General features: G+C 47.3%; 1 protein-coding gene, 2 long non-coding RNA genes and 1 other non-coding gene across 5 annotated transcripts; 1 reads left to right on the top strand and 3 right to left on the bottom strand.

Moving 5' to 3' along the window:
- Positions 1–46,640: 46,640 nt before the first annotated feature.
- On the bottom strand, positions 46,641–46,713 carry TRNAV-UAC. The gene has a single exon. It is a non-coding gene; the product is annotated as a tRNA-Val (tRNA).
- A 9,873-nt stretch (positions 46,714–56,586) lies between these two features.
- On the top strand, positions 56,587–100,313 carry LOC113922820. Its single transcript, XR_003520080.1, has 3 exons — positions 56,587–56,786; positions 99,902–100,095; positions 100,196–100,313. It is a non-coding gene; the product is annotated as an uncharacterized LOC113922820 (long non-coding RNA).
- Positions 66,019–68,994, bottom strand: IRF2BP2 (interferon regulatory factor 2 binding protein 2). 2 transcript variants are annotated; one of them, XM_027595128.2, is made up of 2 exons: positions 67,810–68,994; positions 66,019–67,212 (listed from the first exon to the last, which is right to left on the bottom strand). In XM_027595128.2, the coding sequence occupies exons 1-2, from the start codon at positions 68,852–68,854 to the stop codon at positions 66,497–66,499; spliced, it is 1,761 nt and encodes a 586-aa protein (XP_027450929.1). In that variant the 5' UTR covers positions 68,855–68,994; the 3' UTR covers positions 66,019–66,496. The 2 variants fall into 2 exon arrangements, with proteins under 2 accessions (XP_027450929.1, XP_027450938.1); XM_027595137.2 differs by having other exon boundaries at positions 67,858–68,994.
- On the bottom strand, positions 92,973–107,253 carry LOC113922827. Its single transcript, XR_003520081.2, has 4 exons — positions 107,101–107,253; positions 100,541–100,628; positions 94,308–94,432; positions 92,973–93,627 (listed from the first exon to the last, which is right to left on the bottom strand). It is a non-coding gene; the product is annotated as an uncharacterized LOC113922827 (long non-coding RNA).
- Positions 107,254–142,681: the final 35,428 nt, after the last annotated feature.

Below are 142,681 nucleotides of genomic sequence, written 5' to 3'. Positions count from 1 at the left end.
GGCTCTTTCTCCCTAGTGTGGGCTCAGAAAATGCATTCCCCAGTTTATGGGAGAGAACTGGCTGCCTCTCAAGAAGGCCCCACTGGTTATCATTGGAAAAAAAAAAAAAAAAAAAAAGCCCAGCTCCTGGCGATGTGATCACCCGCCCACCTTTTGAGCTAGCAGCATATTACTAACCACCCGCTCCTCAGCAGTCTCGGTCAGGACAATCAGACCTTTGTCCCCGCAGCTTGTTGCTCGCTTTTTGCCTGTTCAGCAGTCCTGCAAGGGAAGGCAGGTACGATGTCCCTCGCTCCCCAGATAGGGGAAGCTCACACAGCTTTCAGAGGAACAACTGGAACAGACCTTAGATTTCCCAGCTCATGTACTTTCTGAATTGTCACCTGCCCACACTTCCCTCCACCCCAACACATTGAGACCTACTGGGGGAAAAAAATGACCTTTTTCAGGGTGTGCTCTGGAGGAAACCGCGTGTCTTCAAAAACATTAATTCATTTCCAATCACTAAATTCTCAGTATCCATTCATTATTTTCCCATCGCATGCCTGTTGCTCTGCTAAATATAAATAGATCGAAAAGTATGCAGATAACCTTCCTATCCCCAGATTCTAAGATGACCCCCAACGTCCCCCGCCCTTGTATAACCTCCTCCCCTTGGGTGTGAGAAGGGCCTTAATTTGCTTCTAACCCCATAGAACACAGCAAAGGTAATAGGGTATCATTCCTGTGTTTCATTACCTTAGTGGCAAAGGTGAAGGGATTTTGCAGATGTAATAAAGATCTCTAATCAGTTTTCTTTAAGTTAATCGAAAGAGAGATTATCCTGGGTGGGTCTGACCTAATCAGATGAGCCCCTTACAAGAAAATCTGGAGGTCAGAGACAAAGCAGCAGATTCTCTCTCTCTCTCTCTCTCTCTCTCTCTCTCTCATTCTCTCTCTCTCTCTCTCTCTCCCTTCCTGGCCCCGAAGAAGCAAACAGCCAGGAGATGAACGGCTCCGAGGAGATGAATTCTGCCCTTTGAGTGAGTCTGGGGGAGGAAGGACCCTGAGCCCAGAGGAGACCCCAGCTCAGTTGACACACTGACTGTAGTCTTGTGACTCCCTGTGCAGAGGACCTAGTTAACTTGTGGAAGCTATGAGATAAAAAATGTGTGTCGTTTGAAGCTGCTGAGTTTGTGGTAATTTGTTACACGGCAGTAAAAAACTGAGACACTTATGATCTAAGCAGCTAGGACTCAACCCAATTTAGCCGGTGTCTGTGAAATCTAAGATTTGCCAAAAAAAAATTTTTTTTAGCTTCTTGGACTATTATATAAACAAGATGTCAAGGTGATCTGCAGCACTGATAATTATACCCATGGTGACAAAACCAGTCTTGTCATTTAGAAACAATAGTGACAGCTGCATCTGGCCCTCATTCTCTCGTCTCACACACATTGGTGCTCACCCCACCAGCGGCTAGTAGGAAGGTCCTGTTGGTAGCATTAGCAATCCCAATCAGAAGCATCAGGTAACTGTTCCACGAAGTCATTTTTAATTTGTCTCACATCTAGAGGGGTCACCTGGGAGAGGAAGAGTGAGCTCTGTGCAAAAATCCCAGGAAAACCTCTCTCTGGAACGCGAAGATTTCGAGAGTACGTCCATTGTAAGCACGCAGATTTTTCGAGACGGTGCCTCAAACGGTACGTGTACTAGCAGGACGATAGTAAGCACATAGCAGGTACTCGGCAAACACTGAATAGACAAAAGTGGAAAATCATCCTCACTTAAAAAAATGTCAGATAAAATGATTTGTCTATTAAGCACTCGTCAGTTGATTTGATCTGGAAGCTTAGTGATCCTTTCGAATATTAACTTTATTAGGAAAAGCGTGGGAATTTCTGGCTGTCCCGAAGGCTAGCGAGCAGAATGCAGTGGGGGCTGTGACAGGAAGCCTGCCCAGGGAGGCACAACCACCTGGAAGCCAAAGCCAGGGGAACCAGAAAGCATCCACGGAGCTCACGGGTGGGAGGCACGGAGGGTATGTGTTTTGGGGCACAATCCCCTCCCATGGAAAGCCCATTTGGACAAAAATGCAAAAATAATATTAACGACACAGGGTGGGGGTGAGAGGCCAGTGGCCCAAAGCCTCGGGCAGTGGCCGTGTGGTGAGTCATAGGGCACCAAAGAGAGGCCCAGCATTTCCTCCGAGCTGTGTGAACTTGGTCAGGTCACTCGACCCACCCAAGCTTTGGTTCTCCCCATCGAACAACAGGGATAACTTTAGTGCCTACGTCACAGCGAAACTGTGCTGAGCTGCCATGAGAATAAAATAATTCACAGTGACGAGCCGGGAGAGGGAGGGTGCTCCATAAATATTTATGGGTGATTATTCACAGCGGTAAAACCTAAAAGGTAAATGGCAGGAGCGGCGGGTTGGATATTACGATGTCCCGGGAATGCTTCACAATCTATTATTCCAGAAAATTCCACGTTCATCCCGTGACCCCACTCACAGCGGTGCCACCCGGTTTCAGCAGGGAGAGTACACAGACTCCAGAGCGCCGGGCAGGCAAAGCCAGCCCTTGTGCTGTGTGTGAGCTGTTGGCCTGTTGTCCCTGTCCTTGCCCGGGAAGGCAGCGGTGGCAGCCGGGCCTTCTTTGCTGTCATGCCCTCCTGCGCCCTTGTCACTCCGCCCCCAGGCCCCATTCTCTCCCTCTGCAGGGCCCAACAGTGGCCTTCTGTGCTCCTTTTTGTTCACACTTCCGCTGGGCTGGACTCACCCTAGTTCACAAGCTCTAGATCTGTCCTCAGAAGCCCCGGAGCCCCGAGGTCAGAGCGGGATCAGGCTGGCTCACTGATGGGTGTTGTGCTTATGGGGAGTCAGAGGGCGGCTCCTCAAAACCAAGAAAGGAAAAGGCCCTTTGACCAATGTGAATGCAAAGCCCCCAGGTTGGGCCATCGTGAGGAAAATAATAACGCGGTGAGGAGGCCCCCCACACTGGAGTCTGAGACAGGACCCGAGACCTTCCCGGGAAAGGGAGAAATCCTTTTTGGCTGACTCCCCTGACTCTGTGTTTCCTACAATTCTACAACAAAGATCCAGGAACATGAGAAAAGGAAACTGAGAAAATGTGTCCTGGGATCCAAACTTAAGCCAAGAACAGGACAATGTGAGCCAAATGGAAATGAGGCCAAGAGTGCTTTCTTGGGGCCCCAGCATTTTTTTTTTTCCTCCAAATGCCCAAACCTGTTTAACTGCTTAGTGTGAACTATAGTTCTGGGATACAGTCACTATGGGAAAGGAAATTTAATTAGCTCCGGCAACCTCCCCTCCAATCTTAGGTCGACATAGTCAAATGGCACATTCACAGTGATTGCTGCCAATAGATTTGTGAAAGAAGGAAAAGAAAGGGGAAGGGAGGGGGGCAGGGGAGAGGGGAAGAGGGGAAGCAGGTGACACACTTTAATTAAGAGTTATACTGAGAGAGGTCATCCTTTATCAGCTGCAGAAAGCAACAGTCTCTTCTCATTACCAGTCCCAATAAATTCCCAGATTACGTTATGCATGTGTGTGGACTGCTTTGACTCACACTCTCTACGTCCCATTCACAGGAATTTAAGTGAGCAAAGTTCTATAATTGGGACTTGAAAGGTACTGATAACAACCCACATCTGTATCCAGCTTTATGGTTTGCAAAGCAGTTGCACATTTATTAGTACACTTGGTTCTTCACAACCGTGCTATGAGGAAGATGTCACTGTCCCTGTTTCACAAGTGAGGACACTATGCTGACATGTGCCCCCAGAAAGAGGTCACAGAGTTACTAGTGTCCCCGCCAGAACCTGATGCTCATCTCCTGGGAGAATGGTGACAAGCAAACACAGAGAGGGAAACTAATAAGGCACAGACCAGCATAGCAGCTTGACTAATGACAGAGCTGGGACCATAGAGCTTCGATTCACCAGTATTGACATGATTGTCTAAGTTCTCATGAGAAAGGCTGCATATCAAGAAAGCATCACCCCTGGTAGGAACTGGAAGGATTGAGCTGTACGGCGTTCTGTCTCACAACGTGCCAGTGTGATTATCTCACGTGAGCCATTATATGTGTCCTGTGAAGAATGTCATTCCAGAATAGAAGTAGAGCTCCAGGCCCTCTTATGATCCTGGGCAGAGTCTGAGTAATCTAGCACATCTGAATCACAAGAAAGAGGCAAGTCTCAATTTGGAATCAAGAAAATGATGCAAACGTTTCGAAGCCCTGGAAAGGGAGGGAAGCCTGGGCAGAACCAGGATCTGCCTAGAAGATCCTGCCTCTCTCCTGCTTGCTTTCCTTTGACCGGCTGTGGTGTGTCCTCCCAGGCCCATCCTCTACTTCAAAAATCGTTTGTGTGCTTGTCAGGTCTGTAGGACGGACCTCCGCGCAGGGCGCAGTCTTGGGCGCAGGAGAAGCACCCTCTGCCCACAGGTCGGCTTCCCATTCTGACTAACCCCAATGCCTGGCCATGCAGTGTGGAGGGTGTATGTTTTTCTCCTTTTCCAAGTTCTTTTGTTGCACTTTATTGTTTTTCCTACTTAGATATTAGGCTGTCTCCATGATGTGAGACATCCTTCCTTTCTAGAATTTCCAGGAAGCACAGTTCCCTCCCACGTGTTAGAATTGAATGTAATTGAAACCAAAGTTTGAGGCTATTTCTCCTAATTCAGGAAAAGTTGTGCACTTGGCAACCCAAATGGAAAGAGACACACACACAAAAAAAAAAAAAAAAGAAAAGAAAAGAAAGAAAGAAAAAGAAAAGAAAAAAAAACACAGTAGTGGATTTTTGTGGTGTTTTTCTCATTTTGGTTGTGTGTGTGTATGTTTCATAAAGCACGCAGGAGAATTTCACTCAAAACGCAACTGCTGGGAGAGATAGAAACTCTTGTAATTCATGTTGTGCATAATGGATTTGGCAGGCCCAAGCACAGAAATTTCCAGAAGTGTTTGCGTGGCAGCAATTCTTAGCCAATTCACATTTTTTAGCTGTCCTGGCCACCTGCCCAGCCTACAGAAAAAGTCTTGTATCTCCACAAGTTTGGCTGGCCTCTCTGACGAGTTTCCAAACTGCATGGCAACATTGGATGAGCTTATTCTCAAGCGCCAGAAAAACTCCTGCTACTTACATTGTCACTAAATACCAGATGTGCTTAATAAAGAGCAAGCGGAGCCAAACCTAGGGTAATCAAATAACCTATCATTAACATTTTCTAAAAACAAAAAATGCAATTGGAACACCAGATTACTGTTTTTCTTTGTTTGCTTTACGCCCTATTACTGGAACCCCCAGGGTGTTGGGAACAGAACCCGGGCGGGGAGGCCAGCCTGGCAGTGATGAAGACGCTGTTTACAATCACACCCCGCACATCTGAAACGTGTGTGAGAAAGTCAAGGCCCCAGCAGATTTCCTCCAGCCCCTCCGCCGCTCGCATCCCCCCCCCCCAGGGCCCCCCCGGGAGGGCTCCGCAGGCCGGGGCTCTCACTGCCCCGGAAAGCACTGAAATGTTGAGGTGTGCTGGGATTTGACCTTGAAGGAGAGAAACGTAGAGGGAGATGGGAGGGTAAGGGCTGGGACCTCGCAATGGGGTACAATGGCTAGAAGCTGCTGCTGCTGGACAAATGCAGGGAGGTTCTGGAAGCCTTGGAGGCACACGGGAATGCTGTGCGGCATTGTCAGAGACCCTGGCTGGGCTTCAGCTGGTAGACCTTAAAATATTTCTTAACACCAAAAGCTCCAATTGCATTTTTGCTCCCTCCCATTGCTATAAATTCCTTTTCTCCCTCCCTCCCTCCCTCCCTCCCTCCTACCCTTCCTTCTTTCCCTCTTCTTCCTTCCTTCTTCCCTCCCTCTCTTCCTTTCTCTCCTAGTTTTCTGGGAATCCAGTGGGAAGAGAAGTGTGGCCGGCACAGTCCCTTCTTGCTGTATTCAAGGTCACACCTGCTATCTCCCTCCTCCAGACCCTGATGCCCTAGGGACTCGATTCTCCGAACCTCTGGGCCTTCCGTTTTCTGGTCCTGTCTTCCCAAGCCCACAGGACTGAAGAGATGATAAGAACAAACATCCTTCTCGCCTCAAGGTTGGTGACCCCAGTAGGTGGCAAGCAATGAGTGTCGGGTGATTAGAGAGAGAGAGATGGAATCTTGCTATAAGAAATTTGAGAGTCAATAACTATCCCAAAAATATTTGTGATCTGCATTAAGACAACTGTATAAATAAAGAAATAAGTGACTCAGCCCTTAGAGAGTTGTTTCAAGAAACCTGTTACTAAAAATGCATTCTAATCCAACTGTGCCTTGAACACCCTCGTGCTAAGCCAAACTCAGGGAGAAGATGCACGGCGTTTTCCTGTAGTGTGGCGCATCGGGGGGATAAACCATGAACTTGGTCTAATTAGCAATGGAACGCTTTGAAAATATTTGATTTCCGGGGATGTGACTGGTGAAATAACATGGAGCTGACTTCTATCACACATTTTGACCTTTCTTCTTAGTTGTACACACATGTGTTTTTATACATCAGTCGTGTTCCTGAAAAGTCGGGTGTGAATCTATGGATTAGCCTATGGGCAAAGTGGAATTATGTTTGAAATGTTCTAGGTGTACTCCTGGCGTGGAGGAACCCTGCGTCAGTGAAGAAGCCACAGAGAAAGTCTGATTCGTCTCTGCTGGGCTTGGACGCCCCCCTGTGCCCTTGGCCCGTGCCGAGCCTTTGAGGACACGCAGGAGCAGCATCTCCTTCTCCTTGCTGGGTCATGGGAGGAAAGGGCTGGTCTTGGAGAAGGGTCAAGGGCAGGCTGTTTTGTTCTCCAGCAGCAGGCGAGAGGAAACCACCCAAGTGACGAGCTCTGCAGAGGGCAAGTGAAGGCTGAGTCTAAACACAAAAGTGGAGGAGCCCATCTCCTTGGAGCTGTTTATATTACATAACTCAAATAAACACAGCAGTGCAAGAACGGTTCCCTTGGCGAGGGCCAGGACCACAGGACCCAGAGGCAGACAAAGGGCGTCTCCTCCAGCCCTGGTCAGAAGCTTCTTTAAAACAATGACACGGACCACAGCAACACCACTAACACACAGGGACGCGACAGCAGCACGATGCAGGAGGATACCCTGAATAAATTAGAAAAAGACTCATTCTAATTAGGACTTGTAAGGTGTCTTTCTTTGCTCTAGCTGAGAAATAGACCCGGATCAGAGCAAGAAGCAGCAGCAAAACTGACCCTGAATGGTTCTTTTCATTTGCGAAGGAGGGGTGGGTGCGAGGCACCTGCTAGCCGAGCCGCTGGGAAACCAGAATCCCAGACATTGGAGAGGCAGCCGACCTTCTCAGACTTCAGCCCTTCTCAGCCCGGGGCGAAGTAGGGGGACCCCAGGCGTCTGGGAAGCATCGGGCAGTTTCCATGGCGTCAGTGTGAAGAAGAAGAAGAAAAAAAAAAGTTTCCAACTCAGTAAATGAGCACAGGCCCACAGGCCCCACGTCTGAACGAAATCAGAGAGTCTTGAAATTGAGAGCAGGCAAGAACCTACTGAAACCTTCTTTTTCATCAGTACCCTGCAGTCTCCTGGGACAGCAACCCCTATCGTATGCCAGGGGACAAGAATAGAACTAAAAATTGAGAGCACAGCCCTTAGCACGGGCTGATGGTACTGGTTGCCAACAGCTGCCCCATTAGTAGGCTATGGGGACAAGCTAGGGAACATTTTCTCTACGAGGCTTGTGTTTAAAAATATATCTTGCTTCAGAGCTGGCCTGGGGCGTGGCTGGGGAGTAAGCCTTCTTTTCTGCACTGAGCAGGTGCTTGTCACTCTGTGATTTACTGCAGATCACTTACCCCTCTGAGCCTGCCCCTTCCGAGCCACGTGACAGCGACCCAGACCTTGACTCGGCCCCTAGCAAGTTAATGTTTTAGAAGATTCCTGGATGAAAGCCACGCTCCAGAATCGCCCTCCCCAGTGAGCTTGCTGGATGCACGCGGGACCAGGGCTGAGAGAGGATGGTGACTAAGGTCACGCATCACTACCAAGGGCTCTGACCACTTCTCACTCTGTGGATGTGTCCCTGGAGATATTTCTCTCCCCATTTCCTTATTCTCAAAAAGAGGACAACAGCTCCCGCCCACCTCCTGAGGATGCTTAGGGGTAACAGCTAGCGGAAATGGCTGAAAAGCTCTTGGCAGATGCCAAGTTCAGAATCACGTGCTGAGTGATGGCCTCCCTCAGCGACCCTACGTACTGCATTACCTATGTGCCCGGCCCTAACAGCTCTGCTGACAGACTGCCCTGTGGGGCGTGAAGCCGGTCTGCCCAGAAGTCCCGGGTTCCGCTAGAGGAGGTTGCCTTTGCAGGAACCACTGCAATCCCTGCGTGTCCAAACTCATGTTCCGGGTAGGAGACAACAGGTGATGGATGAGCTGCCAAGGCTGGGAGGCTGCCAGCATCCAGCCGCAGGCACCCGGGGCTTGGCACCCCTTTCCCAAGGGGAGGTAGAAATGAATATATCAACGTGGTGGGGTCAAGTTCAAGTCGGCCTCAATGAAACCCCGGGGACCTCCTCCTTGAAAAACAACTGGGACAGTGTGATAGCTTTTAAGGATGCCAAAGAAAAGGGTCCCCGGGGAAATGTCCCCGGGGAAAGCTCTGCCTGCAGGAGGCTGTGAGTGACAGCCGGCAGGAGCAGGGACAGCTGGCCCGGGTGAACTGTCTGATTCGCCGGTGACCGGAAGCACCGAACACTTGTCAAGGCTGGGGGTCGCAATGACCACGGCATCGGTACCACCGATTAGTACTGGGGGTGGGGCCTATGGAGCAGCAGCCGGCTCTGAAGGACTTGACTGTGAGATGGTCGCCACGTTGGAGTCCTCTCGGCCCCTCCAGCGGTTTCGTTTGGGGCCTTGATAAACAAAACCCATGTCAGGCTTTACGGTTGTCAGATAATCTGCGGCTCCTTTAACATCTGGTTCATGATGCTATTGTTCCTCATGACAAACGGGTGGTGGGACAGAAAAATGAGAAGGATGGGGACAGAAATCTCCACCTGGAGAAGCTCCGCACCGAAGGTAAGGGACCACACGACACTCCCCACGTGCCCGGGTGCCGCCACCTCTGAAGCTATGGAGAATTCCTATGATGGAAGCCGCTGGACTGAGATCCCAAACCCTTGGATCTGACTCCCGGATCTACCACTTCCTAGCCATGGGAACTGGGGCACATTAGCTCACCTTTCTGAGACTCTGTGGTCTCTTCTATACACTGGAGCGAATGAAGCCTACCCCAGGGAAGTTAGGGGAGATGAAAGGAATGAAGACAGGCATGACATCTTACCTTCGAGGGCGACAACCCTCACATGTCACCTGGCAGGTGGGGTGTCTGGAGGCCTCCGCCTCAGCCTGGGGAGCAGGCCTGGAGCCCTGGAAGTCAGCAGCTCACCTCCCCCCAAGAACTGGCAACAGAGCAGGAACAGGATCTGCCTGTCCCCTGTCATCCAGAGCGCTTGCTACCAGACTGTGGTGGCTTCTCCCATAGCTTACCAGATGACAGATTTGCCTTCATTTTCTCCTGGGCCCCTCTCGCTCCAGGCTGCTGAGGGGGCCCTCCGTCATCTGGGCCCCGAGGGCACCACCCTGGGGGGAACTGAAGGCCCAGAAAGGGTGCAAAGGGAAGTAACCAGAGCACCAGGGAGAAGGAGGCTCGTTATATTCTTTCTAGATGAATCTCCCAGCCTGCAGCAGCCCAGGGCGAGTTCCAGGCCTGCAGCAAACCTGTCTGCTGTGGGGCTGTCTCAACATGCTGTTTGGAAAGTCAAGGTTTTCAATGTAAACTTTGTTCTCCCTTCCTTTTCTTCAGGGATTCACAGATGCAGGGTCTCGCGGCGCTTCCTCTCCAGCGTCTCTGGGGCTGAAATCTGAGGTCACGCGGCATCTCTGTCAGAACAAGTCCATGCCATGGCCGGCCTATCGGAGAGGGCAGGGCCGCGACGGCCTTGGCTCCCGGGTCTGCCCCAGTGTAGGGTTCTCAGTGGCACTATTTTTGGCAGATTTTTTTTTTTTTTTTATCCTTGCTCTTTATCACAAGCCTGTCGGGCAAATGACAGAGGAATTGCAAGCTTGAATGGGCTTGTCTGACAGGCCAACTTTCATCCTGGGCGCTGCTGCCTGACTTTTAAAAAGGCACTCTGAGCTGAGGAGAGTAATTTCACACTGATTCCTGGCTGTAATTTGCTTTTGAGTTTAAAATGTCGCGTTTCAATCATCCTAGCTCCGTGCTGTAGGGGAGGAGATGGACCGCGCGTGCAGCTCATGTATTTGTAAGAGACACACACAAAGGCGACTGCTTTCTCTGAAGCAACAGGGCTAAGACACGCTGGCGAGCACACCAAGGAACTCTCCACCAGGTACAAACAATTGCATTCAAAGGAATCCGTAATCAATGACCAGTTCTAGCAGACGGAGAGAGTGAGCTGCAGATGACATGAAGCCTAATATTGGCCGTCCCCATCACCAAGCATGGATTAGAATATCTTTCTCCACCCCCCCCCCACCAGGGCTGCAGGAAGTAGAGGAGATGGGGGGCTTTAGGCAAACCTCAGAAGTAGAAGGGTCTGAAATCCTGGGGGCGGGGACCTGAATGCACCGAGGATGAGGTGAGATCCAGAGCAGGCTGAGAAATTCAGCTTGGACAAGCGGGAGCTGAGAGGTCCAGGAGGGAAGGGGAAAGTGGCCTCCGGGCTCCTGAGAGCGGGTGAGCTTGTGTGCGGAGCATCGTCTAAGGACAAGGACGGAGGCTCGTGGAAAGGTCAGGGGACATGGTTGTGTCCAGGTCAGCAGCAGGAAGCAGCGACTTCTGCTGACTTACAAATCATCCCATCCTTCACCGGCTCTCCCCACCCTTACATAGAGGCCACACTGCCTGACGTGTCATTCTCTTTCCTGGGATGGCTTCTAATGTTTCCCGTCCTTAATCGTGCTCCTCACCTGGGTTATAAATTCTTTGAGGTCGGGAACAAGTATCTAGCCCTCTCTGTCCGCTCCAGGTGACCCTCCCCTGCAGCCCTTGGGAAGAGCTGGTGATGCCTTGCTCTGTGGATCCAGTGTGCTTTCTGGAAGCCAGACTGGCCGCATTGCCTGTGGGGTGGTGCTGTCTGGTTGACAGGTCTGTCTCTTCTGGCAGGCTCTGCCCCAGAGGCAGGACCCACCTTCTTTGTCTCCCAGCTCTTGGCTCTCGGCACAGTGCCTGGAACTCAGTAAAGGGTTATTGAGTGCGTGTGTTTCCCACATTGGGCACATCATGGGGGACGGCAATATCAGGGCCCAATATGTTATGTGGGGAGACAAGATGAATGCTTCGGAGGAAACCAAGGCCCTGGGGCCGCTCCTGATAAGCTGGGCCACCTGGGGCCAACCCTAGATATGATGTTTTGGGAAGTGATGCTTGCTTTCTGGAGCCCCAGCCTCATCTTGAGACCTTGTTCCACTTTGCAGAGTTTTTCCAAAACTTTCTGTCACGTTTATCTTATGGTCTCCAGTAACACTGCTGGACAAGGCAATTCTTCATGGTCTCCAGAGAGGAACCGTCTGGTGTGGATGTGCAGCAGCAGGGTGTCGGGGTGGGGAACCGGGCAGAGAGGGTGCTGAGGATCATGGACTCCAACCCCGCCATGTGAGGTAGCAGGAGGGTCTCAGTTTCCCTGCCCATAGACAGATGGAACTTAGAAGGGGTGGAGCACCTCCCCATGGAGTCGTTCAGGAAGTGAGGCAAACTAATGCGGGCGAGCGTTGCAGGAGATACCCTGCACATGGTAATTGCTCATTAAAAACCAGCTCCTATGGACGCCTGGGTGGCTCAGTTGTTAAGCGTCTGCCTTCGGCTCAGGTCATGATCCCAGGGTCCTGGGCTCGAGCCCTGCATCGGGCTCCCTGCTCAGTGGGGAGTCTGCTTCTCCCTCTCCCTCTGCTGCTCCCCCTGCTTGTTCTCTCTCTTTCTGTCAAATAAATACATTAAAAAAATAAAAAATAAATAAAAGCCAGCTCCTGCCATTTGAGACCAGAAGATGAAATTGACTCTGACTTTCTCCCCTTGCAGGCTGTCTGACCTGAGTGGGTCAAGGCGCCTTACCTCCCTGCTCACAGTCTCTGGTTTCTGAGATGCTGACGGAACCACTCTCCTCGCTGGTGTTGTGAAAAGCAAGGAGAAAAAGGAAGGGACTGTGTTCTGTAAGCTAGGAGGTGTTTTCCTGAGGTAGTTGTGAAGTTACCTGAGCGAAGGCATTGAGAGGTGAGGATCCGTGGAGATCCTGCCACATGAGAGCTACCCCTTAATGGGGACAATGACTGCGTATTAACCAAACTCATAATTTCTGTGAAGTACGTGCTTTAACAACCACCTAGGGGGCTACTAACAACCCCTAAGCAAATTGTGACTCTCCCAACATGAAGGTCAAGCCTGTGTGTCAATTTGGCTGAGCCACGGTACCCAGATATATGGTCAAACATTATTCTGGATGTTTCTGTGAGGGTGTAGCAGGATGAAAGGAACATTTAAGTCATTGGACTTTGCGTAAAGCCATTGTCCTCCAGAATGTGGGTGGGCCTTATCTAATCAGTTGAAGGCCAGGATTGAACAAAAGATTGACCTCCCCTGAGCAAGAGGACATTCTGCCAGAAGACTGTCTCTGGACTTGAACTGCAGTGCTGGCTCTTCCCAGGTCTCCAGCCGGCTGGCCTACTTGGCAGATTTTTGGACCTGACAGCCTCCACAGTCACCATAATCACATGAGCTAATTCTTTAAAATAAATCTCTCTCTCTCTCTCCCTCCCTCTCTCTCTCTCTCTCTCTCTCTCTCTCTCTCTCTCTCTCTCACACACACACACACACACACACACACACACACACACACATGTTCTGTTGGTTCTGTTTCTTTGGAGAACCCTAATATGCCCATAGACATTTGGAGTCCTCAGATAGCTTTCAACTATACACTCTAACAGTCCCCGTGAACGTGAATTTCACAGGGGAGCCAGTTTCAAACCTAGCCAGCCAATCCTAAACCTGATTGTCCTGTCTTGCCTGATCCTTCCCATAGAAACCATGGTAAAGGTTCTTGCTCACAGAACCTCCCCTGCCTCTGCCTCCTGACCGACCCTGGTGCTTCCCTGTATGGCCCTGCCATACCTCTGGTCTCCCCATCCCTCACCCAAGGCAATATGATAAAATGGACAGTGACTGCAGCCCAGCCCTGAGGATGCCCTGGGCCAGCCTCCAGAGACAGGGGAGGAGGTTATTTGCCCCTGTCAGGTGGCACTCTGCTAGATCCCACAGGACTGTTCTATGTGAGATCTAGGGCTGATGAAAAGGCAGACAGCTTCTCAAGTGGCTTGGGCCAAAAGAATCATTCCTTGCCTAAAACAGAAATCATCATCGTTGTTATCAATGAGATGTGGCCCTACAGAGAGCCCACGTGAGCTATGGTCTCAGCGAGAGCAAATGTGCATCCAGAGACTCTTTCTGGGCCCTTTCAGGCCCCATGGCATGCCCAGTGCCCAGGTGGGGAGCGTTCCTGAATCATCCGTGTTTGAGAGCTCATCCACCTCACCCAGGGGGAGGGGGTGAGGAGGGCCATGACCTCCAAGGAAAGAGTTCAATCACCCTGAGTGACTCGTAAAATCACAGACCCATACAATTATAGAACCTGAGAATTCCAGAGCCTGGGAGGGAGCTACCAGGTCAGCTGGGTCCAACACCCCTCATTTTGAGAAGGAAGAAAGAACTCCAACCGAAACAAAGACGTGCACTCACCAGCAGTCCCTGTCACAGAGCCCCAAATGAATGCTAATCTGAAGATGGATGCGCTCACTCGCTCCTCTTCCCCATTTGCTCTCCTGTCCTGCCCAGGGTGAAGATGGGTGCTACAGGGGGCTCAGCACCGGGGTGGCCGTGGGGGAGAGGCCGGCCCCAGCCCATGTCACTGTGGCAGTTTTGAACCTCTCCAAGTCCCGCATCCTCCTGTGATTGGTGTCACCTGGGCAGGACTGCTTGGCAGATTTAGAAGGGAACTTAACGAACATACCCCAAATAATAAGGGGCTGAAAACAAACGCATCACTTGTCTTCACCATATCTTATGATGCCAGGACAGGGGGCCAGTGGATGGCACTGAGGACAAAAAAACGTAAATGAACCACCTTGGGAGCCGCGGCTTCCCTGTCCCCCGTGGCCAGGAAGACTGCCCATCAGGCTCCTGCCCAGGGGGTCACTGAGTTAAATGCTACAGCTGATTCTGAAAGGGGCCGAGCGAATGCATGAGATCAGTAATGATGCTGCTCTTTACAGGAGCTAAGAGAAGGGCAATTAAATCTTGTGCTTCAGGCCATATAAACTGATCTCCACAGGAGGGAAGAATTAATGTCATTCCCAACACACGACCCCGCCCAAGCCCTCCAGCAGCCTTTTATAATGGACCCAGCACAGGACGGGGAAGACAGAGGGAAAGCAGCAAGATTTGTTCCAAGCATCAGGTATTAACCAGCACACAAATCAGGAGCTTGAACTTGATGGGCCTCAAGGCTGATCCAGTGTGGCAAATCCGGGGCTTCTTACAGCTTCTCTCTGTACTTGGTTTATTACACACAATCTGTACGGGGGCTGTTTCCACACTTAATGGCAATCCTGAATCACTATCTATTTCCCATCTCCGCCTGCAAAACAGCAACCCGGAGCTAGTGCTGCGCCATAAATACTGGGCCCCATAAAGCCACTGCTGTATAGATTTGCCTTTTTGTGCGTGTGTGTCTGATTCGCTAGTGCCTTGGCAGCCTTCCAGGCTCTAGGAGAGGAAAAAACCATCCTGAGCATCCCAACAGCCTCATTTTGATCTGTGATATTGAGCAACTCATTTCCACTTCACAGGCTCTGCTGAGCTGTGCCACAGAAAGACAAATCCCAGACGTGGAAGGGGCGGGAGGAGGAGGGGGGGGAGGGACCGGCTGGGAGGAAGGATGGTGGAGGAGAGGGAGGGAGGGAGGGGAGAGAAGATGAAAGCAGAAAAGGACCGCATTTATTAAGCTGTTTTTCTTTTGGTGAAAAGAAGCATTTATCAGTGATTTCATATATCATGTGAGAGGTGGCTTCCTGCCAATTTCCAAGAATCCAAACAACCCACTGACATCATATGCTAAATATAGCTCAGCCTTTGCTGTAGGTGAATAAATAATGCTGCTGGAAAGGAATAGGTTCTCTTCAGTTACATGTTTATTATGATCAGGCTGTCAGGCTTGTGTAATCAAAAGAATAATGCCCAGTTCCAAGGAGGCATTGCAGGCAAAGGACTCCTCAAACAATTTCAGGAGGTGACCGATAAAGCCCTGTTCTGATTGCCTTTCCAGGGGGCCAGCTGAGCCTGGCCCTGAGAGGGGTGGTGGGTGATTCAGGTGTTGTGGGTCTTCCAAGCCCTGATAAGCGTGTGTGTGCGCGTGCATGCACGCATGTGTGAGCGTGCATGCATGTTTCTATGTCTGCCCTGCCCTCCACACCAGTAAGGAAAGCTGACTGACCTCTCTGAGCGAAATGCCCAGAATGATATGGTCATGAGCCTTCCGTGAGGCTGGGGCGGAGGAGAGTAGACGCTCGCGAGAAAGGACAGGGTGCGGTCTGTGGTCAAGGGGGCCAAGGCACGCCCTCCATGTGCTCCTCAGGCCTTCAGGACAGGCCCACCTCTAATGGCGACTAAAGATCCTACCCCGCTGCTCTCGGGCCTTGGGCCTTTGATTCTACCCCCTTGAGCTTCTGTGTGTCAGAGCCACCTGAAGAATTCAGGTTTAGAGGGAGACCTAGAGATGCTGGCCTTCTCCCAGCTCACCCGGGCACAGGCCAAAGACAGAGGAAGCAATGCTGAAGGGCTCGCGGGCACTTGGTGGGGGGAGGGGGGAAGGGGGCAGCGGGAGGGAGAAGAAGGACAAGAAAATTAGTGCGGGGAGATAAGGAGACCGAATCAAAATAGCTACTGGAAGGTGTTGGATCCCTACTAACATCTGCAAGATTTCTCTTCACAGTCAGGGATACAATAGAGGTGGTTACTATGGAAACGTGAAAGGCAGCACAGGAAGGGAGAGGGCTGGATATAAAGAGGAAAGAGGAAAAGGCACATAGCACTTTTAAATCATCAAAGACGAATACTACAGCCCTTTCCATCTCTGTGAGGAGAATGGAAGTGATTGAGCCCAGAAAGCAGTGAATACTACGATCATGGGTGGGGTCAGGGACTCTCAGACACTATAATCCCTCCCCCCCGCAACCCCCTGCAAGCCAGGCATTGAACCTGCTTTCCTGCAGTTAAGATCATCCACTGGAAAAGCATTTCCAGGCTGTTCGGGGCGGTCAACTCTGCAGTAGACAGCGCACTCCGCTGGGTTCGGCCATGACCTTCCAGGACGACCTTGGGGAGATCAGGTCATTTTCCCGTGTCATGGTCTTACCACCTCGCTGCCTCCCAGAGAGGAATGACGAAGCACCTTGCTCAAGAAAGAAGTGATAGTGCACTTTAAGGCAGAAGCATCACACCGTGTCAGGAGCTCTGGGTGCGCCAGGGGAAGAGTTAGCTCCCGCAGCCAGAGCCCCGAGCGCGGCCTCGACGGGCCGGGACGGATGCACAGGCTCAAACCCCGTTTATGGTGAACCAATTTCGCTTCCTTAAATTCTCCTAGTAACCATATTAAAAAAAAGCAAAAAGAAACAACATAAGTTTTAATACAACTCCAATATATCTAAAATACAATCACTTCAATATAATCGATACAGAAATGATCAATGAGGTATTTCATATTCTTTTTTCATACTAAATCTTTGAAATCTGGTGTATTTTACACTTGCAATACATCTCAATGAGCCACGTTTCAAGGGCTCAATAGCCACACGTGGCTAATGGCTACTGTACTGGATACTGCCGTTCTAGAATTTTCTATTCTAGCTATGAGGAATACAAAATAGGCCTATTTTGCTCAAGCACTAATTCTAACCACTTGCCTTGTACCACTATTGGAGCAATAATTACACACACACACACACAAACACTTTGAGCAGCTGGTCAATCTCTCAATACTTCTCTTTGCCCTTGAACAGTGACCATCCTGTGATTAAGATGAATTTCCATTTTACACCCTCAGTTGATGGGCCTGGGAAATCACACAAACTCAGTTCGAGTCACGTCTCTGTCACTTCCTGAGTGGTACTTTCAGAGTTTTCCTCCGTTGTAAAATGGGAATTAGGCCACACAATTACTTTTAGGAGCATATAAGATAATGCCCCACACTAGGCCTAGGTAATTGGTGTTGTTAGGGTAGCTCACTTCCTGTCCCTTGCTTCAGCTCTGGTTGACCAGTCTGCCTGGATTGGCTAATCTCTCCAGGCCTCTGTGAATGAAGAAAGTAGTATTGTATGTGTCTTCACATGTAGGAAACCACTAGAGCAGAAAAAACACTTTAAGGACTAGGATTGGCTTACTTCACTAATTCAGTGCAAGGAAGAGCTGGGTGATTTTGCAGCACAGAAAGATACTAAGACTAGCCATCCTGAGTCCTTCTTTTGATGGCCGTGAACTATGTGGTGAGAAACCTAGAAAAGATCATTTTTTAAAAGATTTTATTTATTTATTTGATATATAGAGAGAGAGCACACAAGCAGGGTGAGCAACAGAGGGAGAGGGAGAAGCAGACTCCCCACTGAGCATGAAGCCCCATATGGGGCTCGATCCCAGGACCCTGAGATCATGACCTGAGCCGAAGGCAGACACTTAACTGACTGAGCCACCCAGGCTCCCCAGGAAAGATCATTAAAACAGAAGATACTTTATCTTCTGGAGCCCTGCTTTCCAATAGAGCAGCTAATTAGCCACATGTGGCTATTTACATTTACATTAGTTAAAATTTAAAAATTTATTTTCTCAGGCACTCTAGCCACATTTCAGGTGCTCACGAGCCAGCCGAGAAGAGCGGCTGCCGATTGGACAGTGTGGCCACAGAACATTCCATCATCACAGCAATGCCACTCTGGAGCGTTTAGCCATTCATTCTATATGCAACCAATATAAGAGAGAGAGCAGGGCATGATGAGTAAGCCAGTCTAAAGTCACGCTGGATGGGCTTGATCCTGACTTCACCACTTTTGAGATAAGTCAACCTAAGTAAGGTTCTTAACCTCTTGATGCCTCAGTTTTATCATCTGGAAAGTGGGGATGATGTCAACAGAATTTAATTCAGTGGGTTCTGTGAGATTCAAAGGAAGGGAATGCATGTGAAGTGCTTACCACAGAGCCTGGCATGTTGTAAGTGTTTAATCGACATTCGATATCAGATTGGGCGCCTGGGTGGCTCAGTTGGTTAAGCGACTGCCTTCGGTTCAGGTCATGATCCTGGAGTCCCGGGATCGAGTCCCACATCGGGCTTCCTGCTCAGCAGGGAGTCTGCTTCTCCCTCTGACCCTCTTCCCTCTCGTGCTTTCTATCTCTCATTCTCTCTCTCTCTCAAATAAATAAATAAAATCTTTAAAAAAAGATATCAGATTAATGATGCCATAGTCACTATTTCCAAAAATAAGAGAGAGTTGGGATCTTACTGAAAGGTAGAGGTGCCCTTGGTTAACCCAAAAAAGCCTCGTGGAAGAGGTAATCCCTTGAGCTGTGATTCAGAAGACAAGAGGGAGTCCTCCAACCATTCAAAGCACTCAATTGGCATTTATTGAGTGCTTACTGTGTACCAGGCACTACTTTTGATACAAAGATGATAAGACAGGTCCCTTCCATCTAGAAGTCCTAGAGGAAGAGAAAAATAGACCGTGCTGATGGGAGTAGGGGCCACGAAAGATTGATGCAAGGAGTGATAGGTGAGCCTGGAGAAGGAGCCCCTGACTCAGGTGTGGAGTCTAAGGAGGACACGGCAGAAGGGTGGTCCCTGAGCACCCTCAGAACGATGGGAACTGGCAGGCAGGTGGAGGAAGACAAAGCAGATGAGCGGTCAGACCTCTGAATCTCCAGGGACAGTGAATCAGCCTCTTGCCGGTTGACAATTCAGGCTCCAGCCTGTGCATGAGCACCCCCTCCTATGCAGGCAGAGCCCCCCAGGAGGGAGGAGCACCACCCAGCACCTACCACCAGACCAAGCTGCCCTGGGGCCCGCCTGACTCTCCAGCCCATCACAGAGGTGGGAAAACGGGGAGATCATCAAACATGGCTTGATTCTAAGACAAGTTTGAGCAGGATGAGTCCGGGAGACTCGCCCCATTATTATTCTGGTCACTGTTCATTCTTTCAAAGCTGGAAGTTTAGCATCTACCCCAATGTCTCCTCTAAAAAGGGCCAGAATGTCCTTGTGAAGGCTGCCTCGGGGGGTCAGGATGGGCCTGTTTGTCTAGGAGTGACAGTGATGTGCCGGCTGGACTGCCCCTAAGGGCCCGATCGGTATGCCAGTCAGGCACCGACAGCCAAGTTGGAAAGGAACACCCAGAAGAGCATGTTTGTGGGGACTGTGGAACTTTGAGAGGACTGACAGCCCCGGAATATCGATGAGCCTGCGCAGGTCTAATAGCCAGGAGGCAGGAGGCCCCACCAGCCTCCCTACAGGCCTCTACCCGTGCCTGGGGCTCACGCCTTCCTAAAGCCCTGGAGATTAGGCCATTGGGGTCCCCAGTGGGTGAGAGACTGAGCTCCAGACCTCTCATTTATGTGCAAGGATGGAAACACTGCATTTCTCCTTGGGACTTCTGGTTTTTTCCTGCTTTGTTCTGTTCTTTCTAGCTGTTTCCAGAGGACAAAGAGGCCTTTCCAAAGATCCGCCCCTCCCGATCTCATCCAGTGTCCGGACTCCCAGAGAGAAATGATCGGAGACACCCTGAGGGGACCTAGGTGATCTAGGGTTGTCTGGGACCACCCTTGGGTTTTAGTACCAGAGGCCCTCAGTCCTGGGCCAACTGCGACAGCTGGTGCCTTGCCTCCTGTCCAGCTTCCTGCTTGGCCCTCAGAGCCCAGGTGGAGACACTGAGCAGCAACTCTGTCTCCCAACAAAGAGCTCTTTATGTTCTAGTCAGCAAAGGAAAAGCCTGCCATGGCCATTTACCCCAGGCCTCAGCTGCCTGACCGGGAATAGAAGGTGGTCAGGAGACACAGACTCGAGGGGAGTAAGCTTCACCTGCCACACTGCACAGAGCTGCCTGAGGCCAAGGTGAGCCCTCAGCGCCCTGGCTGGCTGGTGACCACAGGGCGTTTGTCTCCCTCCCATGGAGCTTTGGGTAGTCAGTGTCCCCAGTAGCGCGGGGGCATAGGAGGAGATGGCTGAGCGTCCTGTCCTGATCCCTGCTCATGAGCTCAGTGATGTGCCACTGAATGTTTACCAACTGGGGTGGGGGGCAAGGTGGAGCCCTGACTTGTAACATTTGCCCCTTTCTTTGGTGTAAATGTTCCACGGCTGATTCCCAGCTGCTAGTGTGATGCCACAGAACACAGAACGGGAAGAGATGCACACCGTTGGCTCTCGCGAGCAGTGCAAGCTGTGTCCTTATGCTGTGCGGACATCTGGCTGTGCCCATTGAGCCACACAGCCAAGCCCCCGCACCGGAAACCTGAGAGGAGGTGGCCACTGCACGCTAAGGGGAGCTCGGGAGTGCCAGCCAGCAGCCCCAGGAACCTATCTTACTCCCTGTAATTGTAAGCATGCACCCAGGAACAGGCGTTATCCGATGGGACCGATTCTGAGGCAATGAGTGGATCTAATTGTGGCTGGGGGAGGACCTATTCTATAGCAAGCTAAGGCAGAAGCAGATCTGTGTTCTCCTCTGCAAACAGTAGGAAATGTGGGAGGTTGTGTGATACTCAAAAAAAAAAAAAAAAAAGGAAAAGGAAAGCAATTATTTTTCTTCCTCACTAGAAAACATTGTTTTTGTGGGTATAACCTAGAATCAATTATTAAAGTCCGCCCTTTTGTATAAAGCATAACTTGCAGTAAACTGCAAGGAGCATTGTTTATTTCACTTAATGATAAATAAAATGATGTTTGACCAATCTGATGAAGACAGTAAGTCAAACTTAAATGCTCTGGCATTTGATGTCGCCGAAACCACAAATCTTATTAAAAAGCTTTTTACATTTAAAATATGCAAAATGCAAACAAAATTTAGGAGTGAAAGTAAAATTAAATATTTAATGACATAATTAAGTCTATTAATGGTATGTTCTTTATTTTGTGGATTAAATATTCACAACGATTATCATCTCTTTCATCTTTATTACTTAAGCAATGTGTTTTTCATAATTATTTGTTAGGTATTTTCATTAACATTTGATGAATATTAATAGTCAAGATAAAAAACAGTTTTTATTTCTCTTGTAATGACTTTACAGGGATCATAATATATAACTAAGTGTTTATAATGCGTTCCACTTAATATTTAGATCACTGGTTTCGTTGCCACTGCGTGGAAACATGGAGCTCTGGGGGTGACAAATGACAATAGTCAGTCTGCCATTACTCTTTATTTATTTAATCTCCTATTCTTAATGTAGCTTTGCTGTGGGAGAAATATGAGTTGCAAACTTACAAATAAAACTAATAAGTCATGTTTTAGGTTTAATCCTACTCTTGCGTGAATGATGGCGTGCCTATCTTCTTCAATGTCCCGATTCCTTTCCCATTTTTTACCGCATTTTCCTCACTGTTTGGGTCCATCAGCGTGGACACTGCTCTGGCACACTCTCTCCATGACATTTAAGGCGTAGACCGATGGCCTCCCAGACACTTTCCTTCTGGCACAAAGGATCGGGGTTTTCCACCCTGGATGATATGAAGCAACTGCATATGGCTCTCCTAATGTTCCATTCAGGGGGTGATTGCAGAGAGCAAACGGGAGCGGGTCTAATCAACATGACGGTGCAAAAGGCATATGGTGACCATCCCTCCCTGCACCAAGCATGGTGGCTACGTGGCACGAGCAGCTTCTGGGCAGCCCAGGAAACGCATGCTTCCCCATCCCCCCCATCTGGGGCTCCCACACCCCGGATGATGACGGGCCGGGAAAGGACGGTGATGGAGCCCAGCCTCACGGCTGGGCCTGCCCCCGCCCCGCAGAGCAGCCCTGCTCCGGCTCCCTGGTCAGCATTCTGGGCCCAGCAGCACAGGCATCAGAGTGCAGACAGAGTCGCGCCAGTCAGAACGCGGAGCCCTTTGGCTTTCCTCGAGAAGTCTTCTCTCTTCTGCATAAGGCATCTGCATTTTTAAAGCCACAGCCCATTCTCGAGAGCTCGAGAGCTCGGAACCGCAAAGCTGCCAGCAGGAGGGAGGAGGGGCTCTAGCCAGTATCAGCCTACAAGTGGTTCATCATTTCAGTTTAGGAAACCAAATCCGCTCTATTCCTTGGGAGCCTACCACGCTGGGCCCTTTTGGAGGGCTATTTCTGACTCTCCCGAAAACCCCGCAGAGAGGGAGAGATTGCCCTGTTTTGTGCGGAGTGAGTTGAACACCCTAAGGTCTCACAGTGGGTGATGGGCACAGCTGGGATTCTAAGACACAAAGCCAGGTCTTTCTGGCTCAAAATCCTGTGCTCTTTTCACCACGACGTGACGCTACCTCCCTTGTCAGCTCTTCTCTGTAGTTACCTATATAGGACACGTGCTGCAGAGAAATCTCATTGTTAAGAAGGCCCGAATACAGACAGGCACGGGGAAAGGGACAGGTCCCACCTCATTCAGAGGCCAGTGCCTGAACCTGATGCGCAGGAGGACGATGCAGGAGGCGTCCTGGCCCCGCCAGCCCTCCCGCACGCCAAGAGTTCAGCTCTGCTCTCAGATCTGTATGTGTGAGGGCCCGTCTCCAGCCAGCCTGTCGCCCAGCACTGTAAGGAGAGGCCAGCCTTCGGGCTCTGTGCGTTCCCCAGTCCCCTACAAACAGCTGTCCTGGGATATCGAAAACTCACATTTTAATAATGTGCTTCAACCACCTCTACTAGAAAATGTCCCACTTCCGGCTCTTTCCAGCCATGACATCTACTCTGCTGTTGCCACTAAGAGCCCGGCTGTCTGTGGCCAATGCTGCCAAAAGCAAGTCAAGACATGACCCGGGCTCAGCTCGGACCACGCCCTGGGGGATCCGTCTGAAGTAACGCGTGGGCCTCAGTTTCCCCTTCCTGCTTTGAGCGCATCAAGAAGAAAGCACGTGTGGGCTCAACAAGGACAAATATGGAATTCCTGCCCATGGGGGTGAGCAGCCGCACACGGTGACGTCAGACTGGCCCTGGCTCTCATCTGTAATGCCTCTCCTTGTCAAGCCGGCAATGTGACCATTGTTTATTACCTATTGAGCCCCAGCACCATATTTGGCTCTGCATACAAGATTGATAGATTCTTCCTGTCACCAGCCTCACTCAGGTGGCAGGGCTCCAGGCCTCCTCCTCACCCCTCCCCTCCTCCTCCTTCCACCTTCCAACAACCCCAGAGGCTCTGAACCAGACTCCCCACTGCAGCCGCTGCTGCAGACCCTTTTGAAGAAGCTGTTTCCGGGACAGGAGGGAGCTGATGACAGACACCCAGCCAGCCTCCAAGCTCAGGACCCAGCTGGCCTGGTGAATCCTCTCTGCCATGGAAGCTGCTGACAGTAGTCAGGCTTTGCTGGAATCTCCCCTCTCCCCACCTGCCCTCAGAGCCTGTATCTTCAGAGGACAGAGGCCTTGAGGCTGATAGGTTTATGATTCACAACATCTGGCGGGTGGGGAAAGTGAACACCCAAGGGCCAATTACACCGCCTGATGGAAAACTGTCCAATTTGGAGTATGGAGTGGAGGTGAGAGAGAGAGCTGGAAACCACGGTCATGGTGTGTCACACAGTGAGTCATGACAGCTTCAGGGTGACTCCATTTTGCATTGGTCCCATCAGAACTGTGGCATCAAATAAGGAAGGGTACTTTGGAAAGATGAAAGATGGTGAGGTAGAGGGACGTAGTCCTGGTCACGAGACTGGGAAGCCCAGTCCTTGCTCTGCTACCTAGGACCAGTGTGACACTAGGTGTCGTGTGCTGAAACTTACCACCACTTGTCACTCCCTGTAACCAACCCAGTGAGTATCTGTCCCAACAGCCAAAGGCGAAGAGAGGTTCCAGAAGGCACACCACCTCAAGGTTAAGAGTCTGCAGTTTGCAGATCCGAGGGTGAACCATGCTGAGCCCGTGAGGTGGTCCAGGCACTGTGCTGCCCCCTCACCCCCCGCCCCCGTGTCCTTTAACCAGCAACTCCAGTCCCTCCCCAGACCTACGAAGCTAGCTGGTCGGTGGGGTGGTGCGGTGGTTTTTCCAACCACAACCAGCTGACACCAGCTGGGTGGTGACCTACAATTCAAGCCAATTCTGACACCAACTGCCCGGAGTTAGCATAGACCCCACGGGGCTGCCCCCACACGGGACACCAGCTATGAACCGCATCCCCAGCCCTCCCACCCACCTGCCTATAAGTTCAGGGCTTCCCATCTCCTGCCCTCAGGCTCAATAATCCATTGGAAGGACTCACAGTAGCCGAGAAGCCCTATACTTAGATTACACTTTATTACAGAGGTTAGAAATGAATAGCCAGATGCAGAGGTATACAAGGTGAGGTCTGGAAAGGTCCCCCACACAGGATCCTCCTTCTCCATGGAGCGAGGGGTGTACCACCCTTCCCGCACATGAACATGTTCACCAACTCAGACGCTCCTCAACCCCCTTCCTTTAGGGTTTTTAATGGAGGTTTCATTAAGTAGGCATGATTGATTAAATCCTTGGCCATTGGTGATTGAACTCAATCCCTAGTCCCTCCCCCCCTTCTGGAGGTGAAGGATGAGGTGGGGTGGGGCTGAAATGTCCCCCTCTAATCATGTGTCTGGTTCCTCTGGGAGCCCTCATGAGTCACCTCATTAGCATATAAACTCAGCTAAACATCAGCATATAAACTCCCCGCTGAGCAGGGAGCCTGACACAGGGCTTGATCCCAGGGCCCCAGGATCATGACCTGAGCCGAAGGCAGATGCTTAACTGACTGAGCCACCCAGGCGTCCTAATCAAAGGGTCCTGTATAAATAACATTCCCATCACTCAGGAAATCCTAAGGGTTTTAGGACCTCTGTGTCAGGAACCACGGGGACAAAGACCAAAGATATATGTTTTTTACTCTACCACAGGTAGACAGAAATATAAATGCACGTGGGGGTGCTGCAGAGAGCTAACTGCGAGCCCCCAACTGCTGACGGGGGGCTGGGAAGCGGAAGTGGTCCATGAACCAGGTTGCACCTGGAGGGAATCCTATATGCAGACGTTCACCACGGTGACAGCATGGTGTGCGCTTTGAATCCTAACATCTGTCTGACCTGGGACAGGTGACTTGCACCTCTAAGGCTCAACACCCCATCCATAAAAGGGGTTGATCACTGCAACACTTCAGGGTTATTATGGGATATAATGAGACTCTTTAAGGAGAACACTTAAGACCATGTCCTGCACATATTAAGCACTCAACACACTGAAGCTATTCACAGTGAGTGATGATGATGATGAAGGAAAATTTCATGGAGAGAGTGAGAAATTGTGTGTGGCTGAAGCACTAGATTCACTAGTGGCCCCAATCACCTCATGATCCTCGAGACATCTGCTTACTCGGGCAACCATTCCTAGACTACCAGATGACTGGCTCCCAGACAATTGCTTAATGGTCCGTGGGGTAACCTGTCCTCCTTCACGCTGCGGAAGCCGCAAGACTCCCCTCCCTGTAACAGCTTCCTCGAGGCTTAGAAATTTTTGCCTAGTTTGGCTGGCACGGGATCCAAATGTGATGATGCCCCTAATTAGAAAGAACTAATTTTTGAAACAACAGCCATATAATATTTGTTAAAAAAGCAAAAGCACGAATCAAAACAGGAGGGAGAGGGCCAAGTTTTTGTGAGGCAGTCTTCCAGCTTCTGGTAGATAGGCCTCAAAATAGGCCCAGGAGAAGCTGGTGTCAGGGTGCCCCAGATGCCTTGAGAGAGGGCGATGGGGAGACCCAAGGGCTGGAGGTGGCCTGCTTGTTGTGGGGCTCATGGATCTAGGAGGGCCTGGGGTGGTCTTGAGAGTGTGGCTGGCTGAGACCTCTGGGCCGAGCTGAGGTGAGCCCAGCATGGGGGACACGCAGGCAGCTCCTGAGCTGCACCCGCCACTCCCTACGTCCACCAGGGAAGCCAGGAGTGAATGATAGTAGAAAATCTCAGGCTGTTGTTGTTTCTTTGTACACCCTCCCCCCTCCACCAGGCACCTCTTCCCCTCCCTTCAAGGAAACACCCAGCATCTTGCCTTGGGCCTCAGGGCTAGAGTGGTCTGTCATCCACATCTTTCCAGTATCTGGGTGCTGCTCTGCAAGCTCAGGCTTGAGGGACAGGGATGAGAGCTCTCTCAGGCCTTGGGCACAGCTCCCTGGACTTCTGGAATCAACACTCTCCACACCTGGGCCGGGACTGGGGCAAACACATTCACAGGCAAGCTCACTGCTGCCTCACATAATGTTAGCGGTGTGGGGCCTTGTGGTGCCATTTGCAATCTCCTTGGCCCATAGCCTGCCTCGGGGGTCTCACATGAGGGCCCTCAACCACAGAGAAAATGAGATTCTCTCTCACGTGCACATCTGCGGAGAGAGCATCATCTCTCTCTCTCCTTCTGGAGCTCCTCGGGAAGGGATGGCACACGCTTGGGGCCTCCCTGTGAGGATCAGAATAATGAAAGCCAAGGACTGACCATAACACACCAGCTGGCAGCTCCATGGGGAAAGGGCCAACCCCATCGGCCATTCCTAGGGCCCAGGGCCAGCAAAGAGGCCATGTGGAGATGCGTTCACTCTGAAAGAAATGGGGAGGAGGCTGCGAGGACCCAGGAGTTGGTGAGAGGCACAAGTGGCAAGAAGGCAGAGCTAAAGTTGGAGAGTTAGCTCAATCCAGCAAATGAGCATCAACACGTATGGAGTGCCAGGCGTGGTGCTAGGTGTTCAGGAAACAGAGGAGCTGAACACAGGGTTTATTGACAAGGACACAAGGCAGGGGGCATTAGTTCTCAAACTTCAGTGTGTGTGCACGTCTGTTCTGGAGCTTTCAAAGGGCAGAGGCCTAGGCTCCACGCCCTGAGACTCAAGATTCATTTTCACAAACCACTCCAGGTGTTTATACAGTAGGGAGTTGGCGGCTCAGCCTTTGGGACTCACTGGTCTAAAAGGCACTCAGAGGAGGAATACCCCCCAGTTGGTAACATGTTGGGTGTAGAAGGGATGTTTGGGGAGACTTCTTGGCAAAGACACCCGAGCTAAGTGAATCTTAAAGAACAAGGAAGAGAGAGAATGATAGGAGCAGAAAATAGGACATTCCAGACCAAGCACCATTGGAGCAAGGAAACTGAGGTGAAAACATGTTGCATGTCAGGGTAGCTTCCTATGTGCATGTGACCCAAATTGTCACACAGGCCCCAGGCTTGGAGCTTCATGCGCTGTGGTCGCCATTTTGAAATTCTTCATTTTATCCCTGAATTTTTGTTTTGAACGAGGGGTCTGCTATTTCACTGCACTCTGGGTCCTGCTATTTATGGACCCAGCCCTGCTGGGGTCCAGGGCATGACAGAAAGTTCGGGTTTGAAGAGGGAGCGGTAGAGGTGGCTAGAGATAAGCAGCAGTTAATCCCCAAAGGCCACACTGAGGAGCTCAGGCTTTGTCCCAGAGAGGAGTGGGTTTTAAGAGGGAACGGTGGTTAGGTTTGTATTCCACAAGGACAGCTCTGGAAGCTGGGTGAGGTGGGTCTGCACATGGACATGGGTGGGGGGGTGTAGGGGCGGCCAAGAGAAGAGATGGTGAAGAGAAACCCATGGTGAGAGTTTGGAAGTGGAGGTGGGGTGAGGCAGGGGCAGAAGTCAAGGAGGACTTCCAGATCTCTGGCCTGAGCCACCGAGTTGCATGTGGTGCCACATTGAAGGAAACACGTTGCAAGTTTTTTTGTTTTTCATTTCCTTATCTGGGACGGTGTTTACCCTAAGCACACGTCAGCGTTGTTCATATTTGTCAATAAGAGCTGTGTTGCAATATAAAAATAACTTTTACCCTTTAAGCAGAGGAAAAAAGACGGGGAAAAAATGTACTCCAGTCCCAAATGCATTCACCTGTCTATGTCCAGGGTGAGATCCAGTTTGTGGTGGGCCTTGCGGAGTGGCCCATGACAGTCATCCCTAAAATCGCGTGCTGAAGAGAGAGCTTTCACAATAGGCCTGCAACTGTATTTGCTTTTTCCTACCCTGAATACCAATTATTTTTTTTTCTTTTGCTAGAAACCCAGCATTGACCTTGAAAGTATCATTCGTGTTGGTAACACATGGTGGTTGTTTTACCAGACATGGAAATCTGTGCTTTAGCTGTGACCTCAAGACACCCTTGCTCCAAAAACAGCTGCCTATAGGTCTCAGCCCAGATGGGCAAGCGTCCAGTGGATCTGAGGCTTGGAGAGAAGTAGTCTAAAGTTAATGCATTTATCTGAACCCCTTTGATCTAGAATCAGGCTGACAATCCTGGGAGGCCAGACTCGCCTGGAGATTTTCAGGCTTTTCCTCGGATTCAGCCGGCTGTGCTTGAGAACGGTCTACCCTCCGGCATCTTAGGCCTTGGGCGTTGAATAACTTGATATTACAAATTAAAATCACCCTGAAATATGAATGAAAGGTTTTAAAAAGAAAAGAAATTAGATTTTGTTCCAATTAGACCTCTTGAAACTGACAAACGGGCTGTCTCTGAGCTGGCTTATTTACTTGCAAGATAAATTAAATTCAGCGAAGAAAAAAAGCCCAAATCAAGCAGAAATCACAGAAGGCGTTGAGAAAATATTACTCTTAGTAAATAATAATTATTCAGTTTTTCAGATACTGTAATAGCATTTTTCCTGTTCATAAAAGTGTACATGTAGACTATAGAAATTTTGAAAATATAAATAAAACTACCCATAAACCACCACACAGAGAGAATATTGGGCACATTTTGAGGTGTCTCCTCTCAGCCTTGTTTCTATGCACATATTTATAAATTCTTTCAAAGTCACTCTGAAGCTTTTTTTTTTTTTTTTAGAGAGAGAGAGCGAGAGAGTGGGGAGGTTGGGAGGAACAGAGGGAGAGAGAGAATCTTTAGCAGGCTCCACGCCCAACACAGAGCCCGATGCGGGGCTTGATCTCACAACCCTGAATCATGACCTGAGCTGAAATCAAGAGTTGGATGTTTAACTTACTGAGCTACCGAGGCGCCCCCGCTCTGAAGCATTTTAAAGGTAGAGATCGTGGATTAAACTGTAACTAACTCATTTGAAAACCAGATGAGTTAAGTGGCCATATTTTAAAATCATTTTTTTCCTAATTAAAGAAATAAAGTATACACAGTAAAAGAAATGTGTCAAATACAGAAAAGCACAAAGGAAGACAACAAAAATCACTTGAATTCCAACCAAAGAAAACTATGATTAATGTTTTGATATGTACCTTTCGGTATTTTTTTCCTTGTGTATATGTGCCTTTCTTATTTATTAAAAATGCCAAACAGTGTATCCCAGTTTACTGTTTGCATTTTTCATTTAGTGATACAGAAATGAATATTTCCCTTAAGAATAAATGTTCTTCTACCTGATTTTTAATGGCTATCTAGACCCTATTCCTCCATATAGATGTACAGTAATTTACCTAACCAATCTCCTATGTGGAATTTATAGGTTGCTTGTAATTTTTCATATTATAAACAATGTCATTGTTAAGGTACTTATGAATAACATCTGACTACTTTCTCATAACAAATTCTTAGGGACTAAAATTGTATTAAAGGATATATATATTTATTCGATAGATAATTCTAAATTGCTTCCAGAAAGGTTCTACTAATTTATACTTCACTAGTCCAAGCTTTTGAAAACATGACTTAGTGGCAATGTAATTATCTCTGTTTTGCCATTTGAAACAATTAAGGCAGAAACCAGTATCATGTTGAGGGTGACCCAGCAAGTCCTTGAGAAGAGTCACCATCATGTCAATCTGGGATATAGTTTCACGTGTGCTTACTGTGTGAGTGGTGTGGACTGTCATTTAATTCTTATGACAACACCCCCAAGAATTATTTTTTAATCCCCACTTTTAGATATGGAAAGCAAGGCTCAGAAATCTTAAATCCTTGCATTTTGCATCCTTGACACCATGCTGTCTCCATGACCACAGACTTCCGCATGGTGATGGAGTCTGAGAATCCTAGCCCAGAACCCCAGTCCTACAAATACCAGGCACTTCAAACCTCACAGAAACACATGCTTCACTTTAAATAAGTCAACGAGATAAGCCTTCTCCTTTTTGATACATGTATCATCAACGGTCTTGCTCCTAGATTTTTTTTTTTTCGGGTAAAAAGAGCTCCAAGGTTTTGTCCTCCTCTTTTGGGGGCTAGGAATGAGGGAAGGGAGGGAGGCTGGGGAAGGGAAAGCCAGCTCGCTCAGAGGACCGAGCAGGGTGAAGGAGCCTGTCTTCCAGGTCTGCATTGGCAGACCTCCCGCTTTGAATCAGAAGTAGGGAATTTGCTTTGGTTTCCTGACTGGGTTGCCTTGTTTATCAGCCACAGGGCAAGAAACATGCCACAGCCATGAAGTAAAGTTGACATGTCATCCTGGGGAAAAGGGAGTGATTCCAGAGGCTGAGTCACTGCTCTGCTGCAGGTACGGAATGAGGCACCCTACAGAAATGCCGAGCCAGCTGCCAGACTGTGGGCTTGAGTAACAAAGAGAGACAGGTCTATGGATGACCTAACACACCCTGATTATTTTGAAATTCCTGGGTTGTAAAAATGGAGAATGACAAATTTCAAGTAGATCTACGTTCATTCTTCCTTTGCAACAGAATCAATCCCACAGTTGCATAAAAGTCAGACATTTCAGTAACAATAGTGGCAGCCGTTCTGGTGATTTATCTGGGCAAGGGTATCCATATAACTGCAAATTCCCCCACATGTGCTGGCGCCTGAGTTCTTTCTACTTTTTTTCTGCTTTCTTCTCCATCAGCTGTCATTGTCGACATGCACCCGGGTGTTTTCTGAAAAGATGGAGGGCAAGCAGCGAGCCCCACAGCACACTAGGCAAGTGCCATGAAGAGAGAAGACATCAGAGCCCGTCCTGTCTAGCCAGAGACCTAAGAAAACCTGCTTGTGATTCTGTCAGTACACCAGCAATGCCCCTAAAGGAGCCTCCACCACCTGGCTGCAAGGTCATCATTCTATGCCTCAGTTTCCTCTTCTATAAAATAGGGGCAAGAATAGGTAAAAAAAAAAGGGGGGGGGCTCCTGGGTGGCATAGTCAGTTAAGCATCCAACTCTTGGTCGTCTCAGTGCCGTGAGATTGAGCCCCGAGTTGGGCTCCATGCTGGGCATGAAGTCTGCTTAGGATTCTCTTTCTCCCTTTTCCCCTGCCTCTGTCTCTCTCAAATAAATAATTTTTTTTTAAAGAACAGGTTAATAAAGGAGGGGACATTGGCCACTGGCGTGTGACAAGGATTCAGAAATGCCAGTGTCATAATGCTGCTCACTCAACCCCAGCTGCTTCATCTCCCACCTCCCAGTGTTCCCAATGTTTAGTTGCCCTTCATCCATGGAATGCCGGGAAGAGCTCTAGGTCAGGCATTAGAAGGCATCATTTTAGTTCAGAATCTGTTATTTATCACATATCTGTTGTATGCTCTTAATACTTGTAGTCATAGCCGTGGTAGTAATAGACAACCTTACTTTGTGCTTGGCATTTTATACCAACTTAATCCTCACAATAACTTGTTGACACAGGTAATATTATTCTCCTAATTTTACAGTGAAGCGTAAAGAGAATATATAATTTGGTCAAGGTCCCATAGCTTGTAAATGTGAATTTCCTGGAATTCATCCAGGAAAACTGTTTCCAGAGCCCATGATCCTAACCATTATTCTACCTTAACTTTCCCAAGTTGTTTTTTTTGCCCACCAGGACCTTATTATTTGATCAGCGGGTGTAAAGAATATTTGGGGGGCACGGCGCCTGGGTGGCTCAGTCGTTAAGCGTCTGCCTTCGGCTCAGGTCATGATCCCAGAGTCCTGGGATCAAGCCCCGCATCAGGCTCCCTGCTCAGCGGGAAGCCTGCTTCTTCCTCTCCCACTCCCCCTGCTTGTGTTCCCTCTCTCGCTGTATCTCTCTCTGCCAAATAAATAAATAAAATCTTAAAAAAAAAGAATATTTTGGGGGCCTGTTCAGCATCTTTTGGGGAGGAAGAGCTGCTCTTCTATTCCACAAGGTTCCATTAGAGCTATAGATCAAAGGGTCTTTGGCTACAATCATCCTGTACCCCAACCACAGAGCCTGAGGGAGGACAGTCAGAACTCTTCCCCTTCAATTATTGTATATACAACACGAGAAAGAATTTTTCTACTGAAGTTGCTTATCTGGGGTGGCCAGGGGCCATATTTCCCATGGTGGGGACAGGGCCTTCCTTTGCTGGAAAAGAAAAAGATCTATGGATAATCAGAAATAAAATATGGATGGCTACTTAGAATTCCTAGTTCCAGCTCAGAGACCCTGGTTCTCTTTGTTACTGCTTCAACTCCATGATCAACCTGGTACTTCAACTGTATAAACCAAGAGCCTCATATTTGTGTGACTGTGAGCTCTGCATTTTTTGCTTGCAATCAAAGAAGGGGGAGCTGTAGACAAAAGGCGCACAGAGGTGAAGTAAATTACTTTTAGTGAATAAAACAGTATTAGAGACAAAATTTTGAAAAGTCAAGTTAGAAGGAAATCATGTTAGAACCAGAACATACTTGAAAAAGCATTTCGTGCAAACTCCTCATTTTGCAGATGTGGAAACTGACTTGCAAATGGACAAGGTAAATTGCATGGTGTTAGGCAACTGGCTGGGGGTGGGCTCGGGATTTGGCTGAATTCAAGTGGCCTCCCACTTTTCCTGGACTCTTCCTGGCACCTGCCCTACCTTCCCATTTAGGTAGGTGGATAGGAGATGAGTGCATTGCAGATGAATGTATAAACAATGGGTAGATAAATGGGACAGATAAATTGGTAGATGGACAAATAGAGGCTAATAGATGGAGAGATAGAAAAAGATTTAGCAGATTTAATTGTATAATAAAAGCCATTGGAAAATTGAGATTAAGCTAAGAGATGGCATAGTCAAAAAAAACACCAGACTAAGAAAACATTCCAGATTTTACATATGGTCCTGTGCTCACTAGCTGTGTTAACTTGGGCAAATCCTTGAGCTTCTGTGAATCTCAGTTACACGCATAAGGTGGTCATAAAAACATTGTGAAAAGCACACATGTGAATCTTTTGCTAACTGTGAATTTTTTTAGGATTTATTTATTTTAGAGAGAAAGAGAGAGCGTATGTGAGCAGGGGGAGGAGGAGAGGGAAAGGAAGAGAGAGAATCTCAAGCAGACTCCCTACTGAGCAAGGAGCCCAGTGTGGGACTCAATACCATGACCTTGAGATCATGACCTGAGCCAAAACCAAGAGTTGGATGCCTAGCGCCTCTAACCCAGTTCTGCTTGTTTTTTTTTCTTTCTTGTAACCCATTCACATTTCCTACCATCTTGGAAGTGTCCTCTACTTAAAAAAAACACACACACACAAAGAAGAAAGACATTAGATCCCTACTTCACACAATCAAAGAAGTTGATTCAAGTTACATTTCAGATCCAAATGTCAAAAAAATAAAATCAAATCAAAAACCAAAAAAGAAAAACCTCTCAAATTTTCTGACCATGGAGCAGGGAGATTTTTTAAAACTAGACCAACCAGAAAAAAAAGTACATGACCCATAAAAGAACAATTGATAAATTAAAATTCATTAAGCTTTGAAATGTCTGTTCATCAGAAGGTCCCACTCTCCAACTCCAATTTAATTAAGTTAAACATGTGTTGGTGTGCGTCCCATTTGGGCATCACCACCCCTGATGTGAGGTGCTCAGCCAAAGGTTGTCACCACACTCAGGACGGCAATAATTTAGGATGTCATCGCCCTGGAAGGATCTTACTGTTCCTATCAGGGCTTTAGCTAGATGATTTAGGGACTGGGAGATGGAGTTTGGGGGAATGTGTGCAAATCCTTTGCTACCAATGGAAAAAGAATTTAATACACATGACCAAACAGGTGTCATGAACACCCTGAGGGAATGGAGTGCATCTTCTTTCTTTCTAGATCATAAGAGCCTTGGACAGGATCTGACACAAAAAAGACCCTTCATATGTGAAGGGACAAAAGATAACATTGTCCTCACTCAGAGGAGAGAGCTATTGCTTAGCTCAATTTCACCAGGGACTTCTTACCCTTTCATGTTCATTACTCTGTGGCTGTCTTCTCCAGGCTCTATTGGTTATGAACATTATATCCTCCCTCCCCCAAAAAAGCAATCAGCAGAACACTCCAACCACAGTGACAGTTTGCAAATTACTTCCAACCTTACGTGAACATACCTCTCGCTTCTGTTTTTGGTCTGACCTCCCTAACGCTTAGACCTCATGGATGAGGACTCTGGCTCCCAATATTTGTCTCATTCCTCTCTCCAAGTTCGAGAAATGATTCGCAGCCGTGAGGCCTCTACCCGCCACCGTCCGCAGAGCCCTGCTTATGATGGGCCAGCACGACACACTTCACAGGCATTGTCTCATTTAGTCTCAGCAACCGATGAGGTAAGCACTATTTTTGTCCCTATTTGACAACTGAAGAAACTGAGGGACAAAGAGGTGAAGTCACGTGCCCAAGGTCACGCTGCTGCCATGTGGCCGACTGAAGACCAAGTCACCTGACCCCAGAGCTCTAACGCTTACCACTACCCTTCAACTACCTCTCCTTAGGCTGTAGCCCTTTGTTTGGGCCTCTTGGATGCCCTATGTCCCTCAACTGCAGGCTTTCACCCCCTCTTAGCTTTGATGAGCTCAGAGCTCTAGGTGATAGCGTTCCCTCTATCAGCCTGCACCCCAAAAGTCTCAAAAGAGATGAGACGAATCCTCAGAAAGCAGATGATGCTAGGGTGTGCCTCTGAGATCTCTCCTTCGGGACAGAGGCTCTCATTCCCCCCAGATGCTGGAAGAGTTGGCTGCTGACGGCTCACAACTGAGACTCTTTCCAGGAACCTCTCCTGCCTGATGGGAGTCACTAAGATCCCCCACCCCACACACCCACCTTTCCAGAAGCAGGCAGCCAGTGATTGGTGGATGCAGCATGCAAGCCCAGCCTTCTAGCCTCAGCTGGGGCCAACTCCAAAGGGCCATCCTGACTCCAGAATGATTGCAACTACTTTAGAGTTTCAGTCCTCCCTGTCCCTAGGTCAGCTTCCTCGGCTCTTCAGCAGGCCTTAGTCCCAAGAACACTCTCCAATAAACGTCCTGCATGCTCCTTGCAGCCTCAGACCCAGATTCCCAGGAATCCCTCCAAACATAGAAGTTAATCAAACATCTCTGAGCAATGCTTTATCTCCTGATGGCAGAGGGAGGCCTCATGCAGGCTGCGGTCTCAAACCTCTCCCAGTGTTCCAGTTTTCCTGCCCACCTGGTCTCTGGCACTGCTGTATGCATACTGGCTCTTTCTTTTATTATTTCAGTTCACTACAATTTTCTGGTGTTCACTACTGTGTCTATGGGATTCACCTACACCTACAGCCAACAACAGGGCTGTGCTCTTCCCACAACATCTCCCCTATCCCTGACAATGCCTGGAGTGCCCCAGCCTGGGACCCAACTCATGATGATCATGCTCTCGACATAGCCTGCACCTGTGGGTAATGGACATGCTTGCAATTTTCATGCATAAAACATAAACAGACACAGACAGGTGTAGGAGTCTCGCTGGGTCTTGAAGATGGAGTGTGTCCCTACAGGTAAACCCAGAACTCTTTGGCTAGTGTCCCATCTTCTCTCTTAGCTTGGACTCTCGTTTCTTCCATTATCAAGATGCCATCATACATTCTGAGAAGCCTCTTTGTCTCCTACTTCTTTCACTTGAATCTGTTGTGCACTCCACTGCCAGATTTATGTTCCTAAAGGAAGCTCTCACCATACTCCTCCCTGCTTAACCACCTTTGTGCTGCCCACTCCCTACCGAAGGAAGCCACGCATGTCATCCTAGCATCCCAAACCCTATCCGACACAGCTGAGATCCCGAGGCAGCCAGCGTTTCGCTTTGTGATGTTGCTCATTCTCTTTTGTTCAAACGCTCATCAGGAAACCTCAGGATCCATGCAAAGAGCTGCCAACAGTTTGGACTATACTTCTCTAATAACTTCGGCTCAGTCTCCCTTAATTTATGGTCGTTTGTATACTTGGCTTCTCTTCCCTCCAAGATTATGAGCAGCTCGGGAGAAGATATACTACCAGTCTTAGTGCTAGGACAGTGTCAGACACATAGTGGGCTCTCAAGAGAGATTCACTGAAGTGACTTATCATCTCCCAGGGGAAACAGATTTATTCTCTTCCCTTTCTCCCTGCCTTTCTGCCAGTCTTTATACTCCTGAAGCCCATCGATGTCGACGTTATAGGATATAATTATTTAGTCATATTAAACAGAAAACAACACATGGCATATTGAGACGCTGCCCTGAAACACGCCTTGGGAGAAGGATGATTTGAACGCTAAGGTAGAGCGGAGGGAAAGGAGGTCACTGCTTTAACCTAAAGCGAGAGAATTTGCAATTTTGAAACAAAGATATTCAAACAGTGAATTAAGCCGAGGGTTGGGAGGAGTCCTATAAAGTAGGCTAGAAATCAAAGATACAGGTGGTAAATGTATTAATTTAAAAAAAAAGCTGAATATTTTTCTGAAGGAATTCAAAGCCTAGTGCACTGCCTTTTGTCCTTTACTAGACAACTGGACACTGGGCCACTCCTCCTGGCTTGTGGGGTTGGGCTCAGGGTCTGGCTCTGGGGGCCCTGACCATCTCTCCCGGCCAGTTCAGGTTGCTATCCCATCCTGCCCCAGGCTCCTGAGTCCCAGCTCCGCGGACAGTGACATCATTCTATCACAGCACAGCCTACAAACATCCCTGCCTCCCGTTCAAACACATCCCCTTTTTCCATGGAGTCTTGTTCCCCTGACAAATGTCTGGAAGCTTCTGGTGGGAAGTCAAGCTCAACTGACCTTCAGAGATAATGAAAAAAGGGTAAGACACAAAGAGTTTCTTAATGAACACAGTAGTGGCTCTGAGTTGCATTTGGACCTGCTGACTTATTCTTCCCCTTCCGAGCTTTGGCCCTCAGCTCTAGGTCATGGGTATTTCCCTCTAAGGGCAGCTCTGTTCCTGCTGGCTGTCAAGTTCTGGAATTGGCCCCGGTGGTGAGAAAGGAGGGAGCTTCTCTCCCCTACTTTTCTAACAAACTGTCAAAACGGAAACAGGCCTGGTGTTTAAACCTCAAGCCATCCAGGGTGGGTAAGGTATTGAGAAATGCTCTGGAATAGATTCAAAGTCAATGAGGGGACAAATGTGGATAATGGTAGTTGCAAGAAGGATTTGCACACTGCAGAAAATTTATCCCAATACATATCTGTCTATAACATCCCTTGTTTCTTTATTGCAGAGTTACCTTTACAAGAGAGTCTCTGATCCCAGACTCAGACACGTATCAGTGGAGACCCAGTGGTCACTGTAAGCACAACAACCTGCAATCCCCAACATCCACTCTTGTGCCCAACACTTCTCAGGCTCCAGGGCCACCTCCTTCATCTCTGTCCTTGAAGGAGAAGGCACTGCATCTGAGTACCGAGTACCGAGAAGGTGTGTTTGCACCACTGCTGATTTTGGAGATGACCATGACTTTGGAGTGTACAGAGGATTAGGGCAGCAGAAATGCCAGGATAAGAAAAAAGACAAATTCTTTACCTTGTTAATTCTTTCCCTCCTATATCAAGGGTGTAATAAATTCTTGCATGATGAAGAATTACTTCCCAATAGTGCCAAAAGTCCACCCTCTTCTTTTCACATTCCAATTCAGGGTTCTGGGGGTACACGGAAAAATTACACAGTATGCCTAAAAGTTGTGCATACATTTCGGCTAACATTTTGCAATATCACATAACTTAGATTTCTTTAATTTTGTACACAAATAGATAGAATATATCTGCTGTGCAAAAGCAGTTCTTAACATTAGCAGCTAAATGAACTTTGTTAGAATTGCAAATAGTTTTATTTTTCTAAAAATACACATGGAGGTGAAATTAAATCTTTAATAAATATCTTTTAAAAATGTTCAGATCTATTTAAATAATTTTATTTTAACTTTTGATATTCACTAAGTAATTTGTATTTTGCATTTCGGTTGCAATGGATAATTTTGACTATTCTGGAAAAAATCAGTTTTTTGAAAACATAGCTAAAATAATTAAATTTCGAGCTTCTCACATTAACGTTAATCTACATATTGATTAAAATATATTCAAATTTTGTACATTTTAATATAATTACATTTATTTTTAATCTGTTAGATTTTGCTATCAAAGGAACACAGATTGTGACAATCTTGATTATAAGAATATAATTAACGATTTTGCCGAAACGAAGGCAAGAAAATGAATCTTTAAAAATAAATATATAATCATTTGTAAATTCATTTCTTTATTCTTATTACTCATCCAAACATTGCTTGCCAAACAACATCCCAGACAGTCTTGCAAAGGATCAGATTCCTCCCCCTTTGATATTTTGCTAATATTTAGTCATAGAAAAAAATATAGCTCTACAAATACTTTTATATTTTGTGTTGTGAAGGCATATCAAGGGGGAGGACAGAATATTTTTTAAATGGTTTATTGGCTTGACTTACAACTTTCAAATAACTAGACATACAGCACAAGAGCACCAGGCCCGGGAAGGTTGGGAGTAGGCAGCTCTCCAACCTCTCTGGCTGCTGACCAAACCGTGTTTTCTAACTTTATTGAGTAGCTACACCTGGACGGGCACCCTACTAAGTGCTCTCATGTACGTCCTTCATCCTGGCCACAGGCCTTTGGAGGTAGGCACCGTTCTGATTTAGATGGGGAGGCTGGGATGCAGGGAGGGAAGTTACTGGCTCATGGTCACAGCGTGATGACCAGATGAGTGGTCCCTCACCCTGGCCTCTGGGACTCCAAATCTCTCTGCAACCATCCCCGCCACTTCCCGCTTCCCCACCTTCCCTCCCCCTCTCCGTGGCAAAGGCTCACAGGCCACATCTGTTTCTTGTTTACTTCCTAGAGATCCTCTGATAAATGCTTTAATTGTGTCACCTGTTATATACCTCTTTAAAACTACCTGCATCAATACATCTGTTATGGATTTCAAGCTCATTAAGTAATCTAAACACGCCGTATGCCATGTGCAGACACTTGATAAATTACATTTTTGCCACCATTGTATTTGTAAAACTCGTGAAACAGCTGAAATGCTTAATACATTTCACTGCATTAAGAACTGAATTAATAAACACTGGTATAACCATTCGATGGAATATCATACAGGAAGTGAGAATATTGGTGATGAAGGCTACCAAAACATGGAAAACACTTAAAACAGATACAACGGTAAGTGAAAAAAAAAGAAGCATATAAAATTACACATACCATATGTCAGAATTAGGTAAAAATTAGTATATGCACGAAAACAGACACACAGGAAAAGAAAAAGACAGAAACTTACCACTAAATGCTAATAGTGGTTGTATTTAACAGTGGTTATTAATGTACTAGAGTGATTTTTTTTTCTTTTATTCTCTTTTATCTTATTTTTAAAATGGTTTGGGATTAGGTTAGTTTCATACTGAAAACATATTATTTGTTTAGAATGCATTTTTTTCCTGCAAATAATGAGGGATTTTGGCTCAATTTCGTATGATCTGTGCTACCACCTAATCATTTGCATGACATGCCTATCTCCCTGGCTCTGTGCATTCTTCAAGATGAAAGCTACCCTGGCCGAGAAGGCTCTCCGTAAGTCTGCCTCTTGTTGGCAAGATGCATTTTACAGATCAAGTACTTTAGCCTTTGTCTTATAAATTAGGAGGAGCAGAGATGAAAAGGACCGAGGGTCTTGAGGTTTTAATACAAACTCTGCCAAAAGAAAAGTTCTATCACTTTCTAAAGGCAATGCTGTCCATCAAATGCTCCCCAGGGACATGGAACCGCACCACTTGGTCAGAGAGCTCCAGATAAAAGCAGCTTGTGCTCAGAACGCCTCCTCTCTGTAGTGACCAGTGCCTCTGGGCACGTCATATCTCCCAGGCCTTTGAGGGAATTCTGGCATCCTCATAGGGATGGGCCGGATTGGGAGCGAGCCTTGAGGGCCATAAAAACATCTGTGAGTAGCTAGGAAGAACCCCTCAGAAGCTGGGATGAAGGTTTCTTTAAAAAGCCCTGCCACGAGCCTGCGTTACACATCCGCTTCACCTGAGCCTGTCTTGGGTTTTAAGATCAAGATCCCTCACCCAGTGGTAAGTGTCAAGAACAGGAAAGACTTAGTCAATGGAAAAATCAAAATCTCTGCTGTCTCTTCCCATTCTTCCCCCCTTCTTTCCTTCCTTCCATCCAAAAACCCACTGTGTGCCAGCTACTGTCCCAACACCGAGGACCCAGAGTCACATTAGACATGGCGGTGGCCTGGAGGAGCTTGAGGTCCACCCCTTCCCACTGAGAGCTTGGTCCTGGGATCGCCCAGAAGCTTGTGGGAAATGCAGATTCCCCCCACCCCTGCCCCACCACAGACCTACTGACTCAGAATCTGGATTTTTAACAGATTCCCCAGGTGACAGACAGGCACACAAAAGGCTGAGAAGCTCTGGCCAACAGAGCTCTGGGAAGGCAAGCCCAGTGTTTTTCTGAGTAAGGTTAAGAGTGGACCGTGTTACTTAGCTGGTTTTGCACACATCATCCAGAATTACAGGTGAGTGTTGCAGGGTGCATTGCTGTCCTCAATCACGAGGACAGTGATCACCTGTGGGAGCGGAGAGTCCCTGTGGGAGGCTTTGTGGAGGGGACAGGCAGACAGGGAAGCGGAGGAGAGAGGAGGAGGTAGGCATGAGCTTCCGTGGAGGAGCAGCCAGGGGACCGGGAGTGCTGGCCGAGCACATGTACACAACAGTGGAGGTCCTGGGCCTGAGCAAACAAGTTTGAAGGGATGCCTTCCTGGTAGCCTCATCTGAGCAGGATGTGCCTTCCCTTTCGGGCTGAGAAAACCAAATCGCTTCCCGTGCTTTGCCTCCTGAGCCTGCAGATGGCCTCTCAACAGAGGAAGGCCTTCAAGGGCCCTGGACTCTGCCAGGGGCATGAGGAGCAGGAAATCCAGTCCCTAGTCCTGCTGAGAGAAGGATCCTTGGGGGCGGCAGAGACTTGCATTTTTTGTGTGGGGTTGTTTTGTTGTTGTTGCTTGTTTTGTTTTGTTTTGAGAGAAGGAAGTTTTCTTTGTGCTCAGGTCAGCCTCCCCTCTACCTACATAATTAAACTTGAGACAATACACACGTTTCAGAAAGGATGCTTCAGGAATAAAAACGATGTCGGAGTTTTGACCAAGCCTACACAGTTCTTGCGTGCCTCCAGCCCTTCTCGGTGACAAGAAGTGGCAGAAGTATCCAAGTTTGGAGTCTCACCTGGGTCTCCAGAATGCCCAGACACTGTCCTGGGCATGCCTCATCACACAGGTGTTATAAAGAATGCCTGTGATCTTTCCTTCCTTTTGGCCCTCTGACTTTCTATTGCCTTGGGTGGAAACCAACGCTTGGCATTGTAAGTTATTAGGCAAGAGAGGCAGAGGTGAAGATTTATGTCTTCCTTCCGTCGGAAATTATATATATGGACAACATATTTCATATAACCTTTCATAGAACATACTCTGTATTTTTTTGGCACATGCAGGAAGAATTCAAGTACATTTGTTCTAGATGGAAATAAAAACAGTGAGTTTCTTCTTCTCATAGTTTTTGAAGAAATAATTTATAAGGTGCCAATCTCTTGTATATGAGAGCTGTACTTCCCAAACTAAACACAGAGCATCAGGAATCAGTTGAAAGAGGGGCACCTGGGTGGCTCAGTCCGTTATGGTCCCAGGGTCCTGGGATCGAGCCCCGCATCGGGCTCCCTGCTCAGCAGGAAGCCTGCTTCTCCCTCTCCCACTCCCCCTGCTTGTGTTCCGTCTCTTGCTGTGTCTCTCTCTCTCCAATAAATAAATAAAATCTTACAAAAAAAAAAAAAAACTCAAGGTGCCAGCAGATTTGGTTCGGGGTGAGAGCCTAACTCCTGGCTTGCAGATGGCTGCCGTCGTAGTGTGTCTTCATGTGGCACGGAGAGCGAGAGAGAGAGAGAGAGAATTTGAGCAAGCTCTGGTCTCGCTCACTCTTCTTACGAGGACACTAATCCCGCCTCACCTTGGGGCCTCACCCTCAAGATGTCATCGGAACCTAATCCCTTCCAAGGACCCCACCTCCAAATACCATCATGTTGGGGGCTAGGGAATCAACATATGAATTTGGGGGGGGGGGGGACACACATTCAGACCATAGCAACTTCCAAATGTTAAAGACAGAGCATGAACTAACACTGCCACAGAGGTTTTCAGAGCCCTGCACAAGTTACCCGATAAATATTCGTTTATGCACCCACAAACACTTCCCGGCTGTTAGTTAACATCACTTGGACACAAGCAACATCGACTCACCCTTATACATAAAATCACAGCTTCCCGTTGTCTCTCCATTCAAGAAAAACCTCTTCATGTGGCTGACAAGAACATCTGAAATTCAGGTTTGTTGCTTTTCCAACCCAGCTCTCACCACCCCCTCTTGTTTTCTTTCTCTGCAACCTCACGCACTCTCTGGAGTGTGGGACGCTGCCCCTGGCTTGTGTTAGGGCCTGTCTTTACGACGGGGCAGGTGGAAAGTTGTGCGGAGAAGGCGGGATTTGAGTTGGGTCAAAGGACAAGTAGAATTTCCATAGGAAGGGCCGGTGGGCGCGCACACACACACAGGGCGTGTGTGGCCAGGGAGCAGTCTTGGAGGAGCGAAAACCTAACGCTTGGGCCGAGAATGGACAATCTTCTATTTTACAGGGTTCCTGGGCAGCTAAACATCGACTTCCTTACCAAGAGGAATCGAGTCTAGCTTTTCCTCGAAGGTAACTCTGAGGGCACGTGACTAATGCAAAGCCTAGAGGTTAGGCTTCCTGCCTCTTCCTCCAGTGTGTGCTCTGGAAAGTTTACTTGATATTTTTCTCTGTTGTTTTCGCAGAAGAGGAGCCCATACATCTCCCCCAGGCTCCGCCGGAGTAATTTTCAAAATGTGTACAAAACGTCCGCGACACAGCAGGTAACCATCTGGTCTCTGAGCCAGATGTGTGCGTGCTCGCGTGGCTGCGGGCGCGTGCGCGCATGCGTGTGCGTGTGCGCATGCGTGTGTGTGCGCGCGCGCGCACGCGCTGGTCATGCTGAGTTGGAAGGGGGATGCCGCGGGACAGGCTGAGTGAGCTGCGTTCCCAAACATGGGCAGTGCCTCAGTTCTGAGGCTGACACACCACAGTGGGGTGCATTCCCGGGGAGTGGCTAAAGCCAGGGTTCCCTTTCACCCACTGCAGACAGAGCGTAAAAATATCTCCAGTGGGCACTTTTCCCAAACGGGCTTGGGGGGAGAGGAAATTCACTTTCAGGAGAAATACTGCCTATTTAAATAAAACGAAGTCCCCTGGAGAAGGGTGGGGGTGTCAGACTTAACTGGGGTTCATTTCCTAGCGTGTTTAGGAGGAAAAGAGTGCCTGGTTGCCTTTGGGAGACCTGGGGGGAAGGTTGAGGTCCGACACCGCTCTGCAGGGGAGGGAGGTCGACCCAGGGAAGGTGAAGTTCTCCTCTGGCCAAGTTGCCAATTCCTCTTGTGAGGCCTGGGGCCAGGCACCCGGCAGCTGGCTGTCCCCACCCCGCACGGGGACAGCTCTGGACAGAGCCCCAGGCCCACCCTAGCTCCTGCTTCCTGCGACAGCCACTCGGGTGCCCACGCCTCAACCAGCCTTATTTTCAAGCCACCCAAAAATAACAACATTTGATATGAGGCCTCTGAAGGCTTTGGCTAGGGTCATGTTTCCAAATTCTTGACTCAAGTATTGTAAATGAGAACTGCTTTTCTTTTTTTTCCAGTCAGGCTATCCCCCCCCCTTTTTTTTTCTGGAGATGTTGGGAGAACCCCAACCAAGGAATCAGTGCTTAATGGGTCACAGGGTATAAATAGTAGTGTTGAGACCATAACACAAGGCTCTTTGTACTATCATGCAACTAAACCCCCCCAAAAAAAAAAAAAAAAAAAAAGAAGAAGAAGAAGAAAGAAAGAAAGCTTCTAAACAGACCAGTTAGCATACCAGCATGGGGCTCTGTGGGGGTGTGCGGCATTGCTGAGCACAAGCTACATTCTATATTTGTCCACTCCAGCCTTCCACTACTGACATCTATTTACAGCCTCGCAGTGTACACAGGATACCCTATTCACGAAATAGGTACTCACACACACACACAAAAATCATTCCGTATATATTTTTGTGCTGCTGATAGTCCATAAACACAAATTAAAACAAATAAAGTCAACCCCAAAGGGAGAAACCTGAGCTCTGGGCTCACCTCCCCAGCCCCTAGCTCTGTAAAGGTCAGTGGGTAGGAAGCTCTTCTCATCTGTAAAATGGGGACAAACATACCTGTTCACTGAAAGCTGGCTCTAAGTGATATGTGCTGTAGCTTCGAAAATTAAAAGATGGAATCTGGGGGCTTCTTTGCTTTGAGGCACTCTTTAAATACGAGATATTATTCTAATTAAGCTAAATTTTCATCATGGGGTCAGTGCTTTGATGAAGTTAAATGGGATGATCCAAAGTATTTATTAATTTGCTACCAGTCATTGTATTTGGAGACCCTGAGGGATCCTGAAAATTGATTAATTATGACAGCCCTGACGGTGTATTTCTGGGTGATTATGGCAAGCCTTGGGTGGTATTATAAGGGATGCCAATTTTCATGTGACAGTGAAATTCATGGCTCTAACATAAGTACTATTATACCAGTAGAAGGGACCAGGCTGAGGGACATGTGACTTAGCAGCTGACAAGTGCAATAATTCTCAGAACTCCGTGGCTCAGAATGTGTGCTGGCTACTAAGAACTGGGATTTTAGAAATAGAAAGTTCAGATTACAAGCCTACTGGGCAGAAACTTGAACTGGTGCTGGCCACATGCCCTGGGTACTCGGGGGTGGGCCAAGGTTCTGGCCATTCAGCATCCTCTGTTTGAATTCTGAGCCTGTAAGCAAAAAGGTAAATAAAAAATAAAAAATCTTCTTTGGCAAAGAGCCTCTTTCTTTTGTGGGCTCTCCTATAGGGCTCCTTGGGCAGGATTTACCTCTGGGCTGCCATGATCTCAACTCCCCATCTTTTGGTGGGTGGTGCGTGGGGTGGGGGGGACGGGGTGGGAGGGAACACTTTTGTTCAAGTTGTTGGATTAACCAGGAAATGAGCCAGAGAAAAAAGCAGTGGGGGGCTGAGTGGGGTTCACGCTGCACTGGGGAGGTAGCTCAGAGGTGACTCCACCTGTTAATGAGGTTTAGTGTTTCAGTGGCTGGTATTTGAGTCAGTGGCCAGGGGAGAGAAGCAGAGAAGGGTACAGGCAGCATTGCTTAGTCCTAGCGCTCCCACAGAACCTGGATACAGCTGCGCTCTGATACCAGGGACCAAGGAGCACACGTTGAGTGCCTACTAGGTAGTGGACACGGTGCCAACAAGCACTTTCCACAGATCATCTCATTCAAAGTGCACAGACTTCCTATGGGACTGTGCTATTCTTATGCCCAGTCCACACACAGGAACAGAAGCTTAGAAGAAAGTGTGTCCAAGATCACACAGCTAGTGACATTGTGGAGGCGGAATTGGAACCCAGACTTCTTGATATCAAAACCTAGGCTATTCCTGACTTGGCTAAACTTCTTCCTTTCCCATACCTCTCAAGCACAGCACAATGCAGCCAGGATTCATGCTATCTTAGGGGTGAAGTCAGGGGAGCCTCCAAGAAAAAAGGTCACAGTACCGTACAGACCCCAGGACCGGCCCTGGAGGAGAGGGCTCCTGGACTCCTGCTCCGCTCCATGCTCTCAGTGCCCTGCAGCCCTGCTGGACAGAAATCAGGAATATCTGGCCCTGGACCTGGGGACCTTCGGTGCGAGATTTCAGCTTATTCTCTGTGCCATAAATTGATAAAAAGAATACCTGCATTTCGGGACGTTTGTACACACCCAGGAAATAGTATTTAAAAGGATTCTGGGGGCATCTGGGTGGTTTAGTCGGCTGAGCATCTGACTTTGGCTCGGGTCACGGTCTCGGGGTCCTGGTCTTGGGCTGGAGTGGGGCTCCCCTGCTGGTGGGGAAGCTGCCTGTCCCTCTCCCTCTACCCCTCTCCCTGCTCGTGCTCTCTCTCTTTCTCAAATGAATAAATAAAATCTTTAAAAATAAATAAATAAAAGTAAATAAAAGGATCCTGATTGGCAAAGATGAAAATAAGCCTGTTTTCTTTTGCTCAGTTTCATCCTCCCACTTAAATGGGGACTAAGGCAACTTTGGGGTTCCCCTGGGGATCAAACCCAGGAGCTTCTGCATGTAAGGCAGATGTGCTAACCACTACACCATGGAACCTGAACATTCAGCCTTTGCTTTAAAAAAGCATGTACAACCAACAATCACCCTTATCCATGGTTTCACTTTCCCTAGTTTATTACCTGCATGGGGCCAATTGGTGGGGAAGTAAATGATCTTCCTGACACGTCAGTGGCCTGATGCCAGGTCACGAACCCACGTCACTCACGTCACTTCATCTCATCTCATAGGCATCTTATCATCTCCCGTCATCACAAGAAGTACAATAAAATGTTTCGAGAAAGGGATCACATTCACATAACTTTTATTACAGTATATGCTTATAGTTGTCCTACTTTATTATTGTTGTTCATCTCTTACTGTGCCTGATTTATAAATGAAGTATGTATTTATCATAAGCATGTATGGATAGGAAAAAAACAGCATACATGGGGTTGGGTACTATCCTCGGTTTCAGGCATCCCCTGTGGGTGTTGGAAGCATCCCCCTGGATAAGGGGGACTGCTGTACTCTGCATCCTAGCCTCCCAGGGGCTACCCTGGTTAACTTCCTCAAGCTGCTGTGACCACAGCCCTAGACTCTTATATGGCGAACTTTGAGACACAAACTTCTCACCCTAAATCATGCCAACTTCTGCTCCTGCCAAGAATTTCTGAAGAAAGATCAGTGCCCTGAAATCTTTACTGCCCCTTCATCGATGCCAATTCAACACAGCATCCCTCAGTAAACACCCGAAGAGGTTATCTCGGATGCTTTCCTTGGATTGATTGCTCCTGTTTTCAGATCCCCCGGTCTGCTCATCTCTGCCTTCCCGGGGAGACTGAGAGCCTCCCCAGTGCCTGGAGCCAGCACAGCGCCTGGTGCCCGCGAGTGAGCGGGTCGCGCTCCTTGAATGGGGGCCACAGCGGCGGAGTCAGCCAAGCAGCAGGGCCCGTGCCGCACAGGTGCAAACACGGATCCTCAGCCCTAACTGGTACCTCGGCAGCCTGGCCCGCTGCCGGTCAGAGGTGCTTTTGCATCATCTCCTCAAATCCCTGCCTGACGCCTGGGGGCTGGGGAGGACGGGACAGCTCTGATTTTTGCCCCAAGGTGTGTCCCAGTCTCACATCAAGTCATTCTTATTCTCTTATCTAGGCATTTGTCATCTGCCAAGACAAACCCTGCTCCAGTTTGCAGAATTGAGACATATTCGCAGCCTTGGAGTCATCTTCCACGCCCTCCTTACCCCTGCCCGAAATCAGATCCGTCTCCAAACCTTATCAACAAATCTCTTTGAAATTCTCTCCTGGCTCCTTCTCCTTCCTAGCAGCCACCCTGGTCCAGTTCCACAGAAGGGGAGTAATGTGACAGCCTGTCCATGGCCTTAACTCCCGGGCCCCTGGTTCTTCCGTTCTCCCTCAGTACCCGGGCCAGGGCTGGCTTCCTTACGGCCTCCCTATGCTTGAGTCTCTGGGCCCTTGGAAGTCCCACCTTCCCCCATTTAGTCAAGTATGATTCCCCATTACCCCCCAGTAATTAACCTGCAGTGAAAGAAGTCACAGATTCTTCTCCTTGATCTCAAAACACTTGATGCTAATTTCTGCTCTCCCTGAGGTCCTCTTGCCTCCCCTCTGCTGTGCCTCCTCTTGGGCCTTGCTGGTGTTCGTCCATCTTCGGCATGAAAACCTCCTAGTCCCTTCCACCCTTGTGTGGCCCATTCTCTTCTTGGAACTGCACACCCAGAGTGTGGACCAGGCCCCTCTGCACCTGCCTGAACGCTGTCTTAGAGCAGATCCATAATTCAGGGTGCATTGCTTGAAATTTCCAAATAGATTCTAATAGGGTCTGAATCTTATTTATCTTGTGTTCCTCACAGTACCTTGGGAGGGAAGAACTTATGGAAGCTGGTGCTCAGGATTGATCTGTGCTGAGAAAAAGTAGGAACGTGTTAATTAAGAAGTGGGCGACATGTCTTCTTTGGGGAAGAAAGGGCTTGCCCTGGGGATTTTGTTGGCGCTAGCTGCTGCTGCTACGTATTTTCATTTCTGCTTGTTCTCTCTCCTTCTCCTTCCCCTTTTCCTTCATGGTCACCTGCTCTCTCTCTCTCTCTCGTGGGCCAGTCCTTTTACGGTAGGCTACAAGACTGCTAGATCTTAAAAAAATTACAACAATCTAAAATCCTCAGTGCCTTCATGTATCGTTTGTCAAACGAATTCATTCATGAAGCTTCTGGTACCTAGAATCCACAAAAATCCCATGCCACCGAAGCCGCATACCTCCTTCTTTGTTCTTCATGCCTAAACAATGGCCTTGCAAGGTTTTAGTCCTAAAGCACTTGATCTGTTGCTATTTCTTCTCTGTTTTCTCCTCCTCCTTCCACCTCTATCCTATCCTATTCTATTTTCTTGTGTCTTCTTAAAAGTGATTATGAAATAAAGTTCCATAATTATTCATTATATTCATTGGACATGATCATATTTGCTATAGCAAGAGGCAGTCCACGGAGATGGATCAGTGGGAAATGGGTGACTTAGGAAATGACCTCTGTATCGCCTATGAAAAAAATTCAACATATTAATAGGAGCTGAGATTGTTGGTGCATTTGTTATTAGAATTGCCGAAGGTGATTATATATATACATATATATATTTCTAAAAATCACCTTACCTTCTGGATTGAAGTTGCAGAGTCAAGATGTGCGTGGGTACTGATCTCTCCCCTAGAGCACTCTGCGTTGACTTTGAACACCACCGACCACCTACAAGGGGGCGGTCAGTGGAAGCTAAATAATAATGCTGCACCTTGTTGGCTCGTGCTGCTACAAGCCACAGTAGAGCCAAGGAACCTATGGGAGAGCCCCCTGAGAAACCCAGGTAGAATACTGGGAGAGGAAATGAGAAATAGACCACAGGATACATAGTTCCATGCAGAGACACTGTGTGTTTTAAAGCTAATAATTTATGTTTTCTTTGCGATAGCAATTCCATATTTTATTCAGCATAGCAATCACCACAATTGATTCATAAAAGCAAAATTGCCTAATCAATGGACTAGAAATACAGTCGCTGTGAATATAAATTCTTTCCTCTTCTAATGATCCCCAGCTAATCATTTCAGCTCTTCTGGCTCGTTTTCCTGATTAAACCGGGAGAATAAAGACAACAGGAACATGTGACTCCCACATTAGCAAACTAAGCATGAAGAATGAGAATGAACCCGTGGGTAAGCAAAGGGTTTGGTGGGATTTGTTTAATCCATTCCATGGCACATCTTAACTAATATTCCCTGCACTGGCAGGGCCCCCGAAAGTGTTACCCTGAAACGCTGAACACCAGTGGTAAAAGAAGATGGGATTTAGGGTTAGAGGGTCTGGATTTCAATGGAGGCTTCACCGAGTAACTTTCAGCAAGGTGCGACTTTTCCTTACCTCAGTTTTCTGTTCTGCAAAAGGGTTTCTGATGCTCTTGTTTCAAAGACCTGAGAGAAGCAAAAGGCCTTGTAAATCACACAGCATTACTGCGCGAGTGTTCAGCAGCTTAATTGTTTTTGCAGCACAACTTAGAAAGCTATGCCTGTTTCTGTAGGCAGCACCCTCGTCTGATCCCAGCGACGTTTTGCCCCCAGTGTGTCTCTCCCTAGCCCGGAATGATATCCAGGCACAACTCTGCTGATTTTTTTCTCCTGAAGTCTCAGGTCCAACTGGTGGTATGCCGCTTCCTTCAGCACAACATTGGCACATATCTGCTCAAGCAGGGGAAGATTCTCCTCGCCCGGTGGCTGATGGGAGGGCCAAGTGCACATGGCCAAGCTGGACGGGCCAACAGGCACGCCCCATCCACCCGTATGAGGAGAACACTGCACAGGAAGGATGGGTGGACTTCTCAGCAAGGGTGCAGCACGATCCTTCCCCTGGCATTCTGTGTGACGCGCCTGTGCCAGTAATTACAGTGGCATCTTGGTAGAGAGGGAAGTGGTACAGACAGAGGGAGGAACGGGAGAGGCATTTTATAGTTTGTGAAGATATAAGTCTTGCCACTTATAAGAACAAATTACAGGGGCGCTTGGGTGGTTCAGTGGGTTATGCATCTGACCCTTGATCTCAGCCCAGGTCTTGATCTCAGGGTCGTGAGTTCAAGCCCCGTGTTGGGCTCTAAGCTGGGTGTGAGCCTACTTAAAAAAAAAAAAAAATTACAGATCAAAATCTCAGAGGCAGCCCCCTCACCTGGGCTGTCCCAACATGTCTTCAAGCCACCTTCTTCCTGCATTCTCTGTCTGGGCCACGCCATCCCTGTCAGCAGGGCGTGAGTCACTCTCCTCAGCTGCTGGTGGCTCCCAGTGGCATCCCACAGCTCTGCCCATGTCCTCACAGTTGTAGAGCTGACTGCTATGAGTTCAGTTCTGGTCATCGCTCCCTCAATGGCAGACAGGCAGACCGATTCAGAGCAAAGAAGTCTGAAGACACGCACATTGACCAGTCTTCCGGCCTACCGGCCACCACCCTGCCCCTTCATGCTGGACTAGCTCTGCCCTGACATCCAGGCAGGGAAACCCCTACTTCCCAGAAGCTGTCCTCTCCTGGGATGAGGGCTGCTTCCTGTGACCCTGCAGGTTGAGACGCTCAGCCTCAGGGGTCACCACTCCCGTGGGCTGCAGTGGTACGTGTGCCCTTGGATTGAACACACAGCAGCTCTGCTTTGGGGGCTGAGGCAGAACACTAAGGTTAGCTCCCAGCATCCCACCCCTCAGCCACTGGTTTTGCCGGGATTGATTCTACCCCAGGCTCCAGGAAAGGTCCCTAACTAGATGGAAGTCAGGGCAAACCCCCTCCCTCTGCCCTGGGATTGGATAGAGCGAGGTAGACCTAAGCCAATCAGAACAGAGTATTCCCTTGGTCACGTGACGACGTCAGGACTGAGCCAACCAGAGAGAAGCTTGGTGCTCTTTCCACCCCCCCACCCCTGTTCTGGGAGGAATGCCCCGCTCTCTTTCTTCTTGGATGTGAATAAAGAAGTGTGTCAACCATGTCACAATCTCAAGGGAAGCCTGCCTGAAGATAACATCAACACAGGGAAGGTAGAGCCAAGAGACCGAGAGAGACGTGGTCTCAAACCTGAAGTGAGTCAAACTCGGAGCTGGCCTGCCTGTGGATTTTTCAGTTCCAAGAGCCAATGAGTTCCCTTTGTAGTTTGAGCCTATTTAAATAGGCTTGCTTGTGACTTTGCATTTGAAAGAATCATAACTGATAGAAGGTCATGGTCTGGGGAGGCCCGCGGAGAAGGAGAGAGAACTTGGAAGTCGAGTAGGCCATCCTACCCAGTTGTTTGGACAGACACTGGTCTAGATGTTGCCCTAAAGATATGTTTTGTATGTGACTAACATTTAAATCAGCAGACTTTGAGTTGATTGCCCTCTGTCATGTGGGTGGGCCTTGTCCAATCAACTGAAGGCCTTAAGAGCCAAGACAGGTTTCCTGAAGAAGAGGGATTTCTCCTCAGGACTGCAATGTAGACACCCTGCCTGATTTTCCGGCCTATGGATTTCAGACTCCAGACTGCAACATCAGCCCTTCCGTGGAATTCCAGCCTGCCACACAACCTGCTTGAGCCAATTTATTAAAATCTCTCTATCTTTCAGTCTATATCTATCTATATAAAATATATATCACAGAACTAACAGGAGAGATACACATACACATGTATGTACAGGTGTGTGTGTGTATATATTCTGTTTCTCTGAAAAACCCTGACCAATACGATGGCATAAGACTTGTCCACTAAGATAGGGCAAGCACTAGTTCCACTGATTTGGTGGCGAAGTCTGCTTTGGGAGATGATGATGGGGAACCCTTAATCTCTGAGAGTCTCAAGCACCACCTTGCAAGAGGTCATCACCATGGAGCCCAGAGTCTCAGCAGGTGAGCACGGCACGATGACAGGGAACTTGGGGCAGAGAGCCATCCCCTAGGATATGTCAGGAAAGAAACCAAAAGTAAGGAGCAGAAAACTTACCATGCCCTGGGGCTTAAGGCAGATCTCCAGCCATAGAGGAGGCCTAGGCTGGAGGGCAGGACAACCAAGTAACACCTGAGGGTAGGACCAAGGGAGAGCCCAGGCTGTGGACTTGGGCAGCATGGGCCAAGAAAGGGAGGGGGTATCTGGAAGCCACGACTGAGGGGCCGTGGAGCCATTTAGAAGCCTTCTCCAGGGGCAGCGGTTTCAGGACAGGGCAGGGAAGGAGACTCAGGGAGTCACATGCGAACTCAGTGGCACAAGGTGATCCTGAGATGAGCGAGGCGCTCACAAAGTCCTTCGTCATGCCTGCATTGGCCGGGGGACTGGGGCAGACGTGAGCCTTCTTGGTGGGACATAGGAGCATAGGGCAGAGGAGTTTCAGTATCTCCTCCTCTGTGCAGTGTCCCTTGCTCCCCCTCCCCCCCCCCTCCCGCTACAGAGTGACCATGTCTTCCCAAACCTACATGGTGACCTAGAAATACATTCATTGTGGCTCAGGGAGAACAAAACAGCTCCCATATTAGCAATCCCACATGAAATCATTAGCACACATTGAAATAAGACCCTCTTGGTTTTACACACTCCCTTTACCACACCTTACATAGTAGCAAGGGTACCTCCAGGCTCTTGTCAGATGTCCCCAAAGGAAGAATCCTCTTTGGGGATCTGCTTTCAGACTTCTTTGTTTCTTGTGGGCTTCCTATGGGGACTGGCGTGCCGGGCAGCCTACCCCCAGGTTCTCGCAGCCTTGTGAGAAGAAGTTGGCAGTTTATCCTGGTGCCCGTGGCCTCCTGTCCCCCACTGTGGAGCCCGTGGCAAACCCAAGCGTAACAGTTCCACGAGGCCGAGTAGAAATGTGACCCTGTGGCTTGTAACTGTACCAAAGCCATGAGCACCAACTCCCAGGAAAGGCTGTGTCCTTAGGATGAGCTTGGGATTTGGGGGAACAGTATTGGGTCAATACTTTACAGATGACCAGAGAAAAGTTGTCTAGAAGCTGGTCTCTGTCTTGATATTTTTGTAAATTATCTGTAAGGGGAAGTGAGTCCCTAACTTCATGTAAAGCAAAGCTTCTATAGGTGGAGAAATCCCAGGGTGAGCAATAAGTCTGTCTTTTTACATTATCCTAGAGCCTACAGTGTATTTTCATGTTCTTGATTCTAGACCTGATGCTGTAGGGATTCGCATTCCCTCCCTGCCTGTGGTGTGCTGAGTGACACGTACATTTAGTTAATTTAGATACAACTGGCCTTGGCCCTTGCTGCCGGAGACAGACCAGACCTGGAGCACCCTCAGGCCTCTCCATGCCAGCTTCTCTCTGGCCCCTCGAACCTGGTGGCCTTCCTTTGTCCTCTCGCAGATCCCCACGTTGGAGCTGGGCGGAGAAGAGCCATGCAGACTTGCGACTGAAGCTGGAAGGGACAAATGGCTGGAAATCCATTCCCACCGCGGGTGGTGGGGGAAGGTTCCAAGGAGTGGCGTTTTGGATGGAGAACTCTGGAGGTGGAGGGGGGTGCAATTTAAATGGGCAGTTCAAGAAGGCCGATCAGAGAGATCCTGTCCACAAAGGGCCTGTGGGGAAGCCCTGAGTGTTGCGATCTCAGGTGTTGGGTGAGGGAAGAGAAGATGATTGGTTGGTCACCCCCCACCCCACTCTCCGATGCATCCTGTTCGGGGATAAAGAACTAGACTCTAGGTTTATTGGTGTGACTGCCGCAAAGAGACTTGACCTACGTCTTCACTTAGCCCTCACAATCGACTTAAGAAGTAGGTACTCTTCTTATCCCCATCCTACAGAGGAGGAGGCTGAGGTTTAGAGACAGCACAGAACTTACCCAGGCTCTCGTGCCTTTGACCACTTCACACTGTTCTTAGCAAAATCTTTCACTAAAGAAACCACTGCAACCAGCTTCAAAGGCCACCTGGGGAGCCGTTAGGGAGCCATGCTGCTGCGCATCCTTCCTGCCACCCCCCCTTCCCTCTCTCCTCCCGTGCCAGGAGAAGGTGGGGGGCCAGAGCTGGCACAGCCAGCACCCACTCTGGGTTCGGCCATCAGAACCCATTCCCACCATTGCTGGGGGCCACCCTGAGGAAGGCTGTCACCACCCAAACCCAAGGAGAACCTGCTTCCTGCCTGCTTCCTCCTGCTTTACCTGCACCCCCAGCTCCTACCCTTGTAAAAGCATCTCGGGATACGTCACCCTTCTGACTCAGACTCTGGTGTGGTTTGTGGGCATATGCACCTGATCTTTTCTTCCTGGTTTTGCTGATCTGAAGACTCAGAAGTTCTGCCTGGACCCTCTTGCCTGGCTAAACCGTTTCTGTAGGATCCCTGGGCTTGCTTAACCATCCCAAGATCTGTCCCACCGAGCTGAGCTCTGTTCCTTCTCCCGGTCCCTTCTGGCAAGCCCTGCCCTGTGGCTGGCCCTGCTCAGTTACCTCCTGCATGCAGGCCTCCTGGTGCTCCCTCCCCGGCAGAATGACTGTGTTTCCACTGAATCTTCCAAATATGTTTTTATGACTCTTATCTTATTGTTTACTATTTTGCACCCCACTTCCCTCATAAGAGGCTAAATTTATTGCTTTAACAAATATTTACTGAGAACATTCACACGCCATACACTATGATGCCACGGGGGATGCTTTGCTCTGTCTCGTGGGGTTTACACTCTAAGGCATGCAGGGATCAGCTGAGCCCAGTGTAATTCTAAGAGTCTTTATAAGAGGGAGGCAGGAGGCAGTGTGAGGACAGAAGCAAGAGGGTGGAGTGGTGGCAGGAAGGGGTCACAAGCCGAGGAATGTGAGCGGCCTCTAGGAGCTGAAAAGGGCAAGGAGACCCTGTCAACATCTTCAATTTAGTCTTCTGACATCCAGAACTCTAAGATAGTAATTTTGTGTTGTTGTTGCTGTTGTTGTTTTTAAAGATTTTATCTATTTATTTGTCAGAGAGAGAGAGAGAGAGAGGAGGGAACACAAGCAGGGGGAGTGGGAGAGGGAGAAGCAGGCTCCCCACCAAGCAGGGAGCCCGACGCGGGGCTCGATCCCAGGACCCTGGGACCATGACCTGAGCTGAAGACAGACGCCTAATGCCCAAGCCACCCAGGCACCCCAATTTTGTGTTGTTTTAAGGCACCACATTTGTGGTAATTTCTTACAGCAGCAATAGGAACATTGGGGTGGAGACCTGAAGGGAGTGAAGGAGTGAGCTATGACTACATCTTGGAAGACCATTCCAAACGGAGGAGAGCAGATGCAAAGGCCCTGAGGCAGGAAGCAGTGAGGACGGGGTTGTGTGGCTGAAGTGGAGTGAGCAAGGATCTGAGCCAGGTCTGAGAGGCAGCACGGCCTCACGGGCCAGCAGAAGACCACGCATTTGACTCTAAATAAGATAGAAAAGTATCGCAGGGGTTTGAGTGAAGGAGAAGCAATATCAGGCCAATATTTTTAAGGTTTATTCTGGCTGCTGAATTGAAAATAAACTGCAGAGAGGAAGGGCAGATGCTGGAAGAACAGTTCAGAAACTTCTGCATTGCTTCAGACAAGAGATGATGACGGTTTCGACCAGGTGGCAGGAGGTGATCAGATTCATGATTACGTTTTTTTGAAGGTAGAGCCAAGAGGATTTGCTGAAAGATTGGATGGAACGTGTGTGAGAAAAACTAAATTAAATAGCCCTGCAAGGTCTGTGGCCCAACCAACTGCAAGAACTGCCATTGAGTAAGACAAGAAAGCCTGGGAGCAGGGGATTCGGGGGCTGGATGAGCAGGACTCGGGGCAGGACATCAAGGGCAGAGGTCTTTGGAGTCAGCACATAAATATTATTTTGAAACCATGATTCTGGACGAGATTACCGAGAGTAAGTGGACAGAGAGAAAAACCGTCTGCGGACTGAGCCCAGGGCACTCCATCCAGCGAGGTGAGTCAGTGAGCTGGGGGAATGAAGAAAGGGGTTTCTGGAAGCCAACTTGAAGACACCGGTTTAAAATAACTCTCGAACTCCAGCCCCAAGCCCAGCACCATGGGGTGATCTGCCCAAATTCATCAAGCACTTCGTACGTGCTGGATCCCACGGTATGCGTGTTATAGACCCCTGTCATTCGATCCCCTCAACAACTCCACGAGGTAAGTAATATCCTTAACCCATTTCACAGATAATTAAATTGAGGTCAGAGGGTTAAATGCTAAGGTTAGGAAGAGGTGGAGCTGGGGCTGAAGGTCAAGAGCCCCCATTTGCCCCACGAGCTAGATCTGCGGGGGGGGGGGGCAGGGGGGGTGGGAGCCAGTGAGTGAATGCAAACAGGACTACACTCAGGTAGACGGTGGTTCTCCTTGTGTGACTTTTCCTCTTCAAACTCTCAACGCTTGGCCATGCCACCATCTCCTTTCCTTCTTAACTGCTTGCGCTTGGCCTTATCCATGAAGAGCTCCGACCGGACTCATTCCATCGAAGTCCCCAACCTCTCAGCAAACACACAGATGAACGACCCTCAGCTTAGTCTGGTCACGGCTGACACCCCACTCAGGCAATGTGTGTCGTCGAGACTCGAATGAGTTCCTTCCAGGGCCACAAATGAGTGGTGGTCATGATCTTCAAAGGCTTACTTATGGAGATAAAGACCCACGTGCAGAGAAGTGTGATTTACAAGAAAATGAAACGCTTTTTTACACATCCAACGTTTTTACCGAGGTCAAAATTCAGTGAAGGTGTGTTTTTCTTTTTCATCAGACATCATTTGTATTGGTTGATTATTTTAAAAACCACGATAGGCTCAAACGTATCCTCACCCCACCCCCCACCTGCCACCAGGTGGCAAATACCACCCCTGCCTTTAGAGCCATCCGTGGACTTGGGTTAGCCATTTTGGTGGTTTATGGGGAAGCTGGCCCTTCAGTAAATGAGTCTGAGCATAGAAACTTTTAAGAAAAGTATTCATTTCCTTCATCTGTGGTCTGTATTTTTATTTTATTTCCAATAGAACTGTACATCCCCCAAGGGGATGACACCTTCACGAATCATCTGCTGCTACGCTTTACACTGGGTGGGTGTCCAAAGTACCCAACTCTAGCCAGAGAGACCATGCATCTTCTATGATGACAGCAGGGGGAGCCCCTTCTCTCCAGTGTTTCAAGGCTGATTGCTATTTCCCCCTTTGACAAAATAACCAAGAATCTATATTTTTACTGGTACACAATCACCGTGCCCAAGTACCCAATGAGTATCACGTACACCCAGTGCCTTCTCACGTCCGGCTGACAGATGAAAAAAGCTGTCATCGAGATAGTCCAGTCTGATCCCTTTGCCCCTGCTAAGTACATGGTAATTAAAAAATAATAATAATAATTACAAATAGAAGCACAAAACTTCATTGAATTGCCTGGAAATGGCCACGCAAAGCCCAAGAACATCTGGAGATTTCCTGACCTCCATTCCAACATTGTGTATCTGGTACAGAATTGGACAGTCCTGAGGCGGGTTCTCATAAAGCCTCTCTCAGCATAATTCCCTCTCAAAGATCTTTGTGAAGGAGCCGAGCAGGTGACTCGAGTGTCACCGTGTCAAGAACAACAGTCACAGGAAAAGAGCAAGAATAGCTTCCTAGGAACCGACCTGCAACCTGAGAAGCCTTCTGAGTTCCTCGATAAAATATAGAAGGAGTGGGCTGTTTTGTAGGAATTCATCTCAAGCTTCTCAAATGTTTTTGTGCCTGCTGTCTGGAAAGAAATATACCTTGGTGAAGGGAAGTCTTTTGCCAGAATTGTGTCTAGGTATTCTCAAGCCTGGAGCATGGCTTGCTTGCTTTCTTTCTTTCTTTCTTTCTTTTTCTTTCTTTCATTTATTTCTTTTATTTATTTTTAGCTTCCCATCCATCTTCTGCGATCACTTTTAAGCAATGACAAAAATTATTATACAACACTTAGTCCCTCAGCCCCCACTGCAAGGCTGGTAACAAATGGCATTTCAGGGTCATTTTTTAAAAGGATGAGGACTATCCTTATTATATGTATTTTTTGAGATTCTACTGCAGAGTATTAGATTTAATAATTAACAAAAATGAGAAGTTAACGAATGGCGGGGCACCTCAAGCGCCTAATGGCACCACGAGGAGAAAAAAACTTCTTTGCTGTTGTTCTAACTGAAAGAAAGGTTTCTCTATAAAAAGGCAACTCCCTTCTAGGCAGTCAGTTGTTACAGTACTTTATTTAACTTTGTAGTACCCATATGGGCATGTCCTGAGGTCTGCTTAATAAACACATTTTTATGGACATGCACTGGGCCTCGGTGTGCTTTCCCCGAAGACAGATGTCCCTTAACTATGAGTGTTTACTCCACCAGCACGGAACATTTGCCTTATTATAGCCACAGTCGTAGGGAAGAAAAAAAAAAAAAAAAAAAAAAAAAAAAAAAAAGGCTAGCATCATGATTTCCAAAAAGGGAGTGACATTTGGGGCAGCTCTTGTCATGCGGCCTCCCCAACTTAGAAAATCCACCCAGGACAGCCGGCAGAGCGTCAGGGACCCTCGCAGCCGCAGCCAAGGCTCTTGCTGACGCGCGGCGGATCTTTTCTGGGCAACCGAGGGCTCGCCACACCCCTGAGCTGGCTGGCATGCCGCTCGCTCGCCTCGCGGGGCAGGAGCCAGACCTTTACTTTATTTGGTTCACGACGCGGTAACCGGTCCAGGGCGCGCGGCCGGGGACGCACGCGGGCTCGCGGGCGCGCGCACGGGCCTCGCGGGCACGCGGGCGGGGGCGCGCTGCCGCCGCTCCTCGCTAATTATAGCCGCGCAGCTGGCGCGCTGGTGGGGCGGGGCGGGGCGGGACCGGGCGCCGCCACCCCCGTGGGGTCCCGCCGCCCGGCTCCACGTGCGCAGAGCGGGGAGCGGGGAGAAGGCGCTGCGCCGGCGGCCCCGGCAGAAGTTCTGGAATAAATAAACACGGGCGCGGCGTGAGTCAGGGTGCCGCGCTGGAAACCGCAGCGAGGTCTCCTCGTGGGCGCAGGCCCTGACGCAGGCTGCTGGAGAGTCAGGGAGCCTCCTCCCCTTTCCTTCCCCTCCAGTAAACAGGGCTGGGCAGCGCTGGCGGCTCTTTTCCTCCTTTTCAAAAACGCCACTGTGAGCCACAATAAGAAGGTGAAAAAAAAAAAAAGCAAAAGCTACAATTTGACGATTTTGACCCGGCCCCGATGATTTCAAAGGGCCTCTTGGTTTGTAGGAAGATACTGAGGTCCGGCGGCCCCTTTCATGCATGACGGTTGCATGCTGGGCATGGTGAGTTTCTTGTGTGCAAGCACTTTGGACTTCGGACTGTGTCCCTGTGTCAGAGTCCTACCGAGATTCCAGATAGGCGTTCTAGAAAGAGACCCAATCCTCCACATAAGAATTTAGCCCTAACTATAGTTTCCAAACTCGTGCAAGGAAACCGACGCGTGGTTAACTTTCCTCCATATGGGCTCTTCATCAAGCAAACTGACATGCCCTCCCTATCTGTGGAATAGTCTTTAAGCTCCAAGAAAGCTGGGGCCTAGACTCTCAGCTGTTCAAAGCTTAGAATGATGTGCCTACTTACTAGGTGTCAGATACTAAGGGCGACAGCCCATATGGTGCTTATTAACAGAATAGTATTCCAAAACTTCTCTAATGACTGTGACCCTCTTGTGAAATTCTGATTTCAGTTGTATATGGGGTACAATAAATCTTTATCTTTTATCACCAAAAAAAGTTAATGGAATGGCTGTTTGGAGGCAGAAATAACAAAAACGGAGGTAAGAGGCTTTTAGCCTGGGTTAAGGCACGCAGCGCCTGTTTCTGTTTTGCAGCGCACGCATAGTCTTCTCAGGCTCTGGAGAACACGGGAGGCCCCAAGCCACAGCTGTGTGCAACAACATGCTGATTTATTCAGACCCAGGCCATCCCTACTCCTACGTTTCACTTCTCTGCAGAAGAACTCTTACTGGTGTGGTTAATATTTTAAAATCAAACAGTAAAAGAAGGTAAAAGCTCAATAATCTGAAGCTCTTTTAATAAACTCTTATTATATTTTAAAATAAATTTAGGCCCTGAGTTCTGATGAAGCGATTCTGGACTTATTTTCCCTGGCAATATAAATAGCCACATTTACAGTTCACAATATTCGATTCGAACTGTCATGGGAAAGAGGTTTTCCAAAAGGCAGAGAAATATGCAATGACCCAAATATTTATCTGCTAAAGTGGCTACCCGAGTACCTACGCAACCAAAAGTGCCTCTGGTTGTCTGTGACGCCTGTCCCCTGGTGGGCATCTGAATGTTAACTGGTAGTAGTGATACGGAGAATGAAATAGTCACTGCTAAGTAAAAGTGGTTAAGTGGTGGGATCTACAGATTATATACACAATTCATTTTCCCCAAAATGCAAAGTATATTTAGAAATATTCAAATGGGACATTATTACTCTGTATAGGATGTCTTATCTCAGCATCAAGGGCTTCTTCTGAATTGCTAGAGGAGGCTCTTTGATTATGCAATCCAGCTTCTAAAGTCCATTCAAAAGACGAGATCAACCAGTGCACTGATGCTTCCAATTTAAACTAGGAATCCTGTAGTCTCTTATCCAGACCTTGTCTGACCTAAAAGAAAATCACCTCCTAGAGGATTTCCATGGCTGACTTTGTGACAAATTTGATGTGTACTGAAGACGACCCAATGTCTACATGATTCCAAAAATGATTTTGCCCATGGTGTACTTTTTTGCCCTAAAATACCTTCTCTCTAGCTTGTATGGGTTGGTTTATGCTGCTTAATGCCATACAGAAGCACACAATATTCTGTGATAAAGATGAGTGCCGATGTAGACTTTATATTCTGTAACTTAAAAAAAATAAATGATACTCAAATTTAAAAAGGAAAGCTTTTGTAAAACAACCATTTGAAATTGTACTGACATAGTGAAGGGGCAGGTAACAACAGGCTAATGGGTTAAAACAAAGTTCACTCTTAAATTAGGTACGAATTAGTTAATGGTAAATAGGGAGTGTGGGTATCCCTAATTATGGATTTACCTGGGGATTAATAGAGAAATCCACAAATAATCCATAAATCCAGTCACTTTCTACCTTCCAACCTCTGAATTTACAAATTGACTTTTTGTATATTTGTGTGCCTTTTAAATTACTGCTAGGAGTTCGTAACTGGAGGAAAATGCAGGCTGTCAACAGGAACAGCAACAAAGGCCCTAGATTATTAATAATCTGGGAAGTTATGCCATAATTTTTATTTGATCGTAATCAATACTGTTGCTGTTGGAGGCCTAACCATTGGCACTGAAGGAGTTAAACAGCATCCCCCACCCAGCCTCTCATTTCTAGGACCCCAGATGATGAAGTAGGTAAATATGTATTCCATTCATTGGTGCCTCTGACCTTGGTCTGTGACAGAGGAAAGGCGTGTCTTCTCACACTGTTCCCTACAAAGAAAAGGCAAGCAAATGAGGGTGACTCAGGACTTCTAGTGGCCTACACACGACTGAACATTTTTCTGAATGATTCCACGTATACACTTTGGAATCAGGAAGAGAAACATTTTACTCTTCACTAACCAAATAAAACCATCTATAAATCATATGCAAAACAACTTTGAGTAACGAGGGACTTAAGTCTAGGAATTAAAAGGAGTTCTGTATTTTCCCTTTAACTTTTTCCCTCCTTTGGGGAATAAACAAAGACATCTGCCACATCAAGAGTCTGGTTTGTTTGTTTTTTTTTTTAACTGGAAACTGAATGCAATCATTAAAGTTTACTTTGGGAGGAGCTTCTGAAATTTTAAAAATTACTTCTGCAAGCTGCAGTCTTTTAAATTTTACTAAAAATAAAATTTAGCATTTTTAAGTTAAAAAAATAGTTCAACGTTTCTCTTAATCTGATTACTAAATGAAACATCGTGTTGTGTATTATAAGCTATAATTAACTTATTAAGAATATGGTTTCTTGAAAACTGCCTTAAGCAGGCTACTAATAAAAAAAATTATTGACATACACATAGTGATGGGTCCCCCAAGTTACCGGACCACCCCTACTGAAAATATATTCCACCCCTACTGAAAATATATTCGGTTACACATTAACTGTTGCTGTTTAATTTGAAACACATAGTCAGTCTGTGTGTACCCTATCCTCAAACTCTTTGTCAGGTTCACAACTTCCTTTTGTAGGAGTCTGCCAAGCCATTGATCAATAAAATGAGTAAAGGCTGCAAACATCTAGGAACTGTCTTATGATGTCTTGCAAATGTGTCCTGGTGCTTCCCACCTCTTATCTCTTATTTATAAAATTCAGATTTCGGGACGTCAATAAACCTCACACCTGGCTTTCGCTCTGACTTTATTCCACAGCTTTCCAAAAGGTAGGCTTTTTTCCCCCCTCTTTTGTCTTCAGTGCATTTCACACAGCCCAACATGGCTGTTTCGTTCCAAAGCTTTCCAGCAACTCCGTGTCTCGACAGCCTTTTCAGTGTTGTCAGGATCTTCCTTCGAGTCTACGATTGCAGAGTGGCTGGCTCTGCTGCACGTTGAAAAATAAACAAGTGCTTTCTGCCCGTACTTTGTTCAGCTCTTCTATCTGTTTCCCTTATCCAGTTGCCCTTTCCCCCAGGTCCCTAGCACTTTTCCCCCCCCCCTACCATCAGTTGCCTTTTTGTTCTGGGTCTTTTTATCTCCTGTTCTTCTCCTGCAGTTCCAGTCAAACCCCAACCCCAAACCCACACATCCTTTGGTCACATTGCCCTTAGTGATTAAAACAGTAGCCATTCTGAGCTTGCTTTAAAAAATTAAAAAAGGCCTCAGAAAATGTTCAGTGCTCCCAATTTTATTTTTATTTAATGCTAAAAGTTAAAGGAAAAAAAAGGTACTGTAAATCTGACAAATGACAGAATGCAGGTGATTTTTCCATAGCGTGATTTTAAAATATAATAATGTTGATATCTGAGATTACACTCACTTCAGCTGACATGAGTTTCATCATATATAGAAAAAGTATCACCTTCAACTTAAAAAAAAAAGTAAAGGTTAAAAGGTGGCACACTTGAAAAATACTTGGTGGCCAAGGAAAGGTATATAGTAAAAGTTGTAAACCATGTGTACGTTCTCATAACTTTTAATGTGAGGCCACATGAAAGACAGCACATCTGTTATATTCTATAAATTGTTAAAGCAAAAAAAGGGAAAGCTTCAACACCCCATCCCCTAATATTTTATTTAAAGCACAGCTGAAATATTTAGGATCTTAAATCTGATACTGCCCATGTACAGTAAGTAGCTTTCTGACATCTTTATCCAGCTGTGGAGAATCTCTGCACTGCCATCAGGTACAACAAAACATCAAACCCATGTCCCAGTGTTAACTTTTTAACTTAAGAGAATGCCAGAAAAATAACCCGGATCAACATTTTACAGCTGCAAGCCTTCCACGAAGGCCACCCAAGGGCCAGGCGGACTCATGCAGACCTTAGTTTTTAATGGGAGTAACCTCAATACACAGCCCTTTAAAGCTATTCCTGTTCTCCCCCCTCCTTACACACCAGCACAGAGAAACCATAGGTTGTCTTTTCCACAGCTGGATAGACTTATTCAAAACAGCAGGATGGTTCTTTATTAATCTTTTTTGGAAAGCTTATCTGTATTGAGATTGCAAAGCATACAGATAGCTACCACGAATTAGGTCAAATGACTGATCAACTTGTAAAGTCTATGAGGTCAAATTCCAGTTTATAATAAAGTGCTTAGATACACATTAATACAACAAACCATAATAGTTGAATTCTTTACACATATCTTTATGGGCATGTAAAATTGACTCTGTGTTTCTGCCTGTGTGCATTTACATAAGAGAAACCAGTCTGATCTGAGTCATAGATGCGCCAATTAAAAAAAAAAAGTGTAACAACAAACTGGTTAATCATGCAAGTCTGTTTGTAATATAACAATGACCGGTAACATGAATTTGCACAGCATTAATAATAGGTGCACTCATTAAAAACACCACAAAAAAAATACTGTATTTGGTGCAGTATCTGATTTTCAAGTGTTAATAACTCGACCATTAAAAAATATTTGAGCAACTTAAAAAAGAAAGACAAAACCGTAACTAAAAAAGAATCCAAAAAGGGTAACAATCTCTTGTCTTCAAATTAAAACAGAAGCTAGGTCGTAAATGATACACATAAGTTGTAGTAGACCTTGAAGCCATGATTCAGCCTAATTAGAGGGCCAAGTTACAAACACCTGAACATAAAAGGATTTAAAATAGTGTTCCTGTCAATGTTAAATCGTAACAGCACAAAAGAAAAACCAGTATCACTGTGAGACAACTATTTCTAATAACAGATGATTTATTGGTTTAAAAAAATCATTTTACTGATGCAAAATAATAATCAAAAGAAATTAGTTTACAAAAGGTTTCTAAGAATAGTTTGAGAGGTGGGGCCTGCCTATTATTAAAACCCTTTCTTTAATTTTCACTAGTTTATCTTTTTTTTTTTTTTCCAGAAGAACAGTATTATTCACTTGGTATTTCAAACACACGTAAGAAGGAAATTACAGGTTTCCTCCACCCCCATCTGGGCTGTCACTGATATGCCCACGGGCAGTCCTGGCAGCACCATGCGCTGTTACTGTCATTGTACCATACTGTATTTAGCACTCACTAGAAACAGGGTGTAGGTGATAGTACCAACAGCAATAGCACTACAGGTAAAATGATAAAACAAAACAAAACACAAAACAGAAACGAAACCAATCCCACAATCTCCAAGTTCACCTGAACTGTAACTTCTCTTGCGACTCTTTTCAAAGGAAACGACACCACCAACAACAAACAGAGCTCTAGGGTGTTTAAAAAGATGAAGTGGCGCTGCAGAGCCAGGCTCCGTTCAAAAGATAGCAGTGCCATCTTGTATACACCACCATCCATTATCACCGCCTTCAGTCACTGAATTGTGTATTATGTAACCAACTAGCATGCAGCATTGTAATCTTACAACTGATCACGTGGGCAGTGAACAGTGGTCAACTTTGCCTTTAAAAAAAAAAAAATCCCCCCCCCACCCGCCCCCAAAACCACACAGTCCTGAAAATCTCTCAGCAGCAACTCTCAGGCAGTCATCAATATCCCAACAACTGAAATTTAAGAACAAAACAGAGAAAGATTCAAAATCTACTTTCCTACTACTCTGAGAGGACAATGTTTTGGGGTAAACTTGGTGACATTTCTCAGTGGCATGCCGCCCATTTCACAACAGTGCCCCCTTCGCTCATTCCCTTTCCTTCTCCACCAACTGGCCTCCAGCCTGAGAGAGGGGCCAGCAATAAGGAATAACAGACAGTAAGGCAATCTTACAATGTCAGAAAATGTATTTGGCTTTTTTTTTTCTTTTTAAAATAAGTGCATACAAATACAGCTAGAAGCATTTCGGATTTGCCAAGTGCTCTAAAAAAGCAGCGCAAGTCACAGCCTACATTGAACGGTAACTGTCACCAGGATAATAAAGCACAAAGATATGCTAATAACATTAACAAAAGAAGAGAATGCCTTTATAAGTACATACCTTTTGTCGTCAAAAAAAAAAAATATAGAAACACAATGTATTCAAAAAAATCAAAATTATACAGCCATGTTTATGAAGTCTACATTTCCCTTGTCTTGGATATATATATATATATATATGTGTGTGTGAGTGTGTGTGTGTGTGTATATATATATATATATATATATATATATATATATATATATATATATGGAGATATATACACAATTCAAGCAGTTTTAGTTAAGGGTAATTCATTGGGTTTTTCTGAAACCGGAAAGTCACGAGTCTCTCTCTTTTTTCACTTTCACATCTCCAGCAAGGATGGTTGCAATTTCCCCTTGCATAAAGGCCCAGGGGACATTGGAGCCCACAAGAGGGCATTTTTCCCCACTGGGACAATAGACCTCTCCACTAGCTCCCTGCTGTTTGATGCTTTGTCTGGAGCAAGGGAAGCAGAACTTGTGCGAAGGGACAGACGGGCACTGCACAAAGTGGGTGTCCTCCAGCCGCTCGTGGCAGAGGGTGCAGCACAGAGGGGCACTGGCTGCCAGAGAAGAGTCTGGGAGGCTGGCAGGATGCACTGGCTCCAGTCCTCCTGTGCTGCCTGCCCCCTGGCCCCCCACCTCTCTGGGGCCTAGCCTTCTTTGGTTCATAGAGGACGGAGAGGGTGGACTGCTGCTATTCCTCCTGGTAGTGGAGTGAACCTGGTTGGCATCTTTCGAGGCATGACTGCCCCCTGCATTGTCTGCTACTAAGATCAGGGCTGCCATGGGCGACTGGCCGTTCTGAGCCGCTTCAGGCGGTGTGGTCCGGTTGGAATGAGGTGAGGCAGTGGGTGGCGGTGGAGACACAAAAGAGGATGTAGGAGTAATGGGGATCTTGAGCCCTTCTGTGGGTGTGGACAGCCATGGCTGTGCCTCTCCATTGATCTTAGGGGGCCCGACTTCACCTTCTGGTTCTGGAGAAGGCTTTCTTTTCCTTGCTGTTCTTGCAACTGGCGGGGGGTGGGAAAAGAAAAGGGAAAAAACAAAACAAAACAAAATAAATGGATGTGCACGGAAAACGACATGTCTTTTACTAACACCAAACAAGACTCACTAAAGAATTTCTATTTTCTCAAAGCTTTTATAGAAAAATCTCTCGAGTTTCAAGTGCACATGCAACTCACAAGACTTTTAAGACTTACGGGGCTCTGGGGCAGGATTTTAAAAGGCCACAGAACAGAGCAGGTACGTAGCGGCCTGTTTTTACACGTGCATGCACGTACCCAGGTTGAACTGTGCATACGATTGCTAATGTCCCCCAACAGGTTAAAAGGTGGCCGGTGCCCTCATGCTTCCACCCAAGAATGTGCTGGGAAAGGAAAACCCTGTGTCAGTGCCTATCAGCCCAGTCTGACTCATCTCTGTTATGCTGCTTCAGCACATGAACACGTTGCCACTAAGCACTGGTTCCGCCTCGGGCAGATCAGGAAGTTGGGGGTTTGTTGTTTCTGGGCTGGGGTAGAACCGGTGAATGGGAAGAACACCCCCTCCTCTGCTCTGCGTCCCCCTCTCTCCCCTAGGTCCCCTCACTCCACAGCCGCCCCTACCTGCTTTAGACCCGTTGGCCCCGTTGGCCTCGAAACCCAACAACCTGCCTGCAGTCAGGGCCGGCTCCTTCTTAAACTTGCTCTCGAAGGGCCCCGAGTGGCCGTGCTGGTGCAGCGCCAGCAGCGTGTCTCGCACGGTCTTGGGCCTGTTGACCCAGTCCTGCTCTCCGGGCCCGCGGCCTTTGCTCGCGCCCTCGGCGCCCAGCTCGGTGGCCCCGGCCGCGGCGGCCAAGCTGTCGGGCGCGCCGCGATGCGAGGGCGGCGGCGGCTGCTTCTCCTTGGCCGCCGCCTCGCGCTGCTCGTGCTCCACGGCCGCGCTGCTAGACACGGACGCCGGCCGCTTGTGCGAGCTCAGTTCGGCGGGCTGCGCCGAGCCCAGGCCGGCGGCCGCGGCCCCGGACACGGCGGCCAGCGAGGCGGCGGCGCGGCCGCTGAGGCCGAGCGCGGCGGGCAGCGGCGTGGCCGAGCCGTTCATGAGCGGCACCAGCGTGGGCGGCACGGCGTGCCCGCGCCGCGGGTTCGGGCTCTGGCGGTTCAGCTCCGGGGGCTCCTCCAGCTTGGAGAAGCCGTTGGGCACCAGGATGCCGTTTACGGGCGGCGGCTGCGGCGTCGGCGGCTGGGCCAGGCCTGTAGCCGGGCGGCTACCGCCAAAGTCGGAGCCGAGGCGCGGGGGCCGCTCCGCGGCGGCCGCCAGGGGGTAGCGCTCCAGGGCCTGCGGGGCGCGCGGGGTCGCCTCGGGGCCGCCGTGGCCCAACTGCTGCTGCTGCAGGAGGATGTCCTTGGCCGAGAGCGGCGGCGGCTTGGCGGCGGCGGGGGCCGCGGCGCCCGGCGGGGAGCGGCCCTCCGGGAAGCAGCCGTGCGCCCGCTTGAGCTGCCGCGCCGTCTCGATGACGAACTCGACGCGGTCGGCGCCCTCGTAGTTGACGCAGCCGCGGCACACGGGCTCGGTGAAGTCCCAGATCATGGCCCAGGGCATGCGGGGCAAGTCACACAGGTAGCACGACTGCCGCCGGGACGCGGCCGCCACCGCCACCGCCGCGGCCATGTCCGAGGAGCCCGCGGCGCTGGAGGTGGAGGAGGAGGAGGAGGAGGAGGGGGCGCCGCCGCTCCCCGCCGGCACCACGCGCGCCCTCCTCCCCCCCCAACCCCGCGTCTCCCCCACCAGCGGCGGCGGCGGCCGCAGAGGCGGCGGCGGCGGCGGCAAAGCCCGCGAAGGCTCGGCGCCCGCGCAGCGCCCCCGGGGCACGAGGGGCGGCGGGCGCGGGGCGAGGGGCTGCAGCCGCGGCAGCACGTCCCCCCGGCCGGCGCGGGCTCGGGCGGGCGGCGGGGCGGCGCGGCGCGGCGGGCGCGGCGCTGGCGGCGGCGGCGGCGGCGGCGGCGGCGGGAGCTCGGCTGGGGCCGCGGCCGGCCTCCAGACCGGGGCGAAGACGGGCCGCGCGGGCGCGGGGGAGCGCAGCAGGTCGCGGCGGCGGCCGGCGCGGAGTGCGGGGCGGGGGGCGGGGAGGTCGGGGGGGGCGGGGGGCGGGGGGCGGCCGCCGGGGCAGGCTCAGCCCGAGCGGCGGGGCATGCCGCGCCGAGGCGGCGGCAGCGGCCGGACGGCGTGGAGCACGGGCGCGGCGCGAGCCCCTGGTCGCTCCGCTGCTCTCTCACAGCTCCTGGCGTCGCCGCTCTCCAGCGCCCGCGTCAGCGCCCAGCCCGCCTCAGCTCCGCCGCCGCCGTCGCTGCTGCTGCTGCCGCCGCGGCCGCTCCACTTCTACAGACTTGATTCTTCGACAGCCTCGCACGGCGCCTGCGCGGGCCCCCTCCCCTCGCGCGCGCGCCCGCCCTCCCCCGCGCTCGCGGCCTTCCCCTCCCCCCTGCGCGCTGAGAGGGAACGAGCGCTGCCGGGAGAGCCGGCTCCGCGGCGCCCGCCCGCGGGGCAGCGCCGCCTGTCCGCTCTGCGACCGGTGTCCCTGATGCGAAGGCGGTGGAAGCGTGGTTTGCTTCCCTCCAGCCGCTCGGCTGCCTCCACTACTCGGTCACCATTCCTCCCCTCCAGAACGTTTGAGACAAATCGTGCTAATGCTCGTGTTTTGAAAAGCAAGGCCACTTTGTGACTTGGTTCTGTCAGTCTCTTGAGGATGGGGATTTTAAATCTAGCGTGGTTCACAGTTTTGTTTTTTTAAGGAGTTACATTTGAACTCCACTAAGTGCTTTCACACTCGCATTTGCCTGGGAAGGACACACGCGCCGGCGGTGCCCTTAAGTTTTACTAACAGAGAGGAGTCTGTTCCCAAGCCAGGGACCACGTCCACAAGCCGTTCGGCGGAACCCTCCCGGAGGGGAGCGGGAGCGCCGTACCCCTCGCAAACCCCGAGACTTCCTCTCAGCCCCGCCCACCCTCCCTCCCGACCGGGAGATCCTCGCGGCACCGGCGGACCCAGCCGCCTTATGTAGGACCGCGCGGCGGGCGCGTGACGTGGGCGCAGAGCCGCGGGCCCGCGTGCGCCGCCGCCGCCGCCGCCGCCGCCGCCGCCGAGTGCGCACGCTCCGCGCGGACGTGACTCGGCGCCGCTGGCACTGGCGGCCTCATTGAACGAATGCACATTCCAGGGATCCGGGGTCTACGGCCAGCGCGGTCGCGTCACCGCGCAGGCTCCGCCCCCTCCGCCGACAGTGGGCCTCTAGGCCCCGCCCCCGGGCCCAACCTTGGACTGGAGGTGGCGCGGGGCGCGAGCGCAGGGGTCCGCGCAGGCCGTGGGGGGTGCCTGGCTGGCCGGCCCGCGGACCCCGCAGGCAGCTGTTGCGCGGGGCCGGGCCATCGGCGGAAGTCCCCGGCGCCGTAGTGAGGCGGGACCGACCGCGCGGCCCAGGCCGGGTGTAGCCCCTGGTGTGTGCAAACCCGCCTGCAGCGAAGGCGGGGTGCGGCCGCAGAGCCTGCTCGGCCCGCCGCGCTCTGCCACGGTTGGCAGCCGCAGACTGTGCCCAGACTGAAGTGAGCACTCGAGTTTCACACTTCTATCGGGAGGAGGAGCTGGTGTGTGTTATGGTAAATCACTTTTGGCTGGTCGTTAGTCTTACTGACTAATAGACGCGGGCTTAGTCACTCTCAGTTGGGACTTAGACACTTCAAGTCTGTAAGGGCGGCCCTTTGGAGCTTCTTTTGTTGGAAAACAGGCCCACATCGCTCCCTGAGACTGGAATGGGCTGGTTAAGTGTGGGAAGAACAGGGTACTAATTATATTATCTTTCCTACAACTGGATTGGTAGGTGGAGAGAGAAAAAATCCTGCTGACGTTTCTCTCTAGTTGTTGCTATTGAAAATGCCAGGTTGCTTCAAAGGATTAACCACAAGGAAGAGGAAAAACACCCTTAGCGATACAGTGGAGGGAGCTGCCTAAAGCACATGAAGAAACCTGTTCGAAAGTGGCACAGAAAACGTAATGCCAGACCTAAATGTTTTTACAGGCCAGCCCTGCATGTCTTCTCTTGGGGGTTTCCAGAGAAGGTGTGCTTGCCATAAAGGTCTCCCCATCTGTTCCGGGATCTTGCTTGCAATTGCAATCCTGCCTCACTCTCTTCTAGCTGGGAGAATTGGGCCTGCCCAGATCCTTCCATGGAGCCCCTGGTGCCAGTGGGCTTGGTCACTCCTGGTACCTGCTGTCTGGAACCTCTTTCAGGACCTGCTCCTCTGGTCACTCTCCATGGAGACCCTGTGCCACTCCTTGTAGCATGTGACTTCTCTCCCTGGGCCACTGCCCAAAGTGGACGAGGTCCAGTCTGTGTGCTGCAGAGAGACTAGCCATCTGAACACCCCCAAGAGATGGCCCCCACTAGGCAGTGACTGGAACATTAAAAACAACTACAACAACAACAGCAACCCTGTGTTAGAGGCCTGGCCTAATTATACTCATTTACCTGCAAGCTGGTACTGTAATACCCTGAAGGAAAGCCTGCCGTTTGATCCCAAAATAGAAATAGTGAGCTACAAATTCTGCCTTGAGAGGGACTAAGTAAGGATTTTTGTAGAACGGAGCTTTTCTTCTCCAAATGAAGGACATTTCCTTTTTATTTTACACTAGGAGTTTAATGTCGAAACCGAGTTGTTGTAACTTCCCTAATGAAATGCCTGCTGGAGAATGGAAAGGCTATTTGAGTTCTGGTCTCTCTTGCCATAAAAGGCTCCGGGATCAAGGGGGTTAAGGCTGGCCCTGGATCCGGGGCAGCAATTCCTTATATTGTATCAAAAGTCTTTCATGCTGCCTGGCCTTTCATGTAGCTCTGAAGCAGCTTTATCGATCTATGCTAAGTAAACATAGCTTTGTTTTCATCTTCCACCCTCCGCCCTCCCTCCCGGCACAGACTGGAGTTGGATCTCTTCCAAAGCGGCTGCTGCAGCAGCTACACCCGCCTCCTCCACACACAGAAGCAGGGTTTCTAGGGTGAGGCAATGCGTCTGCAATTCGCAGAGACAAGGCAGGAATTGTAATTGTAGTTCATCATGTGATGACTTATGAAAGAGGAAGTTGGTATGTTTTAGTCACGTAGACTCTGCCCTCTTGCTTAAGGCTGCAGGTCCTTTCAGAAGAGCATTATGATAATCTTTGCCATTCAGAGTCAAGGTTACCAGGTTGGCTGCAGGGTGCTCCTACACATTCATATGTGGACAGGCATGTGGATGCTGCATGAAGTGTTGGTGGGACAGTGGGTTGAGGCTGGCTTTTAACCAGCACGCTGAAATGCTGCAATTTGTCTTATGAACTAAAGGAAATGTTCTATGGGGAACACTTCTGCTGAGATTAGATTAGTCCTTTCCTGCTCTAATTTCTAAGATTTATTTTTTAAATAAAAATCACAGTTAAGGAGCAAAAGGAAGACTGTTCTGTATGATACCATCAAAAGGCAGGAATAAGGGAAGTGATCGGATGTTAAGCCAAAGGGAGCAGTTCTAAGAAATAGCTCAATGGGTGGAAGAAATCTGCCCTCCCCCACACTGCGATTTACATGGCCCTCCACCACGTGAGCGTTTAAACATCTAAAATCTGAATCTGGTCCCCGGAGCTTACTCCAGTGGAGATGCTCTTGTTAACATACCACAGCCCTGTACTGACAGTCCACGGGGCAGTGTAAAAAAAAAAAAAAAGTTGTTCCTTCCAGAGGACCCTGAGGGAACTCTGCCCTGAGGACAAACAGCCGGGGGAGGGTTGCAACGTGTGTGCTGTCCACGAGGTGGTATTCCTAGAGACTGCTGAGTTCATGCACTTCACCCTATATTCACATGTGGAATCACAGCCTTCATTCTTTAGAGTGCAGTTTCTATTAATAGCATGATGTTGCAACCATACTAGAGCTTCTTAAACTCTGACCCTGGCATATTTGGAGGAGGAAAAAAAAAAAAGGCAGCCGCGTGTCATTGGGATTTCTGTGGATAACAACCTCAGCTCCTTGTACTTGGGCAAAACGGCCATAAGATCAGAAGAGTGCATGTGCTACTCAGGGCTTTTCTACTTAAAAAAAAATTATAAATATGTACCTGAACAGATCTGTTTATATGAATACGTCTATACATACTATGGAGAGTCATGACACAAATGAACCTTCTGTAGTAGATAGGAGAGCCTTTCTTCTAAGTAATAGTATTTTATGAGACAGTTCTACTGGTTTTCAAATTGCAAATACACTTTTTTAGAAATACTTTCCCTCTGTTTGACCTCTCCCTGTAGCCTGCCTCCCCTGTGCACAGAATGCATTCAGATATTAAAGAGACTTTTGCATGTGGAGGAGATAAACTCTCTGTGGAGGGTCTAAGAATCAGGCCAAATAAAATCACAGGAGCTCTTAATCACCCACATATTATACACAGAAGCTGTTAGTCACCAGCCTATGTGTAAACATATGTATAGGTCCCCATTCAGAGTAAAAATTGGGGTCTTGATGTAGGCTAACTACTTACTGTGTCAGAATTTAAAGAGCTAAGTGAAAAATACAGACAAAGGAGAGATTGAGGTCACACACTCGCTCAGTCTGCAAGGAAATTTGTAGGAGAACTGGAAGGGATTCAACAGCCATTTGCTGCCAGAACCCTCCTATTGACTTTTTGGAAAGAGCATGATGAAATGTACTTTTCTGGAAAAAGGTCTGAATGTGGGTTTAATGGATATTTAAGACACTCACCAAAATCCTTTAAAAGATATCACGAGGAAGATGCTGACAAAAGGGGTGAACTAACTTCAAGGATAATGTTTGAAAATATTAAGATGGTAAATTTTCTTTCATTAGCTTACCTACTTAAAATTTGACTTTCCTGCATACACATTCAGTAGTAAGGGGACTGAAAAAATGGAAGATGTTACAATTCTAAAAGGTTAAGGATAATATGATTGCCTTGTGTTTATTATACCTTTCATATGGACCTACAAAAAAGATAGTTCAACCATAAATTCTATTATCTTGTCATCCTTTTTCAGAAATAGAAACCTAAGGTATTGAAAGATTAAGTGATTTGCCTACAGTAGCATTAAAGGTGAGTGTCAGAACTGAAATCAAGTCCTGTTGTCTAATGATACAGTCTAGAAGATTCTACTTGCATTTTGAGTTTTTAAAAAAATCATGTAAGCACAGTGTAGAAACCTAGCAGGAGAGTGTTAACATTTGTGAGTGTTAACAAAAAGAATGTTAAGATGTGCCAATCTCTGTATTTATAGGAAAAAAAGCAATTCTAGGATAGTTCACAGGACATGCAATGCAAAGAACAGCCAAGAATCACAACAGATAGAGGGATATGGTAGGGATGAGAGACAGTTGCCACCACGCCGTGCCTGGTATGGGACTCCTTAAATGGCAAGCTATTTTATGACGGGCTTTATGAACCTTAGATCAAAATCGACGTTGGTGGTAGGATAAAAGACTTCCATTCTGGGATTCAGTTGGGTGAGGATATGGTTTGGGCAGTCACCAAATTGGAATACTGCACCTCCAGCTCCTTATGATGTGCTTCCTTAAGAACAAAATGGAAAAATCTCATGAAATCGTTTTATTCCTGTTATAGGATTCCGGTCCTGGCTACTTTGCACTCAGACAAATAAACACAAGGGGCTAGGGGGCCCTGAAAAGAAAAAACAATAACGTGAAGTCAGATATTCCATAGCATTTCATGATTATAAAGGACCTATAGGAAGCAAAATGATCATAACTTATTCCAAATAGGCTTTCATTGTCGTTGTATTTCTTATGAAAAAGAAGTGAGCCAATATGAGTTAGACTGACTTTCTCCTGACAAGCTGAAAAGATATTTTGCAAAAGAATGCCAGTCAGCGGGAAAATTTGGCCTTTATCAATTGGGTTTCAATAATCTGTTCTGGTGGCTTACTTGCTCTAGTCTAATGTGTTTAGAAACAAAAAACCAAAAAAAAAGAAGAAGAAGAAGTAGAAGAAGGAGTTCCAGTCGAAGATGGCGATGTAGGAAGACCCCAAACTTACCCCTCCACAGACCACGCTAAATTATACCTACTTATAGAACAGTTCTTTCCGAAGAAGCACTAAGGGCGAACCCAACAGCTTCTCCACAACAAAGGATAGAACAGGAAAAAAAAAAAAAAAAAGTAGTACTGTCATTTAAAACAATTATTTTATGTGTATAGGTGATAGTCTAATAATACCCAAAGATCTAAATGTTTAACAGTAAAATTATTTCTCCATTTTTTTGTGTGTGTGGTCAGTTTTATGTACAGAGGAGACAGAGGGCTCCCTGTGGAAGGAAAAATGGAAGAAAAATTTAAAAGACTCATCGTGGACTGTCATTTATTAATTGGAGTGAGTGTGCATATGCATTAGCACATTCGCTCCTGTGCCCACATGGCAATGCCTCTTTGCCAAGGGGAGTGCAAAACCACCTAGACAATTAAGATTCACACTCAGAACTGAGTTGACACAGGGAAGAAGAAAACCAAGTACAGCTGTCTGTGAACAGACAGCCTGAGTTTGTGCCCTAACAAAAGACCACTGGTAGACAGAGAGAAAAAGATTTCCTAATATGACTGCCTAAATATAGTGTGTTTACTAAAAAGCTGGTCACAGACAGCAAAAATGCAAGTAGGATGAACTTTGATGGACTTGTTGGCCCACTTTGTCAGCCCTTCCAGCAAATTCCTAAGTGAGGAAACCGGTCTGAAACTTGCCTGGGAACTACACACATGGCGAACTTCCTAGGGGCTATCTCTTAGCATTTCAGAGATTGCTAGATTTTGAACATTTTTCAGATTGCTTTTATCCCACTACCTACCGATCTACTTATATTTGCATTAACAGATCAATTCATTCTTCTTTACCATGACTAAGATGTCCTGTCTGCTCCCTTTATCAATTTATTGGGGCACCAAGGCAATGAAGACTTTGCCTTCCAAGAAAACATGCAGGTAAACAACGGCTAGAATCCATGTTTCCCAGACTGCAGTTCTTTCTTTAGCCCACTGGTGGGCTACCTCCTATTTCTGTTTTCTTCCCAGGTTCTTTTTTTACGTACACGTAAATAGTTGCACAGGAAGTGGCCGAGGAACCTTAGGTTCTGTTCACACACCTGGCAGATCACCTGAGACAGGTCACTTGGACACCCTGGGCCCGGCATTTTTCTCTACTGGGAGAGGAGATGCTGAACTCGATACCATTTCTACTCAGACCCTTTCCATGGTGCGCGATTTCACGGGAATACAGGGGAATTTGACAAACCCAAGCCTGACAGTCTTCTGACACACGTGGCATCACGAAACAATGCAGAGAAATGACCAGTGAGTGTCTGCCCAATATTTTGGGGCATTGTGCCATCTAAATAAAGTTGTGAGGTTAAGTGGCTACCAGATCATCACATCATCTGAGAACATTATGTCTGCTTGGTTTGGGCTCCGATCCCGGGCTAGGAGTGCCTAAGCCACGGTCTGTACTTAGTTTAAGTTAGCCAGGGCAAAAGCATCTATATCAGCATTCATATGCCCAATTAAAGCGTCTCAAGACTTACGGGAAATATTTCTTTCCACAAGAGACCGCCTTATTTTATTTTAAATATACTTGTATATCTTAATATATATGGGCAAAGATTATGTGTATACGTATATACTTCATATAAAATGGGTGAAGATTCAATATCCTATTGACAGCTCCTTCAGATTACTCAAGAGGACGTCAGTTGAGAAAAACAAAAAACTTCCATACACGGATAGATCAGCAGGATGTGGAAACTTGGCTTGAGGATTTTTTTTGTATTCTCACCCAAGATTCCTCAGCTTAATAGCTGTGCAGCTTCTCTGCTGGCTATATACTGAATTTATAAAGGATGTTAGGGGAGATAAGTTCTAGGAATCCTGATATTTTGAAATTTGTTAACTAGGTCAAATATTGCATTCATAACCTGTGTTTCATTTATTTGGGTCTGATTATGAAAAAAACCTAATGAAATTTCTTAAATTCTGTATATTTCAAAAACGGTGTTGGTGGGAAGCACTTATATGTGGATGTTTCATTTCAACTCTTTTTCCAAAACCAAAAAAGAGCCATATTCCTTGCTTTTCATATATAAATTACTCAATATATTTGAAAATGAGTGTCCCAGAATCAGACTTCTAGATTCCATGAATTCAGAGTGTGGAAAAGGAGAACCAGCCCCTTTTAGCTGTAACAGGAGACATTCTTTTAAAAAGCCTGGAATGCTGAAGCCCTCTTATACTGAAAACATGTCAGGACATGCCTTTTTGGGATGCTGTCAAGTGGTTTAGGCTCAGAATTCTACATTCCATACTTTTGAAGTTGTTTTCTGTTGGCAGACGACCTCTTGATTATTTTCATGTGGTGGGTGTTCAGGCCAACCTTTCCAGTTCCCCGTAATTAACCCCCCCCCAAAAAAAACCCCTGAAACCTCATACCCTGTGAAGCGGCCATATTTTAGCATCAAGTTATGGGTCGTGTGAGTGCTGGGCTTATCACAGTCAATCCTATGAGCCTTGTCACAGTTTGTCACAAATGTCAGTTCCAAATCGGGTACACATGACCTAGAGTGCTTTATCCTCCTATGCTCGTTTCTACTTCTTAGTAGTGTCACCGTGTTAAGGAATGAAAAATTACACTTGCTGTGAAAAAGTTTTCACCTTTAAGGAGCTGTCATTTCCCTAGTAAAATCAAATAGCAATTTCTATTTACCTCGGCTCCTTTTGGGATCAAGGCTGGGAATGGGTTAGCGGACAGATAAACGAAGGAACTGGTGAATGGAGTCTCTCCCGACTCAGAAAAGTGCAACTGCCCCCTTGTGCAGGAGATACCAGTTAGGTGGAAACCAGTTCTCCCACTCCATAGAGCCTCTGTTTTCTAGGAAGCTGTGATTCCTGGGTTGGAGAATGACACTACAGTCCAGTACAGCATGAACCTAATTAAATTAAAAGTAAATACTCCCCCCTCCTGGCCTCCGAACCATCAGGAATTCATTTCACAGGTGCTTCTATCTGTCGATCCCGAACAAAGGTAGCCCACTTAAAACCCCGTCAACATTTGCCTTGTTATAGAAGACACGTTAGTAGATGTTTTGATATTTCTCGAACTCCAGCAGGATTCTCAACATGCCCCCAAATGGAGAGGTGTAATCTTGAGTGATGGTTAAAAAAAAAGTCTCATTTCATTTCACTTTGTGGGAATTAGTTCTTAATTGTCTGTTTTATTGGGAAATTTCCCAGAGATTTATACACTATGAGAAACTAGTCTGGAAGAAGCCAAACAGGACAGACATAACAGTCAGAGGTCTTTTAAAACATTTCAACTTGCAGACCAAGAATACAACTTGGAAGTCATTTTTATGCTTTTATTATGGTATATAAATTATGATATTTTAGGTGACGCCAATAAAGCCAGCCTAGGGAAGAAAATCAGTTTCTTTCTTCAAGCTTTCCAGAGGTAGTATAAGTTAAATAATTCTATGGTAGAGTTTCAACACCTCCAATTGAGCACTGTTGTTTACGAAGTAAGAACAGTAATCCTCACGTAAAAAGGTGGTATTGCTTCCCGAGACAGCAGATGGTGTTATTAAATACACAGGCAAAGTCTAAGGTCATAAGGAACTAACAATTAACCAGAAATACGATCTGTCACACTCGTTTAATGGGTAACCTACCAGATATATGCCACTCGTATTATCGTGAGTGTTGGGAGGTACATCGTCAAGCTTCTGAGCAGTTACACAATCACTTTGGAAATATTGTGATTATATTCTCCTTTAAGCATTTAGTGAAACCAACAAGCTAGAAAGAAAGTGAAAATTGGTGTGATTTCCTCATAATCTTGCTTTTGGTTGCCTACTTTAAAAAAAAATACTTTACCGTTTCAGATTGCACAATCTCACAGCTATCCCTGAATATAATTGGTCTACCCAAACTAATACTTGTCAAGATTTTGGATTTTGTACTGCTAATTCGAGTTGTTCCAAGGCCTCTTTACATTATCATAGGTATTATTTTTGCCCCTGCAGATTTCATAGTGGGAAGGTGATGAGAAAAGATTTGGCCGTACATGGTGGCAGCACATGGGGGGGCAGGCTGAAACCAGGAGGGTGGAGGAGGGGCATTGAGTTAGGAGTGGGGGCGGGGAGCAGGGGGCAAAGTGTAGTCAAACACTTACCAGTGAGTAATGAGGGCATGATTAAAATCTGCAAGTGGACTCAGTTTTGATTATAAATCAAACACAAATATATCAGTAAAGTAAGATCTTTACAAGGACAGCCCAATTCCTTATGAGGGTTTTCCAAGGAGAATTTGCCACGGAGAATGTGTGAACAGTTTCCTTTTCACTTAGGCTTTTGAGGATGAAGAACTGAATTCTAAATTCACGCAAAGGAAAAATGACCAACAGGGCAACAACCAAGTCTGAATCACAAAGAGCAAACTATTTGCTTAGAATTTGGAAGGGTGAGCCTTGGCCCATAAGCAAGAACTCCAAAGTGTGTCAAAGAGTTGTGACTCCGACCATTGTGTCGACTGATCTGAAAACCACCATCTGGAAAAGCTGAAACATCCCTGGTGCCCCAGGTGAATAGAAGATGAACAATGGAAAACAAGGTTCGGAGGCCACTGGTTCCTCAGAGTAAGTGGGTGGATCCCAGTCTGTGAGCAAAAACCCGTTCTTAAAGTTCCCTGCTGCTGGATTTGGTGAGGAAGTCTGAATCACAGAAAATGCATGCTAATAAGATTTTTTTTCTGATGCAGTTTCACATATTTAAATGTGTATATTTACATTTCTCCACATTTAAACTGAGTCAGAAAAGCACAGCGTCTGAAGGCACAGACTCCCAGTCTGAGACCTTCATCTACAAGCTCAGGGAGCTTGATTCTCCACGTGGCCAGGACTCCTGCTGAAACTTCCAGCAGCCCTCAGAAAAGCCAACGAGGTACCCTTGGGCTGAATGAATGAGAACTTTCTGGAGAGCGGAAGACTGGTGGAGGTCCAGCTGGAAAAACATATGGCAGCAGAGGCGGAAAGAGGGCTTCATGACCGAGAGCTTTTATAAAAAATGTCTGGAGGCTCAAGGCAACCGTTACAACCCAAGATCTTACTAAGCATGATGGATATTCTTACTTCTAGGACTGCCTCCAATTTACCTGGATCACAGCCAGCACTGCATCCTCAGGCGCCCCTCGGGATGGTGCCCAATGAAGAACAGCATTGCACCACATCCTACCCCCAAGGCCAGGACCCCCTGCCTGCTCCCCCCACCCCCACCCTGATAGAGCACTCAAGATGGGAGCTCACTGTGTCATCCTGAAAGAAAACAAAGTTTGCAAATCACTCCAGTCCGTTTGTTTTATAACAGGTCAGGAGGGAAAATGACCATGGTCAATTCTCTTCTTACCCCCGTGTGAACTCAGAGCACTTTCGAGCTGCTCAGTGAGCAAAGCCAGGCAGTGTGAGTTTCTGACGAGGACACCATGCCAAGATGGCTTCTCCAGATACAGGCACAGCCTTGAGGTTTTATGTCAGTCCCTCCCTGCCCAACGTCATTTCCAAAATAATGGAAAGGAAGATTTGATTTTTCCATGTGAATTCTCCATAATAATCTTCTCTTATCGCTAATAACCATTTGTGTCTGTTACTGAGCTTTAAGAACATTCTACATGGAATGCTGTATCCCTTAGAAAAGACATAAATTAGGAGTTGATTATTCAGAATTATATATATAAAAAAACACTTTATAAAGTCCATAATTTACCGTAGGGTTGTAAAAAAAAAAATAGTAAGTTCCCCTAGAACGCTGAAGTAGTATTAGGTTTTTAAAAATGAAAGCAACATATCCTTTTTAAAGATATGCACAGAATGTATTGGGGAGGTAGACATGTGTACCTCTTTTTATCAGTAATGTAGTTATAGCTGACACTATTACTTTTCTTCAACAGATAATACTGTCTCCCTTCCTGTGTCCCTGATGGTTTTTCCACCACCATTCTCCTTAAGAGAGGCAGTTGTAGAAGCGGCAATTATTGGAGTCACAAAACTCGGGGCCTGACTTTATTACCCAATCATTATGACAATTATCCTTCTAGTTTTCCCTTTGTCCATATATACACATTTCCAAGGCATGTTTTTTCACTACTGGAAAGAGAAAGGCCAGTGGATCACTTACACACACTCTATACTGATGAAGCAATGTCATTAACTTTTGATAAAAGAAGCAGCAAATTATAGCCCTTTATGCTTAGATTGTATTTTCCCTCTTAGGAACCCAAAGCAAAAAGTGTTTGTGTGTATACGTATATATTACTATATTGTTATATGATTATTATATATTACTAAAATATTTTTAAAAATGTCAGGTTCACAGTGAGCTTTCCATCCATCTGGCCAAGGGGGTTGGGGACTGTGTGCCTAAGACTACTTGGGCCTAATGGAGAAAGGGCTTTGAAGCCCCAGAATTTTCTAGATGTTCAGAGAGAGGAAACAAAGTCACTTCTTCTCAAGTAAAGCTTTTCTCTTTGTAGGGCACCAGAAATGCAGAGATAGATATGGGCTGGCTGGGGGTAACTAAATGTGTGTTCTTGTTAATGGGGGCCCCGTTCCCCCTTGGCTGCCTGGCGCTATGTCACACGGTACGAGGAGCACCAAATCCCTGTCTGCAGACTCTCTGGGGTTGAAGTCCTGGGAGCGTAACTCATGCTCTGTGACAGGCACCACTTCTGCCTCTGCAGCCCCAGTAAACACAGGCAAACCCCTTTTCTGTGCTTCATTTCCTCTCTAAGTTGACATACAGTTGACCCTTGAATAATGCAGGGGTGAGGGGCGCCGATCCCCCTCCAGTCGAAAATCCACATGTAACTTTTGATTCCCCCCAAACTTAACTACTAATAGCTTACTGTTGACCGGAGGTCTTACTAATAACACGCACAGTCGATTAACCCGTATTTTGTATGTTATGTGTATTATATGCTGTATCCTTACAATAAAGTAAACTAGAGAAATGGGGCACCTGGGTGGCTCAGTCGGTTGAGTGTCCAACTCTTGGTTTCGACTCGGGTGGTAATCTCAGGGTCGTGGGATCGAGCCCCACATCAGGCTCCGAGCTTAGCAGGGAGTCTGCTTGGGATTCTTTCACTCTGCCCCTCCTCTGCGCGCTCTCTCTTTCTCAAATAAATAAATAAATCTTAAAAAAAAAACAAAAAACTAGAGAGAAGAAAACGTTATTAAATAAACCATAAGAGAAAATACATTTATGGTACTGTCTTTTATTTCTGGACTAATAATCCGCATGTAAGTGGACACTCGCAGTTCAAACCCACGTTGTTCAAAGGTCAACCGTAAATGTGAGATTTACTAATATGTCCAGAGACCACGCAGTATGGGTAAGTATCACCCAGTGGTTAAGAGTGCAGGGCCTGGAGGCAAAGAGCCAGGGTTTTATTCCAGTTCTTCCACTTTTACCAGCTGTGTGAGCCTGGGCAAGTTACTTAAACTTGCTGTGCCTCCATTTCCTTACCTGTGAAATGGGTATAAAAGCAGCACTTGCTGCAGGGGTTGATAGAAGGGTGAAATGACATACCACATGCCTTGAGCGGTGTAAGGCACATGACAGGCCCTTGATTCACCCTGTGGCTTTCGTTATGTTAGGTATTTCCGGACAAGACTGAAGCAGACATTTTTTTTCTAAAACCAACCAGTTCTTCTACCTCCCGTGGCCAGCCTTGAGGATCTTACTTTAGGAACAAGCCCTGCTACTTCGCATCCCTCCACACCCACCACTCCAGGAAGTAGTTATCACCAAAGCTGCCAATGACCTCATTGTGACCATCTCTAAGAGACTCTTATCTCTAATCCTTCCTGAGTCATCGGCCACTTCTGCCATCACTCCTTCCATTTTTTTTCTCACTTTGGCTCTTAAAGTAACATCCTGTGCCTACTGAACTTAAAGAAGGCAAGGACTTCAGAAGTTCTTAAGGTGTGTGTTCTACTGCCCCTTGCTTTACTCCAGGCTACAAAGTCCTCAGTGCTTGGCACGTAGTAGATACTCATTAAACGTTTGGGGCCCTGCCTTGAACTGCGATGTTGAAGAACTTCCTCAGTCTCTGTCCCCTTGTGTTGTTTTCTTGATATTTGGGTCCTTGCTGCTCTCCCTGGAATCTCTGCTAAATGAAGGAAATCCTGGAAGGCCGTCTGACTTCTCGTCCATCTTTTTCTTCACTTGAGACCCGAAATTCTTTATAGTTAAACTTCCTCTGCTTCAGGTTTCCAGTTTTTGGTGGAGGGTATATTGTTACTCCTTTTTCCGCGAAATGTAGGAATTAAGCCCCTGAAACATCAAAATCACACACAATTATTCTGAAAACAACTCCTTTGGGGATGTACAAGATGCATTCTAGCAAGGGAATCATATTCTCCCAGAGGCAGAACCAAGAATATGCATTTTAAAAATCAAATTCCTGGGGCGCCTGGCTGGCTCAGGCGGTAGAGTATGCGACTCTTGATCTCAGGGTTGTGGGTTTGAGCCCCACGTTGGGTGTAAAGATTACATAAAAATAAAATCTTAAAAAAAATAAAATAAGAAATAAAAATAAAAACAAAATTCCTTTCTTATACACAGTAAAGTACCATAACCATTGGTTCAATCTCACCCTGAATCCCTTCTGCCACACATCTCAATTCAGGGCCATTTCAACTGAACAAAGCTTATGTACCTGTGAGGATCAAAGTTACTTAATATATTAGCTTATAATATTTTCTAAAAAAAGGCAGATTTCCCCTTACATGCACACACCTACACATGCGTGCATACTTTCACACACACACACACACACACACACACACACACACACTGAAGTCAACTGTACATGGGGTTTTTAAAAATTACCCATTATTTTGGATTATTCACACCATTAGGCATAGCAGGGCCAATGATACTTTTAGGGAAAAGTTTTAATTTTTAAAACATTTGAAAATGTTTTAATTTTTAAAAAGATTTTGTTTATTTATTCGAGAGAGAGAGCGAGCATGAGCGGGGGTGGGGGGGTGGGGGGGTAGGTGCAGAGGGAAAGGGAGAAGCAAACTCCCCCACTGAGCAGGGAGCTTGATGTGGGGCTTGATCCCAGGACCCCAGATCATGACCTTAGCCAAATGCAGATGCTCAACCGACTGAGCCACCCAGGCGCCCAGAAATGTTTTAATTTTAATTTCTTTTAAAATCAGAAGGGAGAAAATAGTATAACAATAGTGAATACATATTAATGAATTCAGTCTTGATTATATTTGTCTTTACACCACTGCAGTTGTAGGGCATGGTTTTTAATGGAGGAAGGGGCCCACCAAGGCAAAAATGCCCACAGCATTTCTGGGAACCACAAAAGTTATAATGCGGCCCTGGTAATGACCACTGACCTTTTTAGGTTCCTGTGTTCATATGAAGAATTCCTGGAATACTTTCATATTTTTAATTTATACATTGCCTGAGACTTAGTCTTTGGTATTCTAGTTTCTTTCTATTTATCTTGATCCCCCAGAGACCTCATCTCTTGCATTACTTTTGTTCACTGTCTCTCTACTAATGAATTCCAAATCTCTCTCCCCCTCTATCTTTGTGTCAGATTCTAAATTTGAACTTCTCACTGCCCATGGGGTATTTTCCACTTGCGTACCTCATCCCTGGCTCAAAACCAGCAAACACATCCCTGAGCTCACCTTCCCCTGCTCTTCGGCTCTCGCTCTCTGCTCGCCCGTCTGTCTATTAGAATTACTACTAATTTTGTAGTCATTCTGAGCCAAACTTCAGCTCAGGTCCTCTCTCCCTCCCTTATCTGGCCGGCCCTTCGGTCCCATGCTCGCCGCTGTTCCTATCCGAGTCGCGCTGTCCATTCCTCAGCTCTGCTTTCCTTGCCTCTCATCCTTCCCACTCGCGTTCCAACATGCATTGTCTGACTTGCTCCCACAGCGCAATTCCTAACCATCCTTGAACTGATCTTAGTGCTCTTTGCATCATTTTCTCCCGCTCTGCTCCATAATTCCACTACTTCAACCCAAACTCCTTACCAGTTTTTAAGGCCCTGCCTAGGTGGATCTCTATGTTCTGACCAACATGTCTCTCTGCTCATGAACACCCACCAAAGATGACAGTTAAAGACTCCCCTCACTCTCCCATGTTTGCCGTCTCTGTCTTTTGTTTAGCTCTAGATTCATTCATTCACTCATTTACTTGGTAGTCTGGGGGGACTGATCCGTCCTGGGCATGGTCACCTTAAATGTCCCCTTCCTACCTATTCTGACCCTATATAGCTTTCAAAGCTCAGGTCAGGTCCCCATGTATGTAGCCCCGGGTTTACCCATGATCACCGGTCTCCTTCCTCTGTACCCTCAGGGTACCTGTGTAGTGTCCCAGAATTTAGCCCTCACTGATGCTTGTGGTGTGGGATGTCTCGACAATGTCATGGGTGCTATTTGCCTGAGTCTTGTGAAAGCAATAATCTTTATAGACAATCTACCTTTTCTATCACCCAACTGCATCTGATATCAAGCCCAGGGCTGGGCTAGTGGTGCCAACCCACTGATTATTATCAGTTGTTTCAAATGTTTACTATACTATGATCCAGGCACTGTATATGCTAGACACTTTATATACACTGATCCCTATGAGGTTGATATTATCATCCCTCTTTTACAGGTTGGAGAAACTGAGGCTCAGAGACATTAAGTGACTTGGTGAAGTTTACATAGTTGTGAAGTAGCTAAATTAGAATTTAAGGCCTGACATGATCCAAAAACTGTGCTCTCACTCTCTTTGTTAAATTACCTCTGCTTTCGGTTGATTTGTAAATATTCAAATCTACTCATTTTCTTCCCAGTGATAATTATGTTTGTTTTCTATCTCCGTTTATATATGTATATTCTTTTTTTTTTTTAAGTAATCTCCAGGCCCGACATGGGGCTTGAAAGTACAACCCCAAGATCAAGAGTTGCATGCTCTATGGAGTGAGCCAGCCAGGCACCCCTCTCCCTTTGTATTTTTAATAGCCTGCTATTCTATCTTTTCGGGGCTCTCCGCTTATATCAGACCCACTAAATCCTTCTAGAATCTTATCGTAAATGGCCACCACACATTGGTTATTTGGGCGATATTTATATAAAATAATTGTAAGCATCAAGCTCATATGTGGACCCACCCAGCCAGTAACTTTCTCTCATGCAATGTAGTATATTTTGTCAATTAAACAAATCTCAAGATTTAAAAAAAAAATCAATAAACATACAATGGAAAGAGAAGTTGGGAACATAGAAATAATATCTCAAAACGAATACATTAAATATAAAAGTTCACAACCAGGAATTCTACAGTTGGGTTTGCGGTAATGTTAAGTCGTTAATCCTGTGTTCCTCTGTTGTTTCTCCGTGTACCCTAACCTGGTGGAGTTCCTGTCAATTCTTAACACCATTCAAAGCTTCCCATAATATTAAGAAAACAAAATAATAAATTAAAATTAACTTGCTTTATTATAAGATAGTACTTTTAAGAACTTTTTGGGGGGCTGAAAACCCCTGGAGATATTTGTGGTGAAAGCATCATAGCAGAACAAAATCTGGGGTAGAGCATGCCATTTCATTACTGGGAGGTGATAAATACTTGCTAACTAGCCCTTCACTGCAATGCCTCTCCTTGTGACAGAAAGTGTCACTTGCTTCCTGTGACAGAAACTGTTACCTATCTCCCACTGTCCATCCTCTTTTCTCTCTTGGTAACATTGTCCCTATTATAAATAGTGATTGCTTTCTTCTTCTTCTTCTTTTTTATTAAGATTTTATTTATTTATTTATTTATTTTAGAGAGAGAGAGAGAGAGAGAGCGCACAAGCAGGGAGGCAGGGAAGAGGGAGAGGTTGAAGCAGACTCTCTGCGGAGCTGGGAGCCCGACTCCGGGATCATGACCTGAGCCGAAGGCAGACGCTTAACCGACTGAGCCACCCAGGCGCCCCAGTTCCTTTTCTACACCTGGATCATTCTTTGCTCTCTGTTCAAAAATAACTCAGCCAAATGGATTTTCCTGCTAAAGCTATGATGTAAAAACAGAAAATTTCACTCTAACCTTTTGTTTTATTTTGCTTGTTTTGTTTTTATCTGTATCTGTTTGCCACCTTTATTCCTGAAAGAAGAATTCGGGAATTATGCAATACTCTAAAATAGGGATTAACAAGAAATGTTCCTGGACAACTTTGATTTGTAAGAGAAACAAAGAATTTATTGCTGACTTGGTTACTAGTGGCGGGGTAATCAGAAAATCTATGAAGGAAGCTGGAAGCTGACCTCTTTTAAAGTCACTTAAAAAAGCTGAGGTTGATTTTGTAGTTCTTGGTCAGAATCTCACAACAATTTACTTGTGTGTGTGTGTGTGTGTAACGTAGTGGACATCTGCTGCTTTTTCCTGCTCAACGTCCATTTCTTCCTGTGATACTGGGATCCTAGTTTTCTTTAGGGAACTACCCCTCCCTGACTCCGAGTCCTGGTAGTTCTTAACACCAGATTATGGAGTTAATCTAGAGCATTCAAAGCCTTCCATAATATTAAGGTGAGCAGTCCAGAGGGCTGGCTATTTTGGCTTCCGCCAGTTGGATGATTATTTGCCAACCTTCCAACGGAGGCCAGTGGGAACAGCGCTGCAGGCCAAACGGGACTCTTTACAACTGTGTGTTTGTTAGGGGGAAACACTCCCAACACAAATGATTGAAATGGAAACCGGATGTGCAGGTTTCCCGAATAAAAGCACGCACAGGTAGGCCATTCCGGCTCAGTCACGAGGAGCACAACAGGATCTGTCGGGACGGTCGCTGCAACCTCTGTTGCAGAGAACGAGCGGCGAGTAGCCCAAATGAATGGGGGTGCCGAATGGCACCTAATTTGCAGCGGGAGCTCGGCACCTTTCCTCTCTTTGCTGCTTCCCCGGAACAAGGAGAAAAAGACATTAGGATGAAGGATAATGTGCTATCGACACATAAAGATGAAAGAGAGGACACGTGAAATGTCACTCATTTGAAGGTCTACTTTAGCCTACTCTGTCTTCTTAGCCCCCAAAACACACTGCACATTATTTTACCCGTCCGTGGCCCACTCTGGAGCCCAGGGCACCTGGGCGCTCCCGGTTTATCCTTGAGCCCAGCCGCGTGAAGCTGCGGCCCACCATCCGAAGGGGGCTAACTGGTGTGTTTTACTGTCTCTGCTGGGAAGAGGGCATAGATGTATCAGATCCCTGTGTGATGGATGGAATTGCATCCCTCAAAGAGATTCGCTGAGGTCCTAATCCCTGGGAGGTGACCCTGGGGGTTGCTCAGTCCAGGGTCACTGTGAATGTGACCTTATTTGGACATAGGGTCTCTGGAGATGTAATCAAGTGAAGACGGGACGGTTAGCAGGGGTTAGCCGGGGCTTAATCCAACCTGACTGTCGTCCTGACCAGAAGAGGAGAAGAGACCCCAGAGAGGACACCACGTGACACCAGACACGGAGATTGGAGCGATGTGTCTACGAGCCAAAGAAATGCCAGGGAGTGCTAGCAATAGCTGGAGGGAAGAGCAAGGCACGGGACAAATTCTCCCCTCGAGCCTTCAGAGAGAGCATGGCCCTGCTGACACTTTGATCGTGAACTTCTAGCCTCCGGAACCGTGGGAATAAAATCCTGTTGTTTTAAGCCCCCCAGGTTGTGCTCGTTTGTTATAGCGGCCCTAGGACACGGATACACCCTGCTGAAGATCAGGAAAGGCATGCTGCTGTGAAACCCACTGCACAGAGGAGACGGTCACCCAACAGCTGTCCCACGTGGTCATAAGGATCAATGCCACCTTCCACAGAGGAGGTGCAGCTGTCCCAGGATTCGAGATAGCTGCTCTAGATGCAGCTGCGCAGATGTGCCACTGGACCAGGGACATGTTGAGGGCAGGACGCGTGTCTTGTTCTCCTCTGCATCCCTCGTTCTGTGCCTGAAAACCAGAGGTGGCCAGTAACCGTGGAAAATATGAATGAATTCATGGGACAGTGTTTTCCGGATGAGCGATTAGCATTACTTTCTGACATCACAGAAATGTTTACGGTCCTCTTCTGTGAAAATGTAAGTGGCCAAGGCGTCATATCGGATGCCTTCATTGGCGAAACCCACAGATCTGATTTGGTCCCCGGTGTTCTAGGCGGCAGATGTAACCAGTAATACCTTTTAAAAAAAAAATCTGAAAATCCCACTGATATTGTGATTCTGCTGCTCAGATGTGGCCTCAGTTTCTTGACTTTTTTTTTTAAAGATTTTATTTATATATTTGAGAGAGAGAGAGAGAGAGAGCGCATGCCAGCAGGGGGAGGAGCAGAGGGAGGGAATTCTGAGCAGACTCCCTGCTGAGCATGGAACCCTACACGGGGCTCGATCTCAGGACCCTGAGATCATGACCTGAGCTGAACTCAAGAGCCAGATGCTTGACTGAGTAAGCCACCCAGGCGCCCCTATTTTCTTAACTTTTAGGGCAAGGTGTGTTACTCTCCATTTAAAAATCAGCCCATCCAAAATGATAGCCTTCTGTTTTGTGCATGAATTCATCTTAAATGCCTCTTGAGGCTCTAAGTGAAAGGTACTATCACCAGCAACAATCAATAAATGAAATAAATACCAGATATATAATCAGCCACATGGGCTCCTGGAGAGACATGGAATGTGTGGGGGTTTCATTTGCTGAAAGCCCGGAACTGAGGTACATTTTAATGTTGAATGAGAGCTTTTTTAATAAACTGTAAAAGGCTATAAAGAAGTCGGTCACTATGAGTATTATTTTTCCTGTTCCATATCCTTGATTAAATGACTAACCCAAAGATTCAGTAATCAACCTTTTCTCTTCCCTGGACTGTGATTTCTTTACCCAAATGAGTAAGTTATGGCTAATATCCCAAGATCCCAGCTAACTCCACTTTTTCCTTGGAATCTATGATTCTATCAGCAGGAGTGTCTATATACCTAAGTTCCTGAAATATGAGAATACATTTGGTGACTGTACTGGCACATAATATTAAATTGTTTGGCATAAATTTTTCAGACTATGTTTTGTATAATATAGAAGACAAAGTTAAAAAAAAAGGTAAAGGGGGGGAGTAGAACATGAAAAAGTATCAAGCATTTAAGAAAATATGTATATTATAATGATAACTAAGATACAACTTGCCTAAAGAGGAGAGGAAGCGTATATTTATGATTCACATGAGTATATGCCATGCTCCTTGAAAAGCAGATTTTTAGAAAAAAGAGCAGAAGCTTCATGATGCACTTAGAAATCCTAGCTGCCTTTTAAATGTAAACAGCAAACTCAATTTTTTATTATGTAAAAGAAAAAGTGGAACTACCCCTAACTTCATTGCATAAACCAAACGTCATATTCAAAAATGACCATTGTTGAGTTCTTTGGAATCAACAACTTTTTCTGTGGCTAACAGTGTTTCTTGATATTCCTGAAATCAGCTAAAATGCTGGAAAGAGCGTGTAGAAATACAGAGTCAAGAAGCTATTAACAGAGGATTTTGAATTCAACGGAATCAGCATTTCTTGTATAGTTTATTTGCTTCTTTTTTTAAGACAATAAGCCTTTGATTTAATGTGTGTTCTAGCCTTGAAATCAACTCCCTGCAAAGAAATTCCTGGTTCAGTGCAGGGTACATTAGAGTGCCCTTGAACCTTAGGTCACAGGCCACCAAATGTGGGCAAGGCAACACAGACCACTGATAATAGAGGAATCTCTAGAGTGAGTGCTCCCAAGACGCAGGAGAAAAACATGAAAGCAGGAGGAATTCTAAACTCTAAAGATGACAAATACTTAGACTGGCCCAGGCTAAAGGAAATGAGGCAATAGGACTAAAAAAACAAGAACAAAAACATAAAACCCCAAAAAACAAAAACCCAAACCTGTCATTTCTCTCCATAACTTTCTTTAGATAGTCCTTACATGTTTTAAGAAAAAGTTTTAAAACTTTTTATATTTTAAGAAATATATAACAAGAGCCGTTCAACATGCTTATATCCCTTGCCCTAGTGATTCTGCCTCTAGATATTTGTCTTAAAATATCAGAAGTGTGTAGAATGATTTTGAAGATGTATGTTTAACTGAAACATTATCTGTAATATTGAGAAACTGAGAGACAAGCTCAATGTACAAAAATAAGGAAAAAGTTTAAAAAATTGGATTCAATCCATTATGATGGAATGCTTTGTCGATATCTTAAAATCCTATTTCCAAAGATAGCTGTTCATAAAGGAAAATGCCCACTCTGTAGCACTCAAAAAAAGGGCAGATACACAATCATATATTCCATATACTCATAATTTTAAATATGTATATGTGTCCATGTATATATAAAGAAAAAAATTGGAAAAACACACCAACATGTTAACTATCTCTAAGTGGCAGGATTTGAGATTACAGCTGATTGTTTCTGCCTCTGTAAGTATTTTAGGTATTAGTATTTTTTAAGTCTTTTAAGATTTTTCTACAATGAGCCTGTATTACTTTTAATATCAGAACTATTAACTTTTAAGGTTAGGACATTCATGGACGTTCCCTTAAAATGACAGTTTCCCCCCTAAATCAGAAATGTGGACATTGTGTTTTGGGTTTAATGGAGCAAGATGCAGAATTATGATTCAATGCTAGATTTTTTACACATAAGGACCCAGTCAATGAATGGATATTTACAGAGCACATACTCATTCAATCAACCAACGCTTATGGAGCACTTGCCCCGTACTGGCCACTGAATTCATGCCCAGGAGCCAAGGGACCTCAGGGAACAACCAGGGGTGGCTGGTGAGGGCGAGAAGCTCTTACTCTGGGTATTCGTGAATGTCACAAATCACTGAGGAATGAGATGTTCCTAAAGGTTGCGCAGATTTGCCCAAGCTGACTCCCAAGGAGTTGAACCTTTGCTCACAAGTCCAAGACCCAGACCCCCCTGCTCAGCCGCGCTCACCGCTGAGCCTGGAGGCAGAGTCTGCAGGTTTCCAGCATGACGTAATGGCTGCTTCGTCACCTGCGGTCTTGTCTCAGAAGCTCTATTGGTCCTAGTGGCTTGGTTTGTAATATCCTTGCACAGCTTAGTACTTTCTTAGCATTCTGTTTAACCATTGACAACTTGATATTGTGACCAATGGTTACGGTATTTCTCCGTATATTAGGTTGACAAGTTGTTGATTTCCCAGATCAGTTCGCTCTCCTTCCCTTCCTCTCTCCGCCCACCTCTCTCCAGTTTGCAAGCTTCTATTTCCCAGTGGCTTTATCTGCATTTTGTAAGTACACTGAAATAGGAGAAAGCAGGAGCTCTGGGACCACGTGGCCATCTCTGCACAATCAGATCCTCGGGGCTTGCTATTCCTTAAAGTCACTGAAGACGGAGCCGAGGCAGCCCTTCCTCCCCCCCAATGAAGGCTTCCCTGTGACTACCGGGGGCCTGAGGCACATTGCCCAGGGTCACATGTGGTCTGTTTGCCCGGAGCCCCGCGCTGTAAAGGGCAGGTCTGATTGTGAACATTTTAGTCACTTTCCAGAGAGCCTCCTGGTGAATAGGGAAGCATGTAAGCAGGTAGTTTTCTGCTGCAGAAGCCACCCAGATGTGCCTTCTTCCTAAATGGGCCACCGCCCTTCCCAGCCCCCGACGTTGGGGTTTCACGTGAGTCACCCAGAGAGGCTGCGAGCCGCTCATTAAGCCGCACCAGCGCGCCCCGCAATTTCGTTCTGTGTAGAGCAGGGTCCACCACCCATTCTGAGTCTTTCCAGTCAAAGTGGCTGTTTTTCTTCAACCTTTCCCTGCCCCTTGGGTTAATGAGAGTCATTTACAAGGACAAACGTTTAAACCTCATTAGGAGACAGCATAGCCTAGTGGTTAATAAGCACCCTTGTTTCAAATCCTATCCCAGTGGTGCACAAGCATTGTGTCTTTCAGGAAATTTACTTAAGTTTCCTCACAGGGGTGTGGTCAAGTGATAATTAGCGTTGCCCCTTGACCCAGTGCCTGGCTGGTAGGAAGTCTGCAGTAAAGGTAGCTGTTAACAGTTATTACCCGTTCCCTACACGACAGTGTCCCTAATACAGACTGTGCGCCTGCGCACGTGCGAGCGCACGCGTATTTGGTGCGTGGGAAGAAAGGAAGGCTGCAACTGACAAGGCTTGCTTGCAGAGTTGCGGTGGTTGGACTTTTCTTCCTTGGGAAGATAGGAGTGTGACATTTCTTACATATCATGTGGAGAGGTGACTTCGATGTTTCTTTCGGCTCTTCCTCATTGGAAAGGGCATCTGGTGACAGTGAGCTGTTTTCGAGGTCTGTCTGTGAGCTTTGCTAAAGTTAAAAATAAGTGAGAGTGAAAATTTTGTTTGTTCCCTAAAGGAAACCTCTTTCCCCCTCCCAACAGCGCTGACAGTGTAATGTGCGTTCTGACGTACCCTCTCCTTATTGTACCCTCCGTGCATTTCTTTTCCCCATTTCTTCTCCTTTTCAGAAATAAGATTTCTAGAGCAGTAAGACAGTGCTTCAACTATCCCAAAACAGGGAAACTGTGAGATGGCTCTTAAAGGATATAAACTAATACTAATCGCATTATATGTACTAATCGTACCTCTATATATGGTACATACTACACAACCACCATAACAATCCCAGCGCTCTTTGGGAAAGAGAGCTGAGCTCTAGGCAATGGAGGGCTTGTCCTTCAAAGCACGAGAAAATAACTAACTAAATAAATCAATAAAATAAAATAAAATAAAAATTTTTTAAAAGGAAGGAAGAAACAAAAGACAAGATGTTTTGGGTGGAAAACTTTCTGAAATGTAACTCAGTCCCGACTGCTTTCTGAAAGAGTCTGGGAAACTTACATTTAACACCCCTTTTTCTTTTCTTGGTCTCAAAGTCGTCATCACGAGAACCGATTCTAATGCTACTGTATGACAAAGTTATGTGCTTAGGCAATTGAGATAGGAAGGACATTTGCCTGCACACGAAGAAGCCCCAAACCACTGTACCTTTTAGAATTCTTGAGTCTGCTATCCACAATTTTCCATTCCCCCTTCTGTGGGCTGTCAGCATTACTTCTGGTCAGCGTGTATGTCTATAGCCAAAGGCCTCTCTACTCCTAATTTCCTAAGTGCTGGAGGGGTGAAAGCGAGAAAATCACACTGGTGAAGACTATGTGTACAATAAACATAAATATTTCCTGAGTCAGGGTCTAAGGGCTACTTCCCCCAAGAGAGATGTACATGTCTAAGAAAAGTATTTCTCAAGTTTTGTTTTAATTTTAAAAAATTCCTTGTTTCAAAGCTCTTTTCTGGATAAGTGAGGTTATGCAACGGCCGGTCCTATGTAAATAAAAAATATACATATAAAGTATTGGTGGAGCTACTCACTCCCGGCTCTGTCAGCCATTAGTCAAGTGCTTGCATTCAGATCATATATTTCCTCGGCGCCCTGAAGTTTTGAAAATTTTAATAGCTCCGTGGATGGAACTGACATGAGAGGAAACGATTTCAAGTCTCCTGCAGTGATTTTTACACTCATAAAAGTGTTCTCAATGTATCAGAGGCAGTGTTTGATCCCAGAGAAATAATATCCTCAGAAATCTGACTCAGGTGCCATCTCCTTTTGGAGAAAGTTTCCTGTTTTCCCAAATGCTTTATAAGATGCATTTTGCTATGACTGGCCGTTTCTGTTTAAGATTCTATTGGTCACACATGTAACCTAGGCCACTGGCAGGCCCTCGGGATTTCCTGGCAGAAACCTTCGTGAGTATTAGAAGTCAAGGGGTTGGGAGCAGTGAGTCACCAGACACTGCCACATTCAACTGTGCGATGCTCCTGATTTACAACTTTGTCCCATTTCCTCGGGTTGTCCCCCACAAGCAGAAGCGATTCAGGAGGCTGAGGAACGCAGAGCAGATTGTGGCTGGGCTGGCCTTCCAGAAAGGTCCACGCAGTGGTCCCTGGACCCTGGGAGGCCTCCGCTCCCTGCCCCCGCCCCCCCACTGTTTATATTAGCTATCACGCACGGAACAGTCAGGTGGTACGCTGCTTTGCAGTCAGCAAGTTTATCTTGTGTTAAAGTTTTACCAGTAGAAACCAAGTCGTGTTTACCCCCGTTCTGCGGCAGGTCATGTACAAACAGCACCTGTGAACATTTTCAGCACACATGCTGGACTTTCTCCTTCATAGTTCTCATCACAACAACTGTTGGGAAAGCCAGCAATTGTCAAATCTCTGGCAAATGTGAAAATCCTCACCAAAAATGGCTGTCACTGCTGTCAAGGTGCACGGGACATTACCTCTGCCGTTGTCGGAGCACGTTCGTTGATTGTGGACATCAGTCCTAGCATAAACCCAAACTCAGCACACACGTAAGAACTCTGAATGCAGCTAACAGGCATTCCCTCCATGAAACAAGAGTCCTCGACGGTAGAATTTTTTTTTTAATGTGTCAGCATTTAAAAAGATTCTATAAACTGGATTTCATCGTACTTCCCCATCTCTTTATTTAATATTTATGTATCAGTCACAGTGTGTGAAGCGCTGTTCTAAGTGCTTTAAAACACTAATTCATTTAATATTCAAACAACTTTGTGAGATAAGGACTATTACCCCACTTTACACTTATGTAAACCGAGGCACAAAGAGATTAATTTGTCCAAGGCCACGTTGCTGGTTAAAGGATGGAACGAGAAGCTGAAACCAGACCAGGGCAAGCAGAGAACCCCTGTACTATGCTGCCCACCCCACCCCCTGTGGTTATAAGTATTGGCAATACTGTTCTTTTTGTTTTTCCAGACAAATTGAACCAAAGTTGAGTTTTTAAAATATCTATTGTATTAACTTGCTAGGGCTACCATAACAAAGTACTGAAGACTGGTCATAATCTGCTAGCCATTAGTATGCTAGACACTATTCACAAAATGTCAAAACAAGGGGCGCCTGGGTGGCTCAGTCCGTTAAGCGTCTGCCTTCAGCTCAGGTCATGATCCCAGGGTCCTGGGATGGAGCCCCATGTTCGGCTCCCTGCTCAGTGGGTAATCTGCTTCTCCTTCTCTCTCTGTGCCTCCTCCAGCTTGTGCACTCTCTCTCACTCTCTCAAATAAACAAATAAAATCTTTTTAAAAATGTCAAAACAAGTTCCATGTGCTTTAAGAAGAGATAATATTCAAAATGGCCATTGGGATGCCAAAGTTTCGAGAAGTTCTCGTGTTTTTTGGGGGGGGTAGTTTGTTTGACAAGTCTCTCCAATTTGAAGTGGGTACTATAACTGAGACATAGTGCTGAAACCACTTTTTTTTTTAATTGTATTTATTTATTTGACAGACACACAGTGAGAGAGGGAACACAAGCAGGGGGAGTGGGAGAGGGAGAAGCAGGCTTCCCACCGAGCAGGGAGCCCGATGCGGGGCTCGATCCCAGGACCCCGGGACCATGACCTGAGCCAAAGGCAGACGCTTAACAACTAAGCCACCCAGGCGCCCCTGAAACCACTATTTTACCTTGATTCTTCCCTTCCTCTTCTTACACCAAGTGTGAAGTTGTGGGGAACTCTTCATCTATCTATTATCTATCTATCTATCTATCTATCTATCATCCATCCATCCATCCATCCATCCATCTATCATCTCAATAGACCACACATTGAGGAGTGAAGTAGTCATCTTATTAGTTAATTGCATTTTTGGCAGATGTTTAGAAAGACTTCATTTTAGCTTTGTCATCATAAAATGTGTCCTTTAGCCAACTGTAGAAAGTATGAAGTCATATAAAGGGAAAGAGCTTGATGGCAAGAAATCTTATGTAAGCCATCTTTTATGACTATGAGTAAATCCCGGGTTACAGCGAAAAATCAGTGATATGTAGAAATAATAGGTGTGTATATATGTAATGTAAATGTGAAATATCCTACAGTGTCTGGCATGGAGCAGGTGGTTAAAAATATTAACAGGCAGGCAGGCATGTGGGCCCAGTTTCTCCTGACAAATGGCAGAAATTGAGACCAGCAATGATTTCGGTCCCCGTGATGATGAACCACATGTAACACTATAATTTTACTTCTCATATAAGGGCAGATATTATCCTGCCCCTCCTAATCCTAATTCAGATTCTCCAAGTAGAGCATGTGTGTCTTAGCTGGGTTCGTCATTTCTGCAACTACCACTCACGGCCGTGGAAGCGCAACCTACACCAGTCTGGAAGCATTAGACGAGCATGAGCGTGAGTAGGCCTCAGTATTTTGGGCAACAGCCAGGTGGCTACTGTGGCAGATCACAGTATTGTTCACAATTATTTCTTCCCTTTCCTTTATGTGTGTGTGTTTTTTTTTAAGATTTATTTATTTATTTGAGAGAGAGAGAGAGCACGTGAGTGGGGGTGGTGGGAGGAGCAGAGGGAGAAGGAGAGAATCTCAAGCAGATTCCACGCTGAGCACAGAGCCCAATGCAGGGCTTGATCCCACAACCCTGAGATCATGACCTGAGCCAGAAACCAGGACACAGACGCTCAACCGACTGCGTCACCCGGCTGCCCCCTCCTGTATTTTTTTTTTTAAGATTTTTTTTTTTTAAATAATCTCTACACCCCACATGGGGCTCTAACTCACAACCCCAAGACCAAGAGTCGCGTACTCCACCAACTGAGCCGGCCCGGTGCCCCTATTCCTTCTCCTTTAGAAGGATTATATATCCGGGGAGCCTGGGTGGCTCAGTCGGTTAAGCATCTACCTTCAGCTCAGGTCACGATACCGAGGCCCTGGGATCCAGCCCCACATTGGGCTCCCTGCTCAGCGGGGAGTCTGCTTCTCCCTTTCCCTCTGCCCTTCCCCCCCTGCTCATGCTCTCTCTTTCTCTCTCAAATAAATAAATAAAATCTTTAAAAAAAAATAAAAGGATTATACATCCTTATAAGTCAAGTATGGTCCCCCTCTTCGTTGTCCAGCTTGATCATGTGATTGACTTTGAAGGACATGTGAATAGACATGATACACGCCATTATAATCAGACGCTTTAAATGTGATTCTCTGGTTCAGCTTGGTCTCTTGCTCTGCTGACCCCTCTTAAGAGAACAATAGATTCCAGATGAGGACTACTCCTTCCACTGCAACCTGGAATGGGAAAAAGCATGGGACAGAGCCACAACAGACCCATAATCCACATGTATCATGAATGAGCAATAAACTGCTGATGTAAATTACTGAGACTTGGGGATTTTTTTGTTATGTAGTGAAGCTGACAAATACAGTCACACAAGATTTTGTTGAGATTTGCATAAATAAAACAAGGGAGAATGTTAGTGAAAGAAGATATTACATTTCAAGCCAGTAAGGACTACTTTATAAACATAAAAGAACCTGTAGCTTACATAGGATAATATTTGTTGGAAGAATGTGCCTTAGAAAATCATGATACACCAGGTATATACCAAATGCCTGATGCAGATTAAGGAGAGCAGATACTTAATACAGACAGAGCTTGTTTCAAAATTGTTGTCTTCCAGAATTTTTGTTTATGTATGCATATTTGTGTGTATGTGTGTGAATACTCACACACAATACCATTTTTATTTTTGTACTCTAACCCCCCATTTTCTGAGTTCTTGATCTTGCCAGCTGAGGTTTTATCAATATTTTCCAGGAATGAATGGCTGATTACAGATTATAGCTCTGCCATCCAGGAGGGTTTTTGATAAGTGGTTATTGAATATAGATATTAGAACGAGAAAATTGGAGCGCCGTGACAGGATTTGAGCCTAAAACAATGCTTGTCACAGAGTAGGTACTAAAAAGTACTTGCTGATTGAATGAATAAATTTTAAAAGCATGGAGTTTAGGTAAGATATTACCTTCATAGTGAGGTTTGTTGGCTGTATATACAATTATGAATTAACTTCCATCTTATCTCAAAAAGACTCTGGGTCAGCTCACTCTAGAAGACATGCCTCAGAGAAGTGATTTTCTTTTTCTTTTCCCGTTGGCCCACCCAGAAAGGGGAATCATGAGTAAGAAGAAAAGGTCTAAAATGTTTTGAGAACTTTTGCACTTTGTAATTACATTCTTTTGGCCCTTTTCTCTGCTTGTTGAATGTTTTTGGATTCTTGCTATTGTCCCTATGATTGATTCAAGCCTACTATGATGCTCTTCTTAGATCCCGATTCATGTTCTTGAAAGGGCGTTTGTTGGAGGATCATGAATTGAGAGAACACATTATTTGAAATTTAGAAATAGGTGGATCCCAAAAGTATCCAAGGATCCATTGTCACTTAAAGTGAGCACATAACTGGGGCGCCTGGGTGGCTCAGTCGGTTGAGCATCTGCCTTTGGCTCAGGTCATGCTCCCAGGGTCCCAGGTCGAGCCCTGCTTGGAGGAGAGTCTGCTTCTCCCTCTCCTTCTGCCTCCCTCCCCCTTCATGCTCCCTCTTTCTCTCTCAAATAAACAAATTTAAAAAAAATGAGCACGTAACTTAATTCATATAATACAAGGTAGGTAATTCATTGCTCCATTCCCATCCTTTCACCTATATATTCTCTCTTCTACAAGATCAGGCATATCAAATGTGGCCTGTCATGCTGCTAATTTGTGGCTGATTTGTTTGCCTCTCAGTGCGGTTACAAAACTCGTGAAGTCAGGAGCTGGGGCAGCCATCTTGCAAGCATGAAGAGGCAAGCCTGAAGACAAAAGCCAGCAATGCTGAGGATGGAGAAGCCAAAAGATGGGAAGGAACCGGGTTTTCCATTTCAGCCTCTGAATTTACTGATCCTTGAACCACTCGGCCCCCAAACTTCTTGTTATGCAAGGTAATAGGCATCATTTTGTTTAGGCCACTTTGTCAGGTGTTCTGTTCATGACAGCCAGAAGTCAACCAGAATGATCCCTTGGCCTTTTACCCTTTCACAGATGGATTGCTGTGCCCAGACATGCCTGGCTCTCAGCAGAAGAGCTCATGTTGGGCTCTCCACTATAGGTGTCTCTGGCCTCTCTGAAGAAATAATAAACTGCTTGTGGGTCCAAAGTTCTTGCGGCTCCTTTCCTTTGTCTAACGTATAGGCCATAGCAAGCACTCAAGAGTAGCAACTGCTTATTTTTTCATAAAATAGGGGCTAAATACATGAATATATACTTTTGAGATGCTCCTACAGAGAATAGTTAAGGGCCCTGGGGGATGACCATACTCATGTGAGTCCTAGCTCTGTCCTCCCTCGGCTGGGGCTAGGTCTCCCAGGGAACCACGGTGTCACCTACCTTGTGAACCCGATCCCATGAGGTTGCCAAGAAGTTGACTTCTCTGCTTCTATTCTGTGTGAGGGGACACTCGGCATCAGTAAGTTGCCTAAATATAAAATAGTAAATGTGTTCTAATTAAATAAATTAAGTACTTGGGAAATTAAACGTAAAAACTAATAACCTCCCATTTACCCCCAGCAATCATTTAGGCTTACCCCTCCCCTGTTAGCTGGACTAAGAGGCCCCAAGAATGGGCTGAAGCTGCCATTTCTCTGTCCAGATCCCCTCAATAGCCTGTGTGTTCTGTGAAGGCATTAGCTAGGTCTGCCTGGCTCACCCAGTGCCTACCTGAGCTTCTGTCTCCTTGTAGGTGCTAAATACCTACATAAAGGATGAATAAATGATGAGCTGTAATGCGAGGCCCAGGGCTATGAGAGGTTCAGCCATATCAGATCCTGGCAGGGACTGCTCCTAAGGGATTCCTGCTTCGTGAGCTCCAGGAGAACAGCAACAAAGATGAATTAGTACATTGTTGGCAAAAGGGCTTCACTGAAATCTCGCTGTAAATTTGTTGCAGAAAGGGCACTTGGGCATTTACTGTTAAACAAAGACAGGAATCTATAACATTAATTAGAACTTCCATTTACTGAGCAAATGCTGTCTCAAACACTGCTTCAGATATTAATTCATTTAAGCCCTCTGACCACCCCACAGGTACTGTGATTGGCAGCCTCTAAGATGTCCCCTGATGACCCCCACCTCTTGACATCCACTCCCTTGTATAATTCCCTCCCCTTGAGTGTGAGCTGGATTTATATACTCCATTCTAAAGGACAGTGTGGTAGAAGTAATGGGATGGCACTTGCAAAATTAGGTGATAAAAACATTGCCTTCTATCTTGGGTGCTCCAGCTGCCATGCCGTGGGCTGCCCTGTAGGGAGGCCTATGTGGCCAAGAACTGAGGTTGGGGGTCTCCCCAACCAATAGCCAGTGAGGAGCTGAGACCCTCAGTCCAATAGTCTGCAAGAAATAGCATGCTGCCAACAATCACATGCATTGACGTGGAAGAGGGGTCTCGCCCAGTCAAACCTTCAGATGGGACCACAGCCCTGGACGACAGATTAACTGCAACCTCATGAGATCCCTAGAGCCAGAAGCTCCCAGCTAAGCCATGCCTGGATTCATAATCCAGAAGAATTGTAACATAATAAAGGATTATTGTAAGCTGCTATGTTTGGGGGTAATTTGTTGTGCAGCAATAGATAATATAAGGAGGTACTAGTATTATTTGCCCTTTACAGAAGAGGAAAGTGAGGTTCAGAGTGGACAGGAAATGGTGGAGCTGGGATGTGGACTGATGTGGTCTGACCTCAGAGGCTACATGATTAATGAGAGTCAGTTTCAGATGGTGTTAAGCACATTGCTACTGTTTAGCCAGAGTAGGTACTGTGCAGAATCTTTTTTGGAAAATAATCTTCTTTGGAAAAGCTAGTATGTGTCCTCCCAAGCCAGGTAAAATTTTTGAAAGATTTCAAAAGCAAAAAAAAAAAAAAAAAAAAAAAAAAAAATTACAACATGCAATCGATCATAGAGCATTGCCATTTAATTTCTAGCAAAGATGACCTCCCTGCCTCCCAGCCCACCACCCCAAAAATAATCCCTCCAGCAGTTTCTTCTCTAACCCCTCACAGTTCTGCAAAATACAGCAAAAGTGCATGCATGGTTGATTTTATACAAATTTTATAGAGAGTGTGCACACACACACACACACACACATAGACACACACACACCGTCTATGAAAATTTGGGATCACAATTGTTCCTGTTACCTATTGATGTGTAGCAAATCACTTCAAAATGCAGAGGCTTAAGGCAGCACCAGCACTTTCTTATCTCCCTCTCATGGTTTCCGAGGATCTGGAAGGTGGGAAGGGCCTCGGCTCTGTGGTGGGCTGGTACCCTTTGCAGTTACAGCCAGACAAAGGCCTGGGCGACCTGGGGCTGCCCGGCTGCCCTCCCTCCTATCCTAGCTTGGTGATCTCAGGGCAGCCTCACTGCTCACGTAGCGGCTGAAGGCTTCAAGAACAAGTGTTCTAGAGACGAGGCAGAAGCAGCGACACCTTTCATAACATGGAGTCAGAATCACATATTGTCATTTCTGCCGAACGCTGCTGGTCAGAACAGTCACAAAAGCCTGACCAGTTTGAAGGGGACGAGGCATAGACCTCACCTCTCAGTGGAAGAAGCGTCAAAAAATTTGTATACATATTTTTGTGTTTTTTAAAAATATTTAATTTATTTATTTGATAAAGAGAGACACAGCGAGAGAGGGAACACAAGCAGGGGGAGTGGGAGAGGGAGAAGCAGGCTCCCCGCGGAGCAGGGAGCCCGATGTGGGGCTCGATCCCAGGACCCTGGGATCACGACCTTGAGCCGAAGGCAGACACTTAATGACTGAGCCACCCAGGCGCCCCTGTATACATATTTTTGAATTGCCAGTGTGGTACTCTCATTTCTCTCTAATGTGGAGCGAGTACACACACCTGGAGGGGGGAGGTCCTGTAAGATAATTCGGGGAGGGGGAGGCAGAAAAAATATTAGAGCTTATATTTCTGTGCTTCAATTCACTCATTTTATTCCATTTTTGAATCTATTTATAAATAAACCAACACATATGTTGGGAAATAGGCTCAACAGTTTGTTTTTTTTTTTTTTTTTGCTAATGAGGCGCACCATTTCAGAACTTTGTCAGACATTGCTAATGCCTTGTCCAGAGCCTGGCTCTCCTTCTCTACTTATTACAAAAAAACAATAACCCCCCCCCATATCAAGATCCACCAATCAACTCAGAACCTTTTTCTAGAAACTTCTTCATAGAGTTCTATTTTCTAACCAGTTTCAGGGGAGCCTAGCTTTTTTTTTTTTTTTCCATTCCCAACAACGCTGTAAGGTACAACCTCGTCCCAGGTGTCACAGTGGGATTTTGCCAAGGTAGGTGTGGCCTAAATTCAAGCAGTGGGATTCCTGGATCAAAGATTATGTACATTGAAAATTATGATTGACGTTGCTAAATTGCTCTTGGTAGAATCTTAGTAGTAGCAATGACCACCAGTTGGCAGCCCTCGTAGCAACATTTGCACATACCTGTTCCTCCACATAGCTTCACAAGCAGTAATTATTATAAAACTTTACAGTCTTTGCCAGTTAGGTGAAAAGCGATATCCTGTTAGCACTTGGACGGTGTGTCTTCAATTTCATGCAGAGTGCTTGTTGGGCATTTGTATTATTTTTCTTACACTTATATTCTTTGCCCAGTTTTCTGTTGGGTTATTCTGCTTTTTGTTTATTGATTTGTACCAGTGCTTTGTCATGTAAGGAAATTTGTCCTGTGTTTCTATTATGGGTTGCAAATATTTCCCCCATTTAAAGGTGTTTTTGTCACACAAAGGTATAGATGCTTTTATGGTATGGAATTTATGGTTTTTAAATTGATGGCTTCCTCTCTAGAAAGGATGTCCCTTACAGAAATGATCAACAAAGGCACCCATGATTTTTAAATCTTACAGTTTCAAATGTTATCTTTAAGTTTTATCTACGAGGAATTTATTGGGAGCCAAGAGTAAAGTAAAAATCAGCTTACAAACTTAACTTGTTTTTCCAAATGGCCCACCATTTCCGAATGGTTCCGACGCCATTTGTGGAATAATCCCTCTCCCTGCCACTTTCCAGGAGCTCTTGCTACCTTTACCTGATCCACACTCACTGGCCACGCTGGGTAGATGGTTATTCTGACAGTGACCTAGAATTAGGGTAGAAGCTACTTGTAGCTTCGGGAGAGGAGAGAAAACTGAGGAAGCCCACGGACCAGCTTCTCACTAAAGGCAGACGCATTCTCCATCTTGGGGACTGAATGGAGCCCCCCCCCACCCCATTCTCCTGGCCCCCAACCCTGGGCCTGGCTGAGAAAAATCTCTGTTATGTCTCTTTGGCAGTTCTTGCCCACAGGACCCTTTTTGGGTCAGTGCATTAGGCAGAGCCGCTGTGTAAATTGTTTTCATGGGAGCGTTTTGGAGACTGTTCAGGAAGGCTAGCCATGAGCAAAATGGAATTTGAAATAAATCATTTGTCTCTGTGAAGGTGAACAACTGTAGGACTTTATATGGACATGGCCCTGTCTTTAAGAAGGCGCAAGGCACTTTGCCCTGTGTCATTAACCCATTTGGCTCGGTGGGACGAGATAGGGGGAGGTCTCTGGTGAGATCTTCAATTCCGCCCTCCGTTGATACGACAGAGGCTGGGATTAAGCTGAAGATAGCTTTCCAATTGGCTAATCTAGGCTGCTTGGAAAAAAGTTAGGTTGGCACCGGCATTCAGCCCTTACCTACCTAGCTAGAGACAGCTGCTGGGTCCCTGGCATGGACATTGGCACCCGTGACAGCAAAGGTCCAGGATCCAAGCCAGCTGCCTGGGGTGCTCGGGAGAGGCACGGGGAGCCTCCTTCCCACACTTGCAAGGTGCCAGGACTGGAGGCCTGACCCTGGTTCTTGTCTGAGACAGAGAAACCCCCACCCCCGCCGCGCCACTGAGGATGGGGCAGTCCCCACTCTGCTCTCCAGAAGCAGCAGGATCTGGGTTCTCCCACACCCAGCGGCAACTCAGAATCCCCGGAGCGTGAGCAGGAGCCCCCCTAAACATCCCTGTCCCACTGCTGTCTCATATGGAGGCCGGGCCCACCGAGCCCACCCCAGCAGACCCAGGCTGGTGCAGGGACTGGATTTCTCCCTGAGGTTCTGTGGCCCAGCCCCCAGCAGGGGCCTGAGAGAGAGGGGATTGGGGAGAGCCAGCAGATAAAATCTCACCCCCGTGGGACTGTGCAGGTGGCCTCGGGGCCTCCAGCTTCCCAGATAAGAAACAAGAGCACTGCCACCCCAATTGAAAAACAATTTAAGATATCATGCTCATTAAAGGGGTTTGCAGGCATAAGACCTGACTAGATTTAGATCTAGTAGTTAACAAAGATCAGATGGTTGAGAACAAGAATTTCATGTAAATAAAAATATGACTCCACAATGTGCAACTGAGCACTTGCAGGGTTTTTGTTTTTGTTTTTTCTTCCCCCGCCCCGCCCCAGGCTAGAGATAGTTCCTGTCACCAGACACACTGCGTCTGACATGGGACATCGTGGCTGGGGCTACTGACTTTTTTATTTTGCAATTTGCTAAAGAAGGTTGAACGGTCCTACCTTTCTGTTAAAAAAAAAAAAAAAAAAAGGCAGTCCTAAAATGAATGGTTTCGGTGGATCAAATCACTGAAGAAGTGGCACCCACACGACCACCCAGGCCCCAGCACCACTTTTTTCCTCCAGCCCTCTTTGAAGGCAAGAGTTTAGGCTTGTAATTAAGGGATGCCTTTGTTTCTTTAATGATGCTAATCCCCATCTTGAGGGAAATCACCTTTTGGGTAACACAGCAGCCACCACCCGCCCCAAGGGCATGAAATGCGGAGGCCCACCTAAGTCCCAGGCTCCCAGCTGTCTTTGAGGAGGTGTCTGGCCACTGGGCAGGTGAGGGGGGCGGGGCGCACACTCACTGGTGCTACCGAGGCCCACAGAAAGATGTTACCGCAAAGGACTCCAGGGCCCTCATAGGAGGGGACAAAAATTACTTTGCAAAAAGAGAACCATCACCGTTGGGATCGTGAAAAGTTGAAGTGGCCCCTTCTCCTCCCCAGACAGCCGTTAGAGCCTGAAGCAGGCGCCTGTGGGAAGGCGGGCCTCTGGGTAGCAATGAGCTACCGGGTCCCCAAGGTACCATGTTGAATTTCTCAATCTCACTTTGTTTAGTTTGGGGAAAACATTTTTTCAGTCCAGAAAAAAAAAAAAAAGAAAAGAAAATCACTGTGGTTTCCCCCCTGCTCCCACCCTCTATAATCGCCGCTTGCAAGAAAGAGTTTCACCATTTTCCCATAAAACCAAAAAAAAAGAGGATGCTGGGCAGACATTCTTTGTTTCTTTTCTTCCATCGCTGTGGATTCCCCCCACACCAGCCCTTCTGCTCCAGGCAGGCCTGTCTGCCCACTGTCCCCACACATTCCTCATTTGCACTGGGCTCCAGCCAGGCAGTGTCCTGCCCCTTTCTCTGGGTCATACTTCCTCTTCCAGTAGCCAGCTCAACACTCACCTCACTAAGCAACACTGGGGTAGGGTTGGAGGTGGCCCGGGGTCCTTCGGAGCACACACTGCCGGGATGACCCTGGGCCATCTGCCAGCCACGGGGAGCTTACCGCTTCCTCCCCGCAGTCTGCCCAGATGGTCTGCAATGACTCCTTCACGCTTCCCTTCTCCCTGCGGTCACTTGTAACTAACTTGTCACTGCACCCATTGTCCGGCAGCTCCTGAGCTCCCACTAAAATGGGTCAGCTCGTTGTACAATATTATTTCGCGCCCGCCCCTTTGTGAGTCTCCTAAAGCCCATTCATGGGCTCATGGACACTCTCTTCTCAACCAACATATTTTGAGGGATTCCCTCTGTCTTCCAGTTACTTTCAGTTGCTAGTCTACTCCCCACCGCTTTACTCACATCTTGGCACTGGTGTGCTGTTTCAACCAATTTTTGTCCGTTCTATTCCTTTAGCAGGGTGGGGTCAGGGGTGAGTAGCTCCTTAGTCAAAGCTCTTGGATTCTCATTAATTGCTCTGCTTCTGACTCACCGCCTGAGCAGGGACGAGTCACTTCCCTTTCTCACCCTCGGCCTCCCCAGCCTCACCAGGCTCTCTGCACATCTGGAAAGAACACGGCCAGAATGAATGCGATGTCCTCTATACATCGGATGACTATATAATCCACTGTACAGCTGTCCCTTTTGAGAGCAAAAGGAGGTGTTCATAATTATGCCGCGGCAGGTTTAAACAGGTTGGTCCCCGGCAGATTCTAGAATCTCATGTAAAAATGGGGATAGGAGCAGGCTTTCCTTGGCTTATCACCTCCCAGCTCATGGACATAGAAGAACATCAGCTCGCTGCAGTCTGCTATTAGCTTTGCCCAAGAGGAGGGCCGAGAAATTCAGATCGTCTCTCATACATTTCGAACCTATGTGCAAAAACAATCAAATGCAACCCGGTAACACAGGGTGACCTGAGAAATGGTGGGTGACGCTGGGGAAAGCTGTCACCCTGACAAAGAAGGCTCTTATCTGCTTGTTGTAAGTCCCAGCCTCACACACTATGCCGTGCCCTGCCCCTCTGACATTTAAACCACCCTGATATCAACCACTTGCGTAATTGAGGTATCTAAAAGAACACCTGGCCGTGTCGATTAAGTGGGGCTTGGAGGAAGGGCTAACAGAACTCCAGATCAGCTCTAAGGGGCCTTATGATGTTCTGAGAATTCAGTTGGTGGGAGCATTCCCATGTAAGATCTACATCTGGGCTGTGCCCATCGGGTCCCGCGACTGAACTCCTTCTTCTGGGAGGGCACAACCAGACCAGAGTAGAGAGCCAGCATGCAGTGTGCAGCAAGATCAGGAATCAGCAGAAACAGAGCTACCCATGCTTGGCTCGGGAACCAGATAGCAGGCGCTGGGCAGGAATTCGCCCTTGGGAAGCAGTTGCTTAACCCCCTGGCTCCTCGAGCTCCCTGCCTCCTTGACAGAGGCCAAGGCAAACAGGGATCCTGGGAGAGACCAGACCAACCAGCCAATGCCAGCTCACTTGGGGTTAGACCGGGGCTGGGAGGGGCCCAGCAAACCTGCAGGAGGCCGGGCGCTGGGCACAGTCCCAGGGCTAGGCAGGTTTCTGCAGCTCCCACTTCCCAGTGGAAAAGTGCAGGATTCCCAAAGACTATTGAGCAAGAGGCTCAAATTGTCTTCAGATTGGGTCTGATCTAGCTAGAACCCTTCGGGATCCAGGATGAAACTGGATCCAGTTACAGACCTCCCTGAGAAGTGAAGAGAGGTCCAGATACACCTAGATATCCAGCTGACACGGTCTCAAGGGTGAGCCCAGATCCTTAGTGTGGGGTTAGGGTCTGTGGCCTTTGCCCCCAGTCAGCCATCAACGTCGTAAAGGGTTTGTTCCGTTGTCAGGGGGAGGGGAATGGGGAGAAGCACAGGAGATGGTTGTCTGGGTGTGTTTATTTTCTTTTAAAATATAAACTGAGCTAGAGATGTTCACAGGGACACATAGAGCACTGTGATTGTCAGCCTGTTGGACGGGCAGTCTGTGTGATCTCTTTTCCGCGCTGCACACTGTTGGCACTTGACAAAATGGCGGCCATCGTTGTACTAGGATTTGGGGGGCACACGGGGCTCCCGGACGTTCATCGGGACCTCTTTCCCATTAAAAATGGATGGGCTGCAGCAACCCGGAACCAGGTAGATTAACTCCAAGTTGAAAACCTTTCTCCTTTCTCCAGGAACTCAAATACAATACTGGAGATCCTGGGGGAATATAGAGAGGAGAGTTAGCTTCGGACAGTTGGTGCTGTCCAAAGATTAGGTGTCTCTGATGAATGAAATCCCAGGGAGTGCATCTCCTCCTGGTGTGATTCGGCTCTTATCGGCTTCAATGATGAATAACTAAGTATGTGCTTTCCTTTTGTATACACACGCAGAGACCCTGTCTCCAGGGAGGGAGTTAAGATTAGGTAGAGATTAGGTAGCTGATCCTTCTAGGCTGATTGATTGGCTGTTGCTCAGCCCCAAATGCAGCCTCTCCAAGGACAAGCTGCTCCTGGGAGGTCACAAAGAGCCTCGACATTTCAAGATAGTAAAAGTTGGTGGTTGTGGAGGAGGGAGCCTTGGTGGCTCAGTCGGTTGAGTGTCCAACTCTTGATTTTGGCTCAGGTCATGATCTCAGGGTCCGGAGGTCGGGCTCCTGACTCAGTGGGGAGTCTGCTTAAGATTCTTTCTCTCCTTCTGCCCCTCTCCCCCTGCTCTCTCTCTTTCTCAAATTAATAAATCTTTGGGGGAGAAAAAGTTGGTGGTTGGGGGTGAGAGAAGCCAGTGAGGAAGACCCTGTCCCAAGAGGCTCATCTTCACCACTGTCTAGTTTTTAAAACTCAGGTTTGCTCTCTCAGGTCCCTTGGCTGGGAGGCTGTCCTGAAAGACACAGGGAAGGTTCTGTACGTGGGAGACAGGCCATATGGGCCAGAGCTGAAGACTTGCAGATTCTCAGGTGACTTAGAGTGAGTCACCAGCCCAGGCCTCTTTCTAGTTAGGCAGAGGCCATGCCCCAGTTTTGAACACCTGAAGGGCACACGGGTGGCGGGTGAGGAGCCCGCCCTGATCTGCATACAATGGAGACAATTGCAGGCCCAGGTTGGAGAATCAGAGCTGAGAACACACTGCCTTCCACATGGCCCAGAGTCACTAGAGGTCTTATCCCCATATTCACACCAGTGCTTCCTGGTGTCCCGAGCCATGCGTGCCTCCCTCCCTTCAATTCACTCAGAAAAGAAAAAAAGAAAGAAAAAAGCCTTACTGAGCAGCCCTCAGCCAACCCCTTCCCCCCTGTGGCAAGTCCTTTCTTCAAGGCCAGAAGTGCCACTGTTGAGGTCACATCCGTGGAGGGAGGAGAGACAACAAGCAGGGGTGAGTGGGTGATGTCACCCTGCGTTCTTGCAGGCTGAGGAGATGCTCTACATTCTTGGGGATTGGCTCCAGCCCGAGCCCCTGGGATGCAAGACAGGACGAGGTAAAGCCACTCTTGGACACCGACATCTTCTATCAGCGAGCCCAGAGAACATGGAAGAGAAAAAGTACAACAATCTCAGTTGGATTAATTAATTCATTTCTGTATTTAGTGTGTGAAAGTTCTTCCGGTTCTTTCTAAATGAGGGAAAGGGGCAGGCTGGGTGGCTTTGGATAGTATCTGATGAATGGAAGACAGATATGGATCCCAAACCTGAAAGTTCTCCAATGCCAGGCTTGGAGAACCTTCAGAGGGGAGCCATGGGAAGTTGACAAGTAAAAGGAAAACAAACATGGTTTTCTCTTTCCTAATGCTTTCCCCTGCACGTTAACAGTTTGCCAACAGATCCAGCAAAGCCTGCAGTGCTGGGTGGCTCTGAGGACTGACTGGGATGCTGGCTGCAGGATGTGGGGTCCTTCGTCTACTGAGACCTGGCCTGGGGGCTCGGCCAGCTGTCGGCAGGGCCTCTCTGCTGTCCACCCCGTGTCCTGTGGCAGGAAATAAGGAAGCAGAGGAAGGGCAGCCAGGAAGGGGGAGGGCTGGAGTGACCTAAACTCTCCCTTTTAGGTTCCAGGGCCGTCCCTCAAGGCGCAGACTGCATGAGAAATGGATCCACAGCTCAGGAGCCAAAACAGGCACACCCAGCCCGGGGACCGCCCCACCAGCCAGTGACCCACGGCAGCCAACTCTCACTGAGAGGTTCCTATGTACACGACCCTGTGGGGCAGTGCCTGCCGACCACGGCTGGGGGCTTGCGGAAGTCAAATTGGGGAAGTGAGAGGCGCACATGAGAAGTTCTGGAAGCAGGGAAGGATGGTTGCACACATTGAGTGAGCGCAGTGGTGGGCAGGCTGTAAGGCGAGGCAGAGCTGCTGCTGGGACTTGAGAGGGAAGCAGAATTCAATGAGCAAACCAGAGACGGGAGGGAGCTCTGGGCTTAGAAAGAGTGGATGGACTATGGACAAGGTATGCTTGGGAGAAAGTGACTATTCAGCAGAGCAGGGCTGGGGGTCCTGGGGTGGGGGGCAGGGGCAGTGGGAAATAGAGCAGCAAAAGTGGGTTCACATCAGTCTTTGGATGTTCCTGAAAGTCACACAAGGGTTTTGGGTTGCATTCAGAGGGGAGCTGTGGAAAAGTTTTGTTGGGGGGGGTGGGGGGGGTCAGTATTTATTGAGATCTTATCGTGTGCCAGGGACAGTGGTCGGAACTGGGGGGTTCAACCATGGCTAAGACCTGGTCTTTTCCCTTAGAGACTTTCTAGTTTGGGGGACATGTGGGATAAGAAAGAGATATATTCAGTCACATGTGCTGAGTGCGGGGGTAGAAATATTCCCAGGCTACCAGCAGCTCTCAAGGAGTTAGAAGCTGGAACTGAGAAGAGACAAGCAGGAGGAGCAGAAGGGCCCGGCCCCTCCATGGCTGTCGAGGTCATGGGCCACCCGCCTGGCTGAGAGCTCCACGGGACCTCAGCTGAAAGGGTCAATCTTACTGCCACTAGTTATCTCTTTGAAATAAATCTACTAATTCCTTTTGTTCTATAGGAAGAAGAAGAAACTTCCCCCTGGCTTCCTAAAGACCGCCACCACTGCTCACACTTGGGAAATTTTTCTGTCAATTCATTTTCGGTTTTTATTTGGTTTTCACATTGTTGTAATCATACCATGTTTACAATTTTGTATCCCACCGCATTTATCATCCTAACGTGTATATGTTTCTGCATGTTAAATTTATCCTGGTTATTGCGAAGGTTCATATTTTTATATATATTTACACGCAAAGGCTCACTTCACTAGTTTTCCCTCTCTTAGCAGCAAACTTTGAAAATGTTTCTTTTCTTTTCTTTCTCTCTCTCTCCGCCACCTCTGTTCTCCCTCCTATCCTTTCTTTTCTAAAAATTTCTAGTTGCCAACTCACTGCCTCCCTGCCTTTCGCATCTTTTCTAGACTCATGACCGAACATCTCTTTCTAAGCTGCAAGGAGCTTTGTAAGACATACACCAGATGATTGCTCTAAGGTCTAAACTCCCCAAAGTTTTGAAGTACCTGCTGGGCAGAGGGGAGATTTCTGGTGAAGGCAGTTCCCACTCAAAAGGGGCTGCAGCCAGGAGGCTCATTACTCCAGGCTGGGGACAGTTGTCAAGATGAAAAGGACAGGAAGGCAAGTCTGGGCCAAGGCATGTAAAGGTGTTTCCTGGATTTTTCAAGATCCTAGAGTGTCAGAGAAAGGGAAATGTAACATATTCTACTTGGAGAGGAAATAAATGTGTGGTCTGTCAACTAAGCCCTGGTCTACACTCGGAAAGAGCGTTTTAATATCATATCGTGTTTACAGTGATGTTTCCCAAGGGCCAGCTTGCCCTTTCCCTGCTGGGTACCTTGACTAGGTAGGTACGCACAGCCCACTCTCTCTCCTCCACCCTCTCTCTCTTCTCTCTCCCTTAGCCCCTCGAAATATCCAAAGGAGCCTTTGTCCAATAATCATGACTCTAGCTCGCTTTGTCCCACGGGCCGGTGGCTGTCCCACGCTCTTGTGTGAGTGTCTCAGGACCCTCCCAGGAGATAGGCAAAAATCATTGTCCAAGGTCACATGACTAGAACGTGTCAGAGCCTGGATGTAAACCCAGGGCACCCTACCCTAAAGCCCCTTCTCTTAATCACTACCCCAATACTCCTATTTGTCTGTTACGCACTCTTAAGGGCAGCCCTTTCAAATGCACAACAGAATCCCAGTGGGATTCTCTTGCAGAGATAGGCATGAAGTTCAAAACTCTTTCTTTGGATTATGTGCCAAGAATCCTACATTTTCTTGCCGTTCAGTGTTGGGTAACTGCTTTTTCGGGCCAGGTGTGGAGCGACTCGGAAAGGCTCCCTGCCTTTTCCTGAACCACGCAGAGAGCGCTCAGAGCGCTGCCTAAGCGGGGCGGCCTGGCTGTAGATATGTCAAGGCTTTGGGCTCATCTGACATCCAGGGCAAGGGCCGCAGAGCGGAGGACAGTGTGTTCCACCGGCCTGATCTAATCAGAACTCTGCTGCCACCGCACGTCAGTCTGTCCCCCGAGTGTCACAGAGTCCATTTCCCATCCCCCAACGCCTCTGTTCCTGTCCCTGTCGACTAGCAGGACGGAGTTTCTGGAGTAGAGAATTTTATCAGGAAGAGGAAGTCACCAGTGTTGATTTCAAAAGATCCCCCTCTGCGCACCTCCCTTCTCTGAGACCCTTGAATGACTTTCACTGGGGGTAGCCGCCCTGCCTCAAGTCCACCCACCCCCACTTGCCACACACTTCCTGCCCCGAATGTCAAGGTTTTCATTTGACCATGATATAATGAGCTGTATAAAATTAAAAACAGCTAAATACCATCTTATTTACAGCAATTTTCTGAAGTCATCACAAAAACCTCTCCTTAACGACGCCAACCTCCAGATCATACCAATCACCAAGAAGAAGCCCAATCACTACAGCCACCGACCACAACATAAATCAACTCGGAGCCCCGCGAGCCCGCTCACCCTCACTCTGTCCTCAGCCCAGGCGGGTTTTTCCATCACGTGCTTTTTCGGCAACAGGGAGCTGGGGTGCAGGGAACGCTCCGTTCCCTTTCCAAAAACCGGGGCCACTTTAAATATATTTCCAAGCAAGCAACCAGGACTCAGAGGAATGCTGGTCACACCTGCAGGAGCTCAGGGCTGGGTTTCAGGCTCCTGAGCGCCCTCCACCCTGGGCTGTGGCCGGGGCCCCACATGAGCACCGCAAGCAGAACCCAGGTGGAGTGGTTGTATCTCCATTTGGGTGGACAACCTAGCCACAGCTCTAACGCCTTCCAAGGCCTGTTGTGGACTGAATTGTGTCTCCTCTTCACCGGGCGCCATTCATGTGCTGCTGTCCTGAGCCCCGGTAATTCAGAATGTGACAGTGTTTGGAGATAGGGTCTCTAAGGAGGTAATTATGGTTAAATGAGGTCATAAAGGTGGGTCCTAATCCTATAGGGCTGGTGTTCTTAGCGAAGGAAGGAGAGACCCCAAGGAAGAAAGGCCACGTGAGCACAAGGAGCGAAGGGCAGCCACCTACAAGCCAAGGAGCGAGGCTCTGGGAGAAATCAACATCCTGACGCCTTGCTCTTGGCCTTCTAGACTATATTCTGAAAATATAATTCATTCCCTAATTTGGGTACTTACCGGGCTTGGGGTTTTCTCAAAAACATGTAATGATCCCATATCTCAAAATAGATCATGGGTATCAAACTTTAGTATGATTTGCTGACATATTTAAGTCTGTTTTTCTTTCTCCCAAATTACCTGTCCCTGCAGTCATGCTCTTTTATTTGTCAAGTATAGATTTAATTATTGTCGTATGCAGTGAGTCTCTGCTTTTTATCAAGTTTCATTCCTGGAGAGTTTATGGCAAAGTGAATGGCCTGAAAGTAGATTATATTTTACCATAGGAACAACAATGTAATTGAGAGTTTTATTCCTGATTTAACATCAAATGAATTCTAGATACGACCAGAACATGTCACAAAAGCAAAAACACAGCAGTTTTAAACCTCTGGAATCGATTGCAAGAGTAAAATTAATGTTCTGGCCATTTAAAATGGGATTAAATGGATTCTATATATTTTGTAATGAAAAAGCCTTTGTGTGTGTGTGTGTGTGTGTGTGTGTGTGTGTATGTGTGTGTGTATAAAATATAAAATTTCCCTGTTTCTCCACCTCTTCCCTGACAGTCCATTCTACACACTGGCACCAGATTTATCTTAACAGATGAGCCTCCAAGTTGACAGAACTTCTCGCTCCCCTTCACTTGTAAGATCAAGTTGAAACCCTTGAGCATGGAAGATCCCCACACGAGAGAGCCCCAGCTACCTCCTGACCCCTCCTCCAGTCTTCAACATTAGCTCACTGCTTAGCAAACTGGCTAACAGATGCCTCCCAGGCCTCACACAGCACCCCTCCAGCCCAGGAGGACTCACATGCCCAACCCCAGAGCATTGTTTGGCTGGTCACCTCCTTTCACATTGGGGCACCATTCTGTGCTATCCATGGTGGACAGCTGGCCCTCAGTAAAGGAAAGGGAGAGAAACCAACATTAGCTGAGGACCTACTGTGTGCCAGCCACCATGTCTAGCATTTTTACGCACTGAATCCTTACAACAACTTTACATGGTAGGTATCTGCATCTTAACAACCGAGAATGCAAGGGTTCTTTGCGTAACTTGGCTAAGAAGTGGAGCCAGAATTTAAACCTAGAAAGTACACAGGAAGGATAGAAAATTAGAAATCAGGAGATCTCCAATTCAATTAACCTCTTTGAATCTCATTTTTTCTCATTAACACAGAGGGCTAACAATACCCACCTCACAGAAATGGGCAAATTAATTGAAGACACGCTTTTGAAAGGTTTATTGGCTATTGGAGGGATTATTTCTTATGGTGCCTAGCACAGCATAGCGCTCACCAAATATTTGTTGTTAGATTGATTTCTATTTCTTCTCCTAAGAGTTGTACTGTCTGCCGGTCCCACCTGCCGTGTCTCCCTGCTATTAGCTGGTTCATGTTTTCATGATATGACATGTTTTCATAATATTCATGTCTTCAGCTTTGAAAAAGAGATCACACTGTTGCTGAGAACCCTTTCCCAGTCCAGAATGATCAGATAGTCAACACTTACCTGCACACATTTGCAAATATTGCTTAATGTCCTTAGGAGAATTCCTCCCTGTATTTTGTAATCCATGTTGGCAAGTGCCAACGAACTCTGATGTGTAAGGTCAGTTTGCTTCTACTCCTTGAAAGATAACAATGGTCAATAATCGTTTCTACGTCTCCTACTTGTAGGGCTCACTTCAGCGGGCTGAAAACCCCTGATAGGGGGTGATTATCAGCCCTTTCCCTACAGTACCTACGAAAAGCAGTATGGGTCACATGTTAAGTCATTTATTTTACTAAGAGTTCTGTTGTTCCTTTTCATGATAATGGTAACTGAGTTTTGGCTTCTAACTTATCTTGCCACACCTTCTGAATATTTGTGCGTGATACTCGGCATCTTTTATGGTCTGGGTTCTGTTATTTATTTGGGGCTTCAGTTTTCCTTCTCTCTCCTTGTCCTTCCTTTGGTGATGATGCAAGTTAGCTCCTCACAAACATGTTTTCTGCATTGATCCTCATCATGGTATGATTCTGACCCTCAGCTGTCCTATTTAACCTTTCAGAAATTTCCCGAAGCAGTCTCCTCTTGCTCCCGTGTAGTAGTTAGAGTTCCTGTCTCTGAATTGCTATAGTCAGAACTTGCCTCTATCCACAGTTTCTCTCCCGCTTATAAATTTCTTTTCACCTTAAGGAGTAAAATCAGTACCTCTTTACATTTCTCAACTGTAGTTTTTATAGCTTGGATTCTTCTTGTAAGAGACATGCTTACCCTTCAGAGCGCCTTTTCAACCACAACTGCCTCTACAAAATCAAAGTTATTTTTAAGACAGAATGGCACACAAAAAGTAGGAACCAACAGCACTTTTGTGCATAATGCTAATAAGTTCTAGATACAGATTTTATTTTTCTCCCCTACATTCCTGCTCTCTATGCTTACTCGGGGATCAAACTGAAACCTCACCCAAACAGATCCATTTTCCCCTTTTCCCTTCTTGTCCAAACATATAAGCCTTTTTCACTCTGCCTAGTTCAGCTCTTCATGAACATTAATCAGTCCCCATTTAGTCATCTTTGCATTTTCCATCCATCAATAGACACCCTTCTGGATGGACATCAGATAGTTTATCCACCCTAACTAGGCTTGCTATTCTCTTTTTGGAAGAAAGCTTGCTTTAGAGAAGTCAAAGGAAACGCACGTCCCTTCCTGCTTTCTTTGACTGGTCTCCCGCGGACGAGTTGAAGGTGCGAGGGGGCCTAGTCCGGCAGTCTTTCCTTTCTTCCTCTCTGTCCCCACAATGCCCCTTCCTTGGCCCCAGCGTCTTCTCCTGCCTGCCCATGGGGCTCATTGCCTGCACCACTTGTTGCTCAACATCCATGCTGCCTGCCTGCCGGGACGGTGCTCGCCCTTCCAGCAGGCCTGGGCCGCCATTGTCCTTGCTCCGTGTATCTTCCCAAGAGCCCTGTTAAGCGGAGGTGCACTAGGACCAGGGTCACTTACGGGACTGCTAATGGATTGCTGACAGGCTGGGCGGACTGAAGGTCCGTGAGAGCCACCCTGGCTGCGGGTGACAGCTGGTCGAGCAGGCTTCCTTGGTCTCCTCACGGGGGACACTCTGCCAAGGCAGTCAGAGTCGACTGAGGTGATGTTCATCCTCCAGGCAGTGGCCCCCTTCCTTTGCTCACTTTACTGATGGATGGAGCTCCAGGAGAGAGGGTTCCTCTCTTTCCATAGGGCCACCCGAAGCAAGGAGCCTATTTCTCTGCTACTTGCATATAATCTCTTTGGGAAATGGTTTGTTTAGTAGCTAGAAGAGGCGAGCCTTGTGTGAGCCCAAGAGGTAACTAGGTTGTAGGTGCTCAACACACCCACTGGTACCTGCTGTTCTGGAAAGAAAAGTAGATACATAAATGAAAGAAACAGTTGTAAAGGAGGTTACAGAGCAGAGGTCAGCGGTGAAAACCAGAAGTGAAATTCAGGTTTCTCAGCGTCAGAGTCTCCCCACCCGGCCTCCCCTACCAGGGGCATAATGAATAATAGGTAGTAGTAGGAATAATAGTTAACCTGTGTGCTCTTTAATATGCTAGGCATTGTTCTGTGCCGGCCATTGTTCTGATGGTTTAAATATGTTAACTCATTTAATCCTCTTATCAACTACAACAGTCCTCATTTAACAGATGAGCGAGAGAGACTCATGAATGAAGTGACTGAGGTCACAAGAGAAAAGGGTGTGGTTCCGGGACTCAGACCCTGGCAGTCTCTTACCCACACACATGTGTGGCTGTGTGCAGACATATATGTTTGTGAGAATAAGAGAGAGTCATATTTCAAAGACAGATGTGGAGATGTTGATAAGCATATGGTTCATCTAGTTCCTCTTTAAAAAACATTCCCAGATGAAATAACAGTCCCAAGAGCTACCATTTACTGGGTGCCTATTAAATCTCCAATTCTTAACAACAATCCAGCGAGGTCAGTTTCTAGGTGAGAAAACAGAAACTCAGAGAAGTGAAGTGAATTATCCAGCAGTACTCAGCGAGAATAAGGGGAGCACCAAGATTAGAGACCAGAGGTCATGTTCTTTCCAGGAAATCCCCGGGGGCCATGCCTGGAGAGGGCCCCTCCTCTTGCTAAGGGCATGCACCAATCAGATGCCTCACAGAACTCTTTCAGAATTAAAAAGAATTTTTCATTGCACATCTGGCTGATTAAATTTAATAAGATCTCATCTGACCCTAGATCACTGGAAGAACAGCATGGACTCCTCTTTGCTGATAATTTTCACACGGAGTCTCAATGCAGTATTCTGGATTCATCGACATGCCCATAATTACAGAACTAAAGGACTAGCCCAGTGATAGTCGCTGAATGCTTGTCTCTGAAGGAGGAGCTGTCCCAAAATTCAAGGAAAGAAGATGCTACAAGAGAGTATTTCTATTCCTCGACATCACTTAGGGTCTAATTGTTTCTGCCCTTCCCTTTCAAACGTTCTGACTAGCCTAAAGGTAAAGAATGTCACCTGCGTCCTGATCTGGACTCGAGCTAGGATCCAAACCTGACTGGCAGACTCGTGCATGGCTTCGAGGAGCATCATTCGGTGTGGGGTTTCAGCTGAAGGAGGAGGAAGGCTCAGGTAGCTGGGGGAGAAGCTGGAATGGGGAGGCCACTGTGGTATTTGTCCCAGGAATTGTGTCTAGGTCAGCACTGCCACTTCCTGTTCAGTCCCTTGGCGAGAGGGTCTTCCGGTTGGGCTGGAGGAGTTGACTCATGGGGTCCGAGCGGTGTTCCGCTTCGAGGGAGGAGAAGTTATAAAGCAGGCGAGGGCTATTACCTCCACTAACGTGGGGGTCAGGGCACTCAGGGAGGACCTGGATGTTTCTTGGGGGATGCGGGCACCCTGACCCTCAGTAGAATTGGTTGGGAAGCCAGAACAGTAGCAGGGCTGTTAGGAGCACCTGCGAGATGCCTCTCAGGGCCCATAGGTATTCTTGGAGGGCGGTACAGGGCGTGAAAATCCTGTATTCTGTGTGTTGGTGTGGGGGTTGGTCAGAGCCTGTGAAATCTGGATCCTTGCTATTTAGGCGACTCATTATATCCACAGACCATTAGAGCCTGGGCTGATAAGAACAACATGCGTTTGAGTGGGGTGGTCCCCGAATATGGGTGCGGTAGGTTCTCCACCACCAGGCAGCTTGTAAATAGGAGGTAGGTTCATATTCATGCTTGAATGTAAGTGTATATTAGAAGAATATATAAATGTAGATATTTATTTCCCTTTAAACAGCTATCTTAGGGCTGGGGCGCCTGGGTGGCTCAGTTGGTTACATGGCCAACACTTGGTTTCGGCCCAGGTCATGATCTCAGGGTCGTGGGATTGAGTCCCGTGATGGGCTCCACGCTCAGCGCACGTCTGCTTGAGATTCTCTCTCTCTCTCCCTCCCCCCCAAATAAATACATAGATCTTTTTAAAAAAAGGTATCTTAGATTTTTTAGTTCCAGGATCATGGTTATGATTCAAGTTATAGGAGCCCTGATGATGGAAACCCATGCCTAGCAGACTTAGACAAATAAAAGTGCACAGAGTGAATCCAGGGTCAGTGAGGCTGAGAGCATGTGGGCTGAATAACTGGAGCACCCCCTTGGCAGGTGCGCTGCATGATTGAGCCCAGGGCAGCCCCCCGGTGCTACTGGGACATCCAGGGCATTTCCACAGGCATCCACATACAGACACTTCTGGAAAGCAAGGGGGGCTCAGTCTCCAGGAGCTCAGCCCAGAGCTCCCACCCAGGCTCTCCTGCTCCCCTGACACTGTCACCCGAGCCCTCAAGCAGACTTTGGAGCCAGACCCCCCGCACGAGCTGGGACAGGACCCTCCTGTGCCTCCACTAGTTCCAAGCAGACCACCAGCAGTGCTGGGCGCCATCCACGTGTCTGCTACGTCTTTCATCTTAACCCCGTGTCTTGATACTTTAATTAAAGGATCCCAGAAAGTTGATTCCTAACAGAGGCTGGTATTGAGTGAGTCCCTTCTATAACACACCTACTTGCTATAAACAAGAGTGCCAGAGAAAGATCTACGGGATCGGAAGCGCCCCCCTTCTCTTCCTGCAGTTTGGATAGCAGCCTTGACAGAGTCCCACGTAAGAACGACACCATCCCACATTGATTATTGTACTTACGCGTTCTCCCCCCTTTCAGCTCTCCCCCTTCTTACTCCACCTTGAGTTTCTCATCTTGGACGGAAATAAAGTTCTGTGGGTTTTTTGTTTGTTCGTTTTTCTCAGCATCATGCTCCTCAGCAGAATGCAAGGCTTCTTACCCGGACCCTTTACCTGGAGCAGGTGCATGAGCCTGGTGAGGGGTGTGGGAAAGCCTGCTGGACAGAAGCAAAAGGGAAGCGCTTGACAGCAATTCCTTGTCTTTCTATGGCTCTTTCCAAGCTTCGCCAGAGGGGGACTCAGCCTGGGGGCTTTAGTAGCTGCCTTCTCGCACATAAAACAACAATCAGGCAGCAATGTGAGAGGGAGAGCTGGATGAGGCAAGGAGTCGGGCATGCCCTCTCTCATGTCCTGAAACTGAGTTTAGGGAGAGAGTGGTCCTGTGGTCAGCGGGGCTGGCTGCTGAGGGAGTGTTTGTTGACTGGGGAGATTGGGGAGGATCTTTCCAGAGCACTTAGGAATTCTCCAGTTCCGCCATGCTCCTGTGGATGGAGGTATGGGAGACACAGCTAGGGTTTCGACCCACTTCCATCCTGCTAGGAAATGGGGCGGACACCAGGTGAGAGGCCACGTGACCTGGAGCCCACAGAGTTCAGGAATCCTCTTCCCCTATGGCAGAGGCAAGGATTCAACCAAGGAATGGGAGAGCCTGGGGAAATAAGCCATCTTGCCCACGACCTGTGGAAGTGGAACTTGATCACTTGTTTCTGGAAAAAAAAAATTTTTAAATACATACTGAGACCCTTAAAATTGTGCCTATCTTGGGGCGCCCGGGTGGCTCAGTCGTTAAGCATCTGCCTTCGGCTCAGGTCATGATCCCAGGGTCCTGGGATCCCTTCTCTGCGGGAGGCCTGCTTCCCCCTCTCCCACTCCCCCTGCTTGTGTTCCCTCTCTTGCTGTGTCTCTCTCTGTCAAATAAATAAATAAAATCTTAAAAAAAACAAACAAACTGTGCCTATCCTGCTTCAGGGATTTCTCTTCTAGGAAATTATGGTAAAGATGCAATCCAACCCGTCGACAAAGATATAAGTGTAAAATGTACATCATGACTTTATTAATATACAAAAATAAATGAAAGAATTAAACAATCAGAGAACTGTCCAGGAAATTATGACACATCTATACTTTGTAATAACATGAATATTTTTAAAATTTATGTTTTGCAAGAATGGCAATAACAGGGAAATGTCTGTTATATCGTACAAATAAAAAGCAAGTTCTAAAAATTATAATTTTGTATTTATTTTATAAACATAACATTTATTGTATATACTTTTTTATATTTATATATATAATAAACCAAAATTTTGAGGAAAAATAAAAACACATAGAGAAAACTAGAAGGGAATACACTTAATAAACTTTTTGTTTGGTGTGGTAGAAGGTAGAATTGTGGGTGGTTTTTATTATTTTTTTTATATTTTTCTGTCCTTTCTTTTTTGGGAATAGTTTCTATTTTACTTTCTAGTGATAAAAGTAAAGATCTTTTAAGGTATTGGACAAGAATTATTTAAATAAATGAGCTATTTAAAAATCGGTTTATAAATGAAGTTACATTGTATCTCTGTCACCCTGTTGTCTACCAGGAATTAACAATTTCCCTCCAATCCAATACTTTCATTAGTCCACTAAACAAGGACTGAACTGGAATTTAAATCACAGTCCAAAAGGCAAAGAATAACAGTGGTGAGCTACCAGAAAAATACCCTCAATTACTTGCAAGTCAGAGGTCAATGTTTCCTTCTGCATCTACTATGGGAAGAGTGTCCATGGTCTTCAGGGAAAGCAGAGACATTTCATGCGCTGTGCTCCTCCCATTCCCACCCTGAATCACTTTTTTCCCAGAAAAGAATAAAGAATACTCAATGAAAACTATTAAAATGCTTGGCAAAACTACACAGACAAACACAGAGGCCAATTAAGTATAAATAGTTCATACCAAAGCTGTCTTTTTGACCCAGCCACGAATATCTACCCAGCCCCAGATTTAAATGTTTGGATGAAAATGACAGAGCAGCCAAAGACCGGCCAGCCAGCTGCAGAGAAGCGCCCATTAAGAGCGATCACATCTATCTGAGGAATATGCGTGCAGTGTGCGGTATACTTTCCTAAATGCATGGAAGAGGGTATAGATATCTGACAGTTGCCCTAAACCTGAAGAAGGTGATTTGTTTTTTTCCACCACCGATTCTGACTTTTATTTTTATTATTTTGGTCTAAAACAGAAAGATCCACTCCTCTCTTTGGATTTTGAAGTTATTGGTATCCTTTTTTTTTTTTTTTTCTTTTATGGCTTAGCTGCTTTAGACTTTGCAGTATTCACAATGAGAAGACAGCCTGGTGTTTTGGAGGACAAATGCTGTGGGGTGGGGGAACCCTGAGGACTCCAATCCTGACCCTGGCATTTAGTGTGTGAGTCTTGCTGTATTCCCTTGCCTCCCTGGGCTTTAGTCTTTCCATCTGTAAATACAGGATGGCAATACCTGCTGTGTGGGAAGGTCATTGTGAGGATAAAATGAGACAATATTTTGTAACCTCTTAGACTCAGTGCAGTTTAAGATGATGCACTCATCCTTACTTGGCTAAGTGCTGTGTACTCACCGCTCTTGAGGTAAAATTAAAAAATACTTGGTAATGGCAAAAAAAACAAAACCAAAACATGGTGTTAGCCTGTTTATATAGAGATGATTAAGGTAGGAAATATACTTTGATTTTTTTTTTCTAAGAATGAGGACAGGGGTTACCATCATGCGTTTATAACCTGTATTTGGGGGCATCTGCCTGGCTCAGTCGGAAAAGCATGCAGCTCTTCATCTTGGTGTTGTGAGTTCGAGGCCCAGGTTGATTGAATTTGTTGAATCTCATTGGTACCCACGTTAGGTGTAGAGATGACATAAGCAAAAAAATAAACTTAAAAAGAACACATGTACTTAGATATTTGATAAGAAGAAACACTTAGCAGTGCTGAAAACCTATAACATCCTTTTAAATCCAACATCTGAATTCCAAGAAAGTAAGAGAAATCTCGGGTTAAAAAATGAAGGCGAATGTGAATACCCAAACGGTGAGCATGAGCTGATGTTGTAAGTGCCTGGATAGGAAAGGATGAATCAGAGATGGGAGGTTGCCAGTCTTATTAGGCAGTAGGACTCCCCTCTTTCCCTGTCTCTCTTTCTAAAAATTTTACACACACACACGTAGGATACTATAAGTCCACCATATACTACCAACAAGATTCAACAGATTCAATCAAGATTTTGCAGCATTACATTGATACTTCCTTTGTTTTTAATTTGCATTTTATCTTTGCTGAAATATTTTACATCAAATCCCAAACATCACGTTATTTCTCTCTCCATGCTTCGACCAGACAGGATGTGCCTCCGAGGTGGAGCACTAGGAAGGACACAGAACTACCTATGAAGTATTCTTTCCAAACAAGCAAACAAATTGAACCTAAGTGTATATTTAACCATTGCTTTAGGGAGCTAGAGGACCCAGGAGACTTCTAAGCTTTGGGATACTGATCTTCAGAACTCAAATCACCAAAGACTGATGCCAATATATGAATTTATGTTGCTCAGAGCTGCTCATATATTTTCTAGTCAATGGAATATTCATGTAGGTGCTTTTGGGAAAGCCCTCCCTCTGCCTTTTCTGTCAACCAGGTATCCAACAAACTCTCAGACTTCAGAGTGCTGTTTGGTGAATATAAAACCAGAACATAGAGGGTGAGTGTTCAGGAGGGTATGTGACCTTGGGTACAACAGAGATTTATGAATTAATTTTGCTTCACTCCAGGGATTTCCATTCTGATATCAAGTGACTACAACCAGAAGAATCATGCCCTTAAATATGTTTTCAGATTTGTGTCTGCCCTAAAAAATACGTGATTTTTTGTGTTTATGCGCATGTATCCTTCATTTACATAAATATCGTTAGAGCTCTCGTTTTGTTTGTATCATTGAAAAATGTAGAGGGTTATTTAGTACATATATTTAATAATGACAACAGAACAACAACTTACTGAAGGCCTACCCTGTATTGGGCACTTTTGTAGCTGTTGGGGACACGGTCATTTTCTAAACATGTTTTGAATTTATGTGAATGACACCACGCTGTATATCTCAATCTGCTTCTTACTGTCATTAATCAGTACTATCTTATTAAGATCCAACTATGCTGAATGTACATCCATGTTATTATTCTGATAGCTGCATCAAATGCCCATATCAACCCTCCTTGTGCTAGAAATGTATATTGCCTCCACTCATCACTACCGCAAATATCCTTGAACATATTCCATTATAATCAGAATTTATCTGGGTTATTCGCTCAGTTATGGGACTCACTAAATGCTGCCAGATTGCTCTCTGGAGCGCCTGCACCCATTTCATGAACGTTCCTATTTCTTGGGACACCCGGCTGGCTGTCAGTGGAGTGCAAGACTCTTGATCTCAGGGCTGTGAGTTCGAGCCCCACGTTGGGTATGGAGACTGCTTAAAAATAAAATCATAAAAAAAAGGAAGTTCCTATTTCTTCAACCTTCAACCATAATTGGCATTATTCCGTTTCAGTAGTTTTTCCCAATCTGATGGATGCAAAAAGGGATCTCGTTATTGTCTTCATTGCATAAATTCCTTTTATTTCTCATGTGACTGTTAATGCAGATTTAGGTTTCTTCTAGTATTGTATCTTCAGATCCACTACCCACATTTTTATCTAGATCTCCTACATTTTTTCTTCTCTGAAAGATATCCAATTCTCCCTTAAGTTAATATGTTCCATATGATAACAATCCCAATTCCAGCATGAGTTTGCCTTGCATTAGAGATGTTCTGTGTCATAGTTCCCCCCCTCAAGTTCCTGGAGGGCAGGGCTGCTGTTGTTTTTGGGTATCTCATGGCACTCAGCCTCAACCCGACCCAGAGCCGGCCTCAACGAGGGCTTGTTGATTGACTATGAGCTGAAGGCAGGGGAGGAATATGCTACTTAGTGAGTACCATTTGTAAAAGTCAGAGGCCAGGCATGGTGCTCGAGCTGGCCAGCCAAGGCCAGGGGAAGGAGGGATGGGCAGCAGCAGTGGGGACACCAAGAGTTTTGTTCCAAGGGAGCAGGACGGGTGCCCTCCGCAATCCTATTTCTAAAAATACAAATAAAGAACCCAACGGAAACAGCATAAATATATCTATAACCTTTTCAGTGAGAAATAGTCCACCTAAGAGCTGCTTTTTCCCACAGTTCTGAGGGTCTATGCTAAGTTCAGTCCTGAAGCTCCCATGTCCTGTGGCCAATGACTATCTTAGACAATCTTACACTGAGTCCTGTTCTAGATGGCGAGGGTGGGAAGATCATTTCTTAGAAAGAGCCGGCAGTGTGGAGAACATGCGAAGAGGCTGTCCTTGCTCGGCACCTGTTACCCAGATTGTACATTACCTTTTCTGGGGCTCTGTCTTTATTCTATGTGTTGATTAATTGGACTCAGGGTAATAAATTGCAGAAGACTTCAAAGTTTCTATAGTTAAGTGCTGCAGAGAAATAGTGATTCTGTGATTGCTGAATGAAGACACTGGGTTGTGTTTAGCTGGCATGCTGTGCTGGATTAGTTGGACCTGGTTTGTTTCTGCACAAGGCTGGCTAAACCCACCTAGTTCTGAGATCATAGGAATTACCTGAAATTTTATGTATTTGCTTAAGGGTGTATGTCTTGGTTTTCCAGATAGAGTGCAAGCTGCCTGAGGATACACGCCCTAGATTATACCTGCTTGTTTCTAGCAGAGAGCTCTGCTGATAATTAAGCACTTGATGGTTATCTGTTAAATGTACTAATGGATGAGTTAATTAGAAGGAGTAATCGAGGCTGGCTATTCAGTCTCCTCGCCTAGACTCTTTGGAATGGTATACGGGCACCTGGCCTAGCAGGCGCACTGATCTAGTATTTGGGGATTGCTGAATCAATCGGGAGCAATATTACTTTGTAGATTGTAGATACGCCAAGAAAGGCACCATGGAGGAAGAGGAGAGAAGTGAAAACTACAAAATATAAACTCCACATTAGCATGGACTGGTTGAGTGGAGGCTGTGTTGGCTTGCTCAGGAGCCTGGTTATCTCTGCACGGATGACTGGATCCGTTTTCCCAAGCCCCCCGCTTAGCCTGCTCTGCAGACAGCCCCTGGATAACTAGCCCGGAAGGCTACAGTGTATTAGGCCGGTGATGGATAGGAGATTCACCCAGCCAATTTACCGACTGGTCAGCAATCAGAGGTCTCCCAAGGATTTGGAGTGAAGAGACATGGGGGAAAGAGAAAGCAGCCCCGAGGAGTAGAGCCACTTTGTCATATGAACGTTGGCGTTGTGCTGGCTTAAAAGCAGGGGACTCTTGCTGCAGAGGTCCCGCTGTCTTTCAGCTCTGCCCTTCCTGTGTCTTGGTGCTCAGCTTTTCTTGGGTTTCTGTGAAACCTGTTTATACCCTTGAAATGCATACCTCTACATTTTTCCCTTATTCTTTCTCAAAGCAGAGCTGCTTCGAACAGGCTTCTGGTCTCTACAGCTCAATGAGCTATGTCTGAAGCACTCCTCTTGAGGGCGATTTCGTATCTTGGGCACCCCCTGGGCAAACAGCAGCCCCACTGGTCACTCCAGCAGATGGTGCCCCTGCAGGTGGCCGGGAGGCATGAATGACTCAGGGCATCTCAGCTGAAGGAGGCTTGTCTCCAACAGACCTGAGAAGGCCCAGAATAGAAGTGATCCAAAGGGAGATCAGGGCAGCCTGCTGTTCCCCAGGGCTGTGGCCACTGGTACCTCCAATCCAATTGACCCCACACGGTGACCTTCGCCCCTGTGATAGCAATCAATCCAGCCAACCAGATATACCTGCTGCAGGATCACAGAATTCCAGAACTGGAATAGACTGTAGATGTCTCTTAATTCATATTAAGAGCTTTCTACAGCTTTTCTTACAAGCGATCATCCCATCTCTTCTTAAACATGACAGGACAGCCTATTTCTAGAAAAGTCTATGGGGAAGAATGTTGGCCCTAATTTTAAGCCAAAGCCTACCTCTTTTTAATTTTTACCCATCAGTACTAGTTCTGGACCTCTGCAAACATACATAAACAGAATGCCCTTTCAATAGTTGCACAAAAGAATCGCCTGTCTTTTAAATCTTCCTTCTTCCAGGCTACAAGTACCAAGTCCCTCCAGTCATTTCTTCTGTGACATAATTTTGAATCCCTTGACCAATCACTATTACTTTTTTCTGGCTGTGCTCTGAGTTGTCTCCGGGTTATTCTTAAAATGTGTCAGTCCTGCACTTTTGGATGATACCTGACCAGGAGGGCATCAAGCAAGGCTAACCCCTCCTTCTTGCTTGTGATGGCACTCACCTTGGGAGCACTCCAAACTTTCTATGGCAGTTGTGTCTGAGTTCCCAACCCTTCCAGTCATCGATCAACTGAATGCTGGTCTGGAGTCAGCAAGCCAGGTTCTGACCTGCCTGAGCCTACTGGGGGCACTGGTGTGGACACTCCTGTCCTCCCAACCCTACCCCACTCATAGAGAATCAACCTTTGTCAGCTCCCCAGGGGATACCTCACTCCCTACCGGGGCCATGGGCCTGATCCAAGCGGGGCCAAGGAGATCCTTGCCCGTCAGTCAGCTGGAGGAGCCTAGCTGGAAGGTCATGGAGACATGGAAGAAACCTTGCCTTTGGGGCTGGTCAGAGATGCCAATCTTCAGAGGACTTAAAGGAGGTTCTGGAAGCAAAGAGAGGAGTCCAGAAGGCCCCATGGAAATAGAGTCAGAGAAATTAACCAATGTCTTCCCAGTTTCCACAAGTTCCCACTAACCCTCTTTCAACTAGTTTCCATGAAGCTTCTCTATAATAAAACTTTTTTTAAATTTGAGATTCTTTGGGGACTCTTGGGTGGCTCAGTTGGTTAAGTGTCTGACTGCTGATTCCGGCTCAGGTCATGATCTCAGGGTCATGGGATCGAGCCCCACGTCGGGCTCTCTGCTGGGCATGGAGCCCGCTTAAGATTCTCTCTCCCTCTCACCCTGTCCACCTCTCTCAAAAATTAATAAATGAATGTTAAGATTTTTTGAGTGAAGTTTGGTTCTGAACAATCTTTAACTAAGACTTTAGACAAGTCTTTGATCCTCATTGAGCTTAATTTTCCTTAGAGATAAACTGAATTGATTGTATGATAGTGCTCATTTACTCTGTGATTCTATGTCATATTATTCCCATTCTACACTTGTGTACTTGGGAGGGTGTTAAAAAGAAAAGCCTAAGTGTATCATTTTATATGTAATTCCAGGAAAATTCCGTCTCACATATTGGACTATGTTTGGATCTTTGATTATCAAATCATAAATGGAAGGAAGCTTGAGAGTCGTGGCCTCCCACATCTTCCCCGAAATCTTCACAGTGGTTGTCTTTCACATTGGAGGAACTGTCCAGAAATTTCTAGATGGCTTAGAAACTTATTCATTCATTCATGTATTTATTCATTCAGTAAGTTCACCAGAAGTCGGTTGTAGACTGAGGGTGTGTTTGTTCAGTGTCAGCAGAAAGCTATGTGAGCAGGAGGTGCAAGGGATTTACTGTGGTCTGTTAAGATGGTCGCCCCAACACAAGGTGCCTGCATGTTGAAGGACCCAGCAAGTGGGCTCTGGTGCCTTGGACTGACTGAAATGCTCAGTCACAACCAATTACACAAGGGCAGAGGCACCACACAAAGAACTGGCAAAACTCAGATTAGTCACATTGTTATTTGTTAGCAACATGGGCAGAGAGACGTGGTGGGGAAGGATGTATGCATTTTGGCTAAAACGAGCTTTGGCTTCTCTTCAGATTTTAATTATGCAGGGCTGTCCCCATCCCTCATTACCACAGATAAATTAAATATCACCTTAGGGTTCAACTTGGTAACTAGGAGAAAACAGAGAAGAAATCTTTGAGGCAAAATGTGGGCTGCAGCTATCTGAAGTTCATAAATGCTTCAGAAATCAAAATGGGCTCTACCAGCCACAGTGGTGAAAAGCAAAGGCAATGGGCACGTGGGGGTATTTCTTGCACACACACTGTGCTCTGCAGGAACCACACACTTGCGGATATGATGTGAGAAGCCTCTGCATCATTTCACCTCAGCCGCCCCTGCAGAGGACCTTCACAGCTGGCTCATGTTAGGTAACTGTTAGGCTCATGAGAACAAACCATTGAGCCCCAGGTCCTTGGGTCTGGTCTTTGTCACCAGCCAGAACTTCTCCGAGTCCCAAATCTAAAAGATAGACATTCCTCCGTTCTCAGGGACCTCCCCCACCACACCATTCTCTCTTGCTCCCATTGCTCAGCTAGTTCCGCCCCTGGTGGAATCCACTGGTTGGTCATGTCTTCCTTTGGGAAATGGGCATGATTACACCTACCTCACTGGGTTGATGTGAAGCTGACGTGTCATATGTGCGTTCAGTGAGGGGTGCAGGGCCCATTCCTAGCACCCACTCGATAAATGGTAGCTCTACCACACGCTACAACCCCCCCTTCTCCACTGCATCTTCCCCTCTCCTTATAAATATGCTCTTTCTTCTATTTTAGAAAAACCCTTTAATGCTCAGAGTCTCTGTCCCTTCTCCTCATCACTAAGCTTCACGAAGGACTCATCCATCCTTGCAGCCTCCCCTTCCTCCCATTCCGGAAGTCACCAGAGTCTGGCTTCTGCCCCAGCACTGCCCTGCTCCCATCCTTGTCCTGCTTGGCCTCCTCCTGATTCTGGTCCCTCAAGTTCAAACTCTCAGTGTGAGTGTGAATGCTCTCCTCATTTTATCTCCTCATACTCAACTGGTGTCTAAATTTGGTGGACCCTGTTGCAGAAATGCCACCTTCCTCTGTGACCCCACAGCTTCGAAGCCAGCCCTCCCTCTGGCCAGGACCATCATGACTTGCCTCCGTGCCCCAGTCTTGGCCTCTCTGATCCATACATCACACTCTGCTCTGTTAAACACCTGCCGGGACTCTTGGTCATCCCTGGGACAATGTCTAAGTGTCCATGGGGACTTACCGGTGGCCTCAGAATTCCTCACAACTGGCTAGGCCCAGCATATGAGAGCTGGACGCACTGACCTCCACACCATGCCAACGTGTGTCAGAGCCCTCGGAGCCTCGAGCCCTCCCACCCTCCTTCTAACAGGACCACCATTGACCTCGCCTTGTTAAACGCTGAGTCCTGCTTTAAGACCCACATCGAATGTCACCACCTTTGTGAAGAAGTTCTCACCCACCTCCTCAGGGGCCCGCTGCACTCTGCTCACACTCTGCTCTCGGGTGTGTCTGCCTCTATCAGGGTAGTAGGTTCCCAGTGGGGGTGACCAGGGGCCAGGCCCCATGCTAGGTGACCAAATACTGCATGATGCACAATTAATAAAATGAGAGGAAGAATGCTTTGTGGACCTTTGAACCCAGAGGCTGAGAAACCATATGAGAGGTAAGTTGCATTCCAGAGAGGCACGAGGCAGCTCCACTCCTTTCTCTGTGTTTCCAGATCGACTCTAGAGCTAGGGAAAGCCCAGAAGCGAAATAATGAAATTATACTCTGGAACAGAGCTGTGGTTTTGACTGGAGGCTGCAGATGAGGTCTAAGTTTCGTTTGGCCAGTGCTCCTCAGCTCGCCATAGTGACAGGCCTCATGAAGAGTAAGACTTTGCCGCCACCACCACTTGCAAGTGAGTCTCTGTTGTGTGTCCATGGCCACAGCTGTTCAGGGCAAGGCCACAGAGAGAGAATGTCACAACTGGCCTTGAGAGTCTAGCTAAGCAAGAACAGGGCTGGTGGAAGAGGGAGGCCCGGGCCTGAGAAATAGCCTATTCACCTTTGCAGACACTCCTCTGGTGGGCTGAGCCCTGGGAGCCTTGGGAGGGTTGGGGGGATGGGGTAGGTGGAGGTTTTCCAAGACAAACCAATCCAGAGATTTTAAAAATCCAGAGCACTGAGTTCTGACTGGAAGGCAGGCTGGTAACGCAGTGCATCGCCAAACAGCAAATGCTGTGGCTTGCAGCAAAGACCAGAGGGAAATCTAGGATTTGGAAACTTTCATGGACATGGTAATGAGAATAAAGTCCACTCCGCTCAGGGCAGTTCTGAAAGAAACAGGCTCGGCCACACGGAACAGGACAGATGGGCTATAAAGGAAGAGTGCTCATCAGCGCTGCTGTGGGGGAAGGAACACTACAGAAGCTTACATGGCCCCATCAGGGATTCTAGGTGACACTATTAACATGTGGCGGCGGACATGGAGGCGGTATCAGCAGAGGTGAATGACTGACTCAAAGGCATCATTTATTGTTGTTGTTTTTGCCTTCCCTCACGGTGGATTCTTAGAAAGTGCTTTGTCAAGATTTCCAGGCCCGGTCATGTGCAAACAGCATAAGGCTGATTCTCAGGGGAGCCCCTGTCTGAGGCTAGAAGACAGCATGGAAGCAAGAGGGAGTGAAGGGTCGGCTGAGCCCCACCAAACCAGGATGGTGAGTGGTACCCCCGCCCCAACCAGATGGAGCAGGCAGCTGAAAGCCCGTGGGACTGGACAGGAAGGGTCGGGATGGGCCTTGCAGCCCAACAGCAGAAAATAAAATAAGCATTCTTCAAGGTGACCAAGGCTGGATTGGCTTAAAAACATCAGCAAGCCTGATGCCACATTGATGGCACTGTATATAAATTACACTTGGAAACATTTGCCAAGGGACTGATGTATCCCGTGATTTATACCAGGTGATAGTTGGTGATTTTATCAACAGAGATGGTACAAACTCCAGGCCATTCTTTGTGTGTGGTGAGGCTAGGCTCTCCTTCAACAATGTGGTGAGCTACTTTAAGGAGAGCGATACTGTACAATTATTTCCCTTGGATCTGTTTATCCACCTACCATCTCTCTGTTGCTGGAGGTGAGATTGGATCAGGCAAGAAGAGAAAGCATTTCCATGGATATGTATCAATAGGTAGAAGAAACAAGCTTTCTAGAATCTTAGAATATTCTCCTTTATTTATTTGTTTGTATATTTGTTCCTTCCACTGTTTCCTTCTGTGTATTCCTGAGACTCAGGGCCTTCTTTGGGTTTGGAAACCCAGAAGGTTGAGTGACCATATTATGACTAGGATTTTTGGTTCCCTAAGTGTGAACATGTATATCAACATGCTGCTGTGACCAAATTACTTTTGCACAGAGCTCACCAATTCTTTCCAGAAACCAAGGAAACCAGAAGAAGGTTTTGGTGATAACTTACAAGCTGACCATGAATAAGACCATTGAGCACTATGGGGTTGCTTAGGCTAAAAATATGTCTGCAGCAAGCCAAAGAAGTCAGGGAGATCCTGAGGACACAAGCATCTTCAGAGGGATAAACTTGCGCTGAAGAGGGTCAGGGGTCAAGATGCATTTTCCCTCGGGCACCCTCTTATTAGGTTGGCCAAGTTTCTCCATGTTCGCACAGCCTCGCAGTGAACAGCAAGTCACCTCTGGCAGCTCCTCGGGAACATCTGGAGCCCACAGCTGCTGGGAAGGTGAGAAGGTAAGAGTGAGTGGCCGAAAGGACAGACAGGAAAGATGAAAGGAGGACAGGCCCCCAAAACTAATCTTAAAAAGATTTGCTAGCACAACCCAACTCCTTGGAGGCTGGGTTTTCCTTCAGTATGAGTGGGCTGCAAATAGTGCCCTTCAGAGAGCTAATAACGGAGCATGAACTGCACACACAACTTCTGTGCTTGTGATGAACAGCTTAGAGGAGGATCTTGGGGAAAAACCACAATGCAGGCCGACGCTGCAGCACTGTCCACTGATCTCTCAGCCAAGGGGGTTGGATGGGGCCGAAGCCAGGAGGACAGGGAACAGAACTGAACTCATGGTACCAAAGGGACACAGCCTTAAGGACAGCAGTATTCCAATCACATGATAGCATGACAGGAAGCAATAGATGGAGAAACCCATGAAAAGGCCTAGGATACTTCTTTGGAAAAACCTACCAGGGCCCTTGAGCATCAGCCAGGATTATACAAGGACTGTTCACACTTGGCTGGAGAGTTGGCTCTAGGGAAAACTCATGGTCACACACTCCCTGGATATGTGCTCATAGGAATGATGAACACTTCTGATTCCGGAGCTACTCTGGGGCCAAGCAGAGCTCCAAGTTTCCTTTGGTCCAAGTAAACAGAAGAGGGCCTCCCAAACTCCTGGCCCTAACATGCAGGAATGTTGTTGGCCCATGACTTCATGTTGGTTACACCATGCTTCTCATCACATTCTGGACAGTGCTTCTTGGTGTTTCAGGCAGTAGTCATCCTGGCTGGGTTAAGGAAAGGTAACAGAGTAAGTGACAAATTCAGGGCACTGGAAGGAATTAAAAGATAGGCTTCATCAGAGTAACCAGCACTTTCCCGTTTCTAGGGCATATAATTACAACGTCTGTGTTTGGTTTGGGGTTCAGCTTCCTGGACTGACTCAGTCCACAACAGCCCCTCCCTCTCTCTGTGTTCCTCCAGGACATGTGATGCCTTGAATCCTTCCTAAACATTTCCTGTATTTGCCACACTCTTTCCATTTCAATAATCCTATACTGTGCCTGAAATGGAATTCAAAAGCAAGTAAATAATGTCCTTGTCCTCAAGGAACTTTAAGTCCAGTGTGAGAAACAGGCACATATATAATTGTGTTATAAGCAGAGGTAGGAGACTTGGGTCTGGCCTGGCCAGCGGGATTCACAGAGCGGGAACGGACTAGGATGTTTCCCTGAGACACAATGTGTAGGATCTTAAACCTGAAACCAGAGGTATAAGCCAGGTGGAGGATCAGAGTGGGAAATTACATGGAAACGTAAAACATGTGAAGCCGGAGCCGCCAGAGATAGAAAAACAAGTGGGGGGCACAGGGTAGGAATCTGGAAGCAGAGAACTGAGAAAGATGAAGAGGCAGCTGGGCCCTTGCTTAAAATCCCTGTTGTTCACAGATTTGGGAAGAAGATTTGGGAGCCAGCAGGACAAAGTAGGTGGATGGACAAGCTGGATTTAAAGGATCGGGGATGACAAGAAGGGATAGATTGAAGCAATTCGATATGAAACAGGAAAGAGAAGAAGGCATCTGAAATAATCCTGAGCTTCTAGCTTGGAGGCTGCCTGGTGGATGCATGACAAGGACATCAGTTGCCACACACCCTGGGAAAGAGGTAGGCTTGAAGAGGCAGGGGATGAATCCATCTGCGGCGTGTTGGGTTTCAGGTTGTCAAAGGATGGTCAAGTGGACTTGGTGCTGGGGAAGTAGTAGGAAATACAGTCTCTGCACACCAGGATTTGGGTCCAGATTGGAGACCTGTATCTGGGAGTCATAAGCCAGAGCTGCAAAGAATCACCCACAGAAAGTGAAGAGCAGGTGCCCAGACCAAAACTTGAAGGTCCTCTACATCCCAAGAGCGGCATGAGTCTGAGAGCCGTTCGATGGGGTGGTCATGGCAGAAGAGGATCTGCAGGGGTGAAGGCACAGCAGCAGAGCGCATAGTGGAAGCAGCGAAGGTAGCCTTCTTAAAAATGAAATTGGTGGAGAGAGGGCATGAGATGAATCAGTAACTTGAGAAGAAGGTTTCTTCGAGGAGGGGGTCTTTGGCATGTTCAAAGGATACGGAGAAGGAGCCAGTGCGGAGGATTGAAAGTTCAGAAGAGAGAGGTCATCACAGAGAGTTGGAAGGCTCAGGGGAGGGATGGGAGACAGGTCAGGTGGCAGGGCAGCCAGAGACAGAGGAAAAACTTTCAGGATGGATGAGAAGCTGGGTGAGGTGGTGGAGCTGTCAGGCAACAGAACACAACCCTGCTCTCAGGACTCGTGTGTGTGTGTGTGTGTGTGTGTGTGTGTGTGTGTGTGGTGCAGACCATACTATCTTGCACGTAGGGGTCAATTTTCTCTGCATGTTTCAAGCATGGACATTTTCTGTCCCTTAGATAGTCATCCCTCTGCGGGCAAGGGCTGTGGCTTCCACTTCTTCCACCATCCCAACAGTGCCAGGCACGAGAATAGAATGAGGCATGAATGGCGCCTTGCTGGTTACCTTTTATCCAGGCAGGTCTCTGAGAAGCACCCAGTACCAAGCAATTTTCCTCTTTTGAGAGCCGGACCGTGCCTTTAAAGGTGATACGTATCGACCTGGCACATTTTGTGAGTGTTCATTGAATATGAACAAGATGGGGAGAAAAACCCAACTTACAATTGGAAAATAGTAATAATTACTCAGGGACAAGAGAGGATATCAAAAGAAACAAAGGTACTTCTCTTTTCTCTCTTTTAAGTTGCTAGCTTCTTGAAAGTCAGGCTGAGCTGGAAGTTTCCAAGATGGCGGTGTGGTGCCTTTGCTCTTTTGGCCCCCCTCCAGGTCTCTCTTAGTCATGACAAGGCACACAGTACACTCCTCATAAACATGAGCTAAGTCAGGTTCGTGAGCTTCCACTAACCAAGCACAGAGCAGGGAATAGGACTGGCTTCACTGTCTAGCTGTGGCTCGATGTTTGACACAGACCTACACATTCCCTCCATTATTGCTGCCTGCCCGAAGTGTGGCCCTTCTTGGCCCCTCACAGCATTGGAAGTTCACCCTATTCATTTTTAGACTTGATTATAGTCCACTCAGCCTCTTAACGGTGCTCACAACTTGTACCACATAGAAAGTTATCGATGTTCACACGTGCCTTCTCTCCCTCAGACCATCAAACCCTAAGTTGCTGGAAAGCAAGGCCCATGACTGGTTCAGGTTTATATTCCTATCACGGCAACCAGATTCGACATTGAATAAACATTTGTTCTTGAAGGAATAAATGGGTCACTGTTGTGTATGTTCACGCTCCTCTGAATTCAGCTTTCTCTTCTATAGGATGACGGAGCTGAAGTAGATCCTATAAGGTCTTCGCAACTTGGAATACCAAGCATTTTATGGGTTACTGACTTCCCTTACTGACCTTATTTATGAGTTTTCCCTTACTGACCTCATGCGCATTAGAGAGTCATTCCTGACAGTTAACCAATGTGTGAGCCTCATGCTAGGACCAAGTGGGTTTAGAATTTAAAATCTAGACAGAGAGATAGGAATAACCGTAGGAAAATGGCCCCAAATACGGCAAGCTGCTTATATTGAAATCTGAATTGTGTGACAGACCCTAGAGGTGAGGAGAAACGGAAAATCAACGCCGGGGTACAGGCATGGGCAGTGTCCCTTCGGGAACTCTCTGTCATCACTCAAAACCCCCTGGCAGGAAGTGCTTTAAGTTGTGTCTGCCCTTAGCTCTGAGAGAAAGAATCGATGATCAAACTGCTTTCTCAGCAGCAAGCAGAAAAGGGGCGAGAACCATTGTGTTTTGATGGGGGAATGCAAACCGCTTGGTCCGGGGAGGATCTGGATACCCGGTGGGTGTCAGGGAGGCCACGAAGAGCCTGAGTTGCCAGAGAAGATGGGGGCCTTGAGGGAGGGGGCGCAAGCAGAGCCAGCTGTTGGGGAGAGGAAAGGGGAGTGAAGGGATATGACTGATGGCCAACGTTGTCCATTCCGGGCCCGTGTCTAGGGCTGACCGGCTCTGCCGAGGAGGAGGGTCAGGAACAAGGCTGGAAGAGCACGGAAAGTACTTACTTTATTCTGTGGAGCCAGGAAGTGAGCAACAGCCCCTGAGTGTATGATGTGTATGCCCTTCCTGTGCCACTGGCCAATGGGATGGACGGACATGTGTGGAACCCCACGGAAATCATTCTGAGGTGGTGTGGTATGATCACTGGCTCCATGGCTCCTGGGCTCCAGGCAACTGAGCAAATGTTCCTTTCCCCGTGAGGTTGGTGGCAAATTTCTCACCAGGCTCCTCCTGGGCCTGGGAGTGAGCCCAAAGGAGGGAACCTTGTGAGAACACCGAAGAGGACAGGAGGAGGCGTTTTGGCCAGCAGGAAGATCGTCTTTTGGGGGCTTCGACTCTTCACAGTCAAGGCGCAAGCCTTAGAGATTTTGTGGAAAATACGCGAGGCTGGTGTCCAGGTTTTGCACTGTTTAAACCCGATGCTTGCTATGCTTCCCGGTAACATGATGTGGGGCCTGGGGCCCAAGCTGCCAGCATCACGATGTCTCTTCAGAGGGCTAAGCTGAGCCTATAACCCCAGCCCCCCCCAACCCCCCAGTCAACGGTCTCAGTTTGAGGGGGGCATTTCTGTCTTGTGTGTGTCTTCTGTTCTTTGTTTGTTTTAACAACCCATCTGGAGCGCCCCTCACTCCCAGCCACCCTTCCTTAGCTGGTGAAGTTTCCGCACGCACGGAGTGCAGGAGGGGAGAGCGAAATCCATGAGGCCGTGAAGTCCTCACCAGAGCAAAGGCTCCAGGTTTGCAGAAGGTCTGGAAGCCCTGTGCCGGCCCCACGAGGCAGCCCAGGACGCAGGGCAGGAGTCCAATAGGAGACGGAGGAACCAGAGGCTGTAGCTGTCCTTTGGGCCCAGACTGTCCTCTCCAGCTCGGCCCTGGGCAGGTTATGGTTGCCTTAAGTCACTTGCAACATCAAGGAAGTGCCCTTGATTCTTGGCCTAGGGCTTGCGTTGGGTTTCCTGCAGAGGTTTGGCTTGAAGTGCTCAAGGATTGAAGGCTACCTCCTCGCAGTGAATTTCAACAGTAAGTCCAGTTTTCTTCCATTCTGAAAATATGTGAATGTGTGCCCAGACCAAAAACCATATAGATTGAAGTGACAAAGACTAATAATGAGTCTGTCTGTGTCATCCTGTCCTCATCATGCCCACAATCCAGCAAGGACGTGGGATGAGCTAACGTAAACAAAGAAGGAAAGAGAACTGTGACTAATTGTGCTGAGTGCTATGATGAAACAATGCTGGGAACCTCTTTTAGACAGACAGGCAGCGAAGGCCTTTCTGAGGAGGTGACGTTGAAGCTGAAACCTGGAATATGGATAGTGAGGATTCCAGGGAAAGGGAGTAGCCTGTGCAAAGGGCCTGAGGCAGGAGTGAAGACCTGAAGCCGTTCCTGAATGCCAGCAGGCCGATGGTGCCGGAAGAAGAGGGTGGTGTGGAGTGAGTCAGCGGTGCGCTGTGGGCCCCAAAGTGTGTGGCCTTCCATCTAAACTCACTGGGGAGTGAGGTGGTGGCTGGCCCTGAAACGGGCTTAAGATGACCGCTCTGGTCCTGTGTGGAGAATAAGCTGAAGAGAACATAGAAGGAGCAGCCAAACAGGGGCGTGAGTCAGGGGAGTTCACCCGCCAGCGGATGGCCCACCTCAGTCTGGTGGATGCCCAGGAGGTGGCCGCGAGGCAACACTGCACGAACTCAAGTAAGGAAGATGGCAACCACACAGGGTTAGCTGGAAGAGGCATGCTCGTGGAGGGGAGGCCGGGAAGCGAGCGGAGTCCTGAGGGTCTGGGTCTGCGGGCTGAGCTGAGGAACAGGGCCTGGCCCCTGGGCAGCGGGGTCACATAGCCTCCAACTGTTCCCACGTGGCCTCCAAGGTGTCCACGGGGGACTGACTTGGCTGCGGTCGGCGTCCTTGGGCCCAGGGGCCCGGGGCTGCTGGTGAGGGTCACCCCAACAGCAAGAGAGACTAAATGAAAGGGGCTGAAGCCAGTGCCTTTTGCATGTGAGTGGGAGCGTCCCTGCCCTGCTGCTAGGAGACCTCCCTTCCAAGCAGGGGTTAAGGGGCGCACAGGCTCCCAGACTCCAGCTACCTTCCATGAAAGCTTCCTCCCAACTTGGGCCTCTGCTTCTCCTCGGAAACATCACTGCCTATTTCAACACAGTGCGAGTGTCCGTGACTGTTTTTGGCCACCCTGCTGGCCACCACTACCCTAGCTGTGGGGTCTGCCCGGGCCCACGCTGGGACGGCAGAGCCTGTCTCCCCACCCCTCGTCCCAGGCACCTGTTTGCACCAGGTGACTTGTGTGGTGGTGAAAGTCAGCCCCAAGAAGACTTCCCAGGGCCTGGGGACGTGCAGGGCCCAGCAGGGCCTCCTCCAGAGCAGAAGGGAAGTCACGGCTTTCTGACCAGGCGCCAGCAATGGTCTGGTGTCCCTGGGACAAGTGAGGACACAGCAGGACACGGCAAAGCTCCAGCCATCGGGGTCCTGCAAGAGGCAGGTTTGAGGAGCCCGGGGAGGGCCCCCACCAGAAAGCAGTGGAGTAGGCATGGTGGTGAGTGAGCAGCATGGACCAGGGGCGGCCGGGGGAGGCCTTGCGTGAACCCACCCAAAACTCCTACCCGAGCCTCCCAGGGCCACGGGGGCAGGGCAGCGGGGTAGGGATGGGACACCAAGGGTCCTGCAGAGGCCAACGGGAGCAAGGAGGCTACAGTTCTTACTCTAACTGCGGTGACAATGCGACCCGGGATGATCTGAGTCAAATGTGCCCTCTCCGAGTGTGGGGACCTCTCCTCTCGTACCTGGGGCGGCCTCACCCCCCAGATGCCCCGGGAGAGCGCTCACCTCAAATACCACATCCACGTGCGTTCCTCGGAGCACGCTCACATCCCTTAGACATCGCGTTTCGCTTTTTGGCTCAAAAAGTGTCTACCCTCCCGCCTTCTATCTCATTTTTTGCTAAGTTATAGCAGTGGGGTGCACAGGAGAATAATTATCTCCCGATTGATTAAGTGAATCATAGAAATACCTTTCAGGTGAATGATTGAAGACTTTTATTTAAAAGTGACTTTGCACTGTATTCGGTTCCTGGCCACACCACGGCCTCAGGTCCGTTATGGAGCTAGAGCAGGGTGCGACAAAGGCCAAGATGGGCTTGTCTTGGTTACTGGAAACCCAGCGACCACAGAGCCGGTCCAAGAGCGGGTCCCCAAAGCCAGGCCCGAGCACACGCAGCCCCCTGGGCCTGCAGGAATCACATGCCCAGCCTCGTAGATTTTTCTCTTTCACCTTCCAAGGCTGATTGGAAGACTGACTCATGGTTACAGTGAAAGAATCCTAAAAAAAAATGAAGCTGAGATGAGCCATTTTTAACAGTCAGTGCCAAAGTCCTATCCCCTGGGCTAGGTCTGGTTTAATCGATACTAGGAGTTTGGTTAATTATGAGTGAATGATTTATACGTTTTTGTAGGGAATGTGGTATGAGAGACATATAAATGGAAAGAGTTAATACAGAATGTTAAAAACCATAAAGGTACTGAGAAGGCTTTATTAAGGCTTCCCCCCTCCCCTCTGATCCGCAGCTCATTAATGGGATCTCCTTTGACTGAAGTAGAATCTGTGAGTCATGCTGGACCATCCCCATCCTCCTTCATCTCCTAATCCAGTTTTCCATCAAATTCTACTGATTTGGCCACATTTCCCCCTAACCTCTCCACTCCTCTCAGTAAGACCGAAGACATCACACTGTTTACCTCACTGGGTGGAGGTGAGGATGAAATGCCTCCATAAAGTGGACAGCATACTTGCTAAATGTTAGCAGATACTATCAGGAAATGCCTCTGGACAATGAAAGACTGAATCTTTCCAGCCCTAGAAAAAGTAGACAAATTCCTAGACTCTGAATGAATGGCCAGCCCCAGCTTCCAAACCATGGAGTGTTCCATGGGAAAGAAAAATGCAGAGAAACAGGTTTGTGCAGTTTGTTTGTTGGTTTGATTTTGATGGGAGTGGGGAGGGGATGTGGGACAGAGATGGAGCCAAGCGGAAAAAGGCTAAGGATTTGCAACTGGAAAGGTAACAGAGGGGTGCCTGGTTGGCTCAGTCAGGGGTGGTGTCACATTGGCGGTAGAGTTTACTTTAAAAAAAGGGTAACAGAGACGCCAGTCTTAGAACGTTCAGTCCCCAGGATAAGCAAAACCTTGGCCTTGGGGTTCAGTGGCAAGGTTTGCAGAGGGGGACAAGATGACCATGAGGGACATCTCTGCGGATCCCACTGCCCAACCGGGAGACGGGGGCTCTCACACAGGCTGGACTATGGTAAACCTGGAGTTCTTCATAAATGCTAAGCCAGGCAATTGACTGAGCTAGACTTTCTAATCTACCTTTATTAGAAGGAGCTCAGTCATGATTTGTTTTCGAAAAATAAAGAAAGATAAAATTGCCTTCAATGCTGTGGAGAAATACAGGACTTGTGTGCGATCAAAATAAAAATTCCTTTTAAAAATCATGGAATTTGTAGTAATTTTTTAGTTTATATGCATTTTCTCAGTGTACTAAAAGTGCTATTGCTACCATGTGAGACACGAATCCTCATTCCTGGTTCAGTTGAGAATGACTGGCTTATGGGTAAATCACATGGCCCAGAATTCCATACATGTCAGGGCTCTTGTTGGTCTCCCTGCCTCCTCTCCTGACCTCCCCTCTGGCCTTGAGAGGGCAATGCTCATTCATTCATTCATTCATTCATTCCACAATATTTGTTATGCTCCTGATCGCTCTCAAGAAAGAGCAGAGAGGGTCCACACATCCTGGTCTCCTGGAACTGACATGTTAGTCCCCTGACAAATCAAGCTGCTTCACACCTGCACGATATCCTTCCTTCCTGATGAAATGTCCGGAGAGCGGGGGCCCTGTACTGTGCTCTCCGCACGTACCACGTAGCATGACCAGCTGGTACAGAACGATCCTTCATCTGTCCGAATCCCTCCTAAAAGTCTAAGGCTGCCTGTGTTTTATGCATTGATGTATTTCCAGAACCCAGGCATACATAAAACCTGCACCGAATGGGGCTCCTTAAAGTAATGAAGACTCACCTCAACATTGGTGCATACCTATCTCTTCTCCCAGAGCTATGGCCATGGACCTGGCAGTTCTCAACCCAGACTGCACATTAAAATCGTCTGGGGAGATTTCTAAAAAACACCATTGCTTGCTTTCCTCCCCAGAGAATCTGATTCAATCGGTCGGGATGGGGAAGATGGGGGATGAAGGGGGAGGCAGGCATACATATTCTTTAAAAGCTCCCTAAGGGAAGCATCTTATATAGAGGTACAAAAATAAAGGTCAAATGACCTGAAATGACCTGCTCCTTTAGAAATCGGCCACTTTCATGGGAACATTGAGGGCATGAACTATTTCATCAGGACAACATGGAATTTCATAGGCGCCTCGCTATGGATCGCCATCTCGCGGCATTACTCTGGGG

This window comes from Zalophus californianus, chromosome 15 (assembly GCF_009762305.2).
Source record: "Zalophus californianus isolate mZalCal1 chromosome 15, mZalCal1.pri.v2, whole genome shotgun sequence".
NCBI classification, from domain to species: Eukaryota; Metazoa; Chordata; class Mammalia; order Carnivora; family Otariidae; genus Zalophus; species Zalophus californianus.
The sequence above is the reverse complement of the archived record's forward strand: the minus strand, read 5'-3'. Positions and strand labels throughout refer to the sequence as shown.

Coding starts and splice junctions, on each gene's coding strand:
- IRF2BP2 (XM_027595128.2), bottom strand. CDS start 68,854: ATGGCCGCGGCGGTGGCGGTGGCGGCCGCGTCCCGGCGGCAGTCGTGC. Junction 67,213..67,809: donor GGCCAACGGGTCTAAAGCAG/GTAGGGGCGGCT, acceptor ACCCCCCGCCAG/TTGCAAGAACAGCAAGGAAA.